We start from the raw sequence: 123,263 nt of genomic DNA on the forward strand, positions 1-123,263 counted from the left end.
TTTTAAGAGCTGACTTATTTTTTTTTTTAGATATAAGCTGAAGAATAATGAATTTACCCGAGTACCTTTTAAACTATTTTTGTTCGTAAATTTAAAAGGAAAACGTAAATTGCGAGCGTTTTGATCAAGAAATATATGGGTGAGTGTGTATTTCTAAATGACGCATTTACTTTTAAATGACCGTAAAAATATGATGATGTGGTCGTCTCTAGTTTTTGAGATTTGTGCCCCTAAGAAATACAATACTAGTATTCGTTATTATTGGATTTTAAACATCTGGCTTAGAGACATCAAGGGCCCTTACCCTGGGGACTAAAATTTTCAGGGTCATCTACTAGTGGTATACCACTAGCACTGTGAAAATATGGTTTAGTGGTCATATCTAGAATTTGAGATTCGGATCCACACATATAGAACACTATTCAATCATTAAAATGGGTTTTAAACATCGGGCCCTGAAATATCGAGGTCTGAAATTTCCAGAGTCATCTACAAATGGAAAACCACTGCCACTGTGAAAATATGGTGATGTGGTCATCTCTCCTTTTTGAGATATGGGCCCCTAAAGAATATACACTATATTCATAAAAATTGGATTTTAAACATCTGGCTCTGAAACATCGTAGACAAAATTTCTCTAAAACAGAGGTTTAGCCTGGATAAAATTTGCACAAACAGACAGACGGACTGATAGATTTATTGAAAAATTCTCAAACCAGTTTTCACTTACAAATTCAGAACACAAAATTATGCATATGAGTGTATATCTTGTAAAACCAAGTACTTTTTTTCTATCAAATTACCTAAATTAAGTTCTGTGATTAATTCCATTACACACATGTTCAATATTTAGCATTGTCTAAAAAATACACTAACGTGCCAAAAGTATGTCAACTTTTCTTTTTTCCCTATATATTTCATTGAAAACAAGACTCATATTTAAAAGGGTTTTTGTTGTTATTTTTTGTCTAATTTGGAAAAACTTTTATTGATTAAAGAAGATTCAATTTGCACTTTTGACATACATTGAAATGGTTTTTTTTGACAACTTGTTTGTAAAATTTGATATTTCAAACACAACACGAAGATATTTTTTAAGTGCTCTACTATATATCCTTTGCAATATGCGAGCTGAAAAATCTTACTTTGGATTGTGAATATCAAATCTTAAGAACTGAAGGTTGCAAAAATATTTAAATATGATGCCAAAAAGCTAGAGGAATACTAAATTTCTCAATCCAAGTCTTTTTGAAATCGGTCAAGGAGTTATTTTTTAACGATTCTTTGAAAAATGTTGGTTTTCAATGAAATATATAGTAAAAAGAAAAAAAATTGACATACTTTTGGCACCTGAGTGTAAATAAATCGGCAAAACGAAAATTAACTTTTAAGGATGAATGCAGATATATACTAGTATGCAACTTAGGAATGTAGAAACATTGATTTTAATCCTTACCGGGTTTCCATAAATATTTTTTATAAAATAACCAAAACCGTGAGGGAGAAACCCTACTATGGGGCTCCCCCCCCCCCGCGGGAAAGGCTACTATATAGTAGGTTTTCCGGGGGAAAATCTGCTATACAACACCGGCATGAATCACCTAAGAAAGTAGTTTGTAAAGCTCTAAGCATACATGTAGCTCAGCTTTATTGTCGTTAGATTTCTACTTCAGGTGCATTGAATAACCGCCAGTTTATATAATTTAAACTGGTTGGGGAACCAGTATCAGTACTTTGATTGTTCTTGATGCCTGGTTTGATAACTTGATTTTTTTGTGATTTTAAAATAACATATTTTATACTCCCAACTTGTTTTTTACCTCAGCAAGCTTATTGATACTCAAGACAAGCACGTGTGATCAACAGCATAATTGAGGGTTTTTTGGTAACTTTACCCTTAAAAAATACAATTTTATAGTTTAAGGAATGAATTCAATATCTCTTTGTTTTATACGATATAAAATGGTTTGGGTCAGTTTACGTTTTATAAATCGCGAACAGCGTAAACTGTTTCAAACCATTTTATATCGTATAAAACTAATACATATTGAATTCATTGCTTATAATTAAATTTTTTTTTTACTCTTCATTGTAGATAAAAACGGTCATTTGACCTTTCAAATGACGTAAAATTGTACAAAATTCAAACGTAACGTCAGGCGTATTGATACGTTTTTGACGTTAGTCTTACTATGACGTAGGCAACATTCTTAACACGATATAAAATAATTTTTTCGCCAATCAGAAAGTGCGTTACAACCAGAATTAAATTATTATCATGTAACGTTCGTTGAATATGAAGATGCACAGGGGTATCAGCGGGCTGGCGTGTAATGTTTTCCTTAAACCACCCTCCCACTCCGCGGGGGTACTTTTACCCAAGACACATTTTAAACTGTGTTGCAATTTTGACCTGGTGCTGCGAGAAAAATCCCAAAAACCCCAAAATGTCCAATTATAACGATGTGACTTCAAAGATAGTTTTGTTTATCACATTTTAATAGTTCCGTTTTTATTTACTTTAGTCCTATTCTCCGAGTGTATTGGGAACACAAACACAATGTATTTTTAAACTGAGGGTCCCCGAAGCAGCCATACAAAACATTAAAAAAAAATGACAATATTTATTTTCTTCTTCGAATAAACATTATACGGAGATATATACACATGTACAATTATTAAAATAAATACAAAAACATTTAATACATTGTATCAAGTAAGGGGGAAAGCTCTTAATGGAATTTCATTATACTCTCTCTCTCTCTCTCTCTCTCTCTCTCTCTCTCTCTCTCTCTCTCTCTCTCTCTCTCTCTCTGAGAGACAGTCCTAGCTTGTGGGTGCCTTTCTTCCGAGTAAAAGAAACACAGGCCACGTGATGGTCACTCCTTGTTCCAGATATATATCCCTCAAACTGTAAAATAAACGAAATGTCTTTTATTCTCAAAATTAAGACCAGGGGCGATTTAAATTCCTTCAATATCTAATACTTTTTCACAAAATAATAATGCAATATTGATTTGCTGTAAATTTTAAAACGACTATAGCATCGTACAGCCGAATTTTTTCAGACCGGGAGCTACAGTTCTGTAGCTCATTATGATATCATGATATGACAATATCACTATGATATGATAAAAAGATATTAATTCCTTCTGTTCGCATTCGGAAAAATAAAGATTAATCCAATGTTTTCCATTTCTATACTGTTTCACAAAGTTCACAGTTAATTCCGGAACATGGTATTTGATTATTCAATATACTACCGTTTTCAAAGATAGGTTTTATATGTACGTTACATTATATAAAAATTGATACAAAATTTTACTTGTATTTGGATTACTTGGATACTATTAAAATCGACGATATCAACGATTTCTTATGTCTTTGGTATTTCTGTGTCAAAGTTAAAAGCAATTATTCGTCTTCGTACATGTACGCTGCAGGCGTTTTGCCTTAACAAAATCACGCTGTGTTTGAGTTGCAACGGGCAAAGGAATTGATGACTTCTATGCGCATTTGTTGCATTACATACGTGACAAACACTTACTGCTCCTCTATGTCCCTCAGTAGATGAGACTCGGGATTCTGTTTGAGGTAGGACTGCCAGGCTGACCAAGTGGACAGGTAACCAACAACCTCCGCAGCCGTCCATCTGTATTGTATGACGAAATCCGAATTCCTAAATCAAAGGAAATGCGAAACCAATTAAGTTTAGAATTTCTGTTTACCAACAAAGGATGTACTCATTATCATTCTAAGGATTTTATTAACCATAGTAGAAATATTACCATCTATTGAGGGATATGCGATGATCAACATCAATAAGCTAGAATCTTGTAATTAATGTTTTTCCGTTTACCTTGTCCATCCTGGAAACGGAAGACGTACTTCCTGGCACAAGTTGTCAATATGACGTCTCCTGGAGTCCCAGTAGCCATGAAGATCATGTCGGTAAAACTAGGAAACACGGATAGGAAGAATATCAAAGAGCAAACTCCCAATGTTAAATTCTTGTGGAAAAATACATCTTAAACATGCTACAAGTATGTTTTGTGTGTGACACTGAACTGCTAATGGCCGCGCAATTGGACAACGCATGTACCAAATAAATGTCAATTACCATGCTCCACATATAAGAAACGGTGGCGCTTTACTTTTGATTAGATGAGGATGCCATGTCTATGCTTACCCTTTGGATGACTTGATTGCCTTTGTCGTTATCCAGTACACAGTTTCCATACCCATATACAATCAAACTTCCACCCGGTTTCAGGATCCTGCAAATATGTTTCCCCAAGAATTTGGTTTAAATGTGCTGATCTTAAAATTTGTAAGTACGTACGTCTAACATTTAATCATGTAACGGATAATTTTTATTGATTCTTTTGGTTAAATTGTTTTAAACTTCAAGTTTATGCAACAAGAAAATCTTTTGATATACCCTTTGAATTCACTTTTTATTTTAAAAGTACATAAATACCAAGCTTTAATCTGATTGCTTGCTATGCAAAGTTTTCATTTTATTGTCGTTGCATTTGAAATTTAGAATTGTATAACAATGAACGTAATGAGGAGACAAACAAACACTACATTTGACACAGCAGTACCTTTCTACCTCTTTGTAGAAAGGTTCCTGATCAATCCAGTGAATGGCTTGTGCAACTGTCACCAGATCTGTGCTAGCGTCATGCATGAACGCCAGTCGCTCCGCTTCACTGACCTCGAACGACAGGTTAGTCTGCGCATGCGCTTCCCGAGCCATTTTAATCTGAGTTTCACTGACGTCAACTCCGATGACGTGGCGGAAGTGTTCACAGAGTGGGCGGGTGCTCAGTCCAGTTCCACATCCAACGTCCACCGCGGAGTCAAGACTTCCGGTTCCCGTCTTACAGAAGTCTGCGATGAATTGGTACAGACTTGAGGGATATGCTGGTCTATGCTTTTGGTAAAGACGAGAATGCTCCGAACCGACAAACAGCTCCATCTCCCGCGACAATGTGGTGACACACGGGGGTACTGTTTGTTTGAGGATTGAGGTAATACGGTTAACTCTCGCCATCCATGACTGCATTGATATCACAATACCTGCTTAAGAATAACAAACATGGAAATCATTACTGTAGTCAGCAAGGATACAGTAATTCTTTTGTTAGATGATAGTTTCATGGCTGTAGCAATGTGCACATATTGTTTTGAAAAAAATATCTTTTCATAATATTCATATTTATATTCTGTTCATATAGCCCGCATGAATCATCAAAGAAAGCATTTTCTTTTCACAAACTAATGAATTTATTGTAAAGAGTAATAAAAGCTATTGTAAAGAGTAAGTAAATGCAACTAAACTGTCTCAAGTTATTGCTTCCATTACTTTTTGATGATTTTTAATATAAATACACATACTCGTGAAAAAAATTCAGTTGAAATCGATAAAAGGGAATGTGTCCAAGATATCTTCATTGAACAATTATCACTTTTCTCTCATAAAAGTTCACAGGAACAAAAACAAATTTCTTACGGAGATTTATAATGGGAAATGTTTACATCTTTTCCCCATTCGGAAGTACTCAGGATACCTCGCGCAATTTTTCAACGCTACCATCCAGGTTTATTAATGGCTGATGCAATGCAAAATCCCCGTAGATTTTCTATTTTGGGATGTGTATTTAAAGTTGAAGCGGTAGAGGGAGCGTTTCAAAACAGATATTCTGGACATTTTTCATATTAGTGGATGAACGTAGTTTTAGCACAAAGGTATTTATGATTTATCGAAATATCAAGCAAAAAGTGGTGGAAGCAAAAACTCGGGACAGGGTTATAATGTACATCAATACGTTAAATAAAAGATATTACCAATACCTCTTATTTAAAACTTTGTGTCTGATATTATCATGATTATATCGTGCAGTCCATTATAGTTTTCTTCGGTTGCTGAAGGTTTCGACCGATCATTAAAATGGTTATATAGAATTTCAGTCATTTTCTATTGAGTAGGAATCACAGATACTTGGCGATGTACAATATCGTCCGAAAAAATTCGGATGGACGACCTCAACCTCGGTCGTCCATCGGAATTTTTTCAGACCGGGAGTTACAGACCTACAGCTACCCTATTATTATTAATATGCAGAAAGATTTATACCTGTACAGCTATATCTTATACCAGTCCTGGAAAAAATTTAAAGCGGACCGTCTCTACCGTACCCTGTGTGCTACTCTTACTACATGTAGTATACCGTGCATACTCCGATAGCGAGTCAATGTACCTGTGTCTTCGATCAATGAGAGGATAAGTTAGTCGACCTTTGCTTTCTCGATCTCGAACACATTGTTTACATTCGATTCATAACTGGATGTAGTAGCAGTACAATAAAAGTCAAATGGATGAAGGTCTGTTCCGAAAAATTATAGAAACCCAACCCATGTCTGTCTAATTCAGAGCCATATACAAACCGGGAGATGGGCGAATAAGACGGCGTAAACTTGTGCCCTTTGGTTCAACAAAAAATACCGTTTCAATTAATTTTTGTCCTTTATCTTTGTTAATGATTAAAATGCTTTTGCAAAAGCACAATTCCAGTCATTTTAAAAAGAGATGACTAACGTTGTAGTCAGAGTATGAAGCAGAGACTCATAAGAACCAAATAAGATTGTGTATTTTTCTCATGATAAGAAAAATATACCCCTCTCCGTAAATTAAGATATTAAATAGGGGTATATATTTCGGTCATTTAGAAAATAAAGTCAGGTGCCGTTTATTAGAAGAGATTTATACCAGTCTAAATCATTATATTATACTAGATGATAACCCGCGCGAGCAAATGTGAACAAATGTATGACATAATGGAATAATGGGTGCGTTCAGAGTATTTCCAGTGGTACCAATACCTGTTTGCCAATGGTAACAATTGGTGCAATTGGATCCATATGTACTCTGAACGAGTTTTGGCGTACAAATAGTGAGAAATGTACCAATGTTAACAATGGTACCTTTGGTGTACCATTGTTAGCACTGGCTGATTATTTAGCGGAAAATGTCAAACAAAGATGCAATATTTTTGCCTCGTTGATCATTTTGCACCAAAAGGATACATTCAGAAATATAATTTTGTACAGTAAAGTATTTTTTCTTACATTTTTTTCTCCTGCAAGACGTGTGTAGATTTTTAAAAAACATGGCTAGAGTAAGTCATTATAATATGAGATTACTGTACTATCATATACACCCGATGATTTTTATACCGTTTGTCCAGGGACACATTTGAAAGTAAATTCTATGGTTAATGCCAACAACAATCTAAAGGGCCCTACCCCTAATGTTGAAAAAAAACCTGTTGGTGTTTTGTATAAACTCTGTTTGAGAGCTTTCGATGTATATGGCTGATCGGTTTTAGAACATCTATAAAAGAAAGTTTTTTGTAGAGTATATTCTCTTCCTTGAAAAATATTGAGGCCGAGTAGATAGCATACATCATAGGCAAAAAATTGGAGAAAACTTTCAATTTCAAAATGTTGCTTTAGATGACATTCATATTCCAACCAATGTCCCCATTCACCTGCAACTTGCCTACATATACGGAAAGAAATTCTATTCAGTTGTACTGTGGCATGTTACAATGCTTATAAGGAATTGTTCAGCTACAACAAGATTTAAGGTGAAAAAGCCGTGAAATTAATCTGTTGCCTTAAATGCTTACACAATATTCGCCATATTTGTGACGTCATAAAAAAAAAGTTACCATCGCTAACAGAGCTCTAGATCGTCTACAGAAATGTCTACCTATGGTAAATTTTATCGGCAAACATTGGTACCATTGGCATACTAATGGTAAAATTTTTAACAGTGGTAACTTTTGTCTGCCAACGGCAGTACTCTGAACGCACCCAATGTTGAATCATATTTTTTTCCGTATATATTGTGTCCGCATTTTTTCTTCATGCGCGGATCTAGAATGGGGTTAAGGGATCCGCCCCCTCCCTGTAAAATTCAAATTTCTATAAATACCATTATAAAAACAAAAAAATATATACCTCGACCCCCCACCCCCCCCCCCCACAAACTGAAATAATCGTCGGACCAATACTACCCCCACCCCCGGGAAAATTTTCGAAGAAGGGAGGGCATATTGCTTTGCTGCTGTCTGTCGGCCTGTCGGTCGGTCCACCAACATTTTTTCGTTCATTTTCTTCGCAGGTTTAAGGCTCTTGAACGTTCATTGTAGAAAATTCCAGTTATTTGCAGTTTCAGCTCATTTCTTCGCAGAGGATGAACATATTGAAATGAAATTTGGTATACAGATTTATTATGATGATATCTAGGTCAGGTTTGATATTGGGTACGATCGAGCCATTTTCGACAGAGTTATGGCCCTTGGACATAGAAAAATTCCAGTAATTTGCAGTTTCCGCTCATTTTCTTCGCAGAGGATGAACATATTGAAATGAAATTTTGTATACAGGTTTATCATAATATTATCTAGGTCAAGGTTGATAATGGGTACGATCGAGCAATTTTCGACAGGGTTATGGCTCTTGGACGTAGAAGAATTCCAGTTATTTGCAGTTTCCACTCATTTTCTTCACAGAGGGTGCACATATTGAAATGATATTTAGTATAGCCTACAGGTTTACCTGAATAATACCGAGGTCAATTGTATTTTGGGCATGATAGAGCAATTTTCGATAGCGTAATGCCCCTTGGACTTGGCGTAGAAGAATTCCAAATATTTGCAATTTACGTTCATTTTCTTTGTGGAGGTTTCCAAGGGAGGGGGGCATAAATGTTTCACAAACATCTTTTGTTTTAAAATATTCTTTAAAATTGAAATAAAAAACAAACAAAAAGTTTAGCTAGATATTTAGAGAAAGGGATGAAAAATTTAAACTGAATTGAATGATATATATATATATATATATATATATATATATATATATATATATATATATATATATATATATATATATATATATATATATGAACATGTCCTTAATTCTCTTTGTTGTTTGTTTTTTAAAACCAGTGAGTTGGTATTGTCTAAATTTTGTTCTTTAGGTCAAATTTCACTAATATTTTTATCCATGTCCCAAATGTGAAATTCAGATAATAGACCGTTTCGAAAAAAAAAATTGGGAAGGGTACAACCCCCCCCCCCCCCCCATTGAACTTCCCCGTTTGATAACACATTTAATGTATAATTAAAGTTCACTACCAATCAGTCGTGGTATTGTATGCAACTAAAAAACAAAAAGCTAATGTATGCATATTTATTTGCGTTTTTTAAAACCAAAGTTGTCATTTTCAAAGTATCTCGCTCTACACTTTCCGCCGTAGTGTAAATTAGTCATACCGCGTACCTAGGCAAATCGCATCAAATGTTTGCATTTCATTTATTAACTATTTTGTATTAACCAAAAATATCCCATTTAAAACCCCTGTCACACAGCTGCGTTCTCGCGGCGATCCCGCTGCGTCCTTAAAAATTGTAAAACGCCAAGGTAAACGCAGGAGAGTCTCCTACAGCGCCGTAACAACGCAACGGCATCTTCGTCCGTCGCGGTGGGATCGCCGTGAGCATTTAAGAATGCCATGCGACGGCGCGCACTTTAAACATGCACAAAGTACGCGCCGTGGCTCGGCGTTCTAAAAAACACGCCGTAGAAGCGTAGTGAGGTCGCCGTGAAAGCGCCGTAAGATCTCCAACAATTGTATAAATTAAAACTAACCTACCAAGAAGTAAAGAACGTCTTGTGAGCGCAGTCAGCGCGCAGAGCACGCCGTGGACGCGCGGTAAAAACTCCTAGCACGTCATGAGCGCTCGGCAGAGACTCAGCGAGAGCGCAGTTAATCGCCGTGGGAGCTCCGTAAGAACTCGCCGTCAGGACGCCGTGACATCTCCACTTGTAAAATTTTCAAATAAAACTGTATATTTTTTCTGAATTTTCCTTGCGATCCTACGGCGATTCCATAAATTTTACAACGCGGTGAACACGCCGTGGGGACGCAGCTTGGTGTGACAGGGCCTTAAGGTATGAATATCTACCCGCGATGTATGATGAACCCGTCCTACAGTTTTCGCCAAGACGTTTATTAGTCAAACAGCGTTTTTGGTTACCCTGTTCTGGAAAGTTCTATTCTATTCTTTCGCTAGAGGTCGCGCTTCGCTAGCTTCTATCTATCAAACTCAAGAGACGAATTGCCTTATTTCATTTATTCAACATTTGTCAAATCTTAACTTCTATGTGTAATCCAGGTAAGTTCCTAATAAATGTAGTTACTATTTACGTAATCATTCAATATTATTTCATTGCAAGCATATATTTTGATGCAAACGATCCCTGTCTTGGATCCGCCAAAGCGTGTCCACCACCCTTCTCTCATTTTTGCTATTTTGGGCTTGTTTATCGAAAATGAAAGTAGGTTTTTGATTAATTTCACAATAATAACGTATCGGTTAAAATTCAATTATACCTTACGGACATCATCACCCACGTGTTGAAATACCAAAGGTGTAAGCAACTACTCTAGTGCAGGCATTTTGTAGTTTATTTGCAAAATGCCTTAATTTATAAGTATAGATGTATTTAACCTTGTTTATTGCTTTAGCGCTCTTGATCGAGCGTCAGCAACTACGTTAGTCTGTTTCTGGTAAACGCATGCTCGACTTCACGGTCGAGCATTCTGGGAAAATTTTAGATAGACTGTGGCAATCTCTCACCAGAGGGCGTATTACGCTGCGCTACAACACATAAGTGGAGCGAAGCAGGAACGATAACTCCGCGTAGAGATTGAGACTGTGGCAGTAAATAAAATTATAAATACTGCCTGTTTGGGAGGGTAACACCCCCGAGAAAACCATTGTCAACCGACGCGAAGCAGAGGTTGACAATGGATTACAAGGCGTTTTATTATCAACGCAAGATTGGTGGAAGTTTACTTGCTTCGGACACGAAGAACTATATATATATATACACCAATTTCTTAACAAGTTTAATGATTTTAACTTAGATCCGCTGAGAACAGTGAAAATTCATATCATTTAAAGTAGAAAATCTTGGATATGGGATAACCCTTATCTATTCTTGTTTATATAACAAGAAAACCACCTTCTTATCATAGTCTAACGTTTCTCACACTGATCGTTAACCGCCCGCCATGTTGATTGTACTGTGTCTTTGTCTTATATTCTCTGTGTATTCAAGTATGTGACTCCTGGAATATTTATATCACTAGATAATAATAGATTCATTTAAAACGTTCTTTGTCAAATTCTGTATTGTTTTTTCACTTCGGTTGATCGTAGATGCGGAGAGACCAACCTCGTGCAGGAATGGGTGGATCCACGGGGGCGACTCCTGTTACCTGATAAGATCTATGACACAGGACTGGGCAGGCGCCAAAGTAACTAAAGGGGATCCAATTTATCTTTTTAAAAAAATACATATGTAAACTGGTATATTTAGTACATAGAGCGCAGAAGGCAAAATGTGTATATGTAATCCGTTTCATATACTGTCAATTTGAACAATATTAAATTTCATTACCATACGAAGTTATGAGATTGTTTATTTAACCACTAAACTATAACACTATATACATGTATATATAATACAGCCAAGACGTGTCTAACCTTATAGAATATCTCTCAAATAGCGAGGAGGGGATAAATGCATGGGTATAATTGTTAATTTTTGGTAAAGGTACTATGGTAATTTCGTTCATAAAGCATTGTACGTTTTGTCTAACCTCATTTTCAGATGATCTCAGGTACCAAGCATCGTGGAAATTGCGCCATTCAGTAATTTTCATTTCAGGTGGTTTGTGATTTCTTGGGCGCAAAGCTTTTGGCGATTGAAACTTCAACAGAAAATGAATTCATTAAAAACGAACTTTCAACTCTTGGCGTCAACCGTAAGTTTGATCATTAGCCTATGTAGGAACTTTATACATTCAAGATCTGATCGCCAGTGTCTCCGATGATGTGATTCTGACCTCGTCTCTCTAAAAATGAATTGGTTTTCATGTCGTGAGTTTTGACAAACCAGAATTAGAATATATATTTTGTAAAAAAAATTTCATGTTATAGAGAGAAAAAATAAACTGTGGTAGAAAAAGTTGCCTACTAGAAAGTACAAAAACTTACCGCGTGCTGCCCAAATGGGAGAGAAAAAAATGCTGGTTCAATGTCTTCCGGTTTTTTTTCCAGATTCCGGATCTGACAAAGACTTGCACTTGAAATACTGGACATCAGGGACAGACTTCCAGACCCCCGGGACGTGGCTCTGGGGTAAGGACGGTACCCTGGGGTTCAGTAACTGGGCCGGGGGACAACCCGTGACACATCACTGCCTGGCCATCGACCCCCTGAATCAGAATTTTTGGGTAGCAGACGACTGTGAGAAAAGCGCCAAATTCATCTGCGAAATCCAGTGAGTAGAAAGAGGAAATAGTTGGTTGTTATAGATCTGTGGATAAATGAAAATTTCAATAATACTGAATTGCATGAAGGATGATTAAGAATTATTTAATCATGAGATGTAATCCAATGAATAGATTTACCAGAAGAAAAACGCATTGCAATGCAATAGAATTTGGTTGTATTTAATTTTTCAATTTTTGTTTATCTTGTAGCCTAGCCTCTTTCCAAGAATCGACGTTTGGATGAAAACTTTTAAATATTTACGGATGTATTTTTGTGACGAAAAAGTAAATTCTATTTCTCATGTGGATGAAACCAACATTCTTTACTAGAAAATGCATTAGGGTAGGGTTCGTACGTCAAAACATACTTGATAGAAATTTCATAGTTCCGTTTAATCGGAGGACTGAATAAGTGAGTGTAATGGTAGTTCTCTTGTTGGATTTTTCATTATCATTGTATTCAAATTCAAAATTTTAAATTCAATTCAATAAGAAACCATCATTCACTTATCCACGTGTGGTAGCTTTTTTTTTTTTTTTTTTTTTTTTTTTTTTTGTAAAATGTAATTTAGTCAGATAATGCTTTCAATCGCAACTTCTCTGGTCTTTCCAAAAAGCGGAAAAAAAATTCGAACGAGAATTTCGAATGAAATTGTGTGTGCAGACAATGCAACACCTTTTAGAAAAAGGTAAGGGTGCGGAGACTGATCTATGTAGAGAATCCAAAACAAAGACACCTGAATTATGGATGCTACTACACCTTTTTTCTGATTTTTTTTTTTGATTGGAGAATTTCTTAGAAATGTGTTTCATGTCTATTACATACTTATTTTGATTGGTTTAACCATTAGTTTAACACTTTGGTCACGTTTTCGAGATTTGCCTTCTATATCTGCGGTTAAAATAGAATTCAAACATTTTCTCTGCCCCCCCCCCCCCCCCAAAAAAAAAATCAGAAAAAGGAAGGCGTTGTTGTAAATACTTCAGGTTTATGTGACCAGAAACACTTTGCTAGGAAGGTTATGGATTACTTCTACACTACTTGTCCTGTTAGATCGGCATTTGGTTTCTTCTGTGTATCAAAGTACTGAAAGTACTGAAAGCCAGACCTTTAATTTATTGTTGGCAAACAAGTTACAAAATTTCAATTATATTAATTTAGTAGTGATTGATATTTTAACAGAGAAAATATCTATATTTAACAGCAGTTATATTACCAAAACATTCATTACGTAAATATGAACATCTGAACACTTTATGATATTTCAACTGGATAATATTAATTTTTTTTTTAACCGAACATTTTGTACATGTATTTTATACTTCATATACGCTGTATATATTTCTCCAAGTTACCGAGTTTTATCCAATTTTCTTTCGAAAAACCGGCTTAAAAATTAAAACGCTACAGGCTTTTCCATAATGGTGCATGTGTGGATCTGAGAGGTTGATTTTACATGATTTTGACCTAAATCATTTAACCATAATCAATTAATATTTTTAGCTGAACACATCGAATGAAGATGTAAAATTTTATAGTGCACAGTTTTCAATATATGTCAACATCACAACTTGAATTTTCCACCTCTTTACATGTGTCAATTTATTATTAAACTATGAGAGAAGTGACATAAGAATCCCCTTCTTTTAAACAGCAATAACGGAGTATTTCAAACCACAGGGGCCAAGCCCGTTTTAACGTTAATTTCAATGTAACCATAAATAAAGAAAGGGGTCGAACTCTGACCCAGATAAAAAACTACCAGCTCGCTTCAAAAGCCTAGTAAATCAATTATTTTTTATAACACTTGCAATATGCGTGTATTTTTCAGAAAAATAATGTCTAAGATACACTCATGCCGAATTTCAAGTTGATGGGTCTTAAAATAGCGAAGATATACGTCATTATTCTCTCGAATTCGCCAGTTTATTTTTACTAGGACATTTACCGGTCCAGGGCTCACGATGGCATTTTGCCTCTGACAACAGCAGTATTGCAACAAGTCGAGAAACATTCGCACTAATCTTTTAAAATCTCACATCAAATGCACGCTACTTACATCCTTAAATTCCGATAAAATTCCGTAAATACTCTCCAAACTGAACTTTTATTCTGCAGCCACATCAACTTCTGACCAGACCGGCCATTGTGATAGAAAATGTTAAACTCAATTTCATTGGTTAATATTCCTGATGGTCCAATCAGAATCAGTATTTCTCGAAGACGTCAAAATGGCTGGCCCTGTCAGAAGTCAATGTGGCTGCAGAATAAAAGTTCAGTTTGGAGAGTATTTACGGAATTTTATCGGAATTTAAGGATGTAAGTAGCGTGCATTTGATGTGAGATTTTAAAAGATTAGTGCGAATGTTTCTCGACTTGTTGCAATACTGCTGTTGTCAGAGGCAAAATGCCATCGTGAGCCCTGGACCGGTAAATGTCCTAGTAAAAATAAACTGGCGAATTCGAGAGAATAATGACGTATATCTTCGCTATTTTAAGACCCATCAACTTGAAATTCGGCATGAGTGTATCTTAGACATTATTTTTATGAAAAATACACGCATATTGCAAGTGTTGTAAAAAATAATTGATTTATTAGGCTTTTGAAGCGAGCTGGTAGTTTTTTATCTGGGTCAGAGTTCGACCCCTTTCTTTATTTATGGTTACATTGAAATTAATGTAAAAATGGGCTTGGCCCCTGTGTTTCAAACATAGTAAAGTAATTCACATAGTAAAAGTCACCGTGAATATGACTCGGACCCCCTTACCCCACAAAATTGTCCCTCGGAATCCAGTTTTTGGTATCTTGGAAAACTAACTTTCTTATATAATCCGCTCGGCAAGATTGAACGTCTTGTGTTATTTATTATTTAAATGTATATCTCCCTCCCGAGGGCTCTTGATTCGTAAATTTATAAAGAAACATGTATACTGTATTCTTGTGTGCAAATCAGATCACATAAAATGATACAAAATGGCATGCTTTGAAAAACTTCACACGACTCTATATCTCACATCTGATACATCCCTGCGAATGTTATTGTCATTCAAATTTTGGACCACGTGTTTTATTTGACCTTTTCACTTTTGCAGTAAAAATAGTGCCTCGTGTTTATAGTATATTTCATAGAATCAAGGTACTTGTAGTCAAAAATAAAATCTAGATGTTTATTGATTTAAAACTTTATCTTCATTAATTGGTGGGTAAAATGTGTTCTAGAAATGTGACAATACAAAAAAATAGGGTTTTTTTCTGCAGTTGCAACAATTAACATGCTTAGTAGAGATCCCCCTTAGCGTTGATTTTCGATCCGCCCCTGACTTAGTAATAGCATCAATAGTGATAACAGACTATATTATGTTATGCGGACTGTTCTTTGAAAATGGCTCGATATACTAAGTTTTTATGCAAAACAGACACCCATTATTTTTTTTAAAACATGGTATTGCACACAACAAGCATCAAACATGGCTATGGTTTTTATTAAGCAACCGAATGTTTATAAATATTTTCAACTACTCCACACGTGGTTGAACACGAACGACAACTTTGTTCTGAATATCATCGTTTAATTCAAATAACCGATAGATGGTGGAATAAAACATTAATCTTAAAAGATTTTCATGTTTTAACATAAATCAAAGTAGGATATGATTTGAAAAACGACCAGTACTTACGTATTTTGAGAATCTTATCCGAACACATATACTTCCGAAATTTCACAGAAGCTGAACGAGTCTCATTAACTTTCATTCGAGCACCTCTGGATTTATTACTTACTTAGCAACGATAAATAAACATCCCGAACACATTTGCAGCGGTGTGATAGGAGTCGCAAAAGCATGTACCATCAACATCACAAGCGCAATGCTACAACATATATTTATATGGTATTTCATCCCAAGATTGCTGAAAGAGTTCTTGAACATTAGGACACTCCCATATTCCATGAAAAATTGCCTCATCATGTTGTTTACAAAAGTTACATAACCTACTACATTCCTTTCCTATTTTAAATAGATATTTATTAGTTGTTAGAATGTGGTGATTAATTCTAAATTGCAGCCATTGTAATTTGGTACTTTAAGTGATGACAAAAGGTAACTGGTATATGGTTTTCCACTGTCAATCTGACAACATAAAAAATAATCCCCATTTTGATTTATTGAAAGATGTAACATTTTTCATGTTTAGAATATTATACATGATCTTAGATCCTTTTCGAGGTGAGCAAAATAATTTAATGTGGAAAGGTATAAAAGGCATTGGGTTATTATCTTCTTTTGATATTCCATGATAATGTAAACTAGTTAAAATAGATTTCTGTAAACCAAGAAATGTAAGGAAGTTTGACTTGACATCAAACTTACTTTGAAGGTCTTGTAAACTTAAAAAGGACCCATTTTCATCCAGCAAATCATTGATGTAAACAATATTCTTATTAAACCAATCAATAAAGAAAATTGATTTTCCCCCCATTGTAATGTTCTTATTGTACCATATGGGTTGTGTAATAAATTCTTGCCATGTAAGTAATTTCATTCTATCTTGTATATTTTTAAAAGCAATAAATGTATCCTTCCAAAAGGAGTTTCTAACTGAATTAGTTAATATACAGGATATGAAGTCTTCAGTACTATGTCCGTATTAATTGATTTATTTAATAATATATTCCATTTTGAATTATAGACTTTGGATGTAATTATTTATTTCAATCATTTTGAGACCACCATTTGAATATTCTTGTGTAATTTGTTTTCTTTTTATTTTGTCCACCTTAGATTTCCAAAGAAAATTTAACAATTATATTTCATTTAAGTCTTTAATAAATTTACTTGATGGTGTTGGAAGTGAAATAAACAAATGATTCATTTGTGATATGATAAGAGATTTGATCAAAGTAATCCTACCAATAGGAGTTGTATGTCTTTTGTTCCACTGATTGAAAATTTCTTTAATTTTCACTAACTTTTTATCATAATTGAGTTTTGGAATATCTGCTAGATCTACGTCAAATTGGATGCCTAGTAATTTAAATTGTGTTGTCCAATGAAAATTCATTTCATGACATAATTTTTCAGTAGAATATTTTTGCTGCCTATCCAGACTAATTGTGTTTTTGATAAATTAATCTTGAGTCCAGAAATTGTATTAAAATTATTCAATTCACCAATAGTTGTTCTGAGGGATTTTTCTGAGCCACCTAAATTAGTACAGTGTCATCAGCATATTGAGATATCAGATGTTCAGTATCATCTTCAGTTTCACCTTCTAAGGAGTCTCTTTGTTTATCATTAAATGTTTTTATTTCAATGTTTGTTAAAATTTCATTTAGATTATAGTCAGAGGAACAATAGGTATAATTACTATTAAAAATAGCTTTATGGAGTCATAATACAAACTATCTGGACAATGTAGTATAATACATGTAGATCTTGTAAAAATGAAAATCAATTTTCCCCTTGGATATTCTTATTTTTATTGTCATTAGCCCCTTTCTAACAGGATGAATTATAGTCATAACACATGTTGAGCATTGCAATTATCAAAAAGATCCTAAACAATTGTTTATATATGTGATATAAACCTACATCAAACTCTGAACCCTTTGTGAGGCCCAATAATCGTCAAGGGGCCAAAGTCTAAACAAATTTAAAGAATAACCTGGCTCATCAGTTTCGGATAAGAAGATTTTTAAAGATTTACTCTATATATTCCTATGTAAAAATTCGCCTCCCAATTATGGCCTCAACCTACCCCCAGGGGTCATGATTTTCACAACTTTGAATCTACATTACCTGAGGATGCTTCCACACAAGTTTCAGCTTTCCTGTTTGATTAGTTTACAAGAAGAAGATTTACTCTATATATTCCTATGTAAAAATTTGACCCCCATTGTGGCCACACCCTGCCCCTGCGTATCACGATTTTCACAACTTTGAATCTACACTACCAGATGGTGCTTTGACGCAAGTTTCAGCTTTCCTGGCTGATTAGTTTCGGAGCTTTCAGCTCAGGTGAGCTTAAAATCACAGTACTGAAAGACAGGGTTTTGAAAATTTGAATCATATAAATAAGTAATCGTCCACATTTTCTTCGAATATGCTTCAAAACATTTTGAGTAGGAATTTTATTCACAATACAATGTACATGAATATGACAGGGGTTTGAAAATTGCATAAAGTATATAGAAAAAAATGACCATCCAAAATTCGTTACACATCATATATAGTTACAAATTCAGATTCATATTATACCTGATATAAAATAAAATTGGCATATCAATTTTTTCTTGCGTTTTGTAGCAGTGCAGCAAGATATTGAAATAAAATCTCAGCATTAGTTATGAAACAAACGATAGCAATTTAATAAGTTATCTCACCTGGACAAATTCCCGTTTGGCACACATTTTTTCTACTATACTAGATATTTAGATGTGTGCAAAACGGGAACAAACCGGTCAGTGGCTGTGTGCATTCAGTTATGTAACTCCAAGCGAAACTACTGACCAAATTAAGAATATTTAATTTAATAAAACTATTTGTGGACGGCTTCCGGCTTGAGGCTCCAGCTGATAGTAAATTAAAAGTCTGGGTCACATGACCCCGTTTAATTTTTACAAATGATCTTGCTAGTTTTAATAATAATTTTTATATCCGCATATGGTAGGCACGTAGCAACGGGGGGGGGGGGGGGGGGGGGGGGCTAAATAAAGAGAACGTGGGATTGATTTTACTTTTATATACACTTCACAACATGCGGTAAAAGATGACGTCAGATCTCTAGTGATGATCTGTAGATGAGATTCGGAAGATGACAGGACTCTAACTTTACAAAATGAAGTGCCCCCTTGATCTTTGAGTGCTATGTTGTGTATATAAACAGGGCGTCCAGACATTCCGGTTTAAAACAATGAATTCGGCGATGATCTTTGGGTTACTTACACTAGTGATACTGTATTCTGTGTCTGGAGAAAAGACAACGGAGCAGATAGAGGTGAGACATATGACAGATAGTTCGTCTAAAAAAAATAAGTCTAAAATGTTTCCTTTGACACGTTATATAACGGTGTCTGTTTCGTATATTTGAGCACAAAAAGTAGAGAAACTTTTAGATCTATTATATTTTTTGATGTGATGTCAAATCAAGAGCAATCTAACATAACATTTTATCTTGTACATACATATGATCCAAAAATTATGCTCTTAAAATATACGCTTACTTAATATAAGTGAATTTGTCATGATGTACTTTCATGATATTCAATTAAGGAGGCTAGATAGTCTACAAATTACCCTTCGGATCTACTTTTAAATTATAAATATGATATTTTTAGCCATAAACTATCATAAAAAGGAAAAAAAATAAATATTTTATTTAAAATAAGATAACTTAATATTTGTTTAGTGTTCTATATCTTTATACAGAGATCTCTTTTAAAAGAGGATAAAAATAGCTGATATTGCTATCTTCTAACCCTCTAAATAGGATGTTTTTGGTTTGTTTATATTTTACGTACATTTTTGCAATAAAACCTCACAATTCTTATTCTCGGGCGTGTTTGATATAGTTAATATTCTCGGGCGTGTTTGATACAGTTAATATTCTCGGGCGTGTTCGTTATGGTTAATATTCGCGGCGTGTTCGTTATGGTTAATATTCGCGGGCGTGTTCGTTATAGTTAATATCTTAACATTCACTCTTAGAATAGTATTGGTTAAGGAGAGGGTCTAAACTAATAACGGATAAACATCAGGTCGAGTTTATTTTTATGAAAGTATGCATTGTATTAGAGTATAATGTGTAAAATTACATTTTTTTTAGACTTATTTGTGTAAATATGGATACTTGATTGAAAACTGCAACACCAATCGACTGGCCAGTGAAGAAAATAGAATATACGCAATCAAGTGAGTATAAAAATAATTGTACGGCATTCCACAGATCGAACTCATTTACCGTATTAATTGATAAGTAAAACATGATGGACATACCAATCAACGTTAAACCACATTGGTTTAGCATCTTCAGAAATCCCCAAAATATCCCGAACTCCGACGTATACTTATCATGACATGGCAAATTATCGAACGAGCCATTGGTTTATTCAAGTGGAATTATAGAAGCGTAGACCAAGCATGTATAAAATGGTGCAATTTATGTTAACGGACAATGTAAATGAATTGCGACGGATATTAATTCATATTATGACTAACAACATGTTTTAAAGATTAGTCACTCAAAGTTTCCGGATGTGGTTAGTAATTTTGTATGTAACACAATCTCAAGTACTTTTTGGTGGTCATTGGCTCGTAAAAGAGGAAATACTGACAAGCTCTGTTGTAACTATAGTACAAAGGAGAAAAACCTTTCAATTTCCTGTGACGTCTTTCAAATTTCAAGATACTTTATTCTTCATGATTCAAAGATGCATCGTTTGTTTTTGGGTTTTTTTTTACAAAGAAATCTCCATTAACTTCAATCAAAATCTCTTTTACTACTAGTAATTTAGGGGGATATCTTTTGATTTCGGATGGATGTCTCTTTCTTTGTTGAATAGATATTATACTACATGTATGTTTAAGTAATATCTCTAACATTGCGGGATATCTACCAGTATAGTAAACGCCCTACCACTGGTTAATATCTTTAGAACATTACGTGAGGATTGTCACATCATATAACATAGCGGATTTTCCAATACATCTCTTCTTCACAAATACTTTGGATTCAACAAGATTGGCTAGGAGATGGGAGTGTCACATGATTTATGATATATTTGTGTATTCATATAGTCGTGTGCATGTAAATGGGTTTTGGGAAATAATCATTACCTTTTTATTTTATTTTTTTAATTTTGATATACTTTTTTTACTTCTGGGATTATGTTTCGTATCCTTATTATGCATGTGAAAAGCGGTGCAAAAACGACCAAAACTTACTGGGCTGAAAAAAACCCCGAACGAATGTCATGAATTCTTCTTGTCTTCAGATGGTGGCAAATGTTCAGCAATCTCGAGGTCACAGGGGTCATCGGTCCCGCAGACGAAGAGGTCATGAACAAACGAAGATGTGCTTGTGAAGATGTTATGCAAAAGGATGAGGTCATGAACCCTGAACTTCAACCTCAACAATTCAATCTTGGTAAGTTTTGATATTAACCTTAATATCTTTTACTTTCAATGGCTGTCTTCTGCTTTGCTTCTTTTTCTGATGACTTTTCATCTACTATTCAAGGCCCAAAATGGCGGAAAACAGATCTGACGTGGAAAATTACCAAATATACCAGACAGCTTGATCAAAGTAAAACTCGGTATATTTAGCGTTACATCAGTTTAGTTAGACGAATCATTGAGCAAATAATAATTAAAAAAAAACAACATATTAAGAATAATGTGTTTATACATGAGTTTTTTTTTTCTTGAGTAATGGACGAAACAAACCAGAAATACACAGCACAAGGTGTTATACTAGTAGTTTAATACTGTTGATTTGTCTGTTGGAAGGAGAGAGATTGCTCGAGCACTGAGGCATTGGGCCGATGTGACTCCACTAACCTTCAGGGAGGTCGCCGGCGAGTCCGATATAACCATTTCCTTCGAGGTTCGAAATCACGGGGACGGTGTCAGCAATTCCTTTGATGGCCGCGGTAGGTTATTTCTATACATTTTATGGGGGGATCCCAAATATAGTTAGGATGCTTAAACCTTTTTTGTGGTTTTACCCTTTATTTATTTACAGTAAAACACCCTTATTATTACGAAGTGCTAGGGACGGGTGATTTTACTTCGTTATAAGCGAAATTCGTTATATTCGTCAAGTTTTCAACATATTATCTAGTCACGGGGACTTAAAATCACTTTGCTGTAAGCGTCAATTCATTATAAGCGTGTTCGCTATAACCGTGTTCTACTGTATTTATTTATGCTTATTTCAGAGAGCCCATAGTTCTGCTGAAACTTTAAGTAAATTTTTAAAATGGTTATAAACTGTGGGTTTTTTTCTTTGAAAACCTAAATCCCGATGCGAAGATAGTTTCCTTTTTATGTGGGAGGCTGCCTTATTGAGAATGACTCGTTGTTTCCAATGAAGTCTTATACGTTGCAAAAGTTATGAAAAACTGCAAAGATCTGTTCCCAAAAGTCCGGATTTCAAACGACCATGCATGCCCGGCATCATGCCGTTATAAAAACGATAAACGATTAAAATTTCAAAGTTTCAAACTAAATGGAAAAAAAAACTTTCTTTTATAAATTGTTAAATTTTTCTAATCCATGTTTTACTTCTTTTAGGTAGAGTACTCGCGCATGCTTTTTTCCCATCCAATGGCGATGTCCACTTTGATGACGATGAAAACTGGGGGTTTGGTGACGAAGTGGGAAACACCAAGACCGATTTCTTCACGGTGGCGGTGCATGAGTTTGGTCACACCATGGGGTTGTTTCACTCAGACGTACAGGGGGCGCTCATGTACCCGTATTATTCCGGATATAACGCGAGTTTCACGCTGCATGACGATGACGTGAAAGGGATGCAGAGTTTGTACGGTGTGTTTATATGCAGGAAATGGATTCTGAAGAAAAAAAATAAATAGTCGAATTCGCATAATAATTGATGTCAATTTGATAAATCAAATGGAAGTTTCTCTTTGAAGAGTTGGCATGTTAAATAAGCATGTACATGTAGTATTCGTTGTATAGTTAAGATGCAAAATGATATCTGAAATTTTACAGCATTGAAATCAGATTTTTTTGTTTGAATTTTTTAAAAATCTCAACTTCTGTGTGATTACTCTTTAGGTCCGCCAACAGGGAGGCCGCTGACCACCCCCTATCCTATGACAACATCTCGCCCCACCACACCAGCACCTCGGCCTCGAATCACCCCGGCACCTACCCCCAGACCTACCCCAAGACCAGAAATTCCGGAATTTTGTAACGTTCAGATACAAGCTGCTGTCAGAGGTGAGATTTCATTCGTGTTTAGCTATAAATTATTAGATTCAAATAAACAGAAGTATATCTCCCTGGTATTGAACTTTAAAAGTTTGCTTTTGCGAAAAATCTGGTTTTGTATATTGCCAAAGTATTAGACATAATTCTTTTTTACCATTTTATCATTTTTATTTTACAGATTTTGATGGTACGCTGTTTGTGTTCACCCAAGGCAATTACGTCATGAGAATAACAGAGAGAGGCTTCCTAGACAGAATTCGAACCAATAACCTCTTTCGGCGTGCCCCATGGTCTATGGACGCAGCCTATAGTATTCCAAGTCTTGGTCGCACTTATTTTATGCGAGGTATTACTTAATTAAAGAAGATATGCTTCAAATTTTCGTTGACAATTATTCTCAGACCTTTGAATGTATGATGTAATAGAATCACAGTTGTGATATTACAATGTCATGTTTTGAAGCAGGCGTAATTTAATTTGCAGGTCAAAGACTTTGGGAGTTTGACCGAATGAGGAATCCTATGGGTACAATATTGGTACAAGGCGGCCCTCGAACAATGCCCGAGAGACCACGGGCCGTGATCGCCACATCTGCCTCCGGAAATGACGTAGAAGTGTTTGGAGTACGTATCAACCTTAACGTCTGATCGTTTTCAACAGATCAGACGATGTTTTTTCTGCTCCAAATTTGTATAGGAATGATGAGGGAAGTGATGTGAAAGTTGATGTCAGTTTTTCATTTTTGCTTTCGAACAGAGTGGTATCCTTTGGAGGATGAAAATGAATGGCGAAGTTATAGTTGGATCTCATCGTTACATTTCCAGTCAGTACAGTGGAGTTCCGAGTATGATCGATGCTGCCGTAAGATGGGACTCCCGAACTGTTTATTTCTTTAAAGGAAACAGGTGTGTATTTTATAACAGGACAATCATACAGAAGTCGTTTGATAATTTAGAATAATAAGTCTTTGCATCCAAATTGAATTAAACATTATTTTAAAACCTCAAATAGCTAAGTTCGTGGATGCTCAGAAATATGTGATATTATCATTGGTTAATGTATCAAAACGAAATGAAATTCTAGTTTTCTATAGCTAAGCTATTGATACTAAGAGCCAGGTGATAAATAGTACTGGTATACATGTAACTTTTGGTATATATACTTGCATCTAATTTAATAATTTGTGCTCAATATTCAACTAAGTGCTTTATGTTATTTCTACAGAGATTTATATGTTTCATCCAAAAAAAATAAATGCAAAAAAATCCATATGGAATAATTTATTGGGAACACTGTTGAATGACATATTTACATATTATTTACAGATATTATAAATATGACACCAGTCGCCGAACTGTACGGGTAGGAGATTTTGGCCCTGCCTTCTTAAAAGGGGAATGTGGTGATGCTCCCAGATAAAAATGGCTGACCGCTCACCGGAAGTGACTTTGCACAGTCATTAATAATAATAATAATAATTTAACAATTAGATTTTATATTACACTGACGAAAGTGTCTAAATTGATTTATATAAATTATAAGATTTTTCGTTTTCCCAGTTGTTTTGTTTTCAGTAAACCATCACGTAAATGACAGTTGTTTCTTTATATTTATTCACATGCTTGTTTGTTTGTGTCAGTTTATGAACATCGATGAAACACACGGGTATTAATTGATGCCCATTGCCTTATTTTCGTATTCACACTACAGTTAAAACATTAAGTGAAGCTATCGAATCATTTTCTAGGTGCGTTTAAATTGCGCTAAAAACACTTATGCTTACATTTCGAAGTTCCGACTCTCCTGCAAAAACGCGGGATCCAAGCACCCCTAACACTTCGTGACAAGAATTTTGAATAATTCCAATGTCTTTCAATGACATTTTTCTTCTCCAGTCTTGAGAAACGTGCATCGAATTTTTAAGAAAGGTAATCTTGCGGTCCTTTATATTTACCGGAAGTTGAAACAAGTCACGCTGGGAGGCGTTAGTATGTAGCTTTAACCACCGAGAGGTTTCCATGGTAAAGTTTAACCCGCAATAGCTATAAAGTCGCCTGACAACTAGTTCCGGTTCCTTTGCTAAATGTTCGAACTGTAGCGTAAAACAAGAATCATATCGTTGCACATTCATTATGTTTTTATACATGACCGAGCAAAGTGCCATGGACTGTGAAGAAAGCGGGTCGTTAGATAGGAAGTGACCTTTGGCTCGGGAGTTCATAATGGCCCTGGGGTCTCTCACGAGGTGGATGATAGACAGGTTGTTTAGATACGTCTTTAAAACCCTGGCTAACTCCATATCGATTCTTAGTACCTTGATAATGACGACAGAGGAAGATCTACAGAGGTCTGTCAGATGTTGAACACAATGGCTTACATTCTTTTCCCTTTTATGCTGGAAACATCCAGCAGATCTTAGATAGCCTTGGCCTGTGCTAGGAAAGGCTACAAAGGATTTGAGAATCTTGTATGACAAAGCGTTGAAATTACAGGTGTAGATCTTCTGTAGCACCGACAAGGCATATTCTATCTCTTCGTACTTGCGCAATGGTAATCTGTGAACACGAAACGAAAAAAGTCTTAGACGTTTTGTTTTAGTCGAAATGGTAAAGTTAATTTCGATTAGAATTAAAAAAGTAAAACTGGTGTTCTATCTTTCAAATACAAATGTAAAATTCTTAAAACTTAAAATGACTTAAAGTGTGTAAATTCTTATCTTAAAAATTAATAATGTACATTTGTGTTTGACTCCGTTTTCTAGATTTTTCTAGATTTTATCTGACGAATAAACCAGTGCGCATCAACGTTTACCCAAACTGTAAATTCGAAATTCGAACGACGATGAAGCGTTCCTACAAATCTAATAAAACCTTTTTCATCCTTAAACCATGCACACTCTACAGACCGACACTTGTTGTTGAGACAACATATGCCCTCGCTCCGTATGTTACAGGTCCTGTAGGTCTGCCACAGAGGTTCCATGCTGAAGAAGGACTTTTCGTCTCCATGCTGAAGGATCTCGGAAGTGAAAGTTGACCCACTTCTCTGGTACGCCACAACTAGTATGTTCTTAACTCTATTTTTTTCTTCTCAAACCGACAATAGAAAAAAAGAAGAGTGTATTATAACGACGTTATATGTTTGTAACTATTCATAAGTCTTTGATCTTATAAACATGGTGCATGGAAAAATAATTAGCAAATGCTTTGTGAACATCAGATAGCAATAGTCCAGAGGAAAAAATAACAGCAATGTATATTAGTATACAGAGAACATTATGATTCTTCTCATTAATTTCTGGTCGTTCGGGATTTGGACTTCTTTTTATTTTGCGTTCTCTGTCTCCCAAACGTGTAGATTTGTAATTCGCATGCACGTAAATCGCACGTTTAGTTCAGTCTACGAACATTCATCCACTTATGGCCATTTGTGAAACATCAGATTCTTCTCATGAAAATATCTTCATGTTTTATAAAAAAGAAATGTAAGTAACATTGCGCCGTCATCGATGGGTCTTGTAAAATACACGTTGTTTTAAAAATGAAAAAATAGCTTAAAATGATGTAAAATATATGTATACGTGAATTAAAAAAAAATACACATATGGTATTTTAGATAAATAATCTCTGAATTATGCAAAAAAAGAAAATGCTGTATAAGATGTCTTTTATATGCCTGTATATCCCTACCGGCAGGTGCCCGATCCTGTTGTCCCTCTATTCGCGCAATGTTATCGACACTACTGTATATGATGGGTGTTCTCATGACACTGTCTTTGAGTAATCCCAAGTACACTACACCTGCAAGTGTAATAAATATTTCTAGTTTATGAATCAATTTGATAGTAGCGAGTTTTTATTTTTTTTATTTATTTTTTTTTTTTTTTAAAAACCTTTTCTTCATTTTTTCCATCCCCCTAATCACATAATACTTTTATACTTTTCTCCTTTCTCAAACTGTTATTTGAAATTGCATTTATTTCCTTTGTTAAGAATTGCTAGAGGTTATTTAGTTCCATTGTCATACTAAGAATTAAGAATTCAACGATTTTGTTTTCTTCACAATTCTGTTGTATTAAATTTTCATTCTGAGTGTGTGGTTATTTATGTCTGAGATAAAACCTTTGAGTACATTCAGTTCTTTGATTGCATCATGTCGTTTTATTTTACTCAATCAATAAAATGCTTTCTTTGATCATTGGGTAGCCTAGTAAATGCATAACAATATTATCCGGTAATTGATATTTTCATAGCCCTATGTCACCAAGATAGCAGTTTCCTGTTCATCTCTCTCTCTCTCTCTCTCTCTCTCTCTCTCTCTCTCTCTCTCTCTCTCTCTCTCTCCTTAAATATCACAGCGAAGTTAGGTGATGCTGCGGTGCAGGCTTTAATTGCTGCAATGTAAAAATGTCAATGTGAGGAGTATCTATCAAATGTAACTATCTACGCGCACATGACGCTTTCCACTACTCTGTGTCAATCATTTGATTTCCTTCGTTGCTGACCAAGTGTCCGAGAATAGTGAATCGAACACTCGGCTAGCGAAGATGCTGTATTTGAAATAACAATTTAAAATATCGCGTTATAAAAGTTCCACTAGCCTTGTTTTGTCTATTGCAGTAATTACATAAGGACGTAGTAAAGGACATTCACAATCATTCCTTTCATCAAAAAGTATTTTTGTTCATTTTCAACATAACGGGACAATGGTTTTGGTTTTTTTTTTTACAGATTCTATGTCTCAATCAGACAACTTCATTGTTTAATATGATAGAGAGAGAGAGAGAGAGAGAGAGAGAGAGAGAGAGAGAGAGAGAGAGAGAGGGGTATTTTTGTGCGGAGATTAAACATGACTTTTTTCGTGTCGGCAATAAATACATTAAGACCCGATATCCTTTGAATAAATATTTTGTAAGATAACTTTATATGTACATCAGTAGTTGAATACAATATAGTATTTTCAAAATGTTGATATTCAACCAAAAAACAAAACAAAAACAAAAAGAAAACAAAAACAAAAACGCCATGAACTGTATGTAGTCACTATGTACGTATTTGTATGTTCGTATATATATATATTGGGCATTAACTAGTTTACTGATGTGAAGACAAGACTGTACCGAGAATTATGTTTATCGACTGATGTGAAAATACATAGATAAAAAATACATAATCAATCCGTCTTTTCTTCCGCTGGAGGCTAATAGTGGGTAGCGAAGTCTTGTTACATGTACCTGTCTCCCCAGGTATGAACACGAACCTCTCCTTCATATGTTTATATATTACACTTATTCTGAACAAGCAAAATGAGGTCTTTACCTTTTCCTAATTTTATGCCGATGTTGTAGAGAAGGAATCCCCAATGAAAAACTTCCCATACCCTGAACAACTATACTAGTAATCTGGATCAACTAGGAGGTTCTCTCCTCCCTCCCTCTAACCCTGGAGGGATGGGGGGGTGGTTCTCAATTTATCAAGGGATTTTTTTTAAATAGAAAAAATGCGTTCGACCCATGAATTGTTCAACTTCGGGAAGACATGTACAAGTATGTTTCAAATCATGTAATCCCTCAATAAATTTCATTTTTAACAGAAAAAAGTCATTTATACGACGGGAAAGTCTTTTTAGGGCGAACTTAGGGAGGGGATGCTTCTACATTTACAAGACTTACAATCAAACCCATCATTTGGTTTATAAATGTAGGTATGAATGTGTTCATGTATATGTTAAGCGACAAATTAACTTACAATTTATAATTATACGACAAAAGTCAAGCTTATTATTTAACATCCAATTATCTCTTGTCTTGTATACAAAAAATATCTATAATAAATCACTCTGTAAACTGGTAAATAATGCTATAAGTTATATATACTATATTCTATGATAATTTAATAACACCACTTCTTGACTTTGTATTTTGGAGAGAGTTTATATAGGCTTTGTCTGTTGCCTAATCCATTTGATTAGTCAATAAAATCTGTTTAAATTAAATCAAACCCATTTGCATTCAGTGGAAACTTTAGAAATATCAGAAATCCAAACTTGTGCACAATAATTCATCGAATTACTGCTTTACCACGTTGTGAATAATTTGAGGATATTTTTAAAATTCATACTTACACAAAATGGACAGTAATGCCGGAAGCAACAAATATCGGGAACAATACCCGAGTCTTCCAAGCCTTAGAATCATTGTGTTGTAAAGTGACGGAGACTTTCTTCTCCTGAGAGAGCTAATCTCGGCGTGTGGGTCCGGCGACACGCGGCTGGTAATGTACCTCCTCAACACGGCATTTAGTATTTATACACAAAATCTCCATAAAATCAAGTCTTTCGTGTAATTTCGGACCCAGATGGTTAGACCATTATCCATTTAGGTGAATATGTTACATCTTTTTCAACTTCGTTTAAGATCGATTGACCGTAACTTCTTTCGCTAATATCGTAAAATTGTGAAACATATTAAGTTGCACCATCGACCCCCCCCCCCCCCCCAAAAAAAAACCAAAAAACCAATCAAACAACAAACCTCGGACACCCATCTCCTGGGAAGAAGTACGAATACTAAACATCAATATTGACGCCCATTGCTGTAGAACATTGACTAATTATTACTAGCACTATACGCTCTAAATTCTACCAAGATAACAGTGTTTTTAAAATTGGTACAGATTATAACTATCGAATTCGAGAAAAAAATTATTATACCGAAATATTATAAAATGGGTGAAGTATCACAGCTACATGTTTGTTTTAAAATATACCTATGGTTTATTTCGCACTGTTTACATATACTGTTCTCTACATCAGAACAAGTTAATAGATTACACTGTATTCTCTATTCCTTGTATTACCATTAGGATATACCTTCTAATCATCGGGCACTGGTTATATCTAAAGCTATAGCGTGTCGTATAAGTCTATTTTAAAATAAATTGAAAAAAAAATGAAAAGAGGAAGAACGATTGAAGACAAAAATTCAACCTCTTCTTGCATGCAGCGTTTGACTTTAGAATCAGCAAGTTTTTATTCTCATGATTTGATATCGCTATACATGTATAGTCGTATGATCGTTATAAAATATTCCGGGGTTACAGGCACCGTGAAATCTGTTTTCTTTCTTTGAACTAAGTCGTAAAGGTGCTGATACACATTAACGGTAGTATAGGTACACATACAATGAGCACTTAGAGGTCAGTATGGTAAAAGCGCGTGGCTCTCTAAAGAAACTTTTAATTCATTTTGGTGGTCAACTCGACGAGAGATATTATCTGTGTTATCCTAACCCGCTCTTTGCTGCGAGTGGTTGGTTTTGATATGAGCATTCATGTTTCACAGCAAAAGTACATGTAACCAGTTTTAAGGTGGCTCACTACATCGTGAAATATTTTCTCAAATCAGCAGAAAATTATTTGATTATGATAGATATAATAATGGATAAGAATTATTTAAGTCTAATAGGCAAAAAATATGTGTAATTTTGGATGAAAAATTACATTTTCAAAAATTTAATTCAATTAACATGAACAAAAGCTCCAGACAGATTCGAACTCATGATCTGCGGTCAAGAAGGCCAATACTTTAACCACTGAGCTTCGACGATATTCAACCCATTTATAGGATATAAACAGTTTAACGAAACATTTAAATCGCCATCTTGTGACGTGGTGTCTTAAAAAGTATAAGTGTAGGTGTAGTGAGGTACCTTAAGGTTGTATGGGACACCTCTCTCTCTATATATATATATCTATCTATCTATCGATCTATCTATAATTTCCTATCGAAATAAACAATGAAATCAAGTAAAGTTTCATAAATATTTTTTCTCCAATTTTTTTCCTAACAGCTTAGCAGAGTGGGTAAGAACGTTCACTACGAATCCGTAAGTCATTAGTTCGAATACCGTTGGGCCTTTTCTAATTTTGACCTTTCCAAAAAAAATTTAAAACGTACTTTGAGGTCAAATATTATATCTGAAATGTCTTAACCAGTGAAAGTATTTCGATTATGAAGTACTTTTTGTCTGCGTTAATTATGGATATCGACAGGTGAAAATGAAAGTCAATTTAAGCCCGACGTGACACGCCTCATCATCTGGTGCAGAAAGTAATATCTCACTTAAACAAAATCCATCTCTTGGTTCTTGTGCATTATCTAACAATAAAAATAAACAAGGATTTTCATTGTTTATTTCTAAGATTTATTCATATGGTTAAATAACGATACATAATTATGACAAAAGAGATAGCAGACAATGGAGAGAGATAACAGAGCATAAGATTCCGTTGATGAAAGAATTAACAGATCAAGATTCCGTCGGTATACATCCTCTCGTCAGAACAAGGCGTGGTCCCGCTCTGAGGGGCCCTAGGAGGGGGATGGGGTGCGTCAGACGTCCCCGTTGAGGTCTTGGAGGGGTAGGATCCGGCGGGGGGAGGTCAGGACACGCCTGGCTGAGCGCTTTGTGGGCATCAGGTCCGAGTCGTCAGACTGGTCGCCCTCACCCGTCACCTGAGTGCCTGTCGGAGATAGAGATCAGCGTCTTTATATACATGTACTTACAGTGAAACTGTGCTCAGAATATAGATAGAATTCAATCTTGATGTTTGCTTTTGAATAACATCTCAATGCATGTAACTTCTTCAACTGTTGTTCACCAAATTTAGAGACCCACATACACGTAAAAGCATTGAAACTGTTCAGAATTAGATAAACTTAATAATAACAGAAGCTACGTATACGTATCGGTAACATTTCATGTAATTCCCCAAATGTTGAGGAAAGTACATTTACATAATAACATATATGACATTTACTGGTAGTAACACATGACAAAAGTTGTTACTGGTAAGATTACAAAGGTTTCACCACTTGAAATAATTGTTAAGATAAATCAGGCTTCTTTTCAAACTTTAAACAAGAGCAAACAAAGACCGACAAATAAGCAAAAACCATAGCAAATTTAGCTACAGAGCATTAAAATTAAATCACCATTGTTAGGACAAACTGCAACATTCATTATATTCAAATTGCCTTCTACAATCTACATGTACATGCAACATGCAAAAACAGTTAAAACTGACACAACCCGAATTTAAGGGTCATATTTATCATCACTTCTACAAAGGTAAGCATTTTGGAAACTGTACCAGGAAAGACTAAAGAAAAAATAGTAGTACATACAGTAGGACCAAGGAAAAAAAGGACTTTAAAATTAATTTTTTACCTTCACTAAATGCAAAATCAGTCTGTACGAAAAAGGAAAATATTTTCGTTTTAAATATATATCATCTATGATGCAGGTAAAAAGACGGAAAAGCACGGAAGCAGCAACTATTGTTGAAGCAGAATCAGCCATAGTTCCACCAGCACATATCTAAGGGGGCCCCACATGAACTAGATGTTGTTAATAATTCATTAGATACTCACTGACCTTGGGAGGATTTATCTAGGTCAAACAGCTCTATTTCACTGTCCGAGTCAGAATCAAACGAGACCTTGGGTTTCTGTCGAGTCTGTCTTCCCTTGGGCTGGCGTTTGCTGCGTGGGGCTGGGGTCGTATTCTCCACCCCGTCCACAAAGTCCTCTTCGCTGCTGCTGTCTAGTCGGCGTTGACCACCACGCTTACCTCTGGCTGCAACACAAGAACAGGCCCTTGCATTCATTGATAAACAAATGACAATCAAAATACAAATTCATTCATAACATTCACAGCATTTCCCCCCTTGGTGTGTTTTAAAGGGGTATGATCACGACTTTGGTTAACATACCTTTCTTTTGTTTTCAATGTTTACAATGTTTTAATAAGCCATATCTGATAGTCGACTAAAATTTGAGTGTCAGCGAGATACCAAGCTCACATTTCTTTGTTTTGTAAACAAAGCTGAGGTCATGTTTTTGTTTACATTTTGAATTTGAAAAACAAAATTTTACGTTTAGACCTAAAATGAATGTGACAAATGCTAGGAACTGTTTATAATTTATGTTAAAACAAATAAGCATATAGAAAAATCAGCTTGAAAACGAACTTTTACAGGTATATTGAACCAATGTACTGATAAATAAAAACATGGCACAAGCCTTGTTTACATAACAAAGAACTGTGAGCTCTGTCTCTTTCTTAAAACTCTACGACTGACAATCATATTTTGGTTGATCATCAGAAATACATAACTAAAGCATAAAAACAACAAAAATAGAAAAAATAAAATTTGACCAAAATCGTGGCAATGCCCTTTTAAAGGGTTATAAACCAGACTATTTACCTGGGGTTCTGCCTTTGGCCGGTGTTTTGGCGGACTTTGTGCGGGACTTCCCCTTAGTCTGTGCGGCCGCCTGGGAGGAGACCTGGCTGGCCTTGACCGCTATCTCCCCGTCCTCCAGTCCTTTGGTGTGACACTGTTGAAGACGCTGCTCCAGCTCATCTATCAAGGTCTGAAATAAACAGTACAATCTCATCAGATCTATGTCCGATCTACATTGAGTTTATAAACAACTGGTATACATGTACATGTATCTTGCAAAAATGATTAAATTCCTAATCATTACTTCATCAAATCAATTTTTGCGGGTAGTTCTACATGTACTTTGTAAAAACTTGTATTTAAAGACTCTTACATATAATTGCAAATGGAGAATTATGTTAATCATTTAATCTTGTAGAACACAATACTGGGCAAATTTTCTGAAATTCTGAAACTAATTCATTCTTTTAACAAAACGTCATACAGCTGATTGCTTTGACATATTCCTACCTTTGCTGTGGGTTTGGCAAATGACCTGGATTTACTGATGATGGTACAGAAACAGCTATACACATCCTCATCAGCCAACTTGTCCCCAAAACAAGCAAAGTTCTCCTGGAGTTTACGTATCGACTTCTCACTGTATGACATCATGGATAGACAGAAGGACAAATCTCTCCACTGTCTGTCCGTCCTGAAACAAATTGTAACATTATCTCATTAAATGAACAATGTACAGGTAACAATGAATATTCTACAGTCATTATTCAGCATATGATGAATGATGAAGGAAAATACAAGATCCAATTCATATAAATATATGCTGTAGATGCGTTGCAATATTTCAAATAAGATTTATAAATATCTTACACGGAATTCCCCAAAAGAGTTCATAGAAGTGTTTACAAATGTATATTTATTATTAGAAAAATGTAAAAAATTAGATCTGTTCTTAAAGTACGGTAAGCTGACGAATCAGAGCTACAATGTACATATACATGTATGTGTATTATGTGTACAATTGGCAAGACTGGAGACCTATTAAAGTCAGTACAATTACTTACTTTGTTGCCCTGAAGCGATGACAGAGTTTTTCTACCAAGCTTTCACACTGACGGTCCTTCTGAATAAAGGAGAACAGGTACCTGGAAACAATATCAATGTCTATAATTAATCTGGGAAGGAATAGTTTATCATTGATAACATGTATGAAAGTCTATCAAGAAAATTAAAATCTAAGTAATACATACATCAAGTTCCAATGAATGACCACAATATACAGTTTTTTTTACTCTCTACCACAAGAGAACACATGTACTTACTTCATGATAATTCTGAAGTTTTCCTCATCCACTCCAACATCGGGGTCAGACAGGCGACTGATCACATCAGGCATTATGTTGTAGATGGCATTACCCTACAAAATAGAAATACAGGTATTGTTAACAAATTATTCTTCAACAATCTGTCATAATAAATTGTAAAACATACCATGGATTTGCTGAAGTTTGAACTGAATTTTCAATTAAACATGAAACCATAAAAAGTTTTTTTGTTGAAGTAAAACAATAAACCAGGACTACAGACCATATGGTAAAGGTAATTTCATGGAGATTAAGCCAATTGAGATTATGCACCGCTAGTTTTTACCTTGTGAGACAGCTCATGGAAAAAGAGTTTGGCGAGACTGGAGATTCGTTCGTTATGGTCCACAACACAGGTTGCAACCTCGCTGATCTGGCCTTTGACCTTGACCATGTCATTAAGGATCAAGTGTGTTAGCACCTGGAGGGTGTTCTTCCTCACAGTCTGAGATTCATCTCGCAGTCTGAAAAAGTACATTCGGGTACTAAAGGTAAATTTCAAGTGACTAAAGGGTAAATCTAATGACTAAAGGGTAAATCTACAAACTTACAGGTAAATTCAAAGACTAACAGGTAACACTGCAGTGAGAAAACATATCACATGATTATGCAACAAGCAGTTGCTCACTGACCTGGCATACATATGTGGGGTCCAGGGCTCTATCAGGTTGGGGAATCTGACCGTCAGATCCCCAAGAGCAATGATTGTGTTGGCTCGTATTGTGGGGTAAGGCGATTTCTCCAGAACAGTGAACAACAACTGAAGGTTACTCTCACAGAACTCTGAGCTGGAAAATAAACAAACAGCTACACTAAGAAAGGGGTACTTTTGGATTGCAAAACTCCAAACTTGATTATTAGTAGTCAGTGAATCATTTGATGAAATACAGACAATAATATTTTCATGAACAAGTACAGTGTATTTATAAACTTAATATTAGGAACACTTGTCAACCTTTTTTATGGATTATTCTTTTTACTGGAGATAATTTGATTTCATTTCTAACTATACATATAGAGATTTTTTGTATACACATGTCCAGGAACATACCTGACCAGCATGAACTTAGCCAGGGCCAGGGTGGCCGCTGACCGGAGGTGGGGGTCTGAGTATCGATTCTGATTGGTGCAGACAGTCACCAGCAGAGGACCAATGCTGCCCAACAACGAGTCTCCTGTAAAGGAAATGAAGGTTTATAACAAGGCCAAAAATCATCATTTCAGAGATACCAAAAAACCTCAAAGATTCCACATCACTTTCTTCCACTACACAAACTTAAAAGTGACCGTTTCCACATTACCTGTGACAATCTCCACATCACACACTTTACGGATGTACTCTGCATCAGCATCTTCCTCAGCAGCTCCAGCCAAACCAAGCTCATCTTCAATGGCTTCAGCCGTGCTCTTTTCCTTCAAAGAAAATTTCAATCAATTTTGTTTTCATGTAACAATGTAATTAAATCAGATTTCAGATTGTGCAGCAGCTATAATTGCATTTAAAAATTTTTGGTGTATGATAATGAATACAGTTGAACTTCGATATCTCGAATACAATTGATATGTCGAAGTGATTTGTAAGTCCTAACTACTTATTTTTTAAGTATTTTACTCTTGATATCTTGAATACTCGGATATCTCAAAGTTTTTAAACAGTCCCATTCAGTTCGAGATAACAAAGTTTGACTGTATATTTAACAGCAATAAATAAAAACACTGAGATTCCTTCCCTACCACTTTGCTTCCCCGCCTGTCAGCTTTGGGCGTTTTCATGTCCTTCTTCTGTTCCTGTATCGCCCTCCTCCGCTTCAGCTCACCAAACACATATGTATCCAAGTGGACCATCTGTCTGAAGGCGACGTGACCGGCGAACGCGATGAGTCGGGTCAGGATGACAGTGGCTGAGGAGCTGGGCTGGCTGCTGGGCTGACTGTTAGAAGGACTGGTGTCCTGGCTGTTGGAGGGACTGGCGTCTTGTGGGTCAGTCTCTTTGGGCTCAGTCTCTTCTTGCTTCTCCTCCTCCATTGGTGTCTCTGGCAATGTAGAATATGAAACTAACTACTATGGAGTTATTAAAAGTAAATTGTGGGCAGAACAAACAAACATTCCTAATATATATTTATAACAAAGACACACTTTAAGTTTATTGATGATATACCAGTGAATCTAAAAAATTACATGTACTTATGAGTCATTAAAATATTGACAATCCATGATCATTGGTTCCCTTGAATTTAAATGATTCTACTTTATACTATTATTGATACTTACTGGAAGACCTTTGATAGACATAATGTTTACTTAAATGTAAATAAAGCCTTTACTTCCATTTTATGTTCAACATCAAATGAATGTTTCCACTTTCCAATGTCTTTACTTCTTTAGTTTTAATCTGAGATACAAGAACCTGTGGTCTACATTTTTTTATTACTTGTTTCAAGTCTTACCTTGACTTAGAGTCTGATTCAGTTGCTCTGCCTTGATAACTTCTTTGGCCAGGGCCTTGATGATGTCACCACAGATAATGTCAGGGTGTTCAGCAAGCTTGTATATTACATTAATGGCCTGCTCTCCAAACGGGATCCAATAGGAATTCTCAAACTGTTGAACACCTAATACATAAACATATTTTTCTAATTTTAATCTTCTACAAAAGTTATTATCATCATCATCATGCACTTACATATTTTTTAATCAATAACAAACCGTTTCAACTTGATATTTCTGAATGGTACTATTGCTTTGTGGTTTCATCTTTACCAAAATCAATTTATTTGCAAAAAATGATTTTATAATAAATTACGGTCATTAGTTAAAAATATGTAAAAATAATACTGCAAAACAAATACTGTACATGTGCTTATTCTGGAAGCAAAACCTAAATATTTGCACCAACAAAAAAAATATTTATGCAATAAACATCAGTTACTAAAAGAAACAATTCTCATCTCCTCTGCCTACCATTGATGAGCAGTGTTTGTAGTCTGTCAAACATTTGGTGGTTCTGGGGGAAGCGGAACGGCTCTGCTTGGAGTTGTCCCTGAACCTTCTTAGGAGGACCCAGCTTCAGCAGGGCCAGACAGGTGTCCCTGGCCAGAATAAAGTCATTCTCCGCCCTCTCTCCCAGACCCTCCTTCACTAGGACGTCAATGTTGCTCTTGACTACTCCCATGTCAGCCCTGGAATCCACATAAAGAAGACATAACACTCAAAACAAACTAGGCAATTCCTTAAAAAAAAATTTAACCTTGATGCAAAATACTAGTATTTTGTCAACCACCTTACTCTTCTTTCAAACAGATGTAATCTCTATAGCTACCATCTTACCCTGATATTATGTACCGGTACCCTTGTAATACATTACACATGTACAGGTATACCCTTCATACACTTGTAACACATTAATCATGTATCTGCTCCCTTACCCCGCTATCATATAGAGCAGTGTGACTGCCGCCCGACTGTCCTCCACGGTGGTGTTGGGGACCTTCATGGCAAACCTCTCCCACAGCATCTGTATCACACTCTGCTCAATCTCCCCCGACTTCATCAGCTCCACCACCTAGTGGGGTAAAAGGTACAATTACAAATTACCAATCTCTACACTCAATACACATTCTCATTAAAATGTACAGGCATAATCCTAAATACATGCAAATGTGGGTTTGATATACACTGGGACACACTTTCTGTTTATCTTACTTTATTTCAATCTGCCGTGATTGTCTTATTTTAAATATACATGTAAATATCTTACCAATCCCTCCAGTGATGTTAAATCCCCTAGACTGGCCCCCGACAACAACGCTGACAGATTCTTCACAATGGAGAAGGCTTTGGCTCTACAAAGTCATTCATTGTTTAAATAAAATATCTTTAAAAGTATACTGCTTTCTTAAATAGATCTATGGGTATAAATACATTTTTGTGCAAATATACTAATTTTACATTTACAATTGCATACAATGCTGTGTAAAAATTTTCGGTAAAAATGTTTTTTAACCACAAGTGTAGAAGTTTTATCTAGTCCTCCTAGATGGTGCCATTACCTTTGGTTTCCCCCCTGAGGGTTGAGGTAGAGTCGTTTGTAAGCCGACACAACAGCTTCTTTGACACTCGATTCTCGGGACCAGATCAAGTGCAACATACGGCGAATTCCCATCATGGTCAACGTCACGCCGAATTCAAAACCAGTGACAAAGAAATCAATGGCCTCCAGGATATCTGTGTTAGTCTTTGAGCCCAGGAGCTGACAGATCACAGGAACAGCTGCCTGGATCTGAGTGGCAAAGGCACAGCAGTCCTAGTGGGAGAACCAGTATATAAATCAGTACAGTGTCTACAAGGTACATGTTTGTATCATTGTTGCTATAAACATGTATAAGCATGCTTTTTTCATCAATCGTCATTTCTAGCTAGTTTTATTCATAAATCTGTGACGCATATGCTTTCAATTCATTTATATTTCTTGCCTTTATAATTATAATGGATAAGTAATTTTCAACGTTTTTCTTACTTTGATGAACACTTCATTGTGTGGATCACCACAACAATTAATTCCACACGAACCAGTGTAAATTTTTGTTAACTGCGTCCATATTTGTAGGGAGAGGGAAGGGATTCAATAATTACTACATGTACAAGCAATTTTTTAGCTCTACAAATTAGAAAGGTTGAGGAGAGTAGCTACCTTAAGGTACTGAACAAGGACTTGTTGTTTGGTAACCTCATTCACTATGGGGTCCTTCTCTTTCTCCTCTTCAATGCCAGAGGTAATCACCAGACTTTGTTTTTTGTGACCTACATATAGGTAAACATAAAGGTAAAAGATGCTGATTCACATATGTATATTTTAATGATACAATGGCTTAACAAATGGATAACCTTGGTAAATGTCCTGTATATAGAGATATGTCATATTTTTCTATTACCAAAGAAAATCATTTTCATGTGACCCAAGTCAATGTTGCCATCAGTGGATCTCTGAGAATCTTCAGTGTCAGCCTCACTGAAAATAAACAGAAGAATTCAACTTCTACGAATAATGCATAGTAAACAAATGGAAATCAATCTCACTTCATCCACATTACATATATATGTGCAAAAAAGCTTTTCTTGTGTATAAGGTTGTCATACACATGTATTTCTCTCATCTATACAAATACATGTAGAACTATAAAAAAACAAGTTAATTGTGATGTAGTTTTACTTAAAATCTGAAGTTTTTTCTAAATTTTACATTGTATAACCATGTTCTACATCTAAATTTGTTTTATTTAAAAAAAAGAAAGAAAGATTTTAAAGACACATTGTATGGAATGGCAAACAAACGGAACAAAATTAGCTTCACCAACTGCTGGCAGTGTGATAATGTGTTAATAACTGACCTCTGACTTTCTTTTGTTATGTCCTGTAGAAAAGAGTTGTCTGGGAAGGCATCCTTGAAGGCAGCCAGTAACAGTTTGGCATCGGAAAATTTCTCCTCAGTCAAAAGGTTGTAAATCCTGTCCATGACACTAGAATATAAATCAGCAAATGTAATCATGAAATATAACTACATGTAGTTGTAATTATTTTCAAAATGTACAGTTAATTGTCAATTCTAATTTTTCTACCCATTGTCTTGTGCAATTTGCATGATTTCAACATGTTCCCCATTTATTGGAAAACCTCTCACTTTTGTTGCCAATTCGAAACATTTCAACACATTGGCAATCTCTTACTCCTGGAAAATCCATTCCTCAGCTTGTTTTGTATAATTCTAACAAATTCCCCTTCTATAAACAGACTCCTTATCTTGAATTAGCTCCTTGTTTTATGCACTTTTGAGACATTCCCTACCTATTAGCAGACATCTTGGATTGGTTCTTGCTTGATGTCATTTTGACACTTTCCCTACCTGTTAGCAGACTCCTCATCCTGAATCAGCTCTTCATTGTTGTCCTCTTCCATCTCCTCTTCTTCTTCCAGCTTTTTGAGAGCTTTCCTCAGTTTTTTCTCCAGAGGTTTCCACTCCTCTTCAATCTTCACTAATGTGGAATCTAACAAGAAATAATCACAAGTAAAAATCTGAAGGATCTAGTAAAAAAAATTCAAGCACAAAGTACAGTCACCTATTATTTAACAGATTGTTTTGACCATCATCATTTAGACATTGAATGTAGTTAGTAAAATCATTAACCTTCCAAAACTGATTGTTCCTCTGGAGCCATGCTCTCCAACTTCTCTTTCTCCTTTTCATAGTTTGCCTTTAGGTCCTCAAGTGACAGCTGTGGGAAAACATGCAAGATTAGAATTAAGACAATAATAAACACTAGATTCATGATTTTCTACACCATAAAAATCTTCTAAACCACAAGAGGGTTGCTCAATTTATACAACTCTCTTCCAAATATGTAAGGATACACTATATTTACCAGGTGCATATTTTTACATCAGTATTAAGACCAAGAGCAATATTTCTAAAGGAACTGAGTCAGTACCTTTGCTGCGAATGGGTTGGACTTGATGAATGCAGTGACGAGTTGAATGGCCTGCTTCCTGACTTGGGACGACTTGTCCTGTAGTCGACCGATACACAGACTCAGCAGGTGCTCATGTCTTGGCAGGGGGAGGCACTGTAAAAAGGAAAGTAGAAACATATATGTGGAATGGACATGTATATAGCAGATATCAAGAGTTCAAAATATATTTTATGGCTATTAACCCATTATATGTTGACTTAAGATGTGATTGTTAGACACAAATGACCCAGAATTTGAAGAAATTAACTTAAACAGTTCAGAATTATAACAAAGTATTAAAGTTCTAACAAAGGTAGAACAGACAGGACGTAGTGCTTCTGATTTCTGTACACATCAAATTTATCAACATACCTTTTCATTAACTAAATTCAACCAAATCTGAAGAACTCGACTTCTCACAAAAGCGTTGACATCATGGATATGTTCCTAAAACGTAAAAGACAAAATTACACATAAATTAACAAATACTTACTATATACAGTTGCCTATACTATATGCATTTATGTATAAAATGAGCACAATTTGAAATAAATTTTGAGTAACTGGCAGAATGATGAATGTGAATAAACAGACCACTTTTTTCACCAGACATTAACATGCACAATTTGTTGTTAAAATTTTAATATTGTCCACAGATACAATATACAGTATGAACAGAACAGATCTAGAGTTACAGCTCTGATCGCTGTTAATCTGACCTCTAGTTTCTCCAGGAACTGATCTCGAGTGTCCTTCAGTTTGTCCTCCAAGCTGTCCTTACTCAGGACCTTCAGTAAGATTTCTCCCATCACCCCCAGGACACCATTCCTCATTGTGTAGGACTGCAGCGAAAAATAACATTATTTATACATTCAAGTTTTATCAAAGCTGGCATCATGCAACAGAAAGTTAGATTAGTGGCATAAAAGCAAATCTGCATGTCTAAAGTCAATGCATCTGTATGCTTTATCATCAGACTGTAAACTCTGCATGACAATTCAGGATGATCCTCACATTATTATCAAATCTGTTTAAATTTGATTTATCAGTGCTGGGATCATTTAGTGGAAAGTAAATATACAATTATGTGACAGTTAAGAATCTTATCAGCAGATATGAATAACCAACACTCTTCTTTACCTCTCCCTCTAAGTGACAGAGGACCACACTAATGTTGGACATCATCACTCCAGGAACTTTCTCGGACAACTCCACAAGGAAGGTGGCAAACGACTTTGTCCCTGTGTTGTCTCTGACCAGGTCCTTTGGATCCTTCCTGCCTAACTCCCGCATGATCTCTGCCACCACACTCTTGTTGCCGTACTCTGTGGTGATGATACTGGTCATTTCTGCCAGCGGGGACACCAGGTGCTCAAAGTGCTGGAGCTGCTGTAGGATCTTCAGACTGGCACCTGTCAGGTACACAAATCAATTCCAGTAAGGAAATGTATGGTGCCTAATGGTGGTAATATGATGAGCAGCTTTATTACATCATTTTAAAGCACTCTTAGCATCAATGGCATGATAATCTGGTACTAGTATTCAAATTTATATGTGTACATCAAATATTCATATTCCATAGCGAGTGTCAGTGCTGTCAGCAGCAAATCTCAAATTTACACAAAAAAGATTCAAAAACCATTTTCTAACTTTTCTCATATTCCGTACATGTACATGTAAATAAAACTTTTCCCCGAAATTGGTTCTGAGAAGGTTCTGTAATATAGTTTTCTTAACTGTTTTTGCATTAGGAGCCTCATTAGTAAAAAAAACCAAATATCTGAACTAGTGGCTTCCACATTATATTCAATAGAATCAAGAAGGAACATGACTGATCTGAAATAATACCTATACATGAATATAAACTACATTTGAACTTCAATATCTCGAATACAATGGATATGTCAAAGTGATTGTAAGTCCCAACCACTTATTTTTATAGTATTTTACTTCGATATCTCGAATATCTTGAAGTTATTATACAGTATTATCTAGTTCAGGATAACAAAGTTTGACTGTACTTTGTGCATCAACTCCACTTACTGAGTGCATGGTTGTAGCGCTTCACCATTACTCCTACAATGTTAAATATTGCAGTCCTTGTCTCCTTGGCCTTCACATACACAATGTGTGGATTCTCCAGTAGTTTGTACACCAAGTTTGTTATCATGCTGTAAAACAAATATACGAGGACATAATCATTACAACTGAAACATCTCTAGAAAACTTTGGATTCAGTCTACTACATTACATCTTGTATATTCTCCATTGTTTTTGAATATTTTGTGGTTTTAACACTTACTTGACAAATTCTACTTCTGCGATTGGTGGATCCCAGAGCCTCAAAATATTCAGCGAGACCAAGTGAAGCAGTGTCTTGACTCCATTTTCTCTCTCCACATCCCAGTCAATAGCCATGTCTGTTGATTTCTTGTTCTTTCGACCCTGAATACAATCAAGACAAATTATTCCATTTCTTCATAAACGTACACTTTTCAATGCTATTAACAAATAAATCAATGTATCTATCAGTAAATATATTTCAGTGTACACACAATTAACATATAAAACAGATCATTGTTTACCTTTCCTGTTGTGATGACATCTGATTTTTCATTGCTGTCGTCTTCAAACATTTCCATGTACTGACAAAGCAGGTAACACAACATTTTCACCTGGTTCAGGTGCGCCAGGCGAGACCCTGGCTCCAGGGAGGTGTCCTCCAACACACCTGCTACCTCTGTGGCCAATGACTTGCCAACTACAAGATTTGATGCAAATATAAAACCTGACAATATTGTGGTTTAATTTTTTGATTGTTGGATATGACAGTACTATCAAAATTTTATTCATAAAGAATATTTTTACCAACTGTCAGATTTTGTGTATAAATCTACACATGCTATTAAGTCACATGTATAGTAATAATAACCATACAAATTGGTCTGCATAAATGTTTTTTTTTAAAGTGTACATGATATGCATGTTGATCTTTTTTTCCATTTGAATTTTTGTTGATAAAGTGAATAATGTAAACAAGAATGTATGGTAATTAACACCTCCACTCAATCAGAAAATGTTGATGGCAGTATTTTACCTTTTAAAATTAACTGCCAGGCATCTTCTTTTAAATCTGGTTTCACATCTTTTTTCAAACTGCAACAACACATAGCATATTACGATTTAAAGTGTTCATTGATAAGTCCCTATCTGATGCATATTTTGTTAAGTACATGTATCAGCAGTTGACAAATTTATCAAATTATCAATTTTGTTAAGAGGTTCTCTACTTAATAAATATTCTAAACAAACAGCAAGGATCATATAAATTTTCTTTAATTGGGATTATCAAATAGACCTGTCTCTAATTCAAATTTCCTAATTTTTACCAAATATTGCAATGGCCTCAACTCTTAGGTATGATGCAAGGGTCTTAATGTTTTCTAAGACTTATCAAAATGGTATTAATGTAAAAATGTCAGATCATGACTTACATAATTATACTGAAAAACACGTCAAACTTTTCAAGTAAACATTGAGCCCCATTACTGCGAAAACTGCTCTTCACAGCTGCAAGAAAAAGAATTTACTTCAAAAAACCCATGCAATCATCATTATCATCATTTTCTACATAGTAAAAAACATAAGAATGCTTGTTTTAAAACTTTCAATCTCAGTCATTATTTAATAAAAAATCTTAAAAAGTGATAATTTTATATGCATCTTAGTAGTGTAAGTGAATTTTTCTTCAAACAGGCAGTATCCATTACAATGTATGGCATCTTTACAATTAAAACATAAACAACTTACACTGCAAAGCACTGGGAATCTCTCGGAACGACAACACCTCATCCACCACATACTGATTGATTTCTGTTTTGTTCAGAAGGTCATCTTTTTGTGATGGAATGATAAACTCAAAACTCATCTTGAACACCTAATGAAGAAAAGTGCATACATTTTAATAAATATTTACAGTTTGCTTGCAGTGGAGAGACACAATAAATAAGTATAAAAGTATATTTATAAAAGTGTCAAGATATTGGAAGCTGCAGCTTCCAAGTTGAGGTAAATTAATCCATACTGTAATGGGATGGGATATGGGAGAAAAAATAACAGATCAGAGGGGAATTTGAACCCCCTGAATCTCTATTGTTTAGTACTTTACCAACTAAGCCATCTGGTTATCAACATTCCTGAATCTGTACCCTGTACGGAATTCCGCCCTTGGCACCAAATATAACAGGATGAAAGGAATAATGGCCTGAAAGAGAGGGCTGGAACCCAGGCCCCCTGAATCTCTAGTCAGGTGTTTTCAAACTTCTTTCTGGTGATCAGTTGCCTCAGACTGTCACAATATTTTGATATATATTTTCATGATTATCCATGTCTTCCAAGATTGGTGCAGAGAAAAATTACTATAAGTAGAACATTAATGCAGTCCCATACAAAGTAAAAGGCTAACGAGGGCCCTGCTATAAAAATATCTTGTTTTGTATTAAAAAAAAACCCAGTAAAGACAATATAGTCCGTCACACGTAAGGATTTGAATCAAATAGTAGCGGAAAAAGTCACTTTTGGGTAACTTAAACGAACTTTAGAGTTTATATGTATTCCTTCTTTCATTTCATTAGGGTACCAACAACTTTGAATGTGATGAACACTTCGTGGTTCACAATGGACGAGTAAAACAGGAGTGAAATTCATTCAACATGTTGTTTTAAAGTTTTGCATATTTAAATTGTTTGATGAAATTAAATAAATTTAACTGATTACCTGACTTTCAGTACAAAAACCAGAAAATAATCAAAACATCAACATCGCTTTCAAAATATTGCGCTTAAAATCTCATGCGCATGCGTAAACAGGAAGTACCGGGTCTAGATAAGTTGTCCTTAAAACTTTTGACCACAGTCGAACTTTTCGGGCCTTTATGAGAAGAATCTGTTTTTTCAGGGGGGTGTCTGAGGGATAATCTTGTTAACCATTGAGAATCTGATGCCTATTTTCGAGAATTTTACTTTGTGAATTTATTTGATTTTAGTTTTTCAATGGAGGCGGGGGGGGGGGGGGGGGGTGGGTGGGGGGGGGGGGGGCTCTTCGGACTCTACCGACCCCTCCCCCTAAGATCCGCGCAGGGTAAATATTTTTTACCCGATTTATGCTTCTCAAAATATCCTCGATGCATCTATTTTGTTTGCAATGATGATTAAGTATTTTAAATTTCAAAAACAACAACGGATTAATGTAAAGGAAGGGCTTTTGATTCCATTTTTCTCTAAAATCGCAATTTGTTTAAATATAGACATCTTAAACAATTTAATATCATTGTTTAAATCAACACCAACACATGATATAAAGAGAGCTAGAGATGGTGGTTCAGACCTGGACGTTTCATTTTTTAAAAATTAACATATATATATATATATATATATATATATATATATATATATATATATATATAGTAATTTTAACGTGGCGATATAAGCCTCTACCCCCCCCCCCCACCCCCACCCCCACCCCCCGACAAGCAAAATATTCCCTCAGACCCCCCTCACCGGAATTTTATATGATTCAGATACTTAAACCCAATATAATAATCATAAGGAACATTTGCTACTTTTAGGTTTGACAAATTAAAATAAATTATTCTGCTAAATGCATCATTACTTTTATCGGAGCAAAAAGCAAATTGGATCTGGCAACAGTCACGGTACAGATCGTAAATGTACATATTCCCCCGTATCGTCTTACATTGGACAGTCACTGACCAAAATACGACTACACTTAAAAATAAATTGCGTAGAACTGAACACGACATAGAGGACATTTTTGGAATCTTTCAGTCCAAGCTTTAAATTTCGACAATTCACCAAATATTAATCATTTCACAGATCGGTGCATGTTTTAATTGTGTATGCAGTTCAATGTAAGAAAACAACTCTTTAGAAATTACATTTAAAACTTAAAACATGTTAGCATGTAATGATTAAACAAAAATTAAATGTATATTAATTACTATAAAGCCTGAGAACAGCATCATGGTCATTGGACCTGATCAAGTCATCTTCAACAACTGTACCAATATGAAGCTTTCGATTGAAGGTAGGCTATAATGCTACTGAATTGTGTCGACATTATTTTAGAACATGTTTAAGTCCATGTATGCACGGATACTACAGTAAATGTCCAATATCCTTTTCTAAAGGAATATCAGATAAATTAGATATATAGTTTTCCTCATATCTCTACATTTATTATAATCCATCTGTAAATAATCTGATTCATAAACAGTGCGTCCATTTTCTAAAAAGGTGGCTTCAAAATAAAAAAACAAAACGAAAATCTGAAATACGTTCTTCTCGTTTATTGATAGTAACACATATGAATGGTATTCAACAAAAATTTGTTACTTTGTTTCTTTTAGTTTGTCGCTGTTGGTGGAAAAGCGTCCTTACGTCCCGGCGGCTTGTTCAGTCTCTGCACATGACGGTGCCTATTTTCAGGGCACAGGCGGCTGTAAGTGATCATACATATCAACGAAACAATGTGGGACAAGGGATGATCTCTCGATGGGTTGCAGCATACCTCTTTCGACTTGGACCTTATTCTTCACACAAGGACTTGGACTTCATTCTTCTTCCATACGTGAACCTAGTTCTTCCTACATGGACCCCATTCTTCCTACAAGGATCCCATTATTTCTACGATGATCTCATTCTTCATAAGAGTTGGATCTCAGTCTTCATACATGAACCTCACTTTTCTAACAAGGAACTCATTCTTCCACTTCGGTTTCCTCCTCCATCTCCTCCTCCTCGTCTTCCTCCTCCTCGTCTTCTAACTCGTCCTCTTCACCAAACAGCTTGAAGCGAAGGTCCTTGATTTCCTCTTTCTTCAGCAGCGAGTACTCGTAGTAGGCGTTCATCAGCCCCTCTATGGTGATGATCTTCATCCTGAGTCTGTACCTATACACTCTGTTTCCACTTTGAAGGGCCTTACCGTAGCGAGCTTCGAGGTCCGCGAGCCTCGCGTTCAGAGCATACACTTGACGATGCGCATTCTGTAGTCGACTCTCCGCCTCGTACAGATCAGCGTACATATCGAACTTATACATGGCAGACATGGCTATACTATTCAGAAGTCGACTGAGAATTGATAGGGACGATATTTATGTACCTGATTTTATAGACTACTTTATATACTCGTTAATCAGCTGACGCGTCGGGCTTGGAGTCACTCTCGATACTCACAGATGAGGACGACAGACAGGCATGCAATGACCAGATGTCTGTCTGTTCATCAGTGTTTGTATAGGCGGACTGACTGCGTTAATTACCGCTAATTAGGATTTTTTTTCTGGTCCGTTATCGACTGATAATTGGCTCTTTATCATTAATCGTAATTACGGAGCCTGCCAGGCAGACCATTACGGTGTCATCGGATAGGTGTGAAAATCAATACTCCTAGCGGCTATATCTGCCAGTCTTATCCTTCCTATCCAAAACCGGTAAAATATATCTCACAATCTGTATATCACGCTTCTTTATCAAAATATTTGGAAAGGGGGGGGGTGCAGATTAAGACCATATCATCCGTTGTAATTTATGTCACAATATCGGTTCATTTTCAAAAGAAGTGCGTAAATATTAGATACATTAACATAACGACTGGTTCTGATAGTATTTACATGTACACGTATATCAATACGGTTTTGCATTAAATATACAATCTTTACATATCTAGACTTTGATCATGTTTATCAGATAAACTAAGGTTGTGAAGTTTTTCTCAAGGTTTACCCCAAAACGATTTTTATTATATCATGCATAAAATTGGGTGAGTTTACTGCAAATTTTGTGAATTAACACGAATTATTCCATTACTGCGATCTTTCATGCCATATGACTGCCTGTCCCTTCTTACAACATTCAGCAGTATACATGTAACGCTATATATATATATATATATATATATATATATATATATATATATATATATATATATATATATATATATATATATATATATATATATATATATATATATATATATATATATATATATATATATATATATATATATGTGTGTGTGAACTGTGTGTGTGTGTGTATATATATATATATATATATAGATATATATATATATATATATATATATATATATATATATATATATATATATATATATATATATATATATATATACACACACACACACACACACACACACACACAGTTCAGTTTTACTGCTAATTAAATTGTACAACCGTCCCTCAACGATACATTATATTCAAGAGTAGTTAACACATTTCAGCATTCAGCCAAATCACGCTTCTAATCAAACATGGCTCACAACATTTTTGTGGTATTAACAGAAAAGTCAAACAGGGATCAATAAATTTATTAATAGAAACTGATAACAACTGATATCATAATTTAAGTAACATATAAAACCTCCACTATATAAATTCTTTATTGTTTTGGTTGACCTCCCGAGGGCGTTTACTGCCCACAGAACACACAACAGAAAACACAGCTACATGTATAAGGGGGAGGATAAAAAGGCCAGGGACAAAGACTCTATAGCATAGACTCTACAGACTCAAACTATAGAAGCCACAATGCCTACACAATACATTTCAGGAAGTAAGACCCATGTAAATGCATCAGAATTTTTTAACCATTAAAAAAATAATAGTAATCTTGATGTAACAAATCTATGTAAATTGTGGATTTTATGAAGTACTATATGTGTTTGTTTTGTTCAATATCAAAACTTAACCATCAAGTTCAAATTCCTCTCTCCATAAGTTGTTTCCCTTCAAACCCAAGCATTAATTGTTCTTCAAATTTTGTACAGTGTATAGTGTTTCAAAATGAGTCAGCAAAATGATATTCTAAAATATGGTGTCCTATATAGAATGTATATATTGTTCCCCTCTAATCCCACTGCTTAATTGATTAAAATACTGGTAGTACATTATACATATATCATACTAAATACATGTATATGAGATTGTCCTCCCTCTCAATAGGATTATGGTATTATGTATGGTGCAAGGAGAGAGAGAGAGAGAGAGAGAATAAACTTTGTCAATAAGGAATCAACATCTTCAAGAATTTTCGCTTATTCTACATGAATATGTATTAGCTCTAAATTTTCAAATATAAACTCTTGAGTACATTTCAAAGCCCCAAAACAGCCTAAAATATATACCGGTATATTATACAGCAAATTTTGGTAAGTAATTTTGCAAGGCTTTGGAAAAAAAAGTTATAGTACAGTTATCAGAAAACTTGTTGCTATCATGCCGCTTTATATAAATATGCCCAACATCATCATTATGAGGCATCTAAGTTCACAATGTGGGTTTTACACTTGCTAGATTACCAGTCATAAAGCCTGGACAAATTTCATCAATGCTAAATCAAACTGTTTACATATAATTAACAAAAGCACATTACTCTTCTAAAAATAACCACAATAACAGATCACAATTTCATTGAAGCAACAAACATAACACATACCTTTTGTTTCAAGGCTTTAACATTTAACACAATAACAATTTTTTACATATATTACAGCTCTTTGTAATTTCATCGCAGATAAATCAACACTTCAAATAAATATTAAATGCAAAACATGCATATTCTATTTCAGTAATTCTCTCTATTTATCACAGCAAGGGAGGTTAATTAATTGTCTTAAATGTTGACAAAAGTTACATCCCTTCATGTAGAAAGAAAATTGATATGAAAACAATTGCAAATTATAAGAATTGGGTGTTCCCACATAATATTTCTGGGGTTTAAACTGCAACATTTTCTCTTAAAAATCATAATTTTGAACAATATACCCTCTGTGCAAGAGAATAATTCATGTGGCAACAAGATAATGAGTAATTAAAAAAAATCCACAAAATAGCCGGGGAAAAATATTTAAATTGGCAAGACATGTATCGAAACAGAATTTTGCAGCTGGATGCAGAAGGGATGTAATAATTGTACTGTCTGAAAGACATTTAATTATCATAATAACAAAAAGCATTTTCTGCCACCTTTTAAGCAACATAATAAGTAAACATAATTCTAACAGAAAAATGATTCAAACATATTTGAAATAAATAAGAATTTCATGCAAAATCTAGATACAAAAGATACAGAGACAAAAATAAAAGAGACAGGGCGTGGATTAGGATTTCTGTCTGGAATGGTCATGGTGCAGGAGTATAAAAAGGTCAAGGTTAAATACTCTTATGGTCACACACTATATAAAGCTTATACAAATAAAAGTATCTTTGGATCTGACAATTTGTTTTCTCTATTTGTTAAAAAAAGTTCTCCAGAATTCACAATGTTGAATTAAAAACTGTACCGTTGAAAGCAGCCTAATGAAAATATTTGTTGATTTTTTGGTAGCATTTTTTCTACATATGTGTGGTGCAAAAATTCAATTTTTATGAGATGATAATGAATTCATATTCCATTACTTTAAGCTTAGTTACATGTAATTCAATGACCATAAAATCAAAATTTGAATTGAAATTTGAAATTCTCTAAAACAACATCTATAGGAGAAACTTTGCTTCCTTGGACTTCCTGGTATTAACCTGACTGCAGCATCAAACATTTGCATACAACTCATTTAGAAATTTTTTTCTCTCATCATGATACAAACTGGGTGATTCTAAGGGTCTCTTAAGAAAATGAAAAAGCTGCTCAATTGAAAATGAAGTGTGTAAAAGAACGGGCAAAGTGAAAAAAAAAAAAGATACAGTAAACTAAATATTAAAGTGTATCAAATAAATATCTAAACAACAAAATAATAAACTGATTGATGCCAAAAATTAAACAACATAATAAAGTCATAAAAACATACACATGTACATGTATATCACAAATAAAAGCAAGAACTTAATGCTAAATATAAAAAAATGTGATCAATAATAATTTAAAAAATCATCATTAAAGTATGTATACATAACACCCTGTAAAATATGTATCTATTTATAAATATGATGCAATACACAAACTTTGTTTCTTTTGTAAGATGGAAAAATTCGTAAAAATTGTTCATTTTGGAACTCCTGAATTCGCCATCAAAGGAATTTTAAATGCAGAGTTTGTCATGCGAATTTAAATTCAGAAAAAGATGCCCCTAAATTAATCTCACATGACGGTACCTTAAAATTAATCTTTCATGGAAATTAAAGTCCACATGTACATGTGTATTCTAATATCTATTAAGTTATTCTATTAAGTTATAGACCCCTTCACAACATCTGCTGTACTGCTATTTTGCAGGGCAAAATGACATAGTTTGGTGACATACGACGTAACTTCATTGCATGACGTCATTTGATTATCTACCTACTAAAACTCAATTTGCCCTGCAAGAGAGCAGTACCCCACTTATCGTGAAGGGCTCTCTTAGGGAAAAGAACAGCAGTGTGATTTAAAGGCTAGGTCAATTCAATACTTCAAGAGGCAAAAATTAAATACTGATATGGATGGAAAAATCAGGCTTAAAATTTTGACAATTCATTTTCAAAATGATATAATACAATATTTCAGGTAAAGTAAATGGACCGATTCACATTGTCTTCTAAGGACGTTATACTGTACACTTTCTAGTTTACTCTAGAAAAAAATTAAATTAAGATATGAAGGAAATATAAGCACACCTTTAGATCTTTTCTGTAAATAAATACAAATTGTTCAATCATTGTTTAAAGCTTATAAAGCTCAATATTCACAAAAACATACCAACATGTATATTGTTTAAAACACAAATGATTTGATATTGTTCATTTTTGACATCACTTCCTGATAGTCTTAAGTTCACTGACTAACTCCAGTGTCTTCATGGTAATCGTTCACATCTCTACACCGTTCAACAAATTGTCATTGTCTAAACTTCATAAAATAACAACAGCATATTCTATATCATATAAATTTCTTCATGTTGAAGTTCTAAAAATTTGATCATGAAATGATAGGAGAGAGGTGAAATTCTAACAAATCTAGGTAAAGTGCTGCTAGGAGATTCCTTGGTCATGAGTTATCTGCTCCTAGTTTGATTGCCTTCCTCTTGTTGCCCATTCTCGCCACCAGGGGTCCCCTCATCGTCTGGCCGTTTTGTGATGTCTGACGTTGTGTTGCTTTGGTCTGGAGGAGAGCTGCATAATCACACAAAAAGTTAAAATGAATAAAAATGGAAGAATCAAAATACGGCAATAAAACATAATACATGAATGTAATAATGAATACCAAATACATGTACAGCAAAGCATAGAGTATTTTGATTTTTTATAACAAGCAAGATGTATTAGAAACCCTTAAACTATCTGAGTGGATTATGTGAATTAAAACATGTTCAGTATTAGTTTTAGAGAATATCTAGTATTATTTTCGAGATAAAGCCTTGAGGTAAGGTTAAAACAGACAGTTGGAAAGAAAAATAATCGTTGCACATTCTATACTCTAGTACAGTTGCAATTTTTAATTCATTAGCACTACACAGTCAGACAAGAGCTTTAAAAGAGATACATAGTAGAAAAGGTTAACAGACAAAGAGCGCACTCTAAAGAGGGTAAGGTAAAGTAAGCTTTACACAAACATAAACAAAATATACCTCATTCAATGCATAACAACCCTGAAACAAAATAATGCAAGACATTAGCTACACAGTACAACCATCATGCCACATGCATAAGAGTACAAGGAGATAGGTGTAAATGCATGCAAGTTAGATCCCGAACCAGGAAAGGGACGACACCCACACAAACTCTAGCTGGGTGGGGACCACTCAGGGGTGATCACAAACATGATTCATTCTCCTTTCCTTGTAATCAGCACCCTCAAGCATCAGCATATATGTAAGTTTTGTTGTACATTGGAAACAATTATGCTCAGTATCATGATAAGAAATTTTGGGAAAAGTGTATAATGTTCTTGTACCCTGACAGGTGTAGTTAAAATTCATCAAATTCATTACTTGATCTTTTTTCCCCTTTGGTAACAATTAATATCTGCACAACAGCATGGCATCACAATTGAGGAAAATAATGGAGAGTCACAAAAAAGTCATAATTCACAAGCCAGATTTTAGAGGTATAAAATCTTTTTTGAAAAGATAAACTTGAAAGACATCAACATAGAGAGCATCAAATACATGACACAATGTCTAGAGCATGTTTTCAGATAACATGTCTTCATTGTAAAAAAGTTTGCTACTTTAAAAAAAAAATAGATTTTTAAAAGATAGTACAGAGAGGGTCCAGTTGATTTGATATTTAAAAAAAAAAAAAAGCACGCAAAAACTTACAATATGGTGACAACAGTGATTCGTTACCGTTGGTTACCTACCCTGCGAACATGCACAAACTTCCACAGCTCACTAATATGCATTAAATGTCAAAGTTTTCAAAGTTTTATAAAACTGTTGTTTTTCTTGCACATGTACATGTACAGGATATTCAAAAAAGGATTTTGTAGTACATGTCCTGTATTTGAATATTTAGTAAGTGAGTATGGCAATTTAATTCTATATATTAGTTCATTTGGTTTTCAAAACTCAAAATCCTGTGGTTTTCAAAACTCAAAATCCTGTGTGTGCAGGTTACCAAAAAAAAATGAATGATAATGTTTTCCCTTAATATGTGAAAGTATCAAATTGATTTCCATATGTATTTACCGGTATTCATTTTCTCTGTTTTCAACAATCATTTTGTTAAATAATGTCTTTAAAAATTTTAAACAACTGTAAATACCATTGTGAACATGGATTGAGGTGGATGAATAAAGTACATTGTTTTATTAACTACAGTGTATATCAGTCAGTGCAGTAATACATGTTTTGATGTCCTGTATAAATCATATCCCTCTAGTAATATGTTTTGTTCATTATTGCATTTTTAGAAGTGAAAGTTTTAACCTTTAAAAAAATAAGTCTTTAAAATTGAACATACCATAAATTAACTTCCTTACACATTTCATTAAGGCTTAGCATATATTGCCAAAAAAAAAACATAAAAAGATTGCTGTATTTTTCAATCATAATAAAATTTCTCTGTTGTTATAATTCAAGGCCTGTTCAACATTTGAATAAAACAAGTCTTTTTTCTCAGTTACACTTATATCACCATCCAAAAAGATAAAACGATTAATGTATCTGTCCATCACAAAGACTCTTAAATGGACGGGCTTTCAGTATTACCTCTCTGCTGAGTCGGGGACTACAGGAATCACATGTTCCTCTGAACTCTGTCCTTTCACATTCTTCCGCCGATAATGGCTCCTGCAACAAAAAAACACCACTACAAATAAATTCAGAAACCTTCTACCAGTATATGTACATCTATTGTGAATATGTGTTCATATACCAAGGCTGCTCACAACAAAAAACACACAAAGATTTTCTTAACTGTGCATCATTTTAATTGAATAATATAAGTAAGGAGTGAACTTTGGATCTATTTTCTATGTGTAGCTGTTACAAGTGAACAGATGGATTCCTATTTCAGTTTGAGTATTATATGAAGTAGTGACCTGTATCGTTGTTGGATTATCACAGACTTGTTGCCTCCTTTCTTCAGTCGTTCATGCTCTTTATAAGTCCTGTATTGATTCTGGATCACCACTGCTGCATCTCGTGATTTCTTGAACCTCTTCTGAGCATAGTAACTCCTGAACTGGCTCTGTATTAGCACTGCAGCTTGGGTCATCTTCTTGTAATAGGCATACTGGACAAAACAAAGAGACGTTACAGCAACAGAGTAAATCACTACCTAATAAGTTGGAGATCATAGTCTGAAACTAAAATTATTGTGAAATATTCATGGAAGTGTCACCTTATGGTAAAAGAAAGTTTATTTATAGTGTTGATTGCAATCATTTAACCAAAGTTAACATTTCAGAGATAGAAAGAGAGAGAGAGAAAACCCTAGAGATAACCCTGGAAAAGAAAGAAAAGATCAAGGAAGAGATTTTTGACCAACTCAGGCCAGCAGGTGAGTGTCCCTTTAAAAAAAATCAAGTGCATTTTTGTTGTAACTCATTACTGTTCAAATGAGAAAGAGAGAGGGACAGAGAGAGAGAGAGGAGAGGTGTACATGTACCTGTTTGTATCGGCGGTAGTACTTTTGTATGAGTACCGCAGCCTCTATCTCCTTCTGCTGCTGCTGCTGTAGCTGCTGCTTGTCCCGGTACTGTCGGTATGTCTTCTGTATCACCTTGGCTGCCTCATACAGCTTCCTCTGCTCCTTGTCTAAATAACAATGGCATTCAAATATTTTCAATTTTTAGCAAAGAAATACTTTGACATCTAGGGTGACAAAAATATTTAAATGTATTATAAGGATAACAAATACACTTCCTGTACATGAAAAAATCTTTAGAAAACACTTATTGTAACAAGCTGTCCTCTATTCATGGGCTCAGTTATTAATATATGTAGGAGTCATTATCAATGTTCGTAATTTTCACTACAAAAGACAAGCTACCTTGATAATACCCCATGTAGCACATATAACACTTTGTAGTACATGTACTTTTTGATAAAAGTTTGATGGACATTGAAGCCATACCTGAGAGCGTAAGCTGGGAGAAGTCTTTCTCCATGAAGGTGGTGGGAGCGTTGAAGTACTCAGTGAAGTCCTCCGTGGTGGGGGGTGGGGAGTCCAGGGTGAAGCTGTAGGGACTGTAGGGGCTGGGCATACAGGTGGAGTCAGGACTTAGGGAAGAGGCGGGGGTCCCTAGGTCAGTGTACCTGTCAATCAAATGGAAAATTAAACAACGAAAAGAACATGAAAATTGAAATTTTTAGGTGGTTTTATTTATATTCTTGGCATGAATTTTCATAGTTTTAGTAAAATTGAGAAGTTGGAAGATATTTAAACTCAAAAACAATGGTCTTGTCAGATATCTTGTTTTGACGAAAATTTGATTTTCTATATAAACTCAACAATAAAATCCACAAAAACTAGTTTTCAAGAAATATTGATTAAACCGCAGTTCAATGAACAAGTAACATAGAGGGGCAACTTTTACAAATGAGTGAATTAATTGGTGAAAAACAATTGCAAAATATTACCTGTAGTCATCGAAGGTAAAGGTGTCCCCCATTGGTGTCGAGATTCCGGAGTCCTCCTCATAAGAGGAGGCGTGTGGGGAGGATTGAGACTGTATAGAACTGTACGACCCACTGCGCTCCCTTTCTGGTTCCACTTCATCGCAGCGACTCGGCGAGAGCTTGATTCGCTCGGGCATGGCAGCTATGATCTGCTTGGCTAGTGCCACCATCTGGTGTTTAATGTCCTCGCAACTGTCCGAACCTACAAATCAGGATGCCATATGAAAGCTGAAGCAGTCATAATATCAATATTACATTAAGAACTTTTCTAAACAATTATTTCACAATGAAATATTACATTTGGGTGAAATGTTTGTGTGAAGAAAATCCAAGTTACATAAAGACTTTAACTATTGTAACAATATGCATTTACTGAATCTGAGACTGTTAAAAAATAAATGTAAGGCTATGTGTATGAGGACTCACTAATAGACTGGGATTTGGAGCGAGTTTGTTGGTAGTAGGACTCTTCATCAGACGACACTCTCTCTACATCAATGATTGGACTCCCGCTAGCACTGGACTCTACCTCATCTAAACAAAGTACATTAAATATAACCACTGATAGAAAAATTATGGATCTTACACATTTGATATTTGAGTACTGAACTTAGCCCTTTTTTCATACCTGTATCCATTCTAGTGTAGCCTGACTGTGTCTGTATGATAGACAAAGAGCTGGGATCCATATTTTTCAGATTGACCTGTTTCAGTTGGTCAACTTCTGAATTCATCATCAAATCAGGGGACATAATGTCTCTCCTGTTATCTGACAGCATTGGGTTCTCTCCCCTTGTCATTGGATGGTCAGTGGCCATTGGTAAGTAAGGCTCAGAATTGGTCTCTCGAATTGGATATTCATATGAACCCGCTCTAGCTGATCTTCCATCATCTGAGTTAGGCGGTAGATCCACAGATGCTCGCTTGCTGAGTTTTTTACGAGTGGACTTTCCTCTGAGATCTTGTTCGCTCTGTCTGCGGATCAGATATCCAGGCTGTTGCTGTGGAGGATTTGGTATCTGTATGTGAAGGGAGTTGATACCCCGAGGGTGGGGCTGCTTAAAGAGATCACGGTTAGGCTGGGGCTGTGGGGGGAGAGGGAATGCTGTGTCCACTGATCCAGCGGATTGAGAGACATCAGTGAGAGAGGTTTGGTACTTGTTCAGTTCACTGTACAGCTGATGATGGCCATAGATTTGAGCAAAATTCAGAGCAGTGAAGCCGTCTTTGGTTGTCATCTTCAGGGTTTCTGAGTTCCATTGATACAGAACAATAGCTGCCTGCTGGTGGCCTTTAGCACAAGCCCACATCTATCAACACATAACAAAACAAAGATGTTACTTCTCAGAGCTCTATAGATTCAATAGCTGGATTTTTCAACAGAGGAAATCCCAACAAATGAATGTGAAAGATACTTACTAATGCAGTACAAGAGTTTTCATCCAGGCAATTAGCATCCACTTCATAATCCAAGAACCAGCATGGATTATCCATTCTGTAATGGATGAAAAGGATTATATAGAAGGTATTGATGAATATTGCATGTATGTGCATGTATCCAGTACATTACACATTCAACTAATATCAGACTATGAAAAAATTTACTAATCAACAATCAAATCACACATACATAAAAAACAGTACTCAACAACTTTTAATCCATCAGCAAAACATTTAATAAGCGGAACAGCGAAATTCTGTTGCACTGAAATCGTTTCCTACCTCCATTGTAACAAGGCCTGAATCACCCTGGCATAACCTAATGCTGCTGTTAAGTGCAGTAAAGTCATGCCATATTTACTACAATGAGGAAAGCTCTCTGTGTCCCTCCAGGTGCCTGCAGAAAACATCTTGATGTACCAGAGTAGCTTCCCTTCCATGTCGTCACTCTCCACCAAGTCCTGACTGGCCTGTTTATGATTGAGAAATGTGATTGATTTGATTTGAACATATTTTATTATGCAAATATACATTTACATAAATGGATTAGGCAGCAGGCAATGCCTATGTAAGCCTTCTCCATAAAGAAGAAATGTGATTACATGTATAATCAGTAGGGTTAGTACGTGTACACTGTTGAATCATAAACATTTGTAGGGCTCAATTTTTGTGGATTTCTTGGTGACTCCTAATCACAAAATGACATCCCCAATAAATCATTAAATACAATGTATAGTCTGTTAATTATACATTGTGGCAAATCTGGAAATAATGCCCCCCCCCCCCCAACTCTTTAAAAAATGAGCACTCACAAAAGTTGGCCTCCAACAAATTTCAATGATTCAACAGTAACAAGATTGCTGTTATAAAGAATGGATAGGTAGATCTGGGTTCTTACCTGTTGAAGGGAAGGAACAGGCCCGTCTCTGTACAGTGACTGGGTCAGACGGTTCTCTAGTTGTACAAGACGCTCCACCAGCAGAGATTTCAGCTCTTTTCCTGAGGGTGTGACAAATTTGCTTATATAGATATTATTTCAAAGATGGACAAATGAAAGTATTGTATCACTTTGTAATTGTATTGTTTTGCTGTGAGGCAAGTCATTTTTAAAGTAGTGAGGTAGTCACAGAAGATGGTTCTGAGTAGTTCACTTGATTGGGAGCTAGCATTTGCTTACCATTCACTGAAAACCAAGAAAACCTGGAACTGGGTTTATTTTCCGGATTTTCTTTGTATAGGAATGGAACAGGTCTGGAAAGGTTCTTCCCATCACAGCTTACATACACAGGCACACAACCTTTGTCATGAGCTGTAAAACACCATCGTCAAAAATAACTATATAATATGTAGATCTTAAGCTTTCTGCTAAAATTCAAGCATGACTACATGTAACTGACCTGGAGTGTAACACCTGAGCACACCTGGCTGTAATAATGTGGTCTGGACAGGTTCACCATCTATTACACATGTATAGGTAGAGGAAACTTTTGTCCATGGACCTATCAGAAGTAATTTACTGCCTCCCTGAAACATAACAGATGTAGATGTTAAAAAATAGACACTATATCTGCCTACCCACATAATATACCTTTAAATGATATTTTCTCTGGTATGTTACCAAGCAAGAAGTTTCTGTCTTAGTGGGATTCAAAATTTAGAATGAAGTTGAAAATTTTGAGTCTATCATTAGATTCTCAAATCTTTCATTTTGAGTTTATGATAACAGATTTTCTGATCATTTATTGTCAGTGCACAACAAAAACTCAATACACCAGGATGTTATCTCAGAACAGTTCCATCTTTACCTCTGTGTAGCTAGATTCTGGGGAGTAATCCACAATGTCCACCAGACCGCGACCACTGGACTTCCGAGAGCCTGTTTTATGGTCCACCGACAGTTGTCTTGATTTCTCCCTGCATTGCTGACAGCTCGACGTGGCTTTCTCGGAGGACTTGAAGTCAGTGAAGTCATCTAGAGCAGAACTGATTTTGTTGTCACTCTCAGTCACAGGAATGGATCCAGCCATGTCCTGAGATGACCTATCGTCTGGAGTCTCCAGAAAGTTACACAACTTCTCAATGTCATGAAGTTCGAGGTCAAGATTGTCAAAGTCTGAGGACCCAAAACTGGCACTCATTGGGTCCTGTTCTAGTTCACTTGGAAATCCTTTAGACTTGACCTTGTTTTCTTCAGTGTGGGACCTAATCACATGTTGAACGTCTTCAACAGTTACTGATTTAAGGTACGGCACAAGGTTGACATCAGGTTTAATAATGTTTGTGCTACCTATTAACGAGGAACAAGTGTCTGTAGAAAATTGCATTGGTGTAAAGTCTTGTTTACATGAGTTTAACAAGGATTGCTCAACTGAGCTGACTAGTTTACTATTAGAATCACATATGTCTGACATGGAACATGCATTGTGTAAGTTCTGAACACTTTGATAGTCTAAGTGGCTGCCCTCGGTCTGAGATGCAGCCCCAGAGGCAGAGGGGCAGGGTACCAGGGCACCACTATCTGCCCCTGTGAGCTGTAGAACCCCACCCTCTGGCACCACCAGACCTTGGGAGGAATGTCCATTCTCTGAGCCCCCATGTCCGTTCACGAGCAGATAACTGCTTCCTGGTACGTTCAACTTCCCACCCACATTCAACAGATATGGAACATGAGCTATGTCAGGTTTGTGATGGATGACATGAGAGCTCCCCTCGCTGCCATTTCCCGCGTGTTTCTTGTGGTAGTGCGATAGGTGGAGACTGTTTTTGACATGAGGGGGCGTGTCACGTGATATCTTGTTACCGGATGCCGTGGTCGGTTTGTCCTTGACGAACTTGTTGGCATTTTCGTGATATTCAATCAAATGTTTGACCAGAGCCTCCACAGTCTCATCAATCTACAAAAAATAAAAAGTATTGATTCCAATTAAGAACTGCTCATCTGCATGATGTAAGAGTTTCCATCACAGGGGAAATATTCATAATTGGGAAGAACTAAAATAGATTCAATCATAATGGAAGCTGAAGGACCATTGTATTGAGAATAATTGTTGACAATTTTGCAATTACATCAATATTTCCGTTTGTTTTAAAAATCTTAAACAAAGAAATGGAATAATTGCTGATTGTATAAGAGTCAGATTAAACTTATACAAATATTGAGCTATCCTCATTAATTGGTGGAATCTTTGTGTACATTACGATGATTGTCTGATTAAATTGAGTGTGTCGTTTCATTACTTTTATGTAAAAAAACCTTGAGATAATGTCCATTTATCATATCTTTGTCAATATAGAGACATTTTCTGTAAAATGTTCTAATTATTCTTGGGCTGTAAATCTCACCATCTGTTCAGACTCCTCTCCTGGCTGACCAGTTGAAACTGGAAAGAAAAGCCATATCTAATTTACATGTATATGTGAATGGTATGGTTATAGTAAACATATGAATAAACATTCATTTCACATACATATTTTCTGAGTCTACGTTATTTACAGTTTTACAATACATTCTGAGTTTAGTGGTTCTTTGATCAATACCGGTACATGTATTTTGTAAAATTATCAATTTTCTCTTAAACATTGAATTCATCAATCATACCAGTTATGTTTCTCATTCATTATTATTCACCTGTTATAAAAATACTCTAATTCACATCTCTCTCTCTCTCTCTCTCTCTCTCTCTCTCTCTCTCTCTCTCTCCAATCTCTCTCTCATTCCACCTGCTATCAAATTTGTTGAGTATGAGTAAGAGTACTATACATGTGCCAAAATTTAAAGATGCTTATTTTTTGTCTTTGAAGTTATTACATAAAGATTAAGTAATAGAAAAAAGCTTTTTAGCAGTAGTTAATTACACCACACATGGCCTTGAGTGACACTCACACATTGGCCTCAGTTGGTCGACGAGCTCCTCCTTGGTCCATTCTTTCTTCTCTAGAGTGTAGGGAGGGACTACAGGGATCTTGACCTTTGTGTTGTCTTGGTACGGGATGTTCAAGTAATGAACCAATACAATGTCTGGGTTCTGTACAAAACAATTTAACAATCAAGTACACATATTTATGTTCTTTGTACAGAAAAAGAGCACACACCACCCCAATGCATTTCACATCACTTCAAGAAACAATTATTAACAAATGATGAAACGTTTGAAATATATCTGTCTTTTGCTTTAAGTTTGAAATATAGACACTAGAATAACATATTTTCAATGACTTTGACCTTACATAAAAGACCTTAACAAGGATTATATCTCATTTGGATAAAACAAACCATGTGTAATTCACTATTCAAAAACTGAAGAAATTGATTACTCTTTAATCAAACAATGTACAAAAGCATTCCCATAAACTTTTTGTTTGAAAGGACTGTTTAAGACATAAATATAAAAAAAATGCCAGCAGAAGTGCATGATAAATACAAACATAATTTGTTAAATTGTAAGTAACAAATTGAAGTTTTATATAGAAAGAACTTGCTTGAGAGATAAAACATGGCTCATTTCTGGAGATTTAGTGGGAGAGGCTTCAACTCATGGCCTTAAAAAACACAAATGAGATTCCACCTGGCTGTCCAGATAAACCAAGCATCTGATGACAGCCTAACTGCACACTGTGTATACACAGTGCAGTATGTTCTCAGCGCAGAGCAATGACGAGACATTGTTGGTGTTTTTGTATATGCACATTGCACTCACTGTGTTGCAATTAAGGGGAGGTAAATCTTGCACTCACCTGAAGTAGCCAGTAGCAGCGCCGGTGGAATGTTGGAAGTATATCAGAGTGGACATAAGAGCCGTAGATACACTGAAAGGAAAGAGCACTGTCTGAAGCATGACTCAGGAGCAGGGTTAATCTAGCAGTTAATCTCTGTACTGATGTATGTGTCTAAACTACAGGTACTAAAACCAAGAGGTCAAAGGGCCACTCTACTCATTCTTTAAAGCAAAGCATTTGTTATATCATATTAAATACAATGCAAATGAATTCCATGAAAACATTATAATCATTTATCTTATAAACACCCTGGTCACGTTTCCTCATACACATAAAAAAAGTCTTAGACATCCTCATTAAAATGCTCAAGCTTGATTTTATATTAATCAAGTATCTTATACATGTATTATTTTATATTAATCAAGTATCTAGGTAATCTTAGTATCCTCTTCCAATCCCAGGAGTCATATATTATATAAATTCAAAAATTTTTACAAGCTAATGCTTTTTATCAGTTTTTTTTTTTTTTAAATCAAAGCCTCTATTGCTTTAAGAATTAAAATAATAATATACAGAATTGGAATCCCTGCCACACCTAAAACATTTGCCTCTTTCTGACCTTCAGGAATTACATAATTGTTGGTGATATAACACAAGAAAGACCTCCAATCATACATCGTTCTTATCAATTTTTTTTTTTAAAATTGCGCATTTCAGTAAATAAGCCTATGGTACCTGTATCAATGGGGGAAAAAATTCCTTCCTAAAACCTAACTACAAATTTATTCAGTAGAAATCCCTAGTTCTCAAGCCATAAAATTACAACATTTAAATTTCTTATTAAGTCTCGTCCTTGAAAATTTTATTAACAATACAATCAGAAAACAGATCAGTGTGCTTCTAACACCCATAAAATGCAGATGTAACATCAGTGGGGTCTATAATGCTAACAGTGCAACACAAAAATCTAGTTATCGGGACTTAAACAAATTCAGAAATAGGACCTGTACCTGAGCTTATAACAACATGGCTCAAAAAACTGAGTCTTTAGCTGAAAGCAATACCATTCAATAGCATATGACAACAATGCAACATGATAATTTAGTTAATATTATTGAGCAACACAATTCAGAAATCTAGTGTCAGGCCCTCAACAACTAATAACAACTTATAACATCTAGTGCCTGGACTTATAATAGATACTCAAATAAGAAAAATCTTTGGATGTCTTACAATAAAGCATATTAAATATCTAGCTCTAGGGCTTTTCAAATTATTACAGCTCAGAAACATATGAAATATGAGTCCTTTTGTCAGGGCTGCTTTCTAACATGAAAGACCAACACGCAAGAAGACTCCTTTGCATCTCCATAGCAACCTGACAACACTGACCTCCAGTCCCTGGACTTTGAGCTTCATGTGGTCCTCTCTAATGTTTTTGCCGTCCTTTCTCTTCTTCCAGCAGTAGCCGTCCTTGCGGTAGCGGACTCGGTTCCTGCTGTATAGGAGCATTGACCCGCTGGGCGGTCGAATCTTCATCTCCATCTTCAGCCATTCTTTGTGTCTGGAGAAGGCGATTAATATGGAGGCTATTTCCTGGATAGAGAAATAAAACAACAACTGACACTGTTCTGATTAGAAGTAAATTCATTGGCCAAAAAAAAATAGAAGTAATTCCTGTAAAATACAGTAGACTCTTATAAAACCAGATGAGTCAATATCCGGATTAAAGACCCCTCTTGATTTTAAAATCTCACTATCATTTTTATTTTTTGATAGTTGTGAACTATATAAAATTATAACAAAGGTTTAGTACTTGTGGTTTTAAATTCTTAAGATTTAATATGTTAGAGTAGAATTGTGGAATTAAGTTCTAGCATTCAATAAGGCATCTGCAGATGATATGACATGTATACTTGTACTTGGGGATTCTTCATTTCTCAAGGATAAATGAAATCTGTACAATAAATTTCCTTCAGGAAGATAGCATAATGATTAAATATCTTTAACCGAGACTAGATTATTTTTTTAAAAGTATACCATCATGCATCAGCTGAATTCAATTAAATACACCGAGATTAGCAGACACCTCCCAGAGATAACAACACCGCGGCTGATTAGAACAAACTCATCCTCATCACTGAACAAATTGCTTTTTCTGTAAAAATGTTGTTTCTTGGAGTGATTACTATATGCAATGTATCTATTTTCTATCAAAAATGTGCAGAAAGTCTACCGGAATTGTCCAAAAAAATATTGGTTTCGGACATTCAATCTTACTGTCTCGCAGCAATATTTCGCAATCCCCCGCTAAGACAGAGGAGGAGCAAGACCAAATTACTGTAGTAAGTCTGTGGTGAGATGCTGGGGATAAAACGCAAAAGGCAAAATTGATTTCCTCATGACTAAATAGAAGAGTAAAGTGTGTGAATAATGATACACTTGCCATTTAGATCCTTATTATAAATCAATTTGGTCTACATATGGAGGCCTATCTCTTATTCAAATCCCTATTCTTGCTGGAAACTATTTTTTACATAACAAGAGTATATGCATATGGTGCATTTGGATAGCGCCACTCTCCAAACCATCTAAATATATTTATACATTAGACTTGGAAACTTGGAAGACTTGCTCTGTTTGCATTGAACAATTTTCAATTAAGCCATCCTAAAAAAATAATGTATTTTTAAAAATAAAAAAAAAGTTTTCAAACATCAAATAATAAAAGATTAGACGGTAAAGAGAAGGCTACCCAGTAAAAGAAACTTTTCTTATCACCAAAATCTGAAAAATTATTTTAGAATCCATATTTAAAAAAAAATAAAGAAAAAAAATATGTATATTTTCATTACCCACAAGAGAATATTTGATAAAATTATGAAGACTTTACTCCAGTAATAATAAAATTGATTCTCTATGAAATTAAATCTTAATGAAACTTAATCAGTAGCAATACTGTAGATTCCTTATTTTACGAAAGTACTTAATTCTGCAATTCAACCGTTTTTCACCAAATCACCAGAAAATAAATTTTGCGTTATGAGCTTCTCGCAATTTTACTTAAATATTAATTCCTCATGTTTGATTAGGAATTTACAGTAATACAAGTGGAAATGAAGACACATACATTATCTTTTTAAAATCAGATATATTCGCACATTTTTTCTCATAAACTTTTAAGCTTTTCAAATCTTTTTCCTTCATTCTAACAAAAACTGTCACAGCTTTCAAAAATAATTTGAATAGAATTCTGAAATTTTTATATGCAAATTGAAATGCAACACACCAGTTTTATCATTTTCACAAAGTTTAGATCTTAAAATTGTAAATTGAGAAATTTACATATCTTTAGCATTTATATTGAATTCTAATATATTTTTTTTCTATTTTTCTAGACTTAGTCACCATCTTCAATCTTATAAACTGTTGGAAGCAAAGAATATAGAATTACTGGTGTATACAATATGTGTACAAAAACCCAAAACAAACAGAATCAAAACATTGTGGGAAACTTCCTGAAGACTAAACAATCATGTCTGGAGATAATCTTCTGAATTGCCCGAGAGCTCTTGGATGTTGAGTAGACATTTAATAAATCTGTCCATTCATGTCACGAAGCATATAGAGAGAGCTAAATCCTGCCATGCCCTGAAATTAAAGGTGATGCAAATGGTTTCCGACACTAAGCACCTCTTCAATTTGATCTACAAATTGCTGCGGGTGAGCAAGGTTACAAAGAGGCTGACTGCTGCACTGTGTCTGGCTCTGGTGGATGATCACCATTCCAGACTCTGGTGCGCGTCACATTGGCAACACATTTCCTGCAGGATACAAGGACAGGAAGCCCCCTGTTCCGATTAGATCTCACCTCCGAGTCTTCGGCCTGGTACATGGAGTCTTGTCATGTTCAGAATTACGTATTCTGACTCAAGTAGCACACAACGTCAGCAGAGGGCAGCTTTCAGTCATGAGGTTAGCGCAAACATTACTTTTTTTGCTGACAACATTACTGTTGCCTTACAACATTGTTACCATTCTTCCACTATTTTACCTACATTTCATTCCCAAATGAAGAGATATTACAATAAATGAATAAAAATAAAAATCATATTCATTTGCTTATTCACATTCTATATCTTGCACAAATTAAATGTAGAGAACTTATTTACCTCAATCATGAATATTGTTGTTTGGGAAGGGGGTTGTGGGATGAAGAAATCCTGAAACTACAGTACTGAGCTAATATAAATGTAACCTATTCTAAAATACATGTATAACGAGGAGCTGTAATGAAATCACTACAATTAAAGTGTAGCATTTCAAGTAACAATTATCATTACTGAGTTCATGTTTCATGTACAGGAATATCAGGTTTTGAGTACATGAAAATCTAACGAATGAGTTGATTGATTCCCCAGTGAGTTAAATATAAGACCATTGCTATCATTAAAACCAGGAAATGCTGTAGGTTTTAAATATGTTACCAATGCCTCAGTAATAGTCCTGCATTATTTAGTACAAGGAAACACTAGGCAAATTTTGTTACAAAATTTTAACAACTCTTATGTCAAGATGGCCAGTAATACATATACCATACATAGAAATCTCATAAAAAACAACGAAAATCAGCAATTTGGCACACAGCCCGATATCATTGGTCACACAGGCACACCATATTTTCTGAAAAGCTTCCTTTGAAGATGGGGCTTTGGGGAGATAGTCTGCATCAAACGAAGATAACCAAGAAATATATTGCTATCCTAATCCAGACATTATACGCATTTCCCACAAATAAAAACCACCTCTGGTTATGGGTCTCTCCTTATGTGTTTACATTACAACTCGGTTAAAGAGGGTGGTATATATGTTTTATGGTCCTCAAACTGAATTGAAATTTACTTTTATCTTTTAAATGCCCCAGTCTCTCCGACAATATCTTTGACGACTGAACATATCTTGTACAGCGTACATGTGACTCATAATGATATCAAACTTGCATGTTCAGTTAAAAAATGAACATAAAATTAAAAAAATGATATAGAAAAGTATCTAGTAGTACATGGTTTCTCAAAAAACTTTCATTTTTCTAAATTAATTTAATTTTTTTTTTAAAACCCTATCTTCTGTCCATCTATAAGAATGTTTGACAACGTTGTTCAAACTCTCCAAACAACAAGAAACCATGGCTATAAGTTCTCAATATAGTAACAATCAGAGAAAAAGACAATTAAATTGTACCCGACATCAAAGTCAGATAATTTTTCTATATCAAAATAAATGTATGTGGAACAATTATGCAAGAAAACAAAATTAGATTAAATTCCTTCCTGTGTATTCCCAAATGGGTTGATAAACACGGAACCGCTGTGTGAGCATGTTGAAGAACAACAAAATCTGGTTGAACTATAAATGACCAACCCTAAACTAAGGTTTTACTGTGTATTGCTCTTCTGATATGTGACTTGGCTCAAGTAACTGACACTTAAAATTTCTGACTGTATTAGATGACAACACAAGTTCAATAATGAAAATGACACTTGATTCAGGATTGACTGTAAATTACAGTTTAACTTACCAAAAACTAACACACTTTTGACTGTTATGGACCTGAACTAGGCCTGATTGCAAATGCAATTCATTCAAGGTCTAGCAAAAGGTCTAATAAATAACACTTTAACAGAGGTTTGACTGTAATGATAAACAAAGATTTGACCGTTATCGCACCAAAATCAAACTTGACTACCAATGCAATTTAACCCAGGTTTGACTGAAATTAACATCCGAGACAGATTTAAAATAGAAAAGTCAGTGCATTCAGTTATTTGTCTTTTAGATTAGATTCAGACAGCAAGTTTCACAGGTCTGGCTTGAAGTGACAATTTCATAAGCTCCTTTGCTTACCTCATTGCTGTTCCATCGATGCCTGTACTGTGGAAAGTCCCGGGCAGCTTGGATATCTTCTAGCTGCTTAGGGAGTATCAAATCATTGTTTCCTGGAATAATATCACAGGTTTAGAGTTAAATACCATTTTGAAAGGTGTAAAAATTGTTGGCTTCATCAATTTTCATTACAGTACCGTATGCCTCTGTCATGCACATCAGTCTACTGTATTTTCTCATGTTGACAAACGATGTTTTTTGTTTTGGGGATATTCAGCAATTTTTTTTTTATAACTGATAAGGTATTGACAGCCTTGCTGACACTTCAAATAAAAGGAGTGTACCTATTAAGGTTATATAAAATCTCCTTTGTTTTCTGAATGCAACCTAAATCGGTCATGACAGTAACTTAGTCAAATGAGAAAATGTTTCAATTACAGTAGAACATGTTCCAACCTCTTCTGCATGAAGCCTCAGTGGATAAAAAGTAAGTAATAATAGCTCGTCCAGTCGGTAACCAAAATAAAATGCATTGTTTAAAAAAACCCTTAAAATCAGGTCCCATTTTACAGAAGGTGTGGTCAGAATAAGATTCCCTCATTACTGATGCACCCAGCTCAGAATAGGTTGAAAATTAGAGTCCTTCATTAACACTGGTGTTGTCTTAGCAATAGTTATTAGAAATTCAAATAAAATCAATTAAGAGGCAAAATTTAAATGACGACAAGGGACTTGGAAAATAAAATTAAAAATTTGGTAAATCTACAGATTGATTCCCTATGTACAAATATTTCATGTAGGTAAATCTTCCTGGTTCAAATCAACAAAATCATGTCACGCAGTGATAAAAATGTCTTAATATACCTGAGGAGACCTTGCCATCATAACATATACCGTTACTCAAGGAGGCTGTCATTGTAACATATATACTCTTGAAGGCCTTGCTATTGTAACATAAATTTACTAGGAGACCATATCATATAACTACCCGAAAAGAGGCCTATGCATTTGTTATATACTGCTTCATCAAAGAAGGTCCTTTTATTGTTTTATGAATCTTAATTCTAAATTTTGTTATTGCTATATTACGTGGACCTGCATTTGTATTATACATCTATCTGAGGGGGCCTTGCTATTGTACTACATGTATATATTGTACTTTACACCAACTTGGAGGTACCTTGCGATTGTACTACTGTACTGTATTGGACTATACACCTATCTGAGGGGATCTTGATATTGTACTATACACCTCTCTGGCGGGGGGTTACCATTGTACAATATTGTACTATACACCTACGCCTTGAGCACTATTGAAGTACTTTGTACTATACACCTGCTTGAGGGGACCTGGCTATTGTACTACATTGTACTATACATCTATCTGAGGGAGCCTTGCTATTGTACTATATTGTACTATACACCTACCTGAGGGGGCCTTGCTATCGTAGTACATTGTACTATACACCTACATGAGGGTGCCTTGCTTTTATACTATACTGTACTATATTGTACAAGACATTTACCTGAGGGGGCCCTGCTATTGTCCTGGTGACTGGAGGAGGAGGCAGGCTCTCCCATTTTCACCAGCTGTCCAAACTGTTTTACTCCATCCTCTGTCCAAATATGAAATTAAAATAAAATACACCAGTTACATGTACGGTAGATTCATTTTCAATTACATCCAGACCACAAACATTTGACACACAAGTGAACAACGTGACAAATTCTACCCCTGGGTACGTAATACCTAGAAAAAGTTTTTTCATGCTAAGTGACTGCTGAAACTGGCAAAGCATCGGAATCTGACTTTCCTTCGTTAATAAGCCAGCAATTTACTGACCAACTCGGTGGGATCAATAGCACTCTCAGCTCAAACTTCTGCCTTCACATGCAATCATTCTCTACTTCCATATTCCATTAAGGAATTATATCTTTGGAAGAACACCAATTCTAGACTTCCTAGAAATTTGACCTTTCACCCCTTTCTGTTCTCTTGATATTAAAACCCCATATTGGTATGATTTTTGACACTCTGCATTAAGCTATAACTGGGACCAACACTGGGATGTAATCACTTGTTTTCAATGATTAAACAAATAAATGGGATTATTTTCTCAGCAAATTGCTCAACATTTATTTAATGTGGGTGATATTTATTTAATCCAAGTGCATCGTATGGGAGCTTTGCTAACATCTGATCTCATTCCAAGACACCTGCAAAAATTGAACGCAGTCCCGTAAAACACACCACACACAGATTTAATGAGTTCAATAATGTTTGAACTACGGAACATCATTTCAAACATTTGTTTTCAATCTTCAAAATCTATATCCATTCTTTTTTCCTTGCACCAGAAAAAAAGGCACACATATACTGTTAACTCAATAAAACACCAGGCGCTGGACAAAAAAATATTGATTTCAATTTGCTGGCTTTAAAATCTCTTCTGTCCATCACCACCACCAGATTAAATAAAGGAATGATTTGTTACCTCAATAAGGCTACATCACAGAACCTTATCTGAAGCACAACCCTTAGCAAAGAAGCAAATACATAAATAATATGACCACAGTACTACACAGAAAATGCATTCAATTACAGTTTAATCTTTTTATATTTGACCAAAATGATCAAAAAAGTTTTTTTTTTAACATTTTTGAAGGATAAGAAAATGTCCAAATAATACTTCAAATCAATTAAAAAAAAAGAAAAGAGTTCAACTGGTATTTGGCCAAGGCAGCTGAGAAATGTCAGTGTAAATCCCTCTGTCATCTGTCGGGTCTCCTTTATTTAGAAGCTACTCCTTAGGGGCTCAGTACCATCTATTATTGTAGAGATTGCCACAGAAGTGTCACTAGAGCTAAATATCATAACAATCAATATCAATATTTGGTGTCTACAGGGCTGTGAAAACCAAAGACCTCTCGGCATCCTAGCAAACTAATTCTCGGCTCGGCATGAAATCTTTTCATGGTTACATACCTAAATTTGAAAGCTTATATAAATTCCAAGTCATTGCATTCATATCTTGGTTTTTTTCCACAACTGTATTAGGTTTTCTAATACAATTTCCTTTCAGGATATCAACATGCCAAATATATACATGTATATTTATTCTTTTCCTGTAGAAAACTATTCTACTTGTTTTAAATGAAGGGTGATTTTTTGTTTGTTTCATTTTTTTCCTCATAAAGTGGGGCAAAGTATATATAACCTTTATACTGTTAATGAAATTTTAAGGTTCTATAGTAATTCAAATGATGCCAATATGAAACTGAAAAAAAAAGGAGAAACCACCAAGGAGAGAGGAGTATGGCTTAAAGAAAATCCTGTTAATTGTGGTCAGAGTAAATGAACTACACACCGCCAGTAAAACAAAATAACAACTGGTGTTTCTACATGTGTTAGCTGCTAATCAGGAACTCATTACTGGGCTCCATAACAAAGGGGTATCAGCTAATCACAATGTACAAACACTACGACCCTGACTTCTTACTCTACAAGACCACATCATTACCGCTACTGGTCATCTCAAGCTGTGTCAATCCATCAAAGCTAGTGATTAACTTTATGGGTTATCACTGAAAATCAAGTACAATTGTACAAAATACAAGCTCATAATGCACTGTATTGATAACTTCGTCTGAAAGATAATTACAAATCCCACTGGCTCAATTTTCGTTCCTCCCACCTCTTGGGGAATCCTCATTATGAAATGATAAAGATTAATTCAATTACAAGGCTATGATTGAAAATACTCCTGGAAAAAAAATCAACCATCTCCATACTTAGATGAAATATGATGGGAGTCAAATTAAGTTCTTGGATATATCCAATTATTTTCATTCATCATGTAATATATCAAGTATCGGTACATTCTGTTCTCATGCAATTTAAATGCATGATTGTTCTATTAATATAATGTAATAGATATTGTACATTTGTATTGTATAATAATGAACTACACATTGCTTAATAAACAAGAACTGAAGCTGACAGATTATTTCAAAAAATCACCCATAATGGCATTATGCATGCACACTGGATTTGAATGGGGTATGGAGTGAACTTTCCTTGAGTCTCTGAGATTATCCTTTCCTTGGGTCTCTGAGATTATCCTTTCCTTGAGTCTCTGAGATTATCCTTTCCCTGAGTCTCTGAGATTATCCTTTCCTTAAGTCTCTGAGATTATCCTTTCCTTGAGTCTCTGAGATTATCCTTTCCTTGAGTCTCTGAGATTATCCTTTCCTTAAATCTCTGAGATTATCCTTTCCTTGGGTTTCTGAGATTATCCTTTCCTTAAGTCTCTGAGATTATCCTTTCCTTGGGTTTCTGAGATTATCCTTTCCTTAAGTCTCTGAGATTATCCTTTCCTTGAGTCTCTGAGATTATCCTTTCCTTGGGTTTCTGAGATTATCCTTTCCTTGAGTCACTGAGATTGTCCTTTCCTTGAGTCTCTGAGATTATCCTTTCCTTGAGTCTCTAAAATTATCCTTTCCTTGAGTCTCTGAGATTATTCTTTCCTTGAGTCTCTGAGATTATCCTTTCCTTAAGTCTTTGAGATTATCCTTTCCTTGAGTCTCTGAGATTATCCTTTCTTTGGGTTTCTGAGATTATCCTTTCCTTGAGTCTCTAAAATTATCCTTTCCTTGAGTCTCTGAGATTATTCTTTCCTTGAGTCTCTGAGATTATCCTTTCCTTAAGTCTTTGAGATTATCCTTTCCTTGAGTCTCTGAGATTATCCTTTCTTTGGGTTTCTGAGATTATCCTTTCCTTGAGTCTCTGAGATTATCAACTATTCTAGACAAAGAATGTCTGTAGTGTGTGCAGCACAAAAAGTCGGGGTTTTTTTTTTTTAATTTACTAAGCTAGTTTCAATTGATAAATGTTAATAAATAATGCTGAAAAACTAATTAATTGGCAAGCTGCACGAAGCATGTAAATACATTTGAAGAAGTACTGTAATTGAGCTTGCAGCCAAATGATACCAGCAATGCAAACAATTCATAAATTATGGAGAGTAAATAAATTGTAAAAATGGTTTTTATCAGCAGTTTTATTGAACAGCTCTCTGTCTCTTACCAGGTGCACTATTAAAAACTATTATATCCTTGCACTGACAGATTAATTAATAGAAGAAATTGGATGAATCTGATTTCCCAGACCTGTGATTCAAAGTCCCTTGTATTAAATCAATGTCAATTTACATATCTCATCAAATATAAGGAAAAATTGACACATGGAACTTCTATATATTGCTTTACGAATGCTTCAGGCATGATAAACCTGTGAAATTGCTTGCTGAAATCGGATGTTCTATTCTATGAGACAAATAATGTTTCATTGTATCCTCCGCCTTTCTACATCAGCGGTAGAACAAGATTCCCTCTAGTCACTGTTTATTGCTACCTGTACATAGAGAACCGTTTTCAGAACAATCAGTATTCAAAAGTCTATTTCATGAGCACTGCATTGAGCAAATAAAACCTGTGGTGCGTGTATCTTTTAATACACTGTTCTCAGTGGCCATTTTTTAAAATTTTATTGATTTTGAATGAAGGAATATCAATTCAAATTGCCAGGCAATTGATCTGTATTGAAACTAAAATGTAGTGTTGAAAAAGCATTTACTTTACGAATTCATTAAGCAATTTCTTGTGAAACTGAAACTTACTTCATTTTGTGTTACATTTGCCTCAAACTACACAGAACCTTACTTCAAAATAAAGACAAATTGAAACAAAATCTAGACCATGCCAGATTAATTGTAGTGCATGTACACTCCTTTGTGGATACAAAAGTATGAAAACAATCCTTATACATTGTTATCAGCACCACCATTAAATTTTCTCACCATTTGATCGACAGGGATAGCAAATAAGGATTCTGCAGTGCAAAACATTTGCTTTTAAGTCTCCCAACTTCAGCTAGAATGACATACTTTGATACATTATCCTGGAAGCTCCTTTTCTCTCTCTTTCTCTGAATATCACAATTATAAAGAGACTTCTACAAAACAAGAGGATTTAGGTGCTTCAGCTTCTTCCATCTCTCTGTGCTTATCACAGTAATTAGGCATCCTCAAAACACTGTTAATGCTAAGTGAAATTGGCTTTTAAGCTGTTACTTTTTTGTTAATTATAAATTTACAGAAGAACCATTTTTTTTGCTGTATGATATCTTTGTATTTGCTTTTGATTTTTCTGTGTATTTCACACAGAGTATAATGGATGTAAAACTGTTTTACCCCCATAGATATTATTGACTTCTAGTTGGTGTGTTTGAAGTGTGTTTAGGAGAATTCTGAGAGACAAACCTTGGGCATTCTAGCCATTTGCAGATCAGCTCTCAATCTGATTATCTTTGAAGAATTCTTGAAACAGACAACTTCATATTTTCTTTCCATTTGCATAGTTCATAGTCATACAAACTCTGTAATTCAAGGATTCCCAATAATGTGAGATTTCATGGTCAAACTAAATCTGTAACGCAAGGATGATGAGAATTCACAATGCAATCAGTAAATCTTTACTGTTCATGGATTTAGACAAATATCTCCAGGAAAATGTATGTTTTCATGAGACACAACGTAACACTTAGAGTGATTTTAATACGTACACATATATTATACCACCAAAACGTGACATTCTTTTCAGCTTAATGTGAAACAGACACAGTGTTAACATTGCTCCATATATTGCAAGTATAATGTTGGAATGACAAATAATACACATATCTTAAAAAACTGCACTGCAATAAACAGAGACACTGCTGGAAAAAACAGTAAGAAAAATTATATTCATAATTAATATTAACATACCCTAGTATCTTAGTACATGTTTCAAAACTTGAACAATGGGTTTTAAGGAGACTGGATGCTCAACTAACTATGAATCAGATTTACTATACCTTGAAAATTGCAATTATGATTTAAGCCATAAACACTGTTCTTTAAGGTTTTAATACCTATTCTCTATAGATACTGTAGTCTAAAAATAGTCATGACCATCCATTTCTATTCCTGCATAAAAATGACTGTCCTTCTACATACTGTATACAGGAAAAATATATTCGCCCATTTTATATTGTTCCTTTCGCTCTGTCAGCAACCAAATGGGTGAATTATATTTATCGCAAATTATCCCTCTTTACTCAACTGTGTAGTGTGTATGGGAGACATGGTGAAACTGTCTGCAAATGTACAAAGGTGAAAATTACATGGGGCGAAAATAGCCCTGTTTACAATATAAACCTAGCTGCACATGGTTGCAGTAACTGAATCTCATTTCCATATAAAATATACTGTGTTAAAATCCACTGCATGTACTGTGAATAAAATCTTCTGACAGTGCCATTCTTATTCATATTTTATATATTTTTTTAAATTTGCATAAAACATATCAATTCTGAGACAAAGAAATTGCTGCATGATAGTTCACAAGGTATTGAAAAAAATATGCTGAAAACATCAGAAGGCCTTCAAATTAAGATGCTAGCTGGGACAGAAATCCTGGAGGCAACCCTTTCCAGGCTTACTCTGGTTTGTGCTCTACGGCTGAGAACAGAACTAAGCAACATAGACTGCCTGCAACCTCATACAGAGGGAAGAGACACAAAAGGTAACCGATTTCATGATTGAATGTGTGGCCATAAAGAACCTTCCGATTATTTACCAATTCTTTTGAGGGGGCCAGTGTCTCTTGCATTGTAATTTTGCAGATTTAATGACAGAGAATCAATAGTGGTCCTTGTTAATAAGAGACCGATATACTGCTATATAGTGTGCCCCAGTGTGCTGATTTTCTGTAAAATCTGGTCGGAATCAATAAAATGCGTGTTTAATGACATCATCGGATATTCTTCATTCTGGTGATCATTAAAATTTGTCACCAAGCAACTAATCCTGAAATGGGTGAAAGAATGTGTTTCTTCACAATGTTTACCATTTCTGAAATGCCACTAGTTAATTCTAATATGCCGGTGCATTGCAAATTTAGAATTGACAATCTTTTTTCAAGCAAAATCCTCTGAGTCTTATAAGTATATTAAAACATCTCATATACCTTCAGACTGATTGACTTTTATCTAAATGGATGAACAGATTGGAATAAAATTACCTAATTATAATTGCTATATTGTCTTGATTTCCACTCGCCTACTACTGCAATAAAAAGCCCACAAAATATATTAGCCAAATATTTCTCTTTTTCACTTCATAACCTTTGATATATACATGTAGCAATATCTTCTTATCAATAACATTGATCATAAATAAAATAGACAAAGAAGCTGCCCAAGTCTACCATGAGTCCATCCTCTAGCTTTCCTAGCTGTCATTGACCACAAAACAATCTGCTGCTAAGTTGTGTCTGCTGGAGATATTTTTTTTCTTTTTGCAAATTCATTCTTTAAACAGCCATGAGTATTGAGTAACAGTCTCAGTTTCAAAAAACATCACATCGTGGAAAATGTCTTAACAAATTTTACAGACCAATAACAGATTGTAGACGTTGAAAAGGAAAATTAATAGGTCATACATATCTTTATTGTTACTCTACCCATGGAAATGAAAATAATGAAAACCAATTCCTACTGGGTATTAGTAATGAAAAAATCGGGGGACTTTGATTCCTACAAGTTTTTGAACTTCCTTTCAAGATATTTTAACATTATAATCCAGTTTACCCTTTCTTGTCATTTGCAATGTGAAATTCCCATCCCAATGGACTTCAATGCCCTTCAATTTTGTTATGTTTTTTTTAAATTTAAAACAATTCAATGTTATAAATTTTATTATCTAATTCAAAATTCAATTTACAGGTAATGGATAGATTTCCAATACATTTTTCATTCCTTGTATTTTATGTTTAGTTTATAAGCACCTCAATAAACCCTGCATGCTCACTTCACATGCTTCAGGTAAGTAAAACATGTACCTGTTTTGCTAAGGCTACATTGCAGCAGCTTAATAACGTAGCTAGGTCATGAAAGCATTTGTTTGACACAGATGCTACAAAGAAAAGTATAAAGTATCCTGTTTTTTGTGTTCTGATGGTTAGTAATGTTTAATATGTAGCTTTTCTTATATCTAAGCCGAAAGAAAATATCAAGTTTATATAATAACAAAAACACAAGGTGGATAAGATTGTTTAGAGACACAATCTTATAATCTATTTGTATCACTAACGTAAAAAAAAATCCTACAATTTTTCAGATTCACTAAATTTCTTATTTGAAATAAGGACATCTCTACTGCAACTATGTTTCCTGGAAATATTAGATCATTACATGTAAAACACAAAATATTATGGTTTAAAATTAGATATTTTAACAAATTTGACTGTCCTTGAGATTATCAGATGTTGAAAGGTTTTCTTTTCATTTTAAGGATTTACCATATATCCAGTAATTTTTGCAATAATCGAAGTTTTGCTTTTTTGCAATCACTCTTACATCGCAAAATATTCAATACGCAGAAATTATATATCCTGTATTGTTTGCTATTAGAAAATTTTAAATCACAAAAAATGACTAAATTAAAAAAGGTACACATTTCCCTAAATTTGACAAATTTTGTACCATGCCAATATATGGTAACTTATTGTAGAAGACATCTACATCATTTACATGTTACAGTTAGAGCAGCATGATATGTAAATAATGGGGGAAAACATTGCAAAAAATAGTATTAGGCCACACTATTATAATCTCTTGTTTGTCAAACAATGAAAAAGGTACGAGCAGGCGAGCAATTAAATAATAAAATTATTTTTAATTGTAGGCAAAATTTTTATGCAGTACATAAATAAATTTGTGCGGACTGTTACATTTTATTACTTGTTTCTTATTTGTAGAATGAAACTATATAAAATACGAAAAATTGAACTGAAATAGAACAGAAAACAGCCCAGAATTTGCTGGATGCGTGAAATTAATATTAAAATTTTTTGCACAGTTTTATAATGAGTGCAAGGGGTCGAATGAACAAGAAATTATACTGGTGTGGCCTTAAAAAAGAAAAATCATCCCATTAGAATATTGATACACAGAATAAGTACTGAAGTGGACCAAATTCTCCTCTACTTCTGTTTATCAAGTGGATTGGCTTTAAGGTGAGTCTTCAACCATTTTTATACTTCACACCGTTTTCAAGTTGAAAATATTTCAATTTCGGCTTTATTTCAAGTGTATTTGTTCTCAAATCATTTTAAAAGAAACTTGTTTGTAAAACAAGATTGAAGGCTCATCAATGAACCAATTTATGGTTCTGTCATTAACAGATTAAACCACATCAATTCTTAATTAAGTAAGGGAACCAGTAAGATAAACACACGTATTAGAAAGCAAACAACAATATGCCATGATAGGATTCGTTGAAGAATCAATTACAATTCAAAATCTAGCAAAATACTAAGATACTTACATTACTGAAGTTTTCTCCAACCTCGATACTCCTGTCAACAAATATGAAAGTCGAATGCGCATGTGCAAAAATTGATTAACTCAGACATCAACATGATCAGTTTTATTGATGTCTATACAAGCACGATTATTTTGCAGTTTTCGGTTCACAATATACACAATCCAACAACAAATTGATCTGCTGATTAAGATATTAAAAATTATTCCGAAACATTTATTGTACAATCAACGCGTACCTGTTCCCCAAAGAGTGGGAAAACGTTGGAAAAACCATGGAAAAAGTAACAAATCCTAACAACCCTGTTGTTTTCTTTGACGTTTCAATCGGAAACACGGTTTGTAAAATACAGATGAGTGTTGTCATTAGCACTGTCTTTAATATATTTTACTTGATGTTATTATAATAGTGTTTATCAAACGTGATGCAGTCCGAATTTCCTTATTTCATATAAACAAAATAAGAAATCAAAAGAAAACGTACAATTATATCGAAGTTTATTGGTTTTCCTCTTTTATAGGAAGTTGGAAGGATAAAATTCGAATTATTTGCTGATGTGGTTCCAAAGACAGCAGAGAATTTCAGGTATCATATACATTATATACATGTACATATATGTACATTCTTCCATGCTTTTTTATATAACCCATTTGGATGATGAGTCCTACTAATTTTTAGTTAGCCAAAGTTTCTACATTTTGGGTAGTCGGTTTGATAATTTGATATAAAGTAATAAGATTTTATGATCGTAATTAAAAAAAACGAAAATGGTCACAATTTTAGCTAATTATCTTTTTTTTTTTCATTTTCCTTAACATGTAAATGGAGTTACAATTAGACCAAGCACCAATTTTATAGTTAAAACAGAGACAGTACACTTCAATTTGTGTAAAAGAGAAAAAAATTGTTTGAAACATACACACATGGATCTGCCTGCTTCAACTCAAATCATAATATCGGTAGATATTCAAAGTTAAGCTACATGTAAATGCTGCATGCTCAGTCTACAATTATTACATCATTTTTTATATGCACAACAAGTTTTGTTTTTTGGAAATATCCGAGCCAAAGAAAGGTGATTCCATGAATTTGTTCTGCTCTCAATACTTATTAATTTTAAATGTTTATAATGATTTGAAATTTGCTACATTAGGATAAAAAAAATATGTTTTTTTTTTTAATAAAATAATTTGATAAAGAAATACATAAAACAAGTTGTATTTCCTGATTAAAGCTCTGTTCTAACTTATCTGGTTTTAATACTGAGGTTTATAATATTTAATGGTTATTTAATGATTATTTTTACAGGCAATTTTGCACAGGAGAATACAGAAAGGATGGGGTCCCAATGGGATTTAAAGCTTGTACCTTTCACAGGTAATACACTAAATTTTTCAAGACAAATTATATTCTTTGTGACAGTCATACAGGTTAGATAGAACAAGTGATAGAGCACTTGATTAGAGATTCAGTGGCCGAGGTTCATATTCTAGTTTAATCAGTTGTGTTTTCTACTTCCCTGTTACATCTGCTACCATGCCCCCCTCCCCAAATATGGAACTGCCAAGGGATGCTAAAACTAAGTTATGGGTCTTTGTGGTTCCCTTAAGTTAAGGAGGAGGATTATGGTCAGACAAGTTGAACTAAAGGCAGCTGATACATGTAGCTTTAATGAGAAAGCAGTTAACTAGTGGGGTACTTAGTTCAAATTCTGATTAATGACATCATTTTACATCTGTGTAGATTTTCTTTTCAAAATTGCATACAAAAGCACACACTGTATTGCATATTCCTGAGTGAACATTACTATGCTTGTAAAGAATTAATGGGAATATTGTGAATAATTTTGCAAAGAAATGTTTCAGTACATTACTGTTAGATAATAACACTCAGTTATTGGTTTTGAGCTGGATTTAGACTGGATAACCTCATAATGCACTATAAATCATATGCTTTGTCTAATGAAAAAATATGGTAATACATGTAATAATTTTCATAGCAGCTCTGCCTAGAGTGATTTATTTCTTACCGTATATATCTTACAGGGTGATCAAAGATTTCATGGTACAAGGAGGAGACTTTATGAAGGTCAGATTTTTATCCTGTGTGTGTATTGGTCTGCATAACATTCTTTTATTCTATTAGGAGTTTGGTGTAAAATTTGGTGATTAAAAAAAAAATAAGATATACAATTACCATGAATATTGTGGTGATTTCTAAAACTTTGTTTTGAGAGCCAAAATTAGCAGCAGCTCACTAAAACAACCTGCTGATAAGCTCATGAAGACGATTTTCCCCCTTAGAATTGTATCAGAAACATACCTTTAAAACATATATTGCCTATTGACAGGGAGACGGCACTGGTGTTTGTAGTATATATGGAGGAGGGCCTTTTGCAGATGAAAATTTCAAATTGAAACACACTGGCCCAGGAATGCTTTCAATGGTAAGATAGTTACCTGGTTTAAACAAACACAAAGCATTGTTTATCCGAGTAAGACAGTGAAATACACCAGCACCGTCTTAATCATATCATAAAATCTTTTAACATGAAAAAAAAATTTGAAAATATTTTGATGATGTCATTGCTAAATTGTAGGAAATATGGCAGTTACCATATACCGGTATTTCTGTTACCCCGGTAAGTAAATTACTAGCAAAAATCATATGGAGTATTTTTATATGCAGGCAAACAGTGGCAGGGACACAAATGGATGTCAGTTCTTCATCACGTGTGCTGCGTGTGATTTTCTGGACAACAAGCATGTCGTGTTTGGTAAGGTTTAGAAACATTGAATTAAAAGACTATACCTACCGGTAAACATAGCTGTTGTAATTATTTTGATATGAAAAAGTTGTTTTATAATAGCACCTCTTATTGAAGTTCAGATTAATTTCTAATTGTTATTCTGTCTTATTTTCAGGTAAAGTGATTGATGGACTTTTGGTTTTAAGAAAAATTGAGAACGTTCCAACCGGGCCAAACAACAAGCCAAAAATAGCAGTTGTTATAACACAGTGTGGGGAAATGTGAAACGATACGAATAAGGGAGAGAATCCATCACACTGGAGAAATGTGTACTGATGAAGTACCGGTACACACAGATATTTGTACAAAAAAGTGACTAGGAGTTTAATTGAAATGTATGACAAGTTGCTCAGCAATCAGCAATTAACTGGAAACATGAAATGTTATCAAAGGTACCTTGCAACTCTGATGCTGTGGTTTTTATAAAAAACAGACTGCATGTCAGGGGTCGAAAATCTGAGTTTTGACAGTAATTGCAGATTTCATATGGTGCCACTTTGTGTTCGATCTATACACAAATGTTTTAGCAAGGAACTTTACATGTACATGTATATCAAAAAATAAAGAAAAGTGAAAAAATGGAAATGTTCATTATTTAACTCACAAAAAGGTAGTAAATTTTGGGTTTTTTATATGTTCATGTACAATGTTTCAATATTTTGTACACTCATAATTATGTACATGAAATATTTTGAGAATTTTCATTTTGAACAACAGAAAAACCAACGTTTCTAGAAAACTAATTTATTTTTGACTACTCATGCAGTAATTAAAAACAAAATGTTCCACATTTTATTTTTCCAGCAGGTATTGCTTGTACAACTTCTCATTTTCAGAGTCCTTGAACTTTGGAACAAAATTAACCCGTACAATTTCTGTGAAGCCTTCAGATGACTCAGGAATTTTTAGCTTTGATCTGTAATATAAAACCAGGTAGATTAAATTCACGGTCTTTCTAAAAATGGAAGAATTTTATTTAAATTGTGTACATCTAATGTTCAAATACAATATATATGATGAGCATTTTACTCATGAACTGCCCTATTAAACTACAAGTATATATCATAACTACACATAAAACAGACACTAGTGACCTATATACATGTAGGTGTACCAGTTAAAAGTGTATAATTATGCATTGCTCAATATCTGAAGTATTTGAATTGAAACTTAATGATTAAGTCTTTGTCAGTAAAGCACTTTAATTGCTACATCAAGTCACTCAACCATACTTAAAGTTCAGATTATTAGCCCAGTATTTAGTGCTAAATAAAATTTCCTAGATTGATGGGTCTTTAGTGCAAGGTGCTTGATTTGGCCTTTCTACCAGCCACAGGGTTTATCCCTTAACCCTTAGTTGTTTATATACAGGTGTTTTAGTATGACAGGACCAAGGTTCACATATCTGTGGCTGTAACAAGTACTTACTTGAATGTATTCATGATCATGTCATTGATTGGTTGGTGCGACTTGTCAATCATCTCTCTGTACTGTCAACAAAACAAGACCCCCCAAAAAGATTAATTTCTTCTTCAATACTTAATTTTCCTTGCTAAAATCATTTTTTTTAAAGCTTATAATTTACATGAAGTAAAATTTCCATTATTCAATCCTGTTGTAATCTATGAAATACATAATAGACATATGTTTAGGTCTGAGTTGATTTTATGAACAGGTATGGTACTTTAAGAAAGGAATTTATGTATTACTTACCCGTTCATTGTGCCGAGCCTGTGTAATAGTTGCAGTAAAATAGAAACACCGACAGGGAACCTTCGCTGTCTTAGCACAATTTATGTATCTATGCAATCCAAAAGATAAGAAATTTAATATGACAAGTCACACAATATCCTGAATAAGATATTACACAAATACATTAGTAGCTCTATGAGGCAAAATTTCTAACAACTGGATGTCCTTACAAAATTACCAAAATATCTTGTTCTGTTGATAATAAAATCTTCTGTTAGTTCACTGTTATTGTTATATATGTAGTGAATGCTTGTTTCATTCCATAAATAATTATCAATTTTACTAGAGTGCTTAAGAAAAAAGAATTTTCCAAAATTTTGTCAAAATTACATGTCAAATTTGTGTGTAACATTGTGGATCAATTTGTCTGAGAGGATGCAGGGTTAGGGTTATATGTACCTCTGTCTGGACTCCTTGTCTGGGTTGGTGTTGTCAATGACCACACTCTGTCCCTGTCTCAGGGATTTAGCACACATGTCCACACATTTCTTCCATGTTCCCAGAGTATCCTAGAAACAAAATTATTAATCTTCGTAAAAATTATGGAAAATACACCCATGTTCATACATGAGTGAAATGATTAATGTTTGTTCTCACCCTATTGACATGTACATATCCTTTGGGAATCAGGTAGGTTTGTGAAAAGAAGGATTTTCCACCTGAAAATGCCAGAATCTAGTTGTTATAACAGGTTAATAACAGAGAAGGATTCACTGAATTTACTGACAGAGAAAATTTAAATCTATCTTATTTACATGTAACTTTATCAACACACTGTACAATATAACATGAATGAATATCATATCTTATATGGTGTAAGCATTGACAAATGAAGCGATATTATTTTACATAACTCTGGTGTAATATAAAAGTAATAAACAAAAGAAGCATAAACAGAGAGACAAGCTTACAGGCTGGGAACCCCACCAACAGGACCACTTCCTGGGACTTGGAGGTGATGGACGCACTGGGAGGGTCCAGAAGGGGCGCACTGGTGTCTATTGCCCTCTGAAATATTTACAGATACATACACGTATGTTTACAGGTCACCAAGTAAATAATGAACAGCTGGTGAGTGTCTATTGCCCTCTAAAATCATTGCAAACACATACATGTACAGTTCATTTTCTCATATAAGTGAATAAGTACATTCTTATTCATATATGTGCACAGATCACTGTGTAAATAGTGTACACCCATGTACGATTCATCATGTGAGTAAGCACAGCTCTATTATTATCAAATGCAGCAATCAAACAATACTCCATGATACTTACAGGATCAAATTCTGGCATGTTAAAAGGAGCTGTTTTCTGGAACATGAAAAACTCCTCAGGGGTGTAAAACTTCACTCCAATGTTCAATGCAAACTGAAATTTATAATCGGTGTAACCTAAGAAATTTTTACCAAACATAAACTTCTCTTGTTAAAAATTTTCAGGTAAATGAAAATGCAATGATAAATTAATGTGAAAAATATATAGTTGAGCAGCTTAACATTCCAAGACTGATGTACATGAACACATGCTCTCATATATGCATCATCTACATTGGGTAAAACTATTTTCCTTCCCAAAAACTCGGATTTGAAAGATTAAAGAAACAGTGTGTACCGGTAAGTCTGCTGTGTTGTTGAGATAACATGACTAGTGTATGTAACTTACCAGTCTATCACTGCAGGAGAAATCCTTCTTCCGTTTAGCTGCCCACTTCTCTGGCCGACCAGCAGCATCTACATTACATTTACACATAATTAGACTTCTATGTCTTGTAATTAGAACTGTGGGTTTCGTTGAAACAAAATTAGGAAAGTTATCTTGAGCCTTAGGATCAGGTAAATGAAAAAAGTATAATGATTTGAACTGAACATTACCTCCAACATACAGGCTTTCATCAATATCAACTCTTACACTGTCATTTCCTTTCTGAAAAGATTAATAAGCTTCAGCCATGAAATTATTCTACATATGAATACTGTTATACACTATACTTTCTTCAGTGTTGATTTCAAATTCAATCAATACTTTGATAACAATGTATCTAATCGTACAAAGTATCTATAAATTTGTTACTTTGTAGTAAATTGTAATTACCATTGACTAGTCACATTATTTATAAAGAAATATTTAAGCTTTCACTACATGGATACTCGCATCTACAGTTTTATTAAGATATTAATTTCAAATGCATTCATCATTTGTTAATCTAATTTAATAGAAGAGGAGGAATGACCACAACTAGGCTCAAACTTGGGACTTTTCAGTGTAAAAACCAATGCTCTACCGACTGAGCTGAAGGGTTAACCCAATAGTTAGTGCTAGAAGGAGTGTGGCAGTACTAAGCCTATTATATATCCATTTAACACACTATTCCTACTTTTCTTTTGAGATTTCCATCTCTTTGAAATCTTACATGAGACTCTCTTAACCACTCCCTGTGGGTTATTTTGTTGGGTGCCAATGTAATAGAAGGAATGAGCTACACCACTAGGCTCAAACTCCAGACCCTTAAATGTAAAAAAACAATGCTCTACCGACTACGCTAAAGGGTTAACCCCCTGACTCGAGCTAGTTGGAGAGTGGCAGTACTGAGCCTATTATATACATTTGTATCTATGAAACACAATATTACACTAACATGAACACAATTTTTTTTAGATTTGACTGTTCATACAAAGTGACAATACCCGACACATGAAGTCCCACATCCCTCTGGCTGGCTTTCTGTAAATTCCTCCACCCGTGGAGATCAGAATCTGCCAACAATAAAACAGAAATATTAGTGAAGAGTTTCTGTTCTATTACACCAACATTCCAATTCAGATTTTAGGAGTTTTTTTTGTTGAGATGCAAATTTGGATAAACAAGATATCTGTGAGCCAATGCTCACTAGTGATACCCCCGCTCTGATGTGAATATGCAAAATAAGCAAAGTCGACATTTAACAGAAAGCTGGCATCCGATTGGTACAGAAATATATCCCACAATATGGCATGCCTAAACAAATAGTGTGTAAAAATTTCAAGCATCTGCGATAAATAGCTGCTGAGAAATCTTTGACGAAAATTTGTTTGAAAATTTTGGTTAAAAAATAATCAAAGTCGTCATTTAACAGGTGGTTGACGTCTGATTGGTACAAAAATATATCCCACGATATGGCATGCCTTAACAAACACTGTGTTAAAATTTCAAGCATCTGCAATATATAGTTGCTGAGATAAATGCGACAGAAATTTTTGTTACGGATGGACAGACAGACAGACAGACAGACACACAATGGTAAAACAGTATACCCCCTCTCCTTCGGAGCGGGGGTATAATGATGGAAATCTTCTATTTGCATAAGTAATTTTTCACAATGTTACAGTTTTCCAAGGTTTTTTTCTACAAAATAGCTGATGTAATTTCTGTGCATTTTGGGGGATAAATAAAGTACTTGTACATGTATCCTGAAATAGCAAAAAATATATACATCACTACAAATGAAATACAGTAACTACTTAGTCTTTGGAACCCTAATTCCTTCCTGTTTTAAGACGAAGAAGTAAATGAAATACAGACCTGGGCTGGGACACCAAGTTTGTCCAGAACACTGCTAAACTTAGTCTTTAGATCATCAATGGATGTCTTCCCTTTAGAAACACCCAGCTACAAATGAAAATTCAAGTTCACTCAACCATACATGTACATATTCAAAGTAAAAGCATTGATCTACATTTCATGTACCAGTAACCTAGAACTAAAATACAGCAGTTAAACAATACTTTTAGAAATCAATTTTTTTTCTGGAAAATCAGTTGACCAACAGAATCATCTTTACTGTGGCAATGTTTGGTAATCGGGCAAGCATTATGAAAGTACATGTACTTAAAGTTTCAAAGCAACGAAACTATGACAAATTAAATGATTTGCTTCAAAATACCCATCATTGTCTCATTCTGACCTGGTTAGTAAAGAAGACAATCTTGTAACCATCTTCATGTAACTTTTTCAACCTTCCCGGAATCTCTGGATAAAGAATCCTGAAACAACAGACTGTTCATGAAAAAAAAAAATTCCCGATATACTGTATACAGGGTTATTTTCACATTAGAATTTGCCCAAATTCGCCCATCAACACATAGGCAAAAAAGGTGAAACATCAATTAAATGTGGCAATCTGATTAAAATCAGATCTTTGATCTGCTCCAACAAATTCAATTTCGCTACACAAAGATCTCTTTGTGTAAAGACGTGATATAACGTTAACAATATTCAATTCATGAAAGTCATTTTTATTTTTGAAGTGACATTAATTCATACTGTACATGTATCCTTTGCAGAGAGTTCTGACAAGACACTGGTCATGCTAGACATACCTCCAATCCCCTGGGTGGGTGGGGAAAGTTTTCCCAGACTGTGTGGTGATGATGGTGCCATCTATGTCAAATCCTGCAACCTGTACAACATAATACCATTGCCTTTGAATATTATACTGTAATTCACAGCTTTTTATGTACAAATGAACCAAAGTTGAAACAAATAAATCTTAAATTTTTTTTTCTTTCAGTTTAATAACAAAAAATTTTAAAATTATATTTTTGATTGGATAATTTCGAGAATTTTCCTCATTCAATTTCATATATTAGATATAATTGGACCTTTAACTGTCTGTAAAAAATTAACTCATTAAATTTTTATATCAGAGCTTTCCGTTATTTTGACAAGTAAAATATGGAAGGCTTTCAAAAAGGGGTGGCATGAGGTCAGAGGAGATTTATGCTGATTTCAATTAATAGAATTTAATGCTTCAGAAATATATCTCTAACAGCCTTTCTTCAACTCTCTACTTGTAAGTCAAAAGTACTGAAAGCGCTGCATACAAAAGAAGTCTCATAAGTCCTTAAAAATTACAGAGTTGCTATTAACCTTATTTCTGGCCCTAACTCCTTTCCGGGTACAAACATACAGTTTCTCAAACTGCTGCCACTTTGTCTCCTCAGCTGGGGGCCCTTCTGATTTCTGGGGGGACTTCTTCATTGGTCCTGATGGTGAGGTTTTGGACAAGGAGGGACCTTTTGATGGACTTTTCATAGCTGTGGCAGGTGAAGAAGATTTTGAAGACAATGTTTCCTTTTCAGCTTTCAGTTTCTTTTTTACATCTGTTGCTTTCTGTTTGTTATCGGGTTGTGAACCTTCACTGTCTGAGGCAAAAGCAAACTTTTTGTCAGCTGCATTTTTCTTTAGAAGTTTTAACTTTTCTTCCAGCTTTTTTATATCTTCTTCATCCTCTTCTACAGTTTTATCAGCTGATCCATTCTCAGAAGTGTTCATTTGTTTCTCTTTTTCAGTTTTTCGAGGTTTTTTCAAATTTTGATGTGAATCTAAACTCTCCGATGCAGGTCTTTTCTTTGATTCTCTCTTTTTCTCTGTTGTTTTGTTTTCACATTTCTGATTTTTACTACCAGTCATTGACTTGGGGGTTGGATCATGAATAAATTCTACTTTTTGAGGATACATCCCTGTTAAAAGATATATAGTTCCCCCCTCTGGAAGCTTGCATACTCTATCTGCAAAACAAGTCAAATTCAGTATATATTATTGCCACGGTATATTTCATATACCGGTAATGAAAATATTTGCAATTCAATCAAAATAAAAATATAAGCTGTTCAAAAAATGTTGACTTCCATAATTTTCAAAGCTTATGTCTTTCAAAAATTATCTCAATATATGATACCCTTCTCTAGTTCTATTCCATCGATGGCCGATGAGTTTGCTCCCAGCTGCTTAACAGAGACTTCCCCTGATGCCCAGTCCGCTGTCACCTCCACTAAAACATCATAAACACAATAAATGGTTTTCAGATGGTTTTATCATTGCACTAGCCTTACATTAATCAGTTAATGCCAAAAGTACATGCAAATTCAATAAAAACGATCTAAACACTTAAAGACTTCTAAATTGAATGACATGGAAGGAAAGACTCCGTACTTACATTGTTTTCTAGAACATCGGGGATCGATACAGCGTGTAGCCTCACTCCTACCCAGGTGTACAGGCTCTCCGTCGGGGAGGGGGATAGGGTCGTGTGTGTTGTTGGGACACACCAGTCGACAGCTTTTGATCGACGGCATCCTTGTAAGTGTCACAATGTTACCTAAGAACTGTTCTTGGCTAAGAATTCAGGGACAGCATATGTCTATATTGTTATAACTCTTATTTTGTCATCAATGACAGCGCTTACAACGAGAAAGTGGCGGTCTCTGTTCGTCGACTTTTCTACCTTCTGATATAGAAGAGCGAAATCGAGAAGAGCGAGAAAAAAGGGGGGGGGGGAGGGAGGAGGACATCCTGCAAAGATACACAGACTACTAACTACATGCTCATGGAAATATTACACCTAAATCTTTTTATTTAGCCCCCAATTTTTCAATATATATATTTTTCATTGTTATCCGAAACATTTTATTTACGTGGTCAACCATTCAGGGAGAGGCCTGTGGGCTAACGTTACATCGCCCACAATAGCACAGTGTCCATGCAACGGCTAGAAAAAAAACCCCAAAACTAATAGCTTATTTCTCTGTACGATAAAATCCAATATATGAAGTTCATGTAAACATTAGTATCTCCAGACAAACTAGCCATTTTTCCTTGCCTCCCCATACATGTAGTTTCGGTTTATTCGACCATTTTGAAAGAAAATAGGTACAAGTATGTATCAACTTCAACAAAGAAATCACAAATTCAATTTTGCGCAAAGTTCATTTCCAAAATATCGTCTGCATCAAAAGGTCACTGGTGATTTTTCCCCATCCGTAGGAACTTAGCTAAAGATGTTCTACATTATTTTACTTCATTATAATTCGCACATCTTTATAAAACCCTTATTGATCCATGTGTGGTGCGTTTCAAACCGTGGTCTTTTATGTAGCTTTCTTCATTACTACTATTTTTAAATTAACCTATCGAATGTCCACTGCGTGTTAAAAAAATGCATTGTTTTGGTTTTTTTTTTTAAATCCGAATCCCGCAATCTTTATTCACATCCATGCCCTTGGGTGAAGGGCGTTACTGTTTATTAAAAATTAAGAGCCAGTCTCCCTTCCAATATGGGACATGATTAGAATAAATATAGAGGGTGGAATATTTCTTTTATTATTTCAGGCATGGCAATCTCTAACCGGTTAACTAATTACTCGGTCGGAACGATGGTAACCGGTTAGAAATCAGTAATCGGTTAGTCGAAAAAAAAAAGTTACCATAATGTAGATTTTAACGCAATTTCAAAATAAATTTTATATTTGTCTTTCGAGGCTATTACCGGTATCTAATGAAATTAAATTGGAGACAGTGAAGATCTTAGGGCCAAGATCTCGGAGAAAAATGTAAGTAGGACGTTGCACGTATAATGATTAATAAAACGACATGCAAATGCCTTGTCTGTTTAGCTTTTCATAAATCATCAACGAATGGTACTTACAATGTATATATCACCGTTGAATACCGTTACAATTATTATTATTGTACCTCCATTCATCGGTATCATTTTACTTTTTACCTTTAACACGACATCAATTTATCACATAGAAAATGTCTAATCAGGTACATGTATATTACTACTATCCGAAAGGATAATCATCTCAAATGAAGATCTGTTTAGAACCATTTTAACAAGAGCTTGGACTTTGGCTAGTTGTGTCAAACAGTAATGTGACGAAAGCCTGTCTATTTCATTGCTGGCCACTCAGCCATGGCTCTTTGAAATCAAGAAGATTTGTCTGGCATTTGAGCTAAGACTACGCAATCGGTGCACATTTCGCTTGAAACCGCGTCATTTTTAACTTGTTTTGGCACAATAAATAGATAGCTACGTCCTACTGAAAGTCCAAGGTCTTGTTAAAATGGTTCTAACTTGTGATGGGCAGACTTTGATTTGAAAAGTCAAACTGACCGCGAAATTAAAACGTGGTAAGTGAAACTATTTCATTAATGTATGCTCTTGTTTAAGATAATTCTCATGAGATATTCTTTTTATATTGTATTTTGATTTACAAATAAACAGAATATTCATATCGCTCATTATGTTTTATTTATAATAATTATTAAGAAGAGTAATAACATGTCAAAACCTGCGTATTTAGTTTACTGATACTAGTTACCGGTTAATCGGTCGGAATTCGAACGAATTGCGATTAACCGATTAGCATTTCTGCAATCGATTGATATCCCTATAAAAATTTAAAATTTTTGTGTCCATATAAAATGGTCTATACTTAATAGTAGGTTAAATATTTCATTCGGCTAATTCATAATCAGTGCAATTATGACATGGTGTGATAAAAGCTTATTGTATACACAATATTTTTCACCCTTCTTCACTTGCAAACAGTTTCACTCAGTTATGAATTCGCTCAGACACAGTTGTATCAAAGAGAGATAATTCGGGTAATTGGAATTCGCCCGATCTTAAATTCGCACGTTGATAACAAGGGCGAAAATAATCCAAGGGCGATTATTTCCTTGCATACAGTAAATATTTCAGAAGGGAAGTTTTGTTTAAAATTATTTTTGAGCGACCTTAATAAACGATCTCTAGTTAGACACACAAAGGGGTTCACAAAAATGAGTACTTGACACAAGCTTTAAGTGTTTTATTATTAACAAGATATGACAAACTGTAATAAATCCTAGTATCAATAGGATCATTCAGGCATATACGTGAAACCTGTTAATACAGGACCTAATTGTTGTATACTAGTATTTTAAACACCAGGAAAATATAAACACATACCATTCAACTATTTTTAATACTAATTTAAAAAAAAAATATTCTTGCTACATGTATATATTTTTTGTTGATTATAATTTTAATCTTTCTCCAATGTTTTCAATCCTGCAACTACACCGTATCCTACAAGGCAGAGGAACAGTTTGGTTAGGCTGTGACAGTGCGAGAACTCGCGCTGAAGTATCTCAAAAAAGGTGACGTAGAAGAAGGTCCCTGTGGCCAGGCTTTGTAGAATCCCAATGATCAACGATTGACCCACTCCATCCTCCGTGAAAGCCATGCCAATCAAAACGCCAGCAGACGATAACCCAGAAAACACTAAAAGAAAAGCAATCATTTTACACCCGGTTCCGAGTAGCTTGTGCATCTCCAGTCCAATACTAAAGGCGACAATACATTTATGTAAAGAAATAGCCAACAGGAGCGCCCAGATTTTTAATTCCGTACTTTGTATGCCTACAGCCAGGGATTCGAATATCATGTGTAAAGATAGGGCTAACACGAATAAAGACGCGCGGAGAGGTGACGGAGTGTCCTTAATAACCTCTCTGACGTCATCGTGTACTCCGGAAGCGGAAAGACGATCTTCCACCGTCTCGGGTTCAATTATTACTGTATCACTTTCCTCCAAGCACTTGTAGGTCTTGTAGCCATGCATGGGTTTTGGAGAACATTTTTCATTTTTCTCCCCGGGACCATGTCCGACTCCATGCATGATTCTCAAAATCACAACTTCGAGGATAAGTATGACAAAAAACCCTCCACTTACAGTTATCTCGGTGACGGGGTAGTCAATTGCGGTGGCGTTCCCGCCATTTAGAACCTCCCTCATACTCTCCTCTGCCTCCGCAAGCAAATGTAACATTGCGGTGCCCAGAAACACCCCGCCAGCGAAACAGTTGAGGTGACTTATGACGGTTTGAATCTTCTTTTGGGTTGCCCCGCCCTTTACACACCTTAGTACACATGTGGGTAGGAAACCAAAAAGAAAAGTCACAAAGAATATGATGAAAAACGCAGCGATTTTGGTTTCAACCAGAGGAACCATGACTGAATCCTTGTGGTTTGTTTATACATGTGTATGTCCGAGTACTTGAATCTCATTTACTGTTATACGAGGAAACGTATTTTTCTAAAGCAGGAAACATATGTGCGACTGTCCTTCCTGGTTTAACACGTGAATTGTTCTTATTGCTCTTTTTATTCACATATACGACTCCAATAAATCGTCGTTGGATTAAAATTCAATGTTAAGACGAGAATCGTTCTAAGATTATAAAAATAGTTTCCCCTATAAATTTAAAGTACTGTTTCATAAGCCATTACGCTGCAAGGTCATTTTATCAAAATGTCCTATATTTTGATACTGAAATACAAAAAATAGGACGTGAGATATATGTATCAATCAGAATGCTAAGAAAACAGATTAAAACCAATGAAGAAGAATTATGAAACTGTATTAATTTTAAAACTTTAATTGTTGCACTTGGTATAAGAAAAATGACTTTCATTGTATGGAGAATTGCAAATCCCAACAATCTACGGCACAAACATTGAAAATTAAAGTTTTAATATAAGAAGTAAAAGATTGAAAAAAGTAAAACAATATAATATCATTTTGTTTGACGTAGTAGAATGCAGAAAAAGTAATGAATTCTTATTTTTCAGACAGCAAAGGCCAAACTTTTGTCTTTCCACATTAATAATCAGTCATGATTGGTTTGTTTAAGGGGGGAGGGGTGGATTTTCTGAATAGGTATTTAATACGAATTTAAGGTGGCTCTATACACCACTTTTTGATGACGCAGTACGCAGAAAAGTAAATCGGGAAACATGCATTTCCGGTACTGGCTGATTTAAACTGAGGCGAATTGTATGGGAACCGCTCTTTTGAATAATTTGTTAAATGAATAGATTTGATTTGATAATTGGAAAATTCATTACTTACAAGTAATGTGGAATGTGACACCTTCACGTTGTGTGGAATTATTATCGAAATAAACAATAAAATCAAGTATAAATTTTTAAAGAGTTTCTTTACCATCATTGATATGTTACACCGTAGCGCAGTGGGTTAGTGGGTTCACTACAAACCAGTGGGTCATGAGTTCGATTCCCGTTGAGAATAATAATTTTTTTAACTTTCCAAAAATTTCTAAAACGTATTTTTGGTTGAATACCGTGAAAGAAAATTCTAAACCGGCGACAATATTTCAATTATAATATACTGAATGCACATTAATATCGACACCTAACGGGGATGAAAGGGTTGCTTTGAATTTCTCTCAGGTTGGGATACATAAATCCTATTAGCATTGTCAATGTTCCCCTTTATTTATTTGACTTAGTTTTGCATTAAAGCGAATATATTCACTTATACAGGGCAAAGTCTATAACGAAATATGTATGTATTTATCATTCTTACATTATATTTAGGAAATTTTCTTCAACTCAGAAATGAAAAGTACCCAAGGTGTTTGGGCCTTGGGACTTAGGAACGATAATCCTTATCTGAGGAACTTTCATACCAAATAAAATTTTAAATATTTTTTGTGTTTATTTGCAATGGTTTTCATTCAATTTTTTATGTCACATTTATTAAAATACATTTTCTTATAACATCAAGCACTTTTTTCAGATGATTTGTCAACAGAGTAAGAAAATATGAAAAATTACATTTTGGAGAAATACTAAAAAAAATTGCAATAGTAATATTTTTGAATGTTAAGAATTGTTATATTTTTTTTCATGTGTCCGACGGCAATATCCATCATATGACAAAATAATTTCTCTCAATTTGTTGATAGCTGTCTTTTTAAAAAATATTTTAAAAAAACACGAAAAAACATTAAAAAATTCTTTTAAAATACCTATAATATCCCTATCGTCATTCTGATATTTGATAAGTATATGTTTTGTGGTCTTCTACTGAAAATTGGAATAAACTGTGGGTGTATAGAGCCACCTTAATGAATTCGACATATTTTTTATTCGAAATATTACCCTTTAAAGAGCGATTCCTCAGTTTTGTTGTATGCATGGAAAGCACGTAGCATCGGAACAACAATTTTTTTTTAAATTTACATATAAAAATTTGAATTATCATGGAGTTGCCCCCCCCCGACTTTTTTGGGTGTATGTAAAAAATTGATATGAAAATAAGGAAATTAGGATTGAAATTGAAGTTATATACCATGCCAGCCCCCCCCCCCCCCCCCCTACGGTTTAGGATTTTGAAGATTTTGGGAAATTCCTAATTTCCTTTTTCTTTTTTCTTTCTTTCTTTTTTTTTTTTTTTTTTGCTTGTCAAGATTTTTTGGATGAGTCTGCCCCCCCCCCCCACTTTCAAAAATGATGCTACGTGCCTGCATGGTCACTATGGTTTTATTACAACAATAACTAAAAACACATGCCAGTATTTGTTATAACCAACAAGTGGTTTAAAGATCTCAACAATTCTCTTAATTTTGATGAGGGGCATTTGTAGACATTATTACCAAAAGAAGAATATCACAAGTACTCAGCAAAGTGAACGGTGTACATAAAACCTTGTCAAATAATCAGTTTTATTAATATTCCCATTTTTAGAGAATTTCACAAAAAATCAAACAAAGATTTGATAAATATCATTTTTCCTGTCTGTATAAATATACCGTTAAGTTATGAATGTCCCCATTACAAACAAAAAATAGAGAGAAGGGGAAATGTACAATATATACCCACACTATCCACACATTTGTTTCATGAAGGCAACACTTCAAATCAGTGAAAGGAGTTATTTCTCTTTGATCTTGAACAACAGGAGTCAATATGATAATCAAAGTACTGTGATGAATTGCTGTCAGGGAACTTTTGTTGTTGGTGGATTTCGGGTCGGAGAAGGTTATTAAGCTGAGACAGCACCACACAGACAGGTATTATATATTTTCCTAAAACAGACCTACCCTATACAATCTCGAGGGAAAAGGGGGGTAAACACATCACTGCATTGCTATTTTTCTAAACGGAAGGAGGGGGTGGGTGGGTGGGTTGGGATTGTTGTTGGTGGTGGTAAATATGATCGAGTTCTTTCCTTCCTCACTCAACCCCGTTGGTACGTCCCTAAAATATGCAATAATTAAATTAAATACTTTATTCCTTATTCATCTGTGATATATTTTTTTGAAACTGTAATACTGGTAAAAATTCCCCCTCATATTACCCTTTCAAGAGCGATGACGCAATGTGAAATCCATTCAGTGACAAACTGATGTCATCGTATGACACGTATCTTTGACTATGATACCATTATCAACTAATTATCAGATCTTTTGTTAAAGAAATTTTAAGCACAAATCATGGCAAGAAATACATGTATACATCATGCACTGAATGTCGTTCAAGGTTTTGATGTAGTTGTATTTTTAGAATACCAACTCTAGATAGCGAATGTGACTTATCTTGGTAAAAGAGATTCAAAGTGATTACTTTTTACTTCATATTTTCGTTTTATCAAGTGACATTTGAGTCTGCAAGAAAAATAACAGAGGGAACATTGTGCACTCGGTGCATTTCTAGGGTAGAGTGCATATCATCACTCGTTAAACCATCATTAGGAGTATTTTTCTCCCCATACTTCTTGGTTTGATATTTTTCTGATGTAAGAGACATAAGTAATTTTTGTCTTGTGCGGTGAAATTCTTCCATGACGGGTCCCTGATAGCTTAGTAATTCGTTTCTTAATGAATTCGCTCTTGGGCTTTTCTTAAAGATAAAATCAACTGAACCTAATCAAGATAAGAATCAGGCTCGATTGATATAAAGGTATAAACACCTTCCTATCTAAGCGCCTATCGCCGGGATCACATGTTCGACCCTGACAGGTGCAGGATAGAAAGAACTCCGTAGCATTATCTAATCTTAGGAGAGATGAAATGGAAGTATTATCAATTTAATTAAAGATTTCAAATTCGAGATGATTTGGAATTCCTTGGCATGTTTGTAAGTCAGTACATCTCACCACTTTGTCATCCGGGCTACTCCGGAATGTCACGTGGGTCTAGAACACCCAAATGAAAACCGTTTGCCAACTGATTACGCTAGTAATTAACTTATATTGTACGAGAAAACAATCGCGTTTCTATAGATAACAAAGCCATTAAATTAATCAAAAGAGATAGAAAATGAGATTTAGATCCAGAGTAACTCGTATAGGAGTTCATCTCCTTCTTTTCCTCTGCATGTTGGATTCTGTGTTACTTGAGCAAGATCCCTCTTTTTTTGGAAGAAAGATTAACTGTACATTGGAATCAGAGAGAGAGAGAGAGAGAGAGAGAGAGAGAGAGAGAGAGAGAGAGAGAGAGATGTTACTTATTAATTTTTCCAGATTATGGTTGTGGTTATTAAACTAAACCAGTCCTGCAATTATTTATCAAGTGATACTTGAGCGCTGAGTACAAGTGAAACATTAAGGAAGCTACTTATGGTCTCTAGATTGTGTAGATACGGTAACGACAAGGTCGCCATTGTTTGGTCCCCCTGATCCGGTCGTTGGCGCTGTTCTACTGTATGAGTGATACAGTGTATCTGTCTGTTCAACATCAATGAGCGGTCCTAAGTACTACTACAAATACCCGGAACAAACAACAGTGTCCGTGTTCTATCTGACAGGGAGATAGTCATGTAGTTTTATTATAGATCGAATTGATACTTCATTGCGGAAATAATACAAAGTGTTTGATATTTGTTACACAAAGTACGTATTTAAAAAAAAAGAACTGCAATCGTAAGGTCGTACGTTAATTTGTTCACAGTAATTCTTCATTAATATATGTTTCGGTGTCATGAAATGCTGTATATTGGTCCTGTATATATGTACTGCCTGGTTTTGTTGAAATCATCTTTTCACGTTTTTATTCTCAATAAATTTTTTTTATAATATACTCTCTGACTTAATTACTTGTATTTAAAAGTTTGCGTGGATGCTAATGCTACCTATTAGAACATTCCACTGTTTCCGTTCAAGATTTCTGGTAAAGTTCAATCATGATAATTATACTGCATGTATCACAATTAGTTTATCTGCTGTGTACCTTTTCAATCATTTGTAAGTATACATGTTATCATTTTTAAAAATAATGTAGGTCAGTATATAGTCTGGTGATTCGCTTTTACAAATGTATATTGAGTAAATTACACCTCTAATATATAAGTAGAATTCTGACCAGGACGTTTCCATTTAAAATATAAATATGCAAAAAGAACAGGTAATTAGATCATGCGTTTGTAAATTTGATACGTAATCTAACCATAAATCAAGTACAACTGTGCGAAGATTTTCTCATTATCTGAAGAAACCTACCAACATTCTAACTTTTTAAGTGCATTTAATAGATTTGATAAGACTACAATTTCATTTAATGAATACACTGGTTGTCTATATTATAGGTTAGGCTCAATCAAAATTATGTTATGTCTATCAAGGATGACATTAACCGGCATCGTATAATGGATAATCATAGGATACAAAGAAAAACAAAAAAAGTTTTTTTTATCTTTTATTTTTACTTAGAAACGGATTAAATATGAACACATATATGTAACAATAAATAATCACTAAACACAGTGTGAACGCAACAAAATTCAAAAATTTGAATCAACCAATAGCAATGGCGTGAATTGGGTTGAAGCACCGATTCAAATCATACACAAAAAACATCCTGATGTATATAAAATAATATGTCAATCGCGGCTAAAATTACCACTCGTTCATACAAGTAACTTTAAAAAAAGCTACCGAATAGTCTATCAGGTTTTGCATCAAAATACCATAGAAATTAAAGGAATGTTATCTTCTACGCTTGCGCAGGAGAAGTCATTTCCTCCGACGACATGTTGGCACTGCAATAGTACTTTTTGTGTGCTAGGTAAGAGTTTTTGTAGGTAAATGAGATATCACAATGGCGACAGTACTTGTCCGTTCGTTTTGGCGACTGTCCAATCTGTGACGACACAGGGCTTACCATGTTTGGTAGGACATGGAAAGCTGCAGGGACCACGTGATAGTATGGCATCATTTGAGGATCAACTCGGGGAATCATTAGGGAGGATTTTTTATCGACCGTTTCTGGATTCTCTGATTTGGTTTTGGGCGTAGAATCGCGACTAATTGGGGATTTCTGAGATCTAGGGGAAGAGGAAGCACTTTTTGGTAGGTCTCTATTTACAATGGAGGTCTCCAAGGGTGACCTTGAACTTTCACTTTGCACTTCCTCTTTGATTCTTTTGGAAGAAGACAGCGTTTCGTTTGGAATGTTTTCGGTATTTCCACTTTCCTCGCTATCAGTAGTGGCTTCTCTCTTGACGGGAACCAACTCCTGATCCGTTGTTTCACGGGACTCCTCCTCTTCCTCTGCTGAAGATTGTGGCTCGGTTTTTATGACAGGTTGATCTGGCTGGGGAGAGGGGGATTTCTGCTCTGGCGTTTTGGTTGTACCTGGGCTTGATCGAGAAGTCGATCCTGGACTAGACTGGTCTCGAGGAATTTTTTCCGGGTGCTTGTTGTAAACATGCGCCATCAAAGACTCAAAAGAGTCACATAAAGATGTGCAATATTGACATTTGTAGTTCTGAACCCCAGCCGCTTGGAGGGCTATCATCTCGTGAAGTTTCAAATGCATGGCGAAGTTTGAAATGTCTGTAAAGATTTGTCCACAATACATACACATACTAGAAAAGTTTCTTGGTATTGAAGACGCGTGTTCTGCTTTTTCGTAGGACTTTCTTGAGCGTCGCCTTTTGTAGGGTTCGTTCTTTAGACGGATCAACTCTGCTTCCACGTCTATTGGTCCGGCTTCTGATGAAACGTGGTCTCCTAGTTTTATTGGCATCAGCGGCGGTTCCTCAATCTCTATCATGTGATCATCCGTAAATTCCTCTCCATTATCCAGATGGACCTTGCCATGCATTCTCATTCCACGCACAGTATTTCCGCGATATCCACATAGAGTGCAGCGATATGCTTTGTTGGGCATGTGGGCCTTCATGTGTTCCGACAGTCTTGTTTCGGTTTGAGTGACGAAATCACAGTAAATGCACCGAAATATTGGCATCTGACTGGAGACTCCCGTACAGAAATGCATCTTTAGGTGTCTAGAGGACGGCATCATCACCTCACAACGAGGACACTTTATGGCCTCCTCGTCCGATTTTGGAGACGATTTTCCTTCCATTCTGTTCTTCCCTACAACTGTATGTTCGCTTTCTTTTCCATGCGGACAATAGAACTCTTTGTGTGCTTGCAAAGTACTCGCAGAACTGAATTTTATTTTGCAAGGAACACAATAGAATCGGTAGATTATTTCCCCCGCCTCTCGTGTTCTGGATGGACTCAGTTTTTCATCCTGGGGAGACTTTGCTGTCTGTCCTGGTGTAACCGGTTCTTTGACTTCAGTTTTCCCTTGAGGAGACTTTTCAGAGCTATCCGTGGAATGCGTACGTTCAGGAGTGGCAATCGAACGTGCACCGATAGCCTGTCGTCTTGACAACAGGTCAGCACTTCCGTCTTCGTCTTCTGACGTGGATTTGTTTTGGCGACTAGAACAGTAATGCTTTTTATGTATCAGATAGTTTTCACGTTTGTAGAAGACGATGTTGCAGTCCGTGCATTTACTGACGGAGTGGGGTAACGCAGGAACTGGTTTTCCCATATAAGACAGCTGCGGAACAGTGATTAGGGGCGGAATGGGGGATGCCATCAGGCGAGGTAACTCTGACATAGAGTGTTCGTCGCTTCTCTGGCTGTTTGGGGAGCTTGGAGAAGACTTGGGTGTCACCATCTGTCTGGAAGAGGGCGACATCGAGGACGACGATTTCGGACTTAATCTTTCTTCTTTTACTTTGATCGAAAGGTCCAACTCTTTGGTTTGTTCCTCTTCTATTTCTGTTTTGGCTTTTGATGTCGTCGAAAAAGAGGATTTTGGACTATCGCTTTTGGACGTGCTTAAATCTAACGGCATGTCTGGGGAACTCGAGGTTGAGATCCGAGTTTCTCTAAGTTCCTTTGGTGGCGTTTTGCGTTCACCTAGCGTCGGTAATACAGGTTGTACTATAACTGTAGGATAACTATAGTTAATATCAGAAGATTCCTTTGAAGATACCAATAAAGGAGGAGCAACAATAACACGCGGTTGCCCGTTGCTCATTTTTGTGGATACACCGATCATTGCCTGCTGGAGAGTTGCTGGAGACAACATTAGTCTCCCAGGATCACTTCCAGGACTGATCAGCTTAGGCGAAGGAGAAGGAGCACCAACTCCTACGAACCTTTTGGAACAGTACACTTCCTTGTGACACTTGTATGTGCTGAAGGAAGAAAACTGAATGTTACAGTCTTTGCAATAAGTGTCTTGTTTAGAAGCAATGTGTTGGTGTTCCATCGCCGAGTTGTCGCCCCTATTATGGATTCGTTTATGACGGTTCAGACTGGACAGCTTGTCAATAGAATAGGAACACATATCGCACTTGAATAGTTCCGGTTTTGGCACTTTAGCTGGAACGCCGTCCGATTCTGATGAAACGTCGGATTTCCCAGGACTTGGCGAGGAAAACTTCCCATCAGGACTCTGTGATCTCTCAGAGAGAGTTCTCTTTTTCGCAGTACGCATTCCTGATAATTGAAAAGATCAAAATTCAAATATATTGTCTAAAATTTACTTTATACAATACTTTAAAACGTCTACAAGAAGCATAATCTTACCAGCTTTGTCATTTTCTGTGCAGTCATTCTCCTCCGACTGTTGCCCTGGTAGTTGGGGTTTCTTGGAGCAATAGAAGGTCAGATGACCCTGTAGAGTCCTTAGACTGCTAAACCGAACACCACAGAATTGGCAACCATACAAAAGGGCCGCTGCAACCATAAGATACTAGTGATTACACAAGGGGCCTTCAGTTCCACAGCACTTTAGATTTGAAGTAAAAAAAAAATCTTTTTTTACAAAAAATAAATTGTTTTTACAAACCATGTGAGGGAACAGGTTTATCCACACTTGGAGCAGGTGGACTTTTCGGCAAATGGGTTTCAACTTTTGGTACATGGGTTGTCTCCATTGGTTCGTCCGTCGACTGCGCCTCAGGAGATGTGACGTCACTTTCTGGTAAGTTATTCGAGTTAATCGTAAAAGATGCCAACAATTCTGTTCCTGGACTCAAGTCACTCACAATTTCACACCAGATTTTTCCGTCTGTAAAACAATTCACGAGAAATTAGTGAAATTATTGGTGGAGTTATTCCTCCTGTTGCAAATGCAATATATCAGAGATTCAATAAATCGTACAACTTATCGGATCTTCGTGAAACTTGCAATAATTCAGTCCTACATGCGATGAGTGAATAAGATAAAAACATATTTATAGAGGATTATAAAACAGGAAAAATATGTACGGAGATAGTTTGAGAGGGAGTAGCCTTTAAGTTGCTAGATTAACTTAGATGGCTGACAATCGCCTTTGTGAGCCGGTCGCTTTGTCTGTTGACAGATAAGTAGGAACGGATGCTGTTTCTTCAGCGTTATGAGATGACTAAGAAGTAAACGCTAGATTCATATAAAAATCGACACACACCACAGAAAGTTAAAATGCTGTAAAAATTGGAAATCATAAAGACGATTTTCCACGGGTTATTTACACTCTCTTGTCAATCGGTCTAGACTTGTCAGTATTTTAGCGACATAATTTATCAGAAAATACATCTGAAACTGAATTTAGCCAAATTTTAAACAATCTGAGACGGTATTACCACGATAGAAATAGACGGGGGAAAGAGTGTTTTTTTTCTTCTTTAAATTTTGAATACATAAAGCAAATGCATCTTAAAACATTTCTAGATTTGGTGATATGTACTAAGTCAGTTAATGTGCAGCGACAAAGAAGAGGCGATGTTCATCTTCAGAGAAGGGCCACAGATCCAGAGATAAACTCGCATGAAAACATGTTTGAAATATTTCCATTTTATCTCCTTTCGCTGATAAAAGCCTTTTAGTTAAGATATAAAAATTCAAAAAGGATCCTGCAAAATTTGTACGGATGACAGATCAATTAGAAATATTGATTTTATCATAATCCAATTAGATCCTTGAGATCATATCGAACTAATAGAAACATACCTCTTACAAATTACAGACTCTTTTCGAATTTGACGACTTCGGCTAATGTATATGGCGCCATTAAATGTTGGATAAATAATAAAAAAGAGAAACTTACAAAATACTTAATTTGGATAAGTCGCATTATATTTTAAGGATAAAGATAATTGCGCACACCTCTCTTCCTTATCATCTGTGAAAAAATTTTAAATCTGAAATTTGACAAATTGTACCCGGTGCCTTGATTTACCGACGCGTTATGCCTGATTGAAGTTTACCAATCGCAGCATACTAGTATAAAATTCTCACTATCTTTTCTTTACCCTCTCTCCCCCCCCCTCTCTCTCTCTCTCTCTCTCTCTCCTACCTTCGTGACATTAATTACCAAGTCCAGATTTTTCACACGATAAAAGGCGTTTACAAATACACTTACGAGCAATTAAGCGATCTACCAAATTTTTAATTTATTTTTAAATGGGGGTTTATCTGTGTTCACAATCAGATGTAAGTACTGATAATTCCCTTATTTTGTCAAGTTTCAAAGAGATCTTATTATCCCCGAACCGAATGCTAGTCAGCTGGGGGCCAAAGTCCCAGACAATGCGTTAGTAAGAAAAAGGAATCTTGATTTTTTTGTATTGAATAGCATTGTTTTAAACAAAATAGTAAATAAATGAGGAATTCGTTTCTTCTATTATCATAAGATTCTATCAAAGAGACATAGACAGAGAGGGAAAAAAGGCTGTCTATATATCTCCACAATCACAAGCCCCAATGGATAAGTGGACACCTATAATACCGGCTTTAGACTTCGGGGGGATCGGGTTTCAGTATATGTGATTGATATGGGCTAATGATAAAACTGATAACCTTCATAACGCTGAAATTATGCAATGTCAAGAAAATAAAATATTCATAAAGCAGTGAAACAGAATAATGAGAAAAGTTATCTTTTTCTCTGTCTCGCGAAAATAAAAAGGAATACTATCTGCAAGTTCAAATACGATAAGCTTCTTTGTCACCCGATTTCTTATCAGCTTAGTCTGACAAACGTTTATTGCAACGAGAATATCCAGACCGGGTGGAGAAATCCGAACCCGATGTTTATCGTGCTTCAAGAAAGGGAATGGGTCTTTTGCTAACAAATATGTTTGGCAGAATCAGAACAATAAAACAACAGTTGTTCATCTGACGAATAATCCATCTGTCCGAGAATAAAGTGCCATTAGCATATCAAAATCTGCGTCCTTTATCGTCCTATAAATGCTATCGGATTATTGTGGTATCAAGTCTCTAGTATTTCCATATCAAAGACCCAAGTCGTGCTTTTATCAACTGTTTTGCAGAATTTTGCTTCGCGCCAATACGCTTAAAAAGAATAATGGATTGCTTGATAGGTGCGATATAGAATTAATATTCAGCGATAAATATATTTTTAATTTATCTTTGATTTAGAATATCGTTTTATACAGTTAGGCCTCCAGACCCATTACATTTATCTACAAATCAATAGTTACACGTTGGTAGTCAGCACCCTGGGTATGACGAACGTTTGGCCTTTAGATCGCCATCTCTCTATAATTCACCCGATGTTCGTTAGTTCTACTCATTCATAACCGTTATCACTGCACATTTAGCAGTATAAATCAATTACAATATTAAGTTTCTATTAAATATTTTTGCCATTGTATCAACAACCCAAAATAATTTTTTTGTTATCGTTCCGGCCAAGTAAAAACTGGATTTCCCTATCGCATCTTTTATTCCATAACCAGAAACATTTGGAGCCTCACTGATAAAACTTAATATTTATGTCAGATTTTTATATAAATGGCAAATACAATAACTAAAAGCAGAGAAAGAAAAAAAAGGAGAAAGAGAGAAAAAAGTCGGTTTTAAAACTTACAAAGAAGGTTGACACCTGCCTTTCCATTGCAATGATATCCCCAAATAAAATCAAATGTAAAGAAATATTTTATCTCGACTGTCCATAAATCTGGCGAAGACAGCGGATTTCGACCGCGTCACCGAGAACTTCAATTGCACAAAACCAAAGATAAGATAAGGAATAGAGATTACTCGTCATAAAATAAAATGCATAATACCTTCAAAATACACTGAGGCGTTTTTGGCGGATTCACTGGGGGCGGGGCGCAGCAATGATAACCATGAACCATTATCACACAGGACCCTCACAAATCCGGCCTCACCCTCCTTCTCTTGGGCCTGAAATTGACAAATGGAATAGGATCATAATTTTTTTTTTTGATAAAAGAAATAAAAGTTTAGATGAGATCCTTCCGAATTTATTTCATGATTTCCTGTAGTTAAATAATAAAAAAAAAATCTCCAACCACCAAGTCCTCGATCTTATATAGTGGTTCTTACCAAGTGGCAAAAACTACGATTTTCACACGAAAATCAGTCAGAAGATCTCTAATACATGTGTTTTTCATTTTATTTCAACGATTGGATTTAAGAATTATCGAATTTTGAATCTTGAAGTCAAGTTTACGGATCCCCGAAGTCATATCACAGGGCAAAATCACGGAAAATCATTTGGTCCCATCGAAACTTGCTTTGGAAAAAAAAACTTATACCGTAATTTTCTTTCTTTATATAATGTTTTTAGTCATTGTGTTCATACATTGTATTTTTGTTTAGAAATTTTTTTGATGTTATTTAAGTTTCAAAATTACTTTTTCTCCAAAAAGAAAAAAATAACGAAGTGCGCATTTCCGAGTTTGTAAAGGATATCTAAGAATTATCAAAGTATAAAAATAAACCAATTTTATTTCATTTTCTAAAATCTAAAAATATCGACTATTAGGACGGCTACATAGTTGATTTGTGATGAATCACGTGACCTTCTAAGATCCCCTTATCCGACCTATCAGCGGTGCGTGGTTATATGGAGTGATAGCCATATCACAGAGTTTGATAAAACACATCAAAATGAAATGTTATTTACTTATCTAACTTCTAAACTCGTGAGAAAAGATACCGTGAAAAGACTGCGTAAGATAACGACCAGAATTATCTCCCCTTGATACGTTTTCTTACGAAGTAGATAATGAATACTCCATGACCTCTATAACTTGAATTCTTTGGGGAGAAAAAAAATTAAGTATGCATTAAAATTCTTTTACGAGGCTTTCAAATACCAGGGCTCTTGATGCTTGAACAAAACTGAAATTAGCAATTATCTATAGATCTTTTTAGCGTTTTCTAAATGCGAATTCATTTTTACCGTTCAAACTTTACATTGTAAAATAATAAAAGTATCTTTTAAAATAAACTTTTGTTCAGATTCTGGTGGTACAAGTATATTAGAAAACTTAAAAACGAGTATAGTACTTTTATTATTGAATACAAAGAAAAAATATTTAGAGTTAAAATTTATTATTAATGTTTTAAACTTGTTTGAAAACCTCTTCTAATAATTTATATATATATATATATGTATACATAACATTATGTTTATTATTTGAGGTTTTTTTTGTTATTTATCAACATTTCAATTACTTTATATACAAGTTTATACTTAGCTAGATAATTATTTAAATATACTAGTCATCATGGCAAGATAATAATATATATATATATATAGGTACAATATACTTTCGAAACCCCGCTTTATGAAAATTTTGGATGTTCAAAGTACAGAATTTCATGTAAAAAACATAATCTAAAAGTTCCGTTTTTTGTCCGGCTATTTAAAGCACAATACAAGATGACTGGTGACAGATCCCCGAGTTAGCAATAGTTATCTGAGATGGAGGAGGAGGTTTATGACGCATTGTAACTCTTCAAATCACGATAAACAGGTACTCGTAAAGTTGTAATGCTTTCCTTATCTTATCGCCCAAATCCTATTGTGTGAGAGCGAAAGTTAGCAGAACCCTGGGTGGAACCTTTAGAATAACTCGTTCTCCATATATTATACTCGCTAAGTTTTGATAAAACGAGGAGTTTGTATATACACGCAAACCAATCCTCCAATTAGTTCCGGAATCAAAATTTTAAGTATAAAATCGAATGATCAAAAATAAATACTGTAGTAAATAAGCTAAGTAACAAATCTTTACAAGTCTGAGCAAGAAGAATTAAAGGTATAAAAAAAAGTTTCGCCTCACCTGTAGGACCAAGTCTCCTTGTTTGATGGAACTAAGGGAGACAATTTCTCCTTTGAAGGGACCAATACAGCTCCCAGAAGGCAATGGGATAGCACTGAATAAAAGACAGGAGCGACCTGCGATGTTCGCATCCTCCTCATCTAGTCTCTTCAGAAACAAGATGTTGTTTGGCACACTGACTCTTTTTAAAGAGTTACAACTTTCTAAAATCATTTCGCTCTCGGAAGCTTCACTTTTCACAGTGATGTCTAATTGTTCTTTATTTGTCTGTACTTCCGACACCTTTAAACTCACTTCCGGTTCTTCTTGGTCCGAAGCACCGTTCTGCGAGTCACTGGAATGATCCGTTGGTTTGTTCTCGCCATTTTCCTCAATCGACATCTCCTTTTCCATCGCCGAGTCACTGTCATCATTTTCTGATAACCCTATTTCAAATGAATAAAAAGAGAAACATTAGAGTTCAGAGAACTTGTTTCAGTGCAACTTAAAACTGTAAACTTTCATATTTTTAACAGCTGTGTATGATATATTTACGTGTTAAGAAAATAAAGTTAAAAAAATTATGAACTACGAAAAGGGTCGAAATGATGACAGAAAATATCCTATTGGTTTATTGCACGGGGGCCAGGGTGGGACTGACGGGAAGCGATGTTTACAAGAAGATGACAAAGTAGCCTGACCGGGCACTTCCTGTTTCTCGACTTCTAATTAATGTGCTGCAGAACCTCTCTGCAACATCTGATAAGACGTTTGATTTATATTTATCAAACTGTACCAGAAGATACAACCCATCTGATTCCCGCCTTATCGGGTCCCCATCAGTGCGCGCTGTGGACACAGATTGAACCCATGTGGTTGTGGTCACTCTAGGAATATGACACATTGACTAACAAAGGATGGCTCATATCATGCAAAATAAATAAAAGACTTTTCATAGTCAAATACACTTTTCTAAAAATATAGTTCGCTACTTTGGCAACAGATGGTGTGAATGCAAGTCTGTGAAACGCCTTTATAAATGTTTAAGCTTTTTATAAATTTTTAGTTTGTTTTCTTACACCAACCTTGTATAAAATGTGACATTTCTCGCATGACTATCATAATTTCAGTATCTTGTGGTGTTATCATTACGAAAATAATTTGGACGACTCTCTACATGACAATCAATGAAACTCATCAGACGAACTTGGAGGGGAAATAGCAAAGCAATCAGACTTTTACCTATTATACGAAGGTGAACAACTGACCGGGTATGCTATAAGTTTGATGCCGAACGATAACGCAAATTAACACTAATTTAGGCGGGAATGAAAGATAACAAAGACCTTCCGATCAGACGATAAACCACGAGCTTTTGTTTCCAAATTCCTGCTATCGTCGGCACGAGAAGAGATAGTATTCAGTGAAGACATATATATCGCCGACTCATTATAAGTTTTTGTCCCTTGAAGATTACGGATACCAAAATATTTTGCAAGAAACAGTAGACAGGCGTTATCTAATCTCAGCGAGTACAAGTTCCCGCGCTATCTGGACAGGATCTCGCGAGAGTTTGGGGTCAGAGTTTCACTTCAAGCTCCAAGACCTGGAGCCCTTTGGGGTGTGATGGAAGATCACTAAGCTGATAATATGGACATAAAGACAAAAGAAAACCTGATTCAAAACACATGTCGCAAAATATCAACTTCACTGACCCTACTATCGGAAAGAACCGTCGGTAATCGGACATCGGAAAATACCTGCATGGCGTAGGGGAGATAGTCAAAACAGAGTACAGGCGTATTGCATGTCCCCACATACACCAATCTCGTTTGATAAGCCCCAAGAACAGTCTGATCCCTATCAGTGGTGGCGGGGACATGAAACACTCTTTATCTACAAAATTTCCCTCGTTTTTGGGACCACAGTCATTTATTTCAAAAACCTACACCCATTTTCAGGTAGATAGGTAAAATTTCCCCAGAAGACATATTTCGTATTTTCGTTGGAGTACTTTAATTTATCGAGTCAAATGATACCATCTAAAAGCAAAAGGTGTTCAAAAGCTTTTTCCTTTTTGCCACAAATGGTACTGAGCAGTGATTTTGGAAGATACGAGATTTTAAACGAGATTAGAACGAGAGATAAACAACGTGTCCACTCATACCTAAGTTGATCAAAAGTAATATATTCACATTTCGACAAATTTACGCCAGGAAAACGACACGAGGTGTTGCAGATTTTGGCAACAGAAACTCTGATCATTTCAACAGCCAAAGTAAAAATACAATTTGTAGGTTTGTTCATAAAAAAGGACATTTCAAAGAAAATAGGGGGAACCAGTGATAATGATAGAATTCTTCAAAGATATTTAATCTCATAAAACGCCATTAGGATACTATTAAGAGATACGTTAATACATGTTTTAGTAATCAGCTGATCAAAAGCATTTCTAACAGGTCCTGCTTCAGTTCTGACTTTTTATCAAAAGTTGGAGTGAACTAAAGTATGGCTTAAAACAAATTGTAGTCCGCGTTTCACTTAGGAGAGATGTCGCTACCCGTTCATGCTAATAGCGTGTATCTACATCTAAAATTAAAATAATGTGGTTAGCATTTTAGGAAGTTTAGTATCTTCAAACAAATCAGAAAAAAATGGGATACATTTTTTTTGGAATCCGTGTTTGTTGAGTTAAAATTTAAAAGTAAAGAAAGACCTAAAATTGAAGCTTAAATTCATTTTTAGATATTTTCATAAAAAAGCAACATATAAAAAAAAATCAATATTGGAATTTGTTTGTTCATAATGATACAGTAAGATATGGGCTAAGGTATAATGTCATAGCTTATGCCTCTGATTCTTGCTATAATCAAGGAATACATGTACCAACATTTGTCACTAGGATATCGGGTATACAACACCTCGTAGAGATAATGATCTTTGAAACCAATGGTAGGATTTTCAATCTTACTCTCCCCAAGGCGTTCTCAAGATTTCGGATGGTAACCCGATAGCGGGTTAGTGGCGGTGACAATTGATTTTTAGATAAATATAATATTTTTCTCCCTGTGCTAATAATCTTAAAAATCGCTCATTCAAGGTCTAGATTGTATGGAAAATTACGGCAGTCAACGTGTTAAAACATTCTTTGGTTTTAATTACATGAAGTTTATGAAATGATAGCAATCGAGAGATAAATAAAAGGAGATTAGAAATTAAACACGTTCTTTTATTCGAAATTGAAATCTGAATAAGTATAGGCGCATAACAGATAGCTATCCGTCTTCTCGCCTTATTCCTTTTTGAAATAAATGCAAGAGTCACGGAAAACTGTCCTAAGTTTTTGTCATGGTCGAGCAAAGGATTGACAAACAGAAAAAGCTAGATTTTGTTGATAGGACCCTTATCATAGATCTAGCTTCGACACCTATTCGCCTCTTTGAAAAGGTGACGGCGGGCACCTGGTATTCAGTTCTCTATTCGGGGGGAGCTTCCTTTTGTTCAGGAAACAAAATACTCAACGCAAAAGTTCTCTTTTTTCTACTCATACTATATGCGACGATTTCAGGATAGTGAAATCAATAATTTAATGCAGCCCTTTGCGTTATTTGGTATAATTTACGAGTATTTAATGATTTTAATGATTGTTTAGACATGATTATTCAAATTTCATTTTTTTTACCTTCCTCTGCAAAAATATGACTGCGGCATTTTCTGGTTCACTACAAATCATCAATTATAGAAATCCCCGCCAGGCGGCGCATTACCCTTACTTATCAGCTTCGTGTGATGGGCTGTTAATTTGAATAATTTGATAAAATTAAATAAAATTCAAACAGATTTAAGAGATCGCTATCAGATAATACTACTTTAGCGCCATTATTGCGTTACGCTAAGCATATGTTTCTTTGGGGTCTGTCTACCCTGAAATTTTCTGATTTATTATCAAATGCATCGCTTTCTCAGTGAAACATGTTCATATTGAAATGTCGTTGTTAACAGATCACGATAAAGTCCATCAACAACCAGTTCATCACCTGGTTGTCAAGAAAAAAGAGGCGGATCTAAAATTCAGTTCCTATTTGACCATAAACGATACTGATATTTTTCTGTATTTGTTGTTCATAAAAATTTTTTTTTTCAAATTTGATAAATATAATTTTCTTTTGTAAAAGATAGAACAATTTTCCTCAGTATAAAAACTCATTTATAGTTAACGTGTTTTAAGGGTTCTGTATTGTAGCGGCCATTTTTTAGGCTGTATTGATCTTATGGAGAAGAAGAGTTCCGTATACAGATTTAGGAATACATTAAATTTTTCATGGTAAAATATATGGAATCTATTTTTACTAAATAATAGTTTAAAGCTAAAACAATCATATCTAAAAATTTCTGGTACCAACCTCTTTTAAAACCCTTTTTTACAGTATCCTCCATGTTTGATAAAATTAATTTGTAGTAGAGCTTTTTGATAGAATAATCTATTTTAAAATTTATATTCTGTTGTCGTTAATCAATTAAATTTCTTCATTTGCATGATTATCTTTCAGTTTTTCAAATATCAAAACATTCTATATAAGTGATTTCTGAATATAATTTTGGAACGAACCTAACTATAACTAAAAACAATCAATTAAAAGATTTTGGAACATTTTAGATAATGGGAAAATATGAATCCGTTGTCATGGCAACATTAGAATATGGCCAATCTATGGCAAAATTTTATATTGCATAATAAAGATAAATGCATTGTAATTGTATAACCAACCAAATTTACATCTTTTGATATGCTAAGAACAATCAGTTAAAACGTTATTTTCCCGATATGCCAATTCTTTGCAGAATATTGCGCGTCTAGGGAGAGGGCACTTATCCGGCTTCCGTCAGGTTCTAAATTTTATCTCCCAAACACTCCATCCTGGTTTCGAGTTCTCATCTGATATGTATTCCGACGTAACATTTAATATCAGTGGTATTGATAAATTATATTACTAAATTTGCATTTCAAACGCATTGCTGGAAGTATGATAAGAAAAAAGAAAGCGGTTTCGGAGAATGGGGGTTCGCGATATGCTATCGTTGTCTTCCAGATCGCTTTATTGAAACATTGCTTTATCGTTTCGTGTTTGGTGTACACTGTCCCAGTCTCTTGGTACGTTCTATCTGTCGCACACAGCATTGGTCCAGTCATTTTACCCAAAATCGATCTCTCGCTCTCGGTCCAAATCGCGCGAGATTATCGCTGGCCAGCGTTTGTATGCTGGAGGTTCCAATTACAATTGGTTGCGCGAGTCTGATAATGGCAGGCTTTTATCATCTAATTTTATCAGGGAACTATCTCTCCCTAGAATCATCTATAATGGATTAATTTCATACAATCAAGTGTAATCTCTTATCAAGGACTCCATAAAGAAATGGAAAAAATGCCAAACGATGTTCAATCAAAAAAAAGCTTGATAATATCTTCTCCATATTATTTTGGGTTGGGTTGAAAAGAGTGGAAAAACAGGACTTGATAGAAAATGTCGGATATTTAAAATATGTCATATCTCACAAGGGAAAATGTGCATTGTTTCATTGTTAAGGACCCATAAAATGATAGAGTTAAGTTGATGCCATAAATTTGAATTTAGACAAATCTGGTACGATAAGACCTGAGATAACACGAGGGACACCGTTCGGGGTTCCTCCCTAATTACTGATAAGAAAGTTAGCACTCACATTCAGCTTATATAACTTAAAGCTTATCAGGTTGTTTGATAAGAAAAAAACAAAAATGGTTATTGAGAATTAACAAGAAGGTATTTGTTTGTCTCATGTAAATGAGACTTGGGGTTTTATAAATTTGGAAATGTGAGCAATCTCATCTGAGATGCGCTAAAGATACTATGGCTAGAGATATGTCTTATGAGTTGTTCGTGTGAAACCTTTGATAAAAATCCACCGAAATAAACTCTCTAAAATTCTGCTATTTGTCAAAATTATGCACTTGTAATCTGAAATATGCTTTGGAATAATGTTTGATTGACACCCAGTAAAAGAAACGTGTTAGTAAAAATCTCTGAGGCCTAACGAACGGTACAGAGGTTTTGAAATCATATTCTAACATCTTTTCATCATATTTCTAAAATCTGCTACACGATTTGGTGATATCTTTACTGATCGGATATAGAATTTCCCCCCAAAATGTAATCTTCAAATTGATATCAAAAATTTGAATTGAAAATTGTATGAAAGAAATGCAAGAACTATATATTTAAAGATTTAGAAATTATCGTAATCAGGCTGGGAATATTTCAAGTAAAGGGGTATACATGTCTATGATTTTTAATTTTACATCTTAGCTATTTACATCTTGTAACTCAAAATCCGATTTATAATTATAAAGAGAAAGTGATACATTTATTTCCCAGATTTCATTATTTATTCTTAAAAACATTTTTAAAAATAAATAATTACTTTTTGATATAGAATACTAAAGAAACAAAAAAATTAAAAGTGAACTTCATACAGTGATGGAAATTAATTCTTGTTTATAATGAATAATCAAAAAAAGTGTACGGATGTTTTTAACTAATTTGAATCTTGATGATCCCTAAAAAGTATATAGCATTTTTAAAATTTGAGAGAAAAAAAAACAGTGCTTAAAGTACTGAGTTTTCAGATAGATGTTCCCGAAGAAGAAAAAAATGGTAAAATTTATTAGTCTTACAAATATCTGCAAACATAATATACCACTTATAATTTTCTTAGATGGATTTTTAGGTCTGTAACAAGAGATACTGAATAGAGATGAGATATCTTCCCTGAAAGATTGTAAAAATAAACAGAGAGTCTACCAACATAAGACAGAAAGGTATATTTGTATCGTCTACACACAGGAAAAATGTCATCTCTCAGAAATACATATTTATACTTTCAATACTTCGAAGTGCTCGCGCTTAATCAAAGACCAATTTTTCTAATAAGCTTATTTTTAATCTCAAATCGTGATATCGAGACGATATTGATTTCTAACTGTAAATAAGATATGTTAACATGTTTAAAAAAAAATCTGCTGTAGAAGTACTTACGAATGACAGGTTTAGGGTTGGACTGTTTTCGTCGTGACATTTCCAAAAACGTGGTTCACAACTATAAACTGTATTGAACTCCCCGGCTAGAATACAAACATTGCACCTTGCATGCGTCGTGACCCGTCTACCTCGGACCGAGCCGTGCGCGATGAACTTCTTCACGGGTCACTGAAATAAATAAAGTCACTACATGTTTATACACATGCAATTTGTCTTCACTTTCAGTGGGGAATTTACGTCCGTGAGTTTTTAAAAGCATGAAGAGACAGTATTGTCATGTGCAGACTGTGTGGGTTTTTTCTCTTTCTCTCTCACTGTTTTCCTGTTCGAGCGCTAGCATCGACTATACATACACATACAAGCCGGACCGATAGGGCGTCTGATAGCCAGATAGGCCCAATGTCGTTATCCTTGCTATAATCTAAGATCTTATCTTATCGAATTATCGGCTTTATCTTATGCCCCGGAGAAGAGTTTGAGGATATGACTGGTCTGGCCATCTTTAGCTTGGTACAATGGAAAAAATTCTTTGATTGTTTGTCTTCCTCTAGAGATAGAATTACTCTAAGTTTTCAAGATGCGACCTTCAGATAAATAGAAAGAGCCAATCATCAGCTGATTCACAGCATATATTTACATCAGATATACTTTAATAGTACTTATCACGAATGAATGCCAGGATAGAATATGATACTCGGGGGCAGGACACATAGCTAACTAAACAAACGTCCACCCTTCTTTTCTGTCCATTATCTTATCAAAACTGACGACTTTCTCTTTAATAATCCAATCTTTAAAAAGAAACTTCTAAAATTAGTAGTACGAAAAAAATAACCCTCTTTCTCTCATTGCATATTATTGTAATTTCTATGCTTGGACAGGTATGGGTGTTATATTCAATAGCAGGTGCGCGCTTTGATATGTACAGCGCTTATTGTTCAGATAGCACACAGGGATGGAATCGCAAAAAACAGCGCTAGGATGCAAAATGGCTTTCTCCCTATTGTGTTTCGCGCTGCTAACAAGACAGATAGTTTGCGTTTCCAAGCCTTGCCTTCTTCGTAATTTTTCTTGATGTTTGAAATGCAGGCAACACATGTTTTACAAATCTCTTTTTTTTGGGGGGAGGGGGGGGGGTGGTGGTAAAGTCAAAGATTTGTCAAATTCTTATGCGTACTATCTTTCAAATTACAATATTATTTTCACCTTTTAATCGACCTAAAATCGACTTTAAGGTGGCTGTTTGGTTATCTTCGAACTAATAAAAATTTTATGACAGCAAAGATGACTTTTACTTTTTAAGTGTTCGGGGCTTAAGACGGAGGGCAAACAAAATGTTCATGTATTATGAGTCAAAAAAATTTAATGTGAGGTCAAGCAATTACACAAATACAAGTTTATCAGTTTTATTATCTACCCCTTTATCGGTAATTGGCTACCATATCTATAGGTGTTAAAATATCCGCCACTCCCCTGGGGGAAATTTCGCACAGAATTTTGTGACAGCCAACAAGCTGCTCTAATTGACAGAAGTGGAGCAAGGCAACAATGCTAAAATACTAATGGAATATTAAAAAAAACAAACATCTTCCGCCCTATTTTGTTGCTATGTTATAGAGATATCAACAGGGAGATATATAGTGTTTTCAAAAAAAAATTCTTCACCCAACTTAACTTTTAGAAAACGACGAAAAGAGAAAAATAATCGATACATGTATTTTGTGTATGACACAACATCTGATGATATCCGATGGAGTGCATCGTTATCTGCCGGTCTACTGCTACTTCTTAATCTCCTCTATCTTGATAGAATTTCCTTGTAATCTTCAAATCAATACATATTATCAAGGTAGCAATCTATTCATGTCTATCTGTACCGCGTCACATCGACCTAAAGATCTTTTAGTTTTCCTGTTTTCTTGCTCTTCCTTCTCACCTGAACTTTTCTTTTTTTTACATACTTTCTAATTTGACTTTTTAAAACACAGTAGATATTTGTGAGAGATAAAAATCAATACCGAATTTATCCAGTTTTTTTTTTAGGAAAAATACTTTCTGTTTTATGGAGGGGGTAGTGGTTAAAGGCTTTATTGCTAAGAAGTACAAAACAAGTCCTCGCATCCAAATAAAGTTTTTAGGGATTTCATTCGAAGAAATAATGACTCCACTCTTGCAGTACCTCTCGAAAATTGGGAAAAAATTTTTTTGCGATATCTATGATAATTTGTTTTTCTTAATTAGGAGGACAATTTGTCCCTCATCCTTCTCTGAGTATTAAATGATCGATTGAATGCATTATGAACTGTACTTATCTTATTTACTATCGCCAATCTTAAATCTGGTGCACGACTAACGATCAAATCTCAAATATTTCTCCAACAAGGACATTGTGTGTAACCATTTTCTCAAAACAAACAGGGATAAGACTGCAAAAGCCATTGTTGCTTAGATATAAATGATGGCGGATATAGAAGATAACGTATATGATAAGATAAAATAATAGCACATGTAAGACCTCGTGTGTCTAAATAGATATAAATATATATTACAAGTGTGTAGTGTTTTAATTAGAAGAAAAAAACTTCCAATATTATTCTTGAAGTTTAATTGTGAAAAGATATTTACAACTTATATCCGTTGATATCAAGATTATGTAGTCTTTTATTACATTGACTATACGAAAAACGTTTATGCGAATAAGATTTATTTGAATTTTATTTTTGATATTTTTTCAATCAATTATAATATATTTTCCATCGGTTGATTTCAAAATTATTATTTCAGATTATTACAGTTATTTTTTATGTAAACCATTTGAAACCAAAGCAAATGAAGTCGAACAAAATCAGGCATGCGCGCATAGTACTTAAGTACGTCATTTCTAGGTTCGTTTTCATTGGCTGAGTATGTTACGCATTAAACGTTTATATGCAACGATCTGTGCCTTATTGGTCATGCAGGCAACATATTGGACTATTCTAATCATTAAACCTAAAGAAAAAAAATCAGCTCTAATATCATATGCCCGAATATCATATTTCAAATGCGTTATAAAAGCTGGGTTTTTTTCTCCTTCAAAAGTACAGTGTATAAACAAACTAACAGATTGCGCATTTTATATGAACACCCCCCCCCCCAAAAAAAAAAACAAAAAAAAAACAAAACAAAACAAAACTAAACTAACAAAGAAACTATCATAATCAGCAACCAAAACAAGCAGAGACAACATAATTTCATTAAGTGCAATGTATTTAATACATAATTCGATTTCACTCAATTTAGGCCAACAGTTTAACCAATGTCCATTAAAAAAGTCGTACATGAATATGCAATGTACATTGGTCAGGAGAGAAAGAAGGTATTTTTTCAGCGCACAACAATAAATACATTTTTATTATTTGATCATGCAAGAATTTTTTATTTTTTCACCGTATTCATTTCTAGTGTTTAGCATCTAAATGCAAATTAATAACAACGGAGAGATGATGAGGTATAGGTCTTTGCCCGAGCGACAATCGTGATGAGGTGCTCACTGCGGGAGACAGCTCAAAGATGTGTGATAACATCTGAACCGGTTGAATAACAGTCACAAACCAATTCTTATTTCAGATAAAAAAGCGAGTTCTTATTTCTGATAAAACACGAAAGTTGATTTACTAGTAAAAGATAATATTTTAACAAATATGGATGTATTTTATTCCGCGCTTGTTTCGAGGCGATAAACTGTCGGTGAGGTGGAACTATCTCTTTCTTCCCCTGATAATGTAGACAAGGTGACATTTTCCTGCGCCCGATACGAGAGAAGGGGAGACGTATTCTCTAATGACTGTACCGGGGAGATAAGATGAATTGATACCGAAGCCCCATGGGGAATATAAGGACCAATCATCACAGGAACCTCCCTATATAAGGAAGAAGTGGTCACGTCCAAATTACATAATAACCTCAGACAAAATACAGACGATAACGTGGAATCTTAAAAAAAATATTCACCCGCGAAATTTAAACGACTGCAAACATTGCATTTCGTTGGGGTTTTTTTTCGCATTTGAACGAATGTAAGGAAATAGCATCCGGCTCACAAATACCGGTAATTGAAGGAAACAAACCCTTTGAATTTTTTCCCAAATTTGGTCAATGAATGAAATTTCATAAAAAGATTAAATAAGCAAATTATTTTTCTTGCAATGAACATCATATGAAAAAGTTGAAAAAATGTAAAACAATAAAACATACCTTATTCACCAAAACGATGCAGTCGTCTGCAAAACCTCGATCTGTGTATTGTTTAATATAAAGTTGGGAACCTTCTGTGATAGAGGGGTGAATTCCAATCTAAGTCTATCTTATATTAAACCCGATACAGATAGTCTTAACACGTCACCAAATCATTCATTAAAGTCATTAATGCATTTGCGCTAGATAAAGCTGTTAGATATCTGATTAATTCCGAGCAAGGCATCGACTTGTCTATCAATACCACTGCATGTGACCGTTGGGCCACAAACCAAGGATTCCGATGATTCGGCCGATAACATTGTTGGCTTTTCATTCGTCCTCCCTCGGATAATCATCGATTGAACGATGGTCAGGCAAGATGGTTGTAATATAAAGTGATAAACTGTGAACATATTCCGTGTACCGGTATATCAAAAAACCAAGTGTATACACGAGTACGCTTTGATAGGGCGCCTTATCAAGGCCAGCCGTTAATTAGAATGACAAAAGTTAAAATCCATTATAATCCGAAGATATAATTGATTTTGACGGTAATCTCGGCTGTCTGAATTAAACGTTATAGGGCAAATATTCAGCAATTTGAGATACGTCTATGATTTGGCAAACAAATCGCGATCAAATTTTTTTTAAATTTTGGATCTAGATACCCGAACTGGCTAAAAGGCAAAATATATCAGATCGAAGGAATCACTTAAATGGTATCGGTGTTAACGGGAGGAGAGACGGACGGACATTCAGGCAATAAACAGACAGAGAGACCGTCAAAATGGTCTGTATTCAAATTGTGTCGATACAGGTTATGATATGGATGCTATAATTCAAACATGGGATACACTCTTAATAAATGTACATATATAACAGAGATATTCTATAACATGGTTAAACACAAGACCAATTTTAATAAGAGATAAAGACTCATATCATTTTTGTAACGACAATAATTGTACAAAAATGGTAGAAAAAAAAGAGATACCTGGTTTTTCAGTAGCTGTGACAGTGGAATGAGGTGGTACACAAGTCTTTGCTGGGTCCGCAGTACCACTGCTTTTGATATCATTAGAAAGTTCATCTTATCGTTAGAAGACGGGGCATTCAATTTTAAGATAGCCTTATCGCTGTCATATTTACTTATCTGAGCTAGAGGTTCGGGATCACTTGTCCTTTTTAGATAAGTTTTATAGCGTATTGATATATTGCCTGGTCCTTGTCGAACCTCGATACTAGCTGGCCAAGCGGTGATAAGGAAACAGATAGCGAAGGAATATTTCTGTATCACCGATACCAGGCGGAGATACAGATCTCCCCTAAAACCAGGACAGTTTTGGCGCCGTGTACCTGATGCCGATATCAATGGTTATCGCTGAAATGAATTCTTTATCTCAGGTGTTTCTGCGATATGTCCAGTCTCGCCTGTTATTCTTTGTTCCAGAAAAAGAAGACCGAGAACACTAGAAGACATTAAAAAAAAACCACACACATTTAGAATAAAACCCAATCCTGTCAGTTTCTGGTCATTGAAAGATTCCCTTTGATATGTAATGTTTTAGTAGGACAACCTGACTGTCGGATAAAGCGATGCAGGTACACAAACAAGTCAACTGTATATTGATTTTAATTAAGATCCCATTTATATGGGTTGCAAAGATTAAAACTCAGATTCTTCAATGTTTTACTTTAAAATGATATCCCATTTCCTGATCTGATCGTTTTTTAGATTATGTATTATCAAAATTTTTTATATAATTGTTTTGCAACATAATTATAGTAATACATGTACTTCCTCGTATGACGAAGATTCGTTTCAATTCAAACTGTTGATGGCTTCATCTTAAATTAAAGAAAGGGATATCCATGGGCTTACTGCAACTGGCAAATCCGTTGTTATAATAAAAGTCTACATTGCATACAGTTGTTACAAAATGTTAACGGTAACTTTCTCCAAAACACATTCCAATACTAAAGTTTCCCGTAGTTAGGAGACCTAGTTCACCCATCACACAAACCACTTGACGTTGGATATAATTATACATGTAGCTCTATATAGTCATGTACAATGAAGTGTATGAGTTTTGGATTGTGATGTTATTTGTGCAATAACAGTGGTATAAGAAACATTTTGCTTTGACTCTTCTTCCAAATAGGTTCACACGTATGACATCAGGACGTCACGTGACATGTGCTTTGATCTCATCAATGGAACTGATTTATTGAAAACAACTTGTCTTTAAATATGAAATTATAAAATAAGTGGTCATATGACCTTGTGACAAGTAAGCTAACAGTAATTTAAATGACAAATTGTCAGCATTTTTAATTAATTTCAGAAAGGTGACGTCATAATGTCATTTTATGATCTGTAGCCAATCAGGGTACTGCATTCAGAAATTATAGACTCTTTTAATTTAAGAAGTATTTTATTCAAGTATATAGATACATTGAAATGGACTGAACAGCAGGCATAATGCCTATTTATGTTCTCTCCTGAACATCCTATAGACTCTTTTCATTACCTATACATGTTACGATAGTAAATCAAAAGGTGTATATCATTTTATTAACTTATTTTGATTTGACAAGCACTTTAAAGAGCGATGAAAGAATGGGAACAAACTCAGTCACAGGTTTTTAAACCAACAGTTAGTGTTGATACTTCGAAATGTATACTACTATTGAATACTACATTGATTATAGTTTCCTGCATAAAAAATAAATTAAGATTCTCCCCTATGGACGTTACACAATTTAGATTTCACTACAAGAAAAATTTGCTTTAAGGAAACCTCTTGAAGTAGATTGATGCTCGACCCGTAATTTTTTCTCTCCGAATCAATGTCAAAACTAAATTATCTAATGCGTGCGATTATTATTTTTTTTAAGCCTTTTTACTAAAAATAATGTTTTGATTAGTGCACAGTCTTTAAAAATGCATTTACGTTAGAATTTTGGTGACATGTTGCAACAAAGAAGGATGCTTTGTGTCCCTACAATTTCCAGGGTCTTACATTGTGCATCTAAGTAGTGCATGCTTACGTCACAAACAGACGATCAACAATATAATGTTGGAGATTAAAAGATGTTTATCACTTCACAATATTGACAGATATACAAATTTATCATCGATCATAATTTATAGAAGAACAATTTCTCTACACTTCAATTGTACATGCAACATCTGTGACATCTGGCCTTGGTGTTCGCAGAAAAGATATGCATCGTCATTTCTTATAGTATCTAAAACCTATTGCGGTCAGGCAATGTTAATGGGTTCCGAAATAATTGTTAATGAGGAAAATA

The 123,263-nt window shown here is 34.9% G+C and overlaps 9 protein-coding genes across 16 annotated transcripts; 3 read left to right on the forward strand and 6 right to left on the reverse strand.

The window, feature by feature from the left end:
* Positions 1–2,610: 2,610 nt before the first annotated feature.
* On the reverse strand, positions 2,611–6,363 carry LOC128189074 (putative methyltransferase DDB_G0268948). 4 transcript variants are annotated; one of them, XM_052860515.1, is made up of 6 exons: positions 6,267–6,363; positions 4,608–5,085; positions 4,190–4,277; positions 3,860–3,957; positions 3,548–3,679; positions 2,611–2,911 (listed from the first exon to the last, which is right to left on the reverse strand). In XM_052860515.1, the coding sequence occupies exons 2-6, from the start codon at positions 5,069–5,071 to the stop codon at positions 2,827–2,829; spliced, it is 867 nt and encodes a 288-aa protein (XP_052716475.1). In that variant the 5' UTR covers positions 5,072–5,085; positions 6,267–6,363; the 3' UTR covers positions 2,611–2,826. The 4 variants fall into 4 exon arrangements, with proteins under 4 accessions (XP_052716475.1, XP_052716476.1, XP_052716473.1 ...); XM_052860516.1 differs by having other exon boundaries at positions 4,608–5,088; positions 6,267–6,362; XM_052860513.1 differs by having other exon boundaries at positions 6,143–6,355.
* Positions 6,364–11,075: 4,712 nt separating this feature from the next.
* Positions 11,076–12,731, forward strand: LOC128189641 (galactose-specific lectin nattectin-like). The gene is made up of 5 exons (XM_052861323.1): positions 11,076–11,198; positions 11,301–11,398; positions 11,812–11,908; positions 12,204–12,426; positions 12,629–12,731. Exons 1-5 carry the CDS (start codon positions 11,153–11,155, stop codon positions 12,660–12,662), a joined length of 498 nt encoding a protein of 165 aa, XP_052717283.1. The 5' UTR covers positions 11,076–11,152; the 3' UTR covers positions 12,663–12,731.
* Positions 12,732–19,258: 6,527 nt separating this feature from the next.
* On the forward strand, positions 19,259–24,970 carry LOC128190429 (stromelysin-3-like). Its single transcript, XM_052862472.1, has 11 exons — positions 19,259–19,416; positions 20,245–20,330; positions 21,413–21,564; positions 21,658–21,733; positions 21,927–22,069; positions 22,713–22,967; positions 23,220–23,384; positions 23,554–23,721; positions 23,859–23,998; positions 24,132–24,280; positions 24,701–24,970. The coding sequence occupies exons 1-11, from the start codon at positions 19,333–19,335 to the stop codon at positions 24,792–24,794; spliced, it is 1,512 nt and encodes a 503-aa protein (XP_052718432.1). The 5' UTR covers positions 19,259–19,332; the 3' UTR covers positions 24,795–24,970.
* A 142-nt stretch (positions 24,971–25,112) lies between these two features.
* LOC128190430 (carbohydrate sulfotransferase 1-like) lies at positions 25,113–29,693 on the reverse strand. Of its 2 annotated transcripts, none has more exons than XM_052862473.1 (4): positions 29,499–29,693; positions 27,065–27,175; positions 26,281–26,464; positions 25,113–25,930 (listed from the first exon to the last, which is right to left on the reverse strand). In XM_052862473.1, the coding sequence occupies exons 1-4, from the start codon at positions 29,569–29,571 to the stop codon at positions 25,129–25,131; spliced, it is 1,170 nt and encodes a 389-aa protein (XP_052718433.1). In that variant the 5' UTR covers positions 29,572–29,693; the 3' UTR covers positions 25,113–25,128. The 2 variants fall into 2 exon arrangements, with proteins under 2 accessions (XP_052718433.1, XP_052718435.1); XM_052862475.1 differs by having other exon boundaries at positions 26,281–26,461; positions 29,499–29,688.
* Positions 29,694–31,556: 1,863 nt separating this feature from the next.
* Positions 31,557–72,357, reverse strand: LOC128190060 (uncharacterized). Its single transcript, XM_052861960.1, has 55 exons — positions 71,413–72,357; positions 71,189–71,278; positions 69,684–69,775; positions 65,172–65,375; positions 63,798–63,869; positions 62,947–63,088; positions 62,406–62,443; positions 60,869–61,957; positions 60,461–60,587; positions 60,241–60,372; positions 59,962–60,062; positions 59,346–59,533; positions 59,043–59,118; positions 58,252–58,933; positions 58,050–58,157; positions 57,585–57,825; positions 57,079–57,260; positions 56,611–56,759; positions 56,042–56,235; positions 55,710–55,790; positions 53,603–53,670; positions 48,923–48,986; positions 48,335–48,637; positions 47,925–48,006; positions 45,300–45,426; positions 44,984–45,059; positions 44,587–44,645; positions 44,075–44,250; positions 43,792–43,934; positions 43,533–43,660; positions 42,630–42,901; positions 42,209–42,331; positions 41,862–41,936; positions 41,469–41,603; positions 41,168–41,255; positions 40,886–41,027; positions 40,374–40,502; positions 39,918–39,994; positions 39,677–39,786; positions 39,036–39,289; positions 38,744–38,828; positions 38,412–38,548; positions 37,948–38,165; positions 37,434–37,598; positions 36,721–37,019; positions 36,288–36,399; positions 36,038–36,161; positions 35,619–35,774; positions 35,273–35,450; positions 34,945–35,039; positions 34,687–34,767; positions 34,133–34,316; positions 33,644–33,812; positions 32,812–33,012; positions 31,557–31,897 (listed from the first exon to the last, which is right to left on the reverse strand). Exons 1-55 carry the CDS (start codon positions 71,459–71,461, stop codon positions 31,767–31,769), a joined length of 9,003 nt encoding a protein of 3,000 aa, XP_052717920.1. The 5' UTR covers positions 71,462–72,357; the 3' UTR covers positions 31,557–31,766.
* A 7,907-nt stretch (positions 72,358–80,264) lies between these two features.
* On the forward strand, positions 80,265–83,480 carry LOC128190059 (peptidyl-prolyl cis-trans isomerase H-like). The gene is made up of 7 exons (XM_052861959.1): positions 80,265–80,423; positions 80,607–80,671; positions 81,395–81,463; positions 82,132–82,174; positions 82,437–82,532; positions 82,775–82,862; positions 83,011–83,480. Exons 1-7 carry the CDS (start codon positions 80,361–80,363, stop codon positions 83,118–83,120), a joined length of 534 nt encoding a protein of 177 aa, XP_052717919.1. The 5' UTR covers positions 80,265–80,360; the 3' UTR covers positions 83,121–83,480.
* A 143-nt stretch (positions 83,481–83,623) lies between these two features.
* On the reverse strand, positions 83,624–90,902 carry LOC128190058 (bifunctional polynucleotide phosphatase/kinase-like). Its single transcript, XM_052861958.1, has 16 exons — positions 90,624–90,902; positions 90,366–90,458; positions 89,555–90,195; positions 89,005–89,084; positions 88,590–88,668; positions 88,208–88,294; positions 87,334–87,402; positions 86,521–86,572; positions 86,312–86,379; positions 85,925–86,017; positions 85,559–85,655; positions 85,245–85,306; positions 85,047–85,156; positions 84,609–84,696; positions 84,324–84,385; positions 83,624–83,811 (listed from the first exon to the last, which is right to left on the reverse strand). Exons 1-16 carry the CDS (start codon positions 90,760–90,762, stop codon positions 83,688–83,690), a joined length of 1,944 nt encoding a protein of 647 aa, XP_052717918.1. The 5' UTR covers positions 90,763–90,902; the 3' UTR covers positions 83,624–83,687.
* A 2,365-nt stretch (positions 90,903–93,267) lies between these two features.
* Positions 93,268–94,713, reverse strand: LOC128188967 (zinc transporter ZIP1-like). Its single transcript, XM_052860313.1, has one exon. The coding sequence runs from the start codon at positions 94,465–94,467 to the stop codon at positions 93,499–93,501; it is 969 nt and encodes a 322-aa protein (XP_052716273.1). The 5' UTR covers positions 94,468–94,713; the 3' UTR covers positions 93,268–93,498.
* A 5,229-nt stretch (positions 94,714–99,942) lies between these two features.
* On the reverse strand, positions 99,943–121,065 carry LOC128189145 (zinc finger protein ush-like). Of its 4 annotated transcripts, none has more exons than XM_052860632.1 (7): positions 120,943–121,065; positions 115,728–115,898; positions 108,676–109,100; positions 106,645–106,765; positions 103,418–103,639; positions 103,156–103,305; positions 99,943–103,065 (listed from the first exon to the last, which is right to left on the reverse strand). In XM_052860632.1, exons 2-7 carry the CDS (start codon positions 115,765–115,767, stop codon positions 100,253–100,255), a joined length of 3,771 nt encoding a protein of 1,256 aa, XP_052716592.1. In that variant the 5' UTR covers positions 115,768–115,898; positions 120,943–121,065; the 3' UTR covers positions 99,943–100,252. The 4 variants fall into 4 exon arrangements, with proteins under 4 accessions (XP_052716592.1, XP_052716591.1, XP_052716594.1 ...); XM_052860631.1 differs by lacking the exon at positions 120,943–121,065 and adding an exon at positions 119,967–120,142; XM_052860634.1 differs by lacking the exons at positions 106,645–106,765; positions 108,676–109,100; positions 115,728–115,898; positions 120,943–121,065 and adding an exon at positions 106,446–106,574.
* Positions 121,066–123,263: the final 2,198 nt, after the last annotated feature.

Source organism: Crassostrea angulata, chromosome 6 (genome assembly GCF_025612915.1).
Source record: "Crassostrea angulata isolate pt1a10 chromosome 6, ASM2561291v2, whole genome shotgun sequence".
Classification (NCBI taxonomy): Eukaryota; Metazoa; Mollusca; class Bivalvia; order Ostreida; family Ostreidae; genus Magallana; species Magallana angulata.

Coding starts and splice junctions, on each gene's coding strand:
- LOC128189074 (XM_052860515.1), bottom strand. CDS start 5,071: ATGCAGTCATGGATGGCGAGAGTTAACCGTATTACCTCAATCCTCAAA. Junction 3,958..4,189: donor GCAATCAAGTCATCCAAAGG/GTAAGCATAGAC, acceptor CGTGTTTCCTAG/TTTTACCGACATGATCTTCA. Junction 3,680..3,859: donor CCGTTTCCAGGATGGACAAG/GTAAACGGAAAA, acceptor CCTTTGATTTAG/GAATTCGGATTTCGTCATAC.
- LOC128189641 (XM_052861323.1), top strand. CDS start 11,153: ATGTTGATTGTACTGTGTCTTTGTCTTATATTCTCTGTGTATTCAA. Junction 11,399..11,811: donor AGGACTGGGCAGGCGCCAAA/GTAACTAAAGGG, acceptor TTTTCATTTCAG/GTGGTTTGTGATTTCTTGGG. Junction 11,909..12,203: donor TTCAACTCTTGGCGTCAACC/GTAAGTTTGATC, acceptor TTTTTTTTCCAG/ATTCCGGATCTGACAAAGAC.
- LOC128190429 (XM_052862472.1), top strand. CDS start 19,333: ATGAATTCGGCGATGATCTTTGGGTTACTTACACTAGTGATACTGTAT. Junction 19,417..20,244: donor AGACAACGGAGCAGATAGAG/GTGAGACATATG, acceptor CATTTTTTTTAG/ACTTATTTGTGTAAATATGG. Junction 23,722..23,858: donor TCGCACTTATTTTATGCGAG/GTATTACTTAAT, acceptor TTTAATTTGCAG/GTCAAAGACTTTGGGAGTTT.
- LOC128190430 (XM_052862473.1), bottom strand. CDS start 29,571: ATGATTCTAAGGCTTGGAAGACTCGGGTATTGTTCCCGATATTTGTTG. Junction 26,465..27,064: donor ACAGGATCGGGCACCTGCCG/GTAGGGATATAC, acceptor TGTCGGTTTGAG/AAGAAAAAAATAGAGTTAAG. Junction 25,931..26,280: donor TGTCTCAACAACAAGTGTCG/GTCTGTAGAGTG, acceptor TCGTGTTCACAG/ATTACCATTGCGCAAGTACG.
- LOC128190060 (XM_052861960.1), bottom strand. CDS start 71,461: ATGCTTTGCCAGTTTCAGCAGTCACTTAGCATGAAAAAACTTTTTCTA. Junction 43,661..43,791: donor GCAGAAGTAGAATTTGTCAA/GTAAGTGTTAAA, acceptor TTTGTTTTACAG/CATGATAACAAACTTGGTGT. Junction 38,549..38,743: donor TAACATCACTGGAGGGATTG/GTAAGATATTTA, acceptor TTACCCCACTAG/GTGGTGGAGCTGATGAAGTC.
- LOC128190059 (XM_052861959.1), top strand. CDS start 80,361: ATGGAAAAAGTAACAAATCCTAACAACCCTGTTGTTTTCTTTGACGTT. Junction 80,424..80,606: donor ACGTTTCAATCGGAAACACG/GTTTGTAAAATA, acceptor CCTCTTTTATAG/GAAGTTGGAAGGATAAAATT. Junction 81,464..82,131: donor AAAGCTTGTACCTTTCACAG/GTAATACACTAA, acceptor TATATCTTACAG/GGTGATCAAAGATTTCATGG.
- LOC128190058 (XM_052861958.1), bottom strand. CDS start 90,762: ATGCCGTCGATCAAAAGCTGTCGACTGGTGTGTCCCAACAACACACAC. Junction 85,656..85,924: donor ACATGCCAGAATTTGATCCT/GTAAGTATCATG, acceptor TAAATATTTCAG/AGGGCAATAGACACCAGTGC. Junction 84,697..85,046: donor GACAAGGAGTCCAGACAGAG/GTACATATAACC, acceptor TGGATTGCATAG/ATACATAAATTGTGCTAAGA.
- LOC128188967 (XM_052860313.1), bottom strand. CDS start 94,467: ATGGTTCCTCTGGTTGAAACCAAAATCGCTGCGTTTTTCATCATATTC.
- LOC128189145 (XM_052860632.1), bottom strand. CDS start 115,767: ATGTCACGACGAAAACAGTCCAACCCTAAACCTGTCATTC. Junction 109,101..115,727: donor CAACCCTAAACCTGTCATTC/GTAAGTACTTCT, acceptor CATTTGAAATAG/GGTTATCAGAAAATGATGAC. Junction 103,066..103,155: donor CACAGAAAATGACAAAGCTG/GTAAGATTATGC, acceptor TTCAATTATCAG/GAATGCGTACTGCGAAAAAG.